This window comes from Aptenodytes patagonicus, chromosome 15, assembly GCF_965638725.1.
Source record: "Aptenodytes patagonicus chromosome 15, bAptPat1.pri.cur, whole genome shotgun sequence".
Classification (NCBI taxonomy): Eukaryota; Metazoa; Chordata; class Aves; order Sphenisciformes; family Spheniscidae; genus Aptenodytes; species Aptenodytes patagonicus.
In genome coordinates this window covers 17,235,088-17,375,099 of record NC_134963.1, presented here as the reverse complement: position 1 = coordinate 17,375,099, position 140,012 = coordinate 17,235,088, and the positions used below count along the sequence as shown (strand labels likewise).

General features: G+C 53.7%; 6 protein-coding genes across 10 annotated transcripts in view; 3 read left to right on the top strand and 3 right to left on the bottom strand.

The window, feature by feature from the left end:
- Positions 1-7,207, bottom strand: part of LOC143167446 (membrane-anchored junction protein-like) — an 18,290-nt gene extending 11,083 nt beyond the window's left edge. Inside the window, exons 1-3 of the mRNA XM_076352887.1 lie at positions 6,603-7,207; positions 2,517-2,562; positions 1,155-1,230 (exon numbers count right to left, since the gene is read on the bottom strand). Of these exons, the coding sequence (XP_076209002.1) occupies positions 1,155-1,230; positions 2,517-2,562; positions 6,603-6,703 (223 nt within the window). The 5' untranslated portion in view covers positions 6,704-7,207. The remainder of the gene's footprint in view (positions 1-1,154; positions 1,231-2,516; positions 2,563-6,602) is intronic.
- Positions 7,208-25,983: 18,776 nt separating this feature from the next.
- LOC143167439 (apelin receptor A-like) lies at positions 25,984-27,210 on the top strand. Its single transcript, XM_076352878.1, is given in 2 exon segments — positions 25,984-26,088; positions 26,090-27,210. Coding segments are annotated over 2 exon segments (1,185 nt in total). The 3' UTR covers positions 27,170-27,210.
- Positions 27,211-34,293: 7,083 nt separating this feature from the next.
- MORC2 (MORC family CW-type zinc finger 2) lies at positions 34,294-90,395 on the bottom strand. Of its 3 annotated transcripts, XM_076352558.1 has the most exons (26): positions 90,291-90,395; positions 84,337-84,390; positions 82,770-82,804; positions 81,682-81,750; positions 69,571-69,661; positions 67,876-67,984; positions 66,402-66,561; positions 66,209-66,320; positions 64,302-64,427; positions 58,846-58,925; positions 53,689-53,771; positions 52,686-52,771; positions 49,235-49,375; positions 48,547-48,701; positions 48,274-48,402; positions 46,817-46,922; positions 41,306-41,438; positions 40,880-40,954; positions 40,383-40,772; positions 39,837-39,980; positions 39,689-39,743; positions 38,818-38,959; positions 38,290-38,481; positions 38,101-38,194; positions 36,645-36,833; positions 34,294-35,701 (listed from the first exon to the last, which is right to left on the bottom strand). In XM_076352558.1, the coding sequence occupies exons 1-26, from the start codon at positions 90,356-90,358 to the stop codon at positions 35,633-35,635; spliced, it is 3,087 nt and encodes a 1,028-aa protein (XP_076208673.1). In that variant the 5' UTR covers positions 90,359-90,395; the 3' UTR covers positions 34,294-35,632. The 3 variants fall into 3 exon arrangements, with proteins under 3 accessions (XP_076208673.1, XP_076208675.1, XP_076208674.1); XM_076352560.1 differs by lacking the exons at positions 69,571-69,661; positions 82,770-82,804; positions 84,337-84,390; positions 90,291-90,395 and having other exon boundaries at positions 81,682-81,727; XM_076352559.1 differs by lacking the exons at positions 81,682-81,750; positions 82,770-82,804; positions 84,337-84,390; positions 90,291-90,395 and having other exon boundaries at positions 69,567-69,635.
- Positions 90,396-108,419: 18,024 nt separating this feature from the next.
- On the top strand, positions 108,420-132,209 carry SMTN (smoothelin). 2 transcript variants are annotated; one of them, XM_076353240.1, is made up of 21 exons: positions 108,420-108,551; positions 113,862-114,022; positions 114,270-114,363; positions 114,490-114,568; positions 114,664-115,001; positions 116,835-116,937; positions 117,142-117,404; positions 117,555-117,618; positions 118,954-119,052; positions 119,618-120,004; positions 121,220-121,314; positions 124,648-124,806; positions 124,900-124,975; positions 125,234-125,398; positions 126,002-126,064; positions 126,228-126,291; positions 126,626-126,796; positions 126,872-126,995; positions 127,068-127,219; positions 128,518-128,690; positions 131,260-131,332. In XM_076353240.1, exons 1-20 carry the CDS (start codon positions 108,501-108,503, stop codon positions 128,660-128,662), a joined length of 2,853 nt encoding a protein of 950 aa, XP_076209355.1. In that variant the 5' UTR covers positions 108,420-108,500; the 3' UTR covers positions 128,663-128,690; positions 131,260-131,332. The 2 variants fall into 2 exon arrangements, with proteins under 2 accessions (XP_076209355.1, XP_076209354.1); XM_076353239.1 differs by lacking the exon at positions 128,518-128,690 and having other exon boundaries at positions 131,260-132,209.
- Positions 132,210-132,900: 691 nt separating this feature from the next.
- Positions 132,901-134,824, bottom strand: SELENOM (selenoprotein M). The gene is made up of 5 exons (XM_076353244.1): positions 134,702-134,824; positions 134,591-134,626; positions 134,456-134,490; positions 133,705-133,783; positions 132,901-133,612 (listed from the first exon to the last, which is right to left on the bottom strand). Exons 1-5 carry the CDS (start codon positions 134,822-134,824, stop codon positions 133,400-133,402), a joined length of 486 nt encoding a protein of 161 aa, XP_076209359.1. The 3' UTR covers positions 132,901-133,399.
- Positions 134,825-138,747: 3,923 nt separating this feature from the next.
- Positions 138,748-140,012, top strand: part of INPP5J (inositol polyphosphate-5-phosphatase J) — an 8,671-nt gene continuing 7,406 nt past the window's right edge. Inside the window, exon 1 of one of the 2 annotated variants that reach the window (XM_076353241.1) lies at positions 138,748-139,547. In XM_076353241.1, the coding sequence (XP_076209356.1) occupies positions 138,748-139,547 (800 nt within the window). The remainder of the gene's footprint in view (positions 139,548-140,012) is intronic. The other variant, XM_076353242.1, reaches the window with a different exon arrangement.

The following is a 140,012-nucleotide window of genomic DNA, read 5'->3' as shown; positions in this document are numbered from 1 at the left end:
TGGTCCATTTGCTAGCAGAAACTAACATCCCGAGGACTGGAGATGGAGCCCAGGATTTGCCTAGATGAAACACTGACACAATCAGTTCCTTTCAGGGATGAAATTGCTCGTTTGAGTTTGGCTTCCAGGACTCCCACAGCTGGTGATTACCTAAGAGTTACGCTACAGCCCGACACACAGACTGCAGGACAACTCAGCACGCCAGGCCTCTGAGCCTGCAGTGCTCATCAGGGCCCAGCGCTGGCTGAGCAGGTGGGTGGACTTCCACGTTCTAGAAATGCAAGTTTGTGAATCAAACGCTCCTCAAGCACGCAGGCAAAACTGGCTGAGCTTTAGAGAAGCAATCCAACAAGGCGGCTTCCTTTGCTTGGGTGCTTCCCGTCTGACGATGCTCTTGGCACAGGACTAAGTTGCTATCATACTACCAGCTTCTGACAGAGAAAGAGGGTGACCTCGTTCTTGCCTGCCATTACAAGGTGTGGCAATAATGCAGTCTTCCCAGACTGGAAGGGAATGCCTTGGAGGCGGAAACACCTGGGTGTTCCTTACTCCTGGGCACCCAGAACCACAGGAGGTGGTGCCAGAGGGCCTGACCCGATTCACAGACTGACACACCTCAGACTGAAAAGGCTTCTCATTCAACTAACTTACTTTTCTCTTCAACAAGAGCCTCAGGAGCCTAACTTCTTCTTAACCCTTTACGCTACAGCAACTGCAATATTTAATCCTCACGTACCTTAGAAGAAAACTACTGCGGTCCTCTCTACAAGCGGGCCAACATTGCTGAGCCTGTAAGGAGCGTTTTACGCTTTATTAACCTTTTGAAACAATGCACTAGCTTTGCATGCAATCCCATTAGCTGGGCTTCCTGTGACTTTATATAGACACGTTCATTTTCTCTGGCTAAGTCTGATTTGGAACGCAGGGGTGTTCATCTGAAAACACTGCAAAACACACTTTTCACAGCAGTTCTCTGGTGAAGGCAACAACTGAGGAGGGTCTTCAGTTAACGTCAAACTGCAAAGCTCAAAGAAGTCACACTCCAGCTAAAGATCTGCTTTTAGACACTACTAGACGTGAATGTCAAATTAAGCAATGCCCAACAGGTACAAGTCATTGAATCTTTTCTTTTACGAGTAGGAAAGAAAGGATACACGGAAAGATAGTGAAGTGGTCTGTAGAAAAGGGATGTAAATCATCAAGATTTCCAAGGATTACTCGAATCGCTTCCTGGAGAGGCCAAAAAAAGAAAGGAAGGAAGAATATTAACAATATAGCCACAATTCCACTGACACTATTCCAAGTACAGTTTCAAGGCTTGGGAAAAAATTAAAATTCCTTTACAGTTTGCATGAATCATGGAAGAGCGGGTTCTAGATATTTTGCTTTTCCTCCTCCCCTTCTTCGCTCCGCTCCCTCCCATCACCTTAGAGTGCACCGCACTAACAGACTCATAGAAATTGAAGGGAACGAGTATCTTCATCTTGAATAAACACAGAAGCATTACTATGGAGACTAGAGGTGTGCTTTTAACTTTAAGAAGTTTTAAATGTAAGAAGTCTCCTTTTTTCCAGCAAAACACAGGTAGGATTGACCTGTTCCAAAAATAAACATCTTCCTCTTTTTCTGAATATCGGCCCAATTCAGGCACAAGGGAACTGTAATTCAGCCCCAACAAACTCCTGCCTTAGAAATGGGAAACTTTTTCTAGTAATACTTTTCAATATTTTCAAAAGTGAAAAAGAAAAAAAAAGTTAAACAATAATTTTCCATATCAATTAAAATCAGCACATTTTCTTCAACAATATGTATAATGCTATTGCTGTACTCTGAAGGGTTTTTTAGAATTAAGTAACAGGAGCATTTTTAAGCAGGCAAGGTATCTGTCTCATTTCCTGGGGAATGGAAGGGGCTTTCTTCTGTCTCAGGAAGAAGATGGCAACAACAGAACTCATCGGTTGTGACCAAGCAAGTAATGGCATCATTAAATGAACATCCACTGGTTCCACTAGCTCCACAGCTACGGGGAAAGCATGTGCGATTTAGCATTAGATTAGCCTCTGTCAAGCCAGCTCACCGGCACTGCCACAGCTCCTGAAACAAGAGGAGGCTTTGACAGCTACTCAAGCCTGAGAAGTTAAAAGCGGTCGTCAGGTCTGAGGCTGAGCGTGAAACCATGGCAGAGTGCTACTGCAGAATGAATCTGAACAGCAATCAGAAAGGAACGGGGGGCAACGAGCTCGACAAATAGGAGTTTTCATTTGTCCAGTTTTAACAGTCAGTACCTTCTCCAAAACATCTCAAATAACAGCATGACTCGTCTACGCTAATTCTTGCCTGTTGGTGACATTTTTCGTTTACGTCATTTTTTTCACCCTCGTACTCTCCAGGGAAGTTCCCCGTTACTCGCACTTGAAATGCTGCATGTGACAAAATGTCCTCAGTCCCATAACGAACAACAGATTTGCTCAGCCTAACATTCAGCTAAGGTCCCGTGGACCTGCTTCATCTCCTACCTCTAACTCCTTGACAGCACTTCCAGTGTTGTCGAGATCAGGAGCGCTGCGAAGCAAACAGAGAGAGTTAGTCCCACCCCAGCCAAAAAGCAACGGAGCTACATTCGTTTTGAGAGTTTCAACACCAATCAAACATCGTTCCCATTGCACAGAGAAAATGCTTAGCAGGCAGGTGAATTCCTAATTTATTGTTCTTAAAAAACATCCAGTATTCCACAAGGACTGTTTCTTGTGAACTTTCTGCCCATTTGGATTTTGTGTGTCTGAGGATACAATGGATGAGAGATCAGATCTTTCCAGTCGATCCTCAGTAACCTTTAGGACTGGTTTTTTGACAAGGTGCCCTCAAACCAGCACCTCCGTCTTCCAGCCTATCACCATGCCGTTCTACTCAAGGCACTAAAAGAAGGAACCTCGGGACGTGCCTCTTAATCCCCTCCACGGGGCAAACCTGCAGAGGAACGGGCCTTCACAGCATTGCAGCTAGGCCCTGTGATGCTGGGAGTTGTCTACTGCCTGCATCAAACCGCGCTCCCAAATATTAACTACATCTTTTGTAAGCCAGCTTCTCAGAAGTTGTTTGCTGCTAGGTATCGGCCAACAGTAAAACGCACAGGGAGAGGGAAGGTCTTAAAGAAAATCCAAACCCATTACAAAGTAAACAAATCACGCAAACGTCACTTGGAAGTAAGTAAATAAAGTGGAGTGTAAGGAATTATGGCGTGCAAGTGTTCTCTGGTACATGGTTTTCCCTGGGGATTCAGGAGACCTTCAGTGAAGATGACCTCGCTCTACCAAAAGCCTGCACGCCTGTGTGGCAGTCAGCTCTATCATCAGCTGGGATCAGCTCTTGCAACTCTTTCCACGTTCTTTTGGGAACCTGTCCCCAGATCGGTCACCATCTTCGTGTGGGCAAAAGGAGTTTCACCTCCCAAATCTGCAGGCTAACTGACAGCATTGCTTTGGGCATAAGGCTATGTAGGCACTTGGGACTTACTCCTTTACCCTCTCTTAGGAACCGGGAGTGAGTCCAGATGCTTTGAACAAGTACCCGCTATTCACCACAACCATGACACGATGGGGAAGACTTTCACGAGTTGCGCTCTCAAAGGAGTTGCTTTTGCTATGCGTGACCATGTTGATATGAAGACCGACTTGATGAGCTCACTACCAATTCCAGAAGTTATTCTGAAACACAAAAGGTGCTGCAGAAGTGTCGCGTCCTGTTCCCTCAAGTAGAACGATGAACTGCAAGAACTCGTGCTGCAATGCACACGAACCGAGAGACACGCAGGGGCAATGACAGGCTGCCAAACTCCAACAAACGTAGTGCTCTCTTTACCATCAGGAGACCACACGCCTGCAGGCTGTTCAGAAACGTACGCACACTACTGGCAGCGCCTTCCAAAGGGATTACGCTGAGGGAAAGAGCTTACTCACAGGCAAGAGCAACATTTCAAGGATCTTCTGAACACTACACGACACCACAAGACAGACAACACATCTTCCTCCCCAACATCAACACAGAGAACAAAACAAGGAGGAAGGTTAGTCCTCCTGGATCTGACACTATTCCAGCAAAATGCTAATAACCAAAGCTAAAGAAACAATTGCGTTTCAATTCATCCCAATATAAAGTCATGCAACGCAATTTCAAAGAGCCAGCCTGCTGCCACAAAGGAAAAAGGAGACCAGCGTTGCACGACGTTTAATGTAGCTTCAGGTCTGGAGACAGCCTAACTGGCATGACGTTCATAGCGCATTCTCTTCCGTTCTTCTGCAGCTAACAGCAGTCACTTCCAGAGTAAACCCAGGCTCTGGCAACGTCTGTGCACGTCTGACTGCAAAAGCACATCCACTCACGCTCATAAAACCACTCTACAGGCAGATGCTTGAGTCATTGCCTACGGCATTTTAGCCCTGCTGCAGCCTCACTGGCATGAAAACAGGGCTGTCGGGATGGCACAACGCTCTTCGGTTTCTCTCGTGCAGGGATACTTGCCGACTCAAAAGGATCTCAGTCCTCGTTTCTGCATGGTTGCCACCATCTGAAAAGAGATTTAACCTCAACAGTTTGTAAGACCTCCCAAAAGCCTGTGAGGGCATCAACCTTGAACTGCTGTCTGCTGATGATCACAGCCTTGAAGGATGTACACAGGGAGCCACGTTACGCTCAGCCACTGCTTTGGGGGTTTTTTATTAATATTTATGAATACTGTCATTATTAATTACTTACCAGAGGCTGACACAGCAACAAGTCATAAACTTTCAGACCAAGTCTGAGCTCTACAGAACAGACCTTCACAGGACACAACCTATAAGCACCTGCTTTGGGATACTACCCTTAAACCTCAGCAGCTCCGTCTCCTTTTGCCAGAGTAGCTCAAACTTCTGTGATTACCATAGCCCCCAGCCTCCAGGATTCTGAGTCCCCTCTCAAATTAAAAGCTCCAGAGCTCCTCAAGTGAGCTGGTCAAGGTTTTGCCCACTCGCAAAAGCACTTGCCCATCATCGCTGTGTGCCTGACCAGCAGACACAAGCAGATTTCCTCCAGGGCAATACCCTCAGGGAAAGTCTTTTCTTCACCTCTAAAAGATCATCCTCTCTTCTTGTTTGGCATCTCCCCCATCTGACCAGACTACTCAGCACCCTGTGCTTTCGTTACTTTGCTGGCTACTAACTAGAACTTCCTATTCGAGGCTTACCACACAACTGTTACCTCCCACAACCCTCCTATTCATTGTCCCCTGCACACCCAAAGGCTGTTTTCCTTTCTCTTCCTTGCACGCCTGTGGTACCACAGACTAAAATACTCTCCCTTCACTCTCATTTCTCAGCCTTGCCACTACAGTGCCTTCTAGAAAATGAGACGCAGTTACCCCAAAAGTCCTGCTCAGCCCCTCTGCCCGCAGGAGAGGCACGCTGCGCTTTCAAAACAACAGGACAGGTTTGTCACAAACACATCTGAAATAGGAGTGGCAGTGGAAAGGGAACCTTGAGAGAAAAAATACCGAGAGCACAACAAACATCTACTGCCAGCAGCCAGTGAGAGCTTCCAAAGACTCTTCCTACACCCACACTTGAGCGCCAGATTGCAAGGCCAGCGAACGGCACATTGCTAACAGCAGACAGCCCAAGAAACAAGTACATACGTTGAGTACAGAGCTCCAAGGCTCTACTGGTTTTGACTGGGATAGAGTCAATTTTCTCCACAGCAGCTAGTATGAGGCTATGATTTGGATTTGTGCTGAAAAGAATGTTGGTAACACAGGGATGTTTTCATTACTGCTGAGCAGTGCTGACACAGCGTCAAGGCCTTTTTTGCTTCCCACCCCACCCCACCAGCGAGCAGGCTGGGGGGGCACAAGAAGTTGGGAGGGGACACAGCCGGGACAGCTGACCCCAACTGACCCAAGGGATATTCCACACCACAGGACGTCATGCTCAGCAATAAAACTGGGGGAAGAAGGAGGAAGGGGGGGACGTTCAGAGTGATGGCGTTTGTCTTCCCAAGTCACCGTTACATGTGATGGAGCCCTGCTTTCCTGCAGATGGCTGAACACCTGCCTGCCCATGGGAAGTAGCGAATGAATTCCTTGTTCTGCTTTGCTTGTGCGCACGGCTTTTGCTTTACCTGTTAAACTCTCTTTATCTCAACCCACAAGTTTTCTCACTTTTACCCTTCCGATTCTCTCCCTCATCCCACTGCGGGGCAGTGAGCGAGCGGCCGCGTGGGGCTTAGTGGCCGGCTGGGGTTAAACCACTACAAAGGCTCTAGAGCATCTCAGGTAAACACTTACAAAATTTCAAAATGCTGTCAGTACAAACAGCCTCTTTTTCCACTGAAGCACAACATCCACACGTGGCAGTGTAATAGGAGCATGTTTTACAGCTCAAATTACTCTCTCGGGCCAATGCTCAGCCTGTGCAAGTGCAGTAGCACCTTTCACGTGACCCCTTTCCTGGCCAGTGAAAGAAGGCAGGAAACAAGGAGCCCCCAAGATCTGAATTTAGGGTCTCCTATTAACTCACTGCTACCTGCAGTCATCAAACCGCAGGTAGACTTCTCAGCTTTAACATGCTCACCTGCTGAAGTTGCCGTACCGGATTTTAAACTTGTACACAAGCCTGCCTGCATGGAGAAACCTTGTTTCAGGCAAGGGATAGGTGAACGGTTTCAATGACATCTTTCTTTCTCCCGGAATGCCAGCCTAGGGAAGCAGGAGAGTCAAAGGTAAATTACTAAAAACCCTTCACCACCTCTCATTCTGTCATACAAGAACAAAAGATTACACGCAGTTTTTCCCCTCGAGGACATTCGCAGAGAGAACCGGGGTTTCCTGCCAGGATCTCCTACAAGTCAGAAAACCCCCGATTCCGTGTCCGTTCCAATCAAGCAGGGTATTTTTGAGCAGGGTTAGAGGACAGACTTCGAGCTGACGGCTACCCGCCTTCAGCTGCACCGCTCCCGACACCTCACTGCCAACGTCCCTGAAGCTTTACAGGCCTCTTGCCCCGCCGGCTGGCAAGACAGCCCGGGCAGGCCTGTGTCGCAGCCCGTGACCGACACCAGGCTCTGAGGGACACCCCCGGCTGCTCTGGGTCCCTGCGGACCCTGCGGGTACAGCCAGGGGAAACGCGTTTCTCTCCGCACCCGCACGTCTCCCCGGTGCCCCCCGGCCTCCGCCGGACAGCCGCCGGCGGGAGGCAGTCCCCTGCTGCCCCCGCAGCCCCGGGGGCGGGAGGCAGGGAGGGGCCGGGGCTGGCCGGGCCTGCCGGGGGAAGGCCGGCCGGGACCCGCCGCGGACGCCGGCCCAGCGCCCCGGCCTGCCGAGAGGAGAGATGCCGCCGCCGCCTCCTCAGCCCCGCTGCCGGCCTGCGAGGCCCCCGGGCAGCCCCGGCGCTGCCGACCACCGGCAGCCCACCGCTCCACGGGAGGGGAGGAGCCCCCGCCACGGCCACCGGCCCTGCCGCGCCCGCCGCCCGCCCTTGCCTCAGGCGGGGCCGGGCCGGGGCTGGGGTCGGAGCCGAGCCGAGCCGAACAGAGCCGAGCCCAGCCGAACAGAGCCGAGCCGAACAGAGCCGAGCCGAGCCGAGCCCAGCCGAACAGAGCCGAGACCAGCCGAGCCCAGCCGAACAGAGCCGAGACCAGCCGAGCAGCACGAGCCGCGGCGGCAGAGGACCGCGCCCCCCAGCGGCGCGGAGGTCCGCGCCCCGCCCCGCCGCTGGGCGAGGCGCCGGTGCCCGCCTGGGGCGGGGGGTCCCGGCGGCGGTGCCAGGGCGGGGGGCGGCTGCAGGCGAGGCCGGGCTCTCCTCGGGGTGCTGGTGGTGGCGAGGGGCTGGCGGGCAGGACCGTGCTGCCCAGGGGTGCGTTGGCAGCCCTGCGTACCCGCGTCCTTCCAGCGGGCACAGCCCTGCCGCGGGTTTGGGGGAACCCCCCCCCCGACTGGCACGGTCGTGCCTTGAGCTGATCGGGTGGCTCCGAGCGCGACCGGCTCCTGCCTGTGTGCGCCGGGACGTGGCCAAACTCCGACCCCCGGGGACAGGGAATGGCCTCTGCGGTGTCTCTGGTGAAAGCTGCCCCGTGGGGGTGCCGGGGGGTCTCCTGGTGCCTCCGTGAGGACGCCTGTGGAGGGGACCCCCGCCAGCGCACCTCAGGCGGGGACGGGGCAGCTTGTTGGTGACCCTTCTGACAAGGGACCCCCTTTCAGAGGCCGCGGCGACGCTCGCTCAGCAGCACGTCGCTGCACCGTTCGCACGGCAGGACTCTGGGCCAGGCCCTGGGGACGCTGGGGACTGGCCCCAGCTGCAGGTGGGAAGGGGGGACGTGACGTGACGTGACGTGACGTGACGTGACGTGACGTGACGTGACGTGACGTGACGTGACGTGGCACAAAGTGCCCCGTGTGCCCCAGCTGGGCAACCCCTTTCCAGCCCTGGCGCAGGCGTGGGGGGGGGCAGAGGGGCAGGCCGTGCTGGTGGCGGGTGCTGGAGGTGGCCGGGGCTGTGCTGCAGAGGTGGCGTCGCAGCTGTGGGGGAGGCTCCAGGAGACGTCTGACCTGCCGCCAGGGAGGCTGGGGGTCGATCCCCGGCCGCTACAGCACCTCCTTTCCTTCCCTTTCTGCCCCACAGAGCTGCCTGCTGCACCTCTGCTCTGGGTCACCCGGGGCTGCCACCTCCCCCTGCTCCAGCTCCCCACGGCCGCGTGCTGCTCTGCACTGGCCGCTGCTGCTGCTGCTGCTGCTGCTGCACTTCAGAGGCAGCTGCATTTTGGGGCTTGGAGCGCTTTGGGTTCCAGTGTGAGCCCAAAGCATCGGAGGAGTTGGCCTTTACCGCGTGGCAGGTCTTGCAGCTGCTTTCAAAGTGGTCTGGGGCTCTGCCCAGGCCTCTCAAGTCAGCGTTAACTCTGGTGCCTAATGACAGTCCCTTGACAGTGGCCCTGGTAGCTCATCCCTCTCTCTCCCAAACTGCAATGATGTCAGGCTTGCCGATTCTTGTTTTAGGCACCTTTCATGCACAGATTCCCAGAGATTTTTTCACTCCTCCGCTACACACACCGAGTGTGATTCCTGGAGGGCCACAGAAGTGCAACAGCAGCGGCGTTAGTCTCGTCTGCAGTTTTTGAGAGGAAACTCCCTCTTAGATAGCTGTCCTGAGCCTTTCGGGCAGGCACGTTTTACTTCTAAAACAGACACAACTGAAAAGCTCTGACGATCAGCGACCTAGCTGAGCAATGATCAAAAAAAAGCCACTTTTTATCCCACGGAAGCCTAACAGTGACATTTGTAGGAAAAACAATGTCCCAATTAGTTCTCTTGCGCCAACCACAAAAACAGGTTTTGGTATAAAAGAAGAGGCTTCTAGTTGACTAAATGAAAACCTAAACAAACAACGAGAGCAGACACTGATCCGCCTCCTTGGGGCAGGACGGTCAGAATTTCCCTTTGCTCTGCAAAGGACATCCTTTCCATTAAAATGCAGAGCTCCTCCTTGATGAACCATGAGGCGGTCAGCGCTCACTGCCTTCGGACGGCAGCCCAGCCTGGGGAACCCGGCTCAGACAAGCGCTTGCACCACTTTGGTGCTTCTAGGGAGCATCTGGACTCCTCCTGCCTCTCAGGAAACATCTGTAGATCCCAAACAGCGTTCTTGGGGGGGAAAAAAAAAAAACAGATGGTGTTCATGTCAATCTACAGGGAACGAGAAGGTCTTAAGCTTCTGGAATAACAATTTGCATTTTATTATCCAAAAAACAGTAGAGTGTAGGCAGGGTTGGGAGACAAAGTTAACACGGAGCCTCAGAAAAACTGCTCCGCCCTTGTTGAACTTCATCTTAAGTTTTACTGAGTCTTTACGTTGTGAAATAATCAACTATAAGAACATTTTGATTCCTGTAAGTTAGCCCCTATGGTAGCGTTATGTATAGGTTGCTGTGTTACTTACTATTCGAGGCTGGGTTGCTTGAAGTCCCTATTCCCTGTTCCCTGGACTCTCTGGACCATAACCAGAGCCCCGAGGTTCTGTTGTATATGGGATGAGTTATTTGACAACCTGGCAAGGTAGGTATCTAGCTGGCCAACTTGGCAACAAAACCTACTTTTAAGGTGTCCTGAAGTGCACTGCCTTCATTGTAATACTAAAAAACACACCCACAGGTCAAGACGACCCTTGCCCAGGTGAAGACCCTTCCCCTGCGCAAGCGTAGTAACAGAAGAGAATGACACAGCAGATATTATAACTATATGCAAATCACTAACCAATCATTGTAACTGGGAGTGTACTACCGTGTAATTTCTGTGTATAAATGTCACGGTGAACTTGGCATAGGTGTGCTTGATTTGTGGAAGTTCCACCTAGCCCCCGGCGCCGCAATAAAGAATGCCTGCTTTCTAAAACTCCAAACTGAGTCTTAGGGAGTTCATCACCTGCCGACTTACGGTAGCACCCTGGTGAGACCCCATCTGCAGAACTGTGTCCAGTTTGGGGCTCCCAAATAAATAGATAAAAAAGGTCACTGACACACAGACGCAAATCAAGTGGAGGCCACCGAGATGGCCAGGGGCTGGGAGTACAGGATGCATGAGGAGAGGTGGGGGGAGCTGGGTTCACTCGGTCTGGAGCAGCAAAGGCTTGTGGGGATCCTAATTGCTGCCTTCAACTACCTAATAGGAGGGTGCAGAGAGGACACTCCCGGGTTCTTCTTAGAGGTGCACGGTGATAGGACAAGAGGCAACGGGCACACGTTAGAACATAGGAAACTCCAACTAGGTACATGAGGGAGAAAAACGACCATGAGATGGGTCACGTACTGGAACAGGGCCCAGAGAGGCTGTGGGATCTCCATCCCTGGAGGTACTGGAAGCTCAACTGGAGGAGGACCTGAGCAACCTCTCCTAAGCGAACCTGCTTGGAGCGGGAGGCTGCTCTAGAGACCTCCAAAGGTCCCTTCCCACCTACATCATTCTGTGATACACGTACCAGCAGTTAACAGAGTCCTCAAGAAAACTTCAGGTACATTTCAATGACACCAGGTGGGCGAACACACGCTACTGCACAATACCGTGTGTGCTGGTTTTGGCTGGGATAGAGTTAATTTCCTTCATAGCAGCTAGCATGGGGCTGTGTTTTGGATTTGTGCTGGAAACAGTGTTGATAACACAGGGATGTATTAGCTATTGCTGAGCAGTGCTGACACAGAGTCAAGGCCTTTTCTGCTTCCCACCCCACCCCACCAGCGAGCAGGCTGGGGGGGCACAAGAAGTTGGGAGGGGACACAGCTGGGACAGCTGACCCCAACTGACCCAAGGGATAGTCCACACCACAGGACGTCATGCTCAGCAATAAAACTGGGGGAAGAAGGAGGAAGGGGGGGACGTTCAGAGCGATGGTGTTTGTCTTCCCAAGTCACCGTTACGCGTGATGGAGCCCTGCTTTCCTGGAGATGGCTGAACACCTGCCTGCCCATGGGAAGGAGTGAATGAATTCCTTGTTCTGCTTTGCTTGTGCGCACGGCTTTTGCTTTACCTGTTAAACTCTCTTTATCTCAACCCATGAGTTTTCTCACTTTTACCCTTCCGATTCTCTCCCTCATCCCACCAAGGGGGAGTGAGCAAGGGGCCGTGTGGGGCTTAGCTGCTGGCTGGGGTTAAACCACGACACCGTGTGAAATGAAAAGCCCATTAGAAAAGGAGAAGACGACAGAGGGTCAGTATACTGGAAGGTAACCGATGATATACTCAGGCCCACAGCCCCAGGACATGCACCTTTTCTACCTCACCCTCCAGCTTTCTCATTGTACGCCACAACTCTCTGTGGGAGAAAAGAAGGCAGGACACGTCCCCAAAGGGACGAGTCTGTTTGGAGGATAACTTCTGAGGGTCTGCTCGATGCACAGAGCAGATGTCTGCTCGCCACCTCATCCTGAGCGGTTCTAGCAATGCACAGACGGGCTGCCAGCTCTCCCCAGGCTGCTGGTGATGACTGTGGACCAACCTCCCTCCCTCCCTCCCCCTGCAGTGTGTCCTGCGAGTGCCTTTCCGACTGCTGAGCTGGGGGAGCACACGCTGGGGGACAAGGCACCTGGGGAGGGTGGTGGAGGACAAAGGCCAAGTGGGAAGTGTACTGCTGGAGTGTTCAAAGCACTGGCAGCAGGTGACAAACCTCTGTGGAAAGGAACACAGAGGAAAGAAACGGGAAAGAAACACCTTGCAGAGATTTTGGCGCACGTAGGGACAGATTCCCAAGTCTCTCTGCAACTCTGACAATCCGCCAGGTAGGGTCAGTGTTTCCAAAGAGCTCATCTTCCCAAAAAAGAGCAGCAGGTTGGAAGGGACCTCTGGAGGTCGGCTGCTCCAACCCCCTTCTCTCAAAGCAGGGCCTCTCACCTTCGACATGAAACTGTGGGTGAATGTCGTTCCCTTACACACACAGAGGGCTGTTCATTACGATTACACCGGCTCTGGACTCCCACGCAGGGACTACACAAGTGCAAACCCAAAGGACAGTCCCTGTCACCAAGAGCTCACTCATCACGCAAGGACAGGTACCCAGCTCTCTCTCCAATTCCAGTGTCCCTGGACACATGGCTCCTCTCCTCGCTCAGTCCGGTGTACAGCACCAGGTGTAACAGCAGCATGGCCTGCCGAGGAGAACAACTGCAGATCAGGTGGGCATTATGCAAGAAAACCATGCCAACGTATTTGTCCAGAAACTGGAATGAATACTCTCCCCGAGAGTAATGTCCTGACGGTGCTCCACAAAATCCACAGTCCCCCTGGATGCTGGCGGGAGCAAGCCGGGAAAACCTGAATGCCAACACCCACGAGGTTTCTGCCTTCGGCTCTAGGAAAGACTCCTGTTCATCTGTTACAGGAAAGCCAGTGTTATCCTTGCAGGGCGGGAAACAAAGCTTATCCGATACACACTTAGGTGCGACATGAAGTCAGAGCACAAATCTTTACAAAAACGCGGGGGGGGGGGGGGGGGGGGGGGGAGGGAAGCCCGGCCCGGCCCCTTGGGAGCCCCGAGTGTCCCCAGGGAGCACAAAGCCTGGCAGCTGCCCTTCCTCACGCTCCCGTCCAGCTCCTTCTGCCAGCTCCTCCCTGGAAAAGCAGGCACCGGCATCCTCAGACACCCCGGGGGCCGGGCCGGGAAGACCCCCGCCAGGGACAGCCCCGGGCGGTGCTGCCCAGAGCCCCCCCAGCCCCGCTGTCCTCCCGCGGCACCCACCCGCACCCCAGCCCACCCCTTCTCCCCCGTGGGCTCGTCCCCGCGGCAGCTGCAGCGGCATCGCGCTGCTTTCCATCCCCAGCCTGCGGGGCAGGGCCGCACGACTGGAGCCCGAGGGGTCCCGTCCTGCGGGCAGAGACCAGCGGAGACCTGCGAGGGAAACCGCCGCGCACATCGCACGGACGGGAGCAGCAGCAGCAGGAAAACGCTCCGGAGCTGCTCCACTCTCAGGGCAACCCCAGGCAACGCTCCACGCGTGGGACGTGCCGTCCCGAGAGCGGGGCTAGCCCAGACGCGGCTGGCTGACGAGCCCGGCGGCAGGCACAGGCTGGGCAGCAGCGCTGAGCACAAGGCAAAGCCTGCCGTGGGTGCAGCCGAGGGCTGGCGCAGCCTCCGTCCCGGCTGGCACCGTCCGCCTCCGGAGAGCGCCGGAATCACGAGAACCGGCTCAGTCCCGTCGCGCCGGTGACCTCGTCACCGGGGCAGTCGCTGCCAGACACACAGGGACCCCCGGGCCGCCCCCCGGCCCCTGGCAGCGTCCCTCTCCATCTGCCCACCCACCCCTGCCGTGGGCAGGAGGAGTCCGAGCCCGCGCTCCCCCGCCGGAGCGGAGCAGGACGAGGAGCTGCAGCGCCCGGGGCGCGGTGCCGAGGGGCCGGGTCCTGCCCACCATCACCTGCGGCTGGAGGAGCCGCGCCGCGCCCGCAGGCAGCGCTGCCCGCCCTGCCCGCCCATGCCGCTGCGCCCCACGCGGCTCGGCTCGGCTGAGCTCGGCTCGGCTGGGCTGGGCTGGGCTGGGCTGGGCTCGGCTCGGCTCGGCTCGGCTCGGCTGGGCTCGGCTCGGCTCGGCTCGGCTGAGCTCTGCTCTGCTCCGATCCGCTCGGCTCGGCTCGGCTGGGCTCGGCTCGGCTCGGCCGGTCTCGAATCGGCTCGGCTATGCTCGGCTCGGCTCGGCTCGTTTCGGCTGGGCCCGAATCGGCTCGGCTCGGCTCGAATCGGCTGCGAGCCCTGCGGGCCCGGGCCAGGCTGTGCCGCGGGAGGCCCGGTGGAGCGAGGGGGCAGGTCTGGGCGCGGAGGGGGCCGGGGGACTCCCGGTGGCTGCGGGCAGGGGCCGGGGTGCGAGCAGGGGCTGCGGTCAGGGCCCAGGGGGCTGCGGGCAGGGGCTGGGGCTGCTTACAGTGAGCGTGTGGGACTCGCTGCGTGGGAGGCTGTGGAGGCAGCGGCAGGGCCCGAGAAGCTGGGAGGGGGCACAGCCAGGACAGCTGACCCCAACTGGCCAAAGGGATATTCCATACCATGGGACGTCATGCTCAGGGGGCAAGCTGACCTGGGGGGCTGCTGCTCGGGGAATGGCTGGGCATCTGTCAGTGGGTGGTGAGCAATTGCATCGTGCATCACTTGCTTTGTATAGTCTTTCATTATTATTGTTACTATTGTTACTATTATTACTATTTTATTTCAATTATTAAACTGTTCTTATCTCAACACACGAGTTTTCTCACTTTTACTCTTCCGATTCTCTCCCCCATCCCACTGAGGGGGAGGAGTGAGCAAGCGGCTGTGTGGGGCTTAGTTGCCGACTGAGGTTAAACCACGACAGTTCTTTTTAGCACCCAACGTGGGGCTCAAAGGGTTTGAGATAGTAACAGAGCGCATTAAGGAATTTATATATGTTAACAGTTGCGGGTCACAATATTGCTTCATCTGTTCTCGATATTAGTTTATCTGATCTGCATCATGCTCTTTATTTTTTTGCTGTACATGTTAAAGATTAGTGTTGGTTTTTGCAGTTTGCTGTGGTCTGCAGTGATTAGTGATGTTTTGCCCGGGAGCTTTTTTATTAAAACACTGGCCTTGAGCTTAATCTGGTATTTGAGCTTTGTACTGAAGCCATTACTGTACTTTGGGTACCACTTTGTGGAGACAATTAGCAATTATAATTCTTCCTCTGAGAGGTTTTTTTATGGAGGAAATACAGAATGGCAGCATCACTACCTTCTTCTATGATGTTTCCTCCTTCGTTACAGTAACTTTTCAGTATCTTGAACATCCTTGGGTAGTTAAGATACTTCTATTGGTGTTTCTTAGGAATATTGTTTCGGTTTTGTCTAAGGTTAATAAGCAATTTAAGAATATCATCCCGAGATCTGCCCCAAGGCTGGATAGTTATGAGTGGCAGGGTGTGTGGGATAGCATGGGCAAGTACCTAGGACAGTGGGCACCCCCAGTGTTTTGGAACTTCACCCCTGAACAAGTGCAGAATCCTGAAAAATTAGTAGAATATTTGGAAAAAGTATGCTGTCACCCTGGCAACTCCAGAGAGATGCAGATCATTGCAACGTGCTGGGGCCTGGCCCATGCCTACCGAGCCCTGTTCAACACCATTCAGTACCCTCAAGGGGAAGAGAAGGTCTTTGGATCTGATGACAAAACAACATGCACTGTGGCTATTCCGTCCCCAGTGACAGGCCCTGCGGCCACTCCAACCCTGGCAACAGGCACTGCAGCTAAACCAGAGAACCAGCCTGTGCCGGTATCAGTCGCCCCTATACACAAGAAAAAATCTTGGAAGCGGAAGTCGGCTCGTTTAGTAAGGGATGAAGAAACTTTTCTAAGAGGGAGCAGGAGGAAGAAGTGGACAATGCAGACTACCCTGGAGTAGGGCTATCATGAGAACTCCAGGAGGAGGAGAGCCAGCCGCTGCTCAGGGAGGAAGAAGAGGAAGAACTCATAAATGAGACAGTAACCACCCAATCCCTATCTCTGAGTAAGCTGCGAGATATACAAAAAGATTTCAGCCGTCGTCCAGGTGAGCATATTGTCACCTGGCTGCTCCGATGCTGGGATAATGGGGCCAGTAGCCTGCAATTAGAGGGTAGGGAAGCCAAGCAGCTGGGATCCCTTTCTAGGGAAGGGGGCATTGACAAAGCTATTGGAAAAGGGACACAAGTCCTCAGCCTTTGGAGGCGACTCTTGTCAAGCATGAAGGAAAGGTATCCCTTCAAGGAAGATGTCATATGTCACCCATCAAGTGGACCACCATGGAGAAGGGTATCCAGTACCTGAGGTAATTAGTCGTGCTGGAGGTGATTTATGGTGACCTGAACAATGGGCAGTTATCCAAAGAGCCAGATGAAGTCAAGTGCATGCAACCCATGTGGAGGAAGTTTGTACGGAGCGTACCATCGTCATATGCCAACTCATTGGCAGTAATGACCTGGAAAGACAGAGAGGGACAAATGGTGGATGAATTGGCTGGCCAACTCTGGCAATACGAAGAAAGTTTCTCTTCCTCCTTCATCTCAGCTGCGGAGAAACTGTCCCGGAAGGTCCAGCAACTTGAAGAGGATAGGTCCTACTCCCCACCTGTACAGACCAGTATCTCAGCTATTAGGAGTCAGTGTTCTTTTGCTCAAGGGAGAGGATATAAAGGGTACACACCATGGGACACCCTATGGTTTTACCTGCGTGACCGCAGAGAGGACATGAGGAAGTGGGATGGAAAATCTACCTCAGCCCTAGAGGCACGGGTATGTGAGTTGCAAGGAAAAACAACCACAAAAGGGGGTTCTTCCAGGAAAATTGCTGCTCCAGTTTCCAGTGGGCAGTTCCCCAGACAGAGTAGAAGGGCCGATCTTACTTCTGATCTTAATGAAGAGACTTCTGACTCGTACATACAAGAAGTGAGAAATGAGTACTGTGATGAGGATTAGAGGGGCCCTGCCTCCAGCCAGGGGGAGGAAAGGGACAACCGGGTTTACTGGACTGTGTAGATTCAGTGGCCTGGCACATCAGACCCACAGAAGTATAAGGCTCCAGTAGACACCGGTGCACAGTGTACCCTAATGCCATCAAGCTATAAAGGGGCAGAACCCATCTGTATTTCTGGGGTGACGGGGGGATCCCAACAGCTAACTGTGTTGGAGGCTGAAGTGAGCCTAACTGGGAATGGGTGGCAGAAGCACCCCATTGTGACTGGCCCAGATGCTCCGTGCATCCTTGGCATAGACTACCTCAGGAGAGGGTATTTCAAGGACTCAAAGGGGTACCGGTGGGCTTTTGGTATAGCTGCCTTGGAGACAGAGGAAATTAAACTGCTGTCCACCCTGCCCAGTCTCTCGGAGGACCCTTCTGTTGTGGGGTTGCTGAAGGTTGAAGAACAACAGGTGCCGATTGCCACCACAGCGGTGCACCCCCGACAATATCGCACTAACCGAGACTCCCTGATTCCCATCCACAAGCTGATTCGTCGACTGGAGAGCCAAGGAGTGATCAGCAAGATTCGCTCACCCTTTAACAGTCCCATATGGCCAGTGCAAAAGTCTAATGGAGAGTGGAGACTAACAGTAGACTATCATGGCCTGAACAAAGTTAGGCCACCACTCAGTGCTGCTGTGCTGGACATGCTAGAACTCCAATATGAACTGGAGTCAAAGGCAGCCAAGTGGTATGCCACAATTGATATCACTAATGTGTTTTTCTCAATCCCTTTGGCAGCAGAGTGCAGGCCACAGTTTGCTTTGACTTGGAGAGGCGTCCAGTACACCTGGAACCGACTGCCCCAGGGGTGGAAACACAGCCCCACCATTTGCCATGGACTGATCCAGACTGCACCGGAACAGGGTGAGGCTCCAGATCACCTGCAATACATTGATGACATCATTGTGTGGGGCAACACAGCAGAAGAAGTTTTTGAGAAAGGGAAGGAAATAGTCCAAATCCTGCTGAAGGCCGGTTTTGCCATAAAACAAAGTCAAGGGACCTGCACAGGAGATCCAGTTTTTAGGAATAAAATGGCGAGATGGACATCATCAAATCCCAATGGATGTGAGCAACAAAATAACAGCCATGTCTCCACCAACTAGTAAAAAGGAAACACAAGCTTTCTTAGGTGTTGTGAGTTTTTGGAGAATGCATATTCCAAATTACAGTCTGATCGTAAGCCCTCTGTATCGAGTGACCTGGAAGAAGAACGATTTCAAATGGGGCCCTGAGCAACGACAAGCTTTTGAACAAATTAAAGAGGAGATAGTTCATGCAGTAGCCCTGGGGGGCCAGTCTGGGCAGGACAAGATGTAAACAATGTGCTCTACGCCGCAGCTGGGGAGAATGGCCCTACCTGGAGCCTCTGGCAGAAAGCACCTGGGGAAACTCGAGGTCGACCCCTAGGGTTTTGGAGTCGGGGATACAGAGGATCCGAGGCCCGCTATACTCCAACTGAAAAAGAGATATTGGCAGCATATGAAGGGGTTCGAGCTGCTTCAGAAGTGATCGGCACTGAAGCACAGCTCCTCCTGGCACCCCGACTGCCGGTGCTGGGCTGGATGTTCAGAGGGAGGGTCCCCTGTACACATCATGCAACTGATGCTACGTGGAGTAAGTGGGTCGCACTAATCACACAACGGGCTCGAATAGGAAACCCCAGTCGCCCAGGAATCCTGGAAGTGATCATGGATTGGCCAGAGGGCAAAGATTTTGGAATATTGCCAGAGGAGGAGGTAACGCGTGCTAAGGAGGCCCCAATGTATAATGAACTACCAGAAAATGAGAAGCAATATGCCCTGTTCACTGATGGGTCCTGTTGTCTTGTGGGAAAGCATCAGAGGTGGAAAGCTGCTGTATGGAGTCCCATGTGACAAGTTGTAGAAACTGCTGAAGGAGAAGGTGAATCGAGCCAATTTGCAGAAGTAAAGGCCATCCAGCTGGCTTTAGACATTGCTGACCGAGAAAAGTGGTCAGTGCTCTATCTCTATACTGTCTCATGGATGGTGGCAAATGCCCTGTGGGGGTGGTTGCAGCAATGGAAGCAGAGCAACTGGCAGCGCAGAGGCAAACCCATCTGGGCTGCCGCATTGTGGCAAGATACTGCTGCCCGGGTAGAGAACCTGGTTGTAAAAGTCCATCACAGAGATGCTCACGTACCCAAGAGTCGGGCCACTGAAGAACATCAAAACAACCAGCAGGTGGGTCAGGCTGCTAAGATTGAGGTGGCTCAGGTGGATCTGGACTGGCAACATAAGGGTGAATTATTTATAGCTCGGTGGGCCCATGACACTTCAGGCCATCAAGGAAGGGATGTAACATAGAGATGGGCTTGTGATCGAGGGGTGGACTTGACCATGGACACTATTGCGCAAGTTATCCATGAATGCGAAACATGCGCTGCAATCAAGCAAGCCAAGCGGTTAAAGCCTCTCTGGTATGGAGGACGATGGTTGAAATATAAATATGGGGAGGCCTGGCAGATCAATTATGTCACACTCCCACAAACCCGCCAAGGCAAGCGCCACATGCTTACAATGGTGGAGGCAACCACCGGATGGCTGGAAACATATCCCGTGCCCCATGCCACTGCCCGGAACACTATCCTGGGCCTTGAAAAGCAAGTCCTATGGCGACATGGCACCCCAGAAAGAATTGAGTCAGACAATGGGACTCATTTCCGAAACAACCTTATAGACAGCTGGGCCAAAGAGCACGGCATGGAGTGGGTGTATCACATCCCCTATCATGCACCAGCCTCTGGGAAAATTGAACGATACAATGGACTGTTAAAGACTACACTGAGAGCAAGGGGTGGCGGGATGTTCAAACATTGGGACACACATTTAGCAAAGGCCACCTGGTCAGTCAACACAAGGGGATCTGCCAATCAAGCAGGCCCTGCCCAGTCAAAACTTTTACGTACTGTAGATGGGGATTAAGTCCCTGTAGCACACGTAAAAAATATGCTGGGGAAGACAGTCTGGGTTGTTCCTGCCTCAGGCAAAGGCAAACCCATCCATGGGATTGCTTTTGCTCAAGGACCTGGGTGCACTTGGTGGGTGATGCAGAAGGATGGGGAAGTCCGATGTGTATCTCAGGGGGACTTGATTTTGGGTGAGAATAGCCAATGATGTGAACTGTATGATGTTAATTGCTATGTAATATTATATGCCATATCAACGGTATCACAGTAAGAATCACATAGATTAATGAAGAAAGAACTTTGATGAAACCGAGCAAAGCACAGTGACGAGGGAACCAGAACTGACTTCAACACGAAACAATCCAACACTGCATACCATCTCCATCTTTCCGGCCCTGAAGGATTATTGTGACAGATGGAGCCCAAAGTCATGGACTAAATGAACTCAACGAACATTTTAGAGGGATGGCCCACAGACTAAGGGAATGATATCTGTGTGTATATATCAAAAGACGGGAAAAGGGGTGGTGATTAATGGGAATGATTTGGAAAGTGTGGGACCTGGGCATGACATAGATGGTATAGAATAAGGGGTGGATACTGTCCTGGTTTCAGCTGGGATACAGTTAATTTTCTTCCTAGTAGCTGGTACAGTGCTATGGTTTGGATTTAGGATGAGAATAATGTTGATAACACACCAATGTTTTAGTTGTTGCTGAGCAGTGCTTACACTAGTCAAGGACTTTTCAGCTTCCCATGCTCTACCGACTGAGAAGGCTGGAGGTGCACAAGAAGCTGGGAGGGGGCACAGCCAGGACAGCTGACCCAAACTGGCCAAAGGGACATTCCATACCATGGGACGTCATGCTCAGTATAGAAACTGGGGGGAGTTGGCCGGGGGGGCCGCTGCTCGGGGACTGGCTGGGCATCAGTCGGCGGGTGGTGAGCAATTGCATTGTGCTTCACTTGCTTTGTATATTCTTTCATTATTATTATTATTACTATTTTATTTTATTTCAATTATTAAACTATTCTTATCTCAACGCATGAGTTCTCTCACTTTTACTCTTCTGATTCTCTCCCCCCTCCCACCCAGGGGTGGGGAGAGTGACCAAGCAGCTGTGTGGTGCTCAGTTGCTGGCTGAGGTTAAACCACGACAGCTCTCCAAGGGGGAACATCCCACGGGCAGGAGGGTACAGGCAGCTCCTGGCAGCGCAGCTGCAGGACAAAGCTCTCGCGCTGTGACCAGGACAGACGAGACACAAACAGCAACTCTGGCAGAGGAGACCAACGCTCCGCTTTTATTGCATGCACGGCCGGGCGGCAAGTGGCAGCTCCTTCCTGATGGAGCAAAACACCTGCAGCCTTTCCAAGCAGGCCAGGTTTTGCAGAGAGCAGAAGACCCCCCAGGTGACCTAATGCGTGGAAGTCCTCGAGGTTCCCCTGCCAACCTGGCACAGGGTCAGAGAGGCGGCGGGATGGAGGGCACAGCTGGACTCCTGGTCCTGCAACAGCAGGGAATCCCTGGCCAGAAATGGCCCCGAGGAGCCCTGGCAAGGGGCCGTGCTCAATGCTGCACAGGAAGGCAAAAAAACCCCGGGGACCTGTGCCAATCTGCCCAGGGAAAAAAACTCCTTCCTGACCCCAGAACTGACGATCGGCTGTTCCCTGAGCACGTGAGCAAGGCCTGCCGCCCAGCCTCCCGGGGCTGCCATGGCTCCAGGGGACACCAGCACTGCCCAAGCCCTTCCCGCCCACCACTGAAGACACCTCAGGGGCTTCCCATGATGAGCCACCAAAGGCTCCTCCCAGGCAGCTACCTGAGCAGTTGAGCCTCTTTTAGAGGAAACTCACTCTTCCAGGACACACCAGAGACTCCTCCCAGGCATCTCCTGGAGTCTTTTGACCTCGGCTTTAGGGACCTGAGATCCCGAGTAGCAACCCCAGACTCCTCCAAGGAAGCTACCAGAGATGCTTTTTTCTCCTTTGGAGGAAGTTGCCACTGCATTTTCTCCACCTGACAGCGATTTTAAGACCTCCACTGTGCACTGGCACTTCCTTAACAATTTCTGTTGTAACCTGAAAAGAACCAAAGGTGAACCCATACCTACTGAATCACAGGATGGTTTGCATTAGAGAGGACCTCTGCAGATCACCTAGTCCCATCCCCCTGCTGTGGGCAGGGACACCTTTCACTAGATCAGGTTGCTCAAAGCCCCGTCCAACCTGACCTTGAACACTTCCAGGGATGGGGCATCCATAACATCTCTGTGCAATCTGTTCCAGTGCTTCACCACCTTCATTGTAAAACATTTCTTCCTTATGTCCAGTCTACATTTACTCTCTTTCAGTTTAAAGCCGCTGCCCCTTGTTCTGTCACTACAAACCATCATAAAAAGTCTCTCTGCATCTTTCTTATAAGCCCCCCTTAACTATTGCAAGGCCACAATAAGGTCTCCCCAAAGCCTTCTCTTCTCTAGACTGAACAACCCCAACTCTCTCAGCCTTTCTTCATAGCAGAGGTGTTCCAGCCCACAGATCATTTTCACGTCCCTCCTCTGGACCCGCTCCAACAGGTCCATGTCTTTTCTGTGCTGAGGACCCCAGAGCTGGACGCAGTGCTCCAGGTGGGGTCTCACCAGAGCGGAGTAGAATCCCCTCCCTCGACCTGCTGGCCGCGCTGCTTTTGATGCAGCCCGGGATACAATTGGCCTTCTGGGCTGCGAGTGCACATTGCCGGCTCATTTCCAATTTTTCACCGACCTGTATCCCCAAGTCCTTCTCGGCAGGGCTGCTCTCACTCCCTTCATTCCCCAGCCTGTAGTGATACTGGTGAGTGCCCCAACTCTTGGCCTTGTTGAACTTCATGAGGTTCACATGGGCCCACTTCTCCAGCCTGTCCAGGTCATAGTATTGCCCATAACTAGGAAAAGATTAGTAACAAGTAGCTGAGAAAGCATTAGCTACATACTCGTATTGAAATGCCACCAGTGCGCTGGGTGAACAGCCGCAAGACCGTAGCAGAGACTGCTAGCAGTATAAAATTTCCCTGCCTGGTCCTAGACCCCTCTGGAGAGGCTGTGCCCCGAGAAGGCACACGAGCAGGATGGCAAGAGGAATCTCCCACTCCTGCACAGCATAGGCACGGGGAGATTTGCTGCGATCCCCATTCACCTCATTATTCTGAGTCTGAAAGAGGAAATTGTTCTAGTTTCTTTTCTAGTAAAACCTGGCGCTAGACATACAAAGCTTCTTCAACCACCATCTGAACTAGCAAGACTAGACACCTCCTAAGTCCCCAGCCATTCTGGGGTGCCATCACAGAGGGGTGGTGTGGCATGAGGAAGGAGACCAGCCCATGGGACAGGTTTGGGGAGAAGCTGATTTTTTGTGTTAGATGAACTTGGAGTCTCTTCTCTCCAGCTTCGAGTTTGCACTGAAACCCGCTGAACTGCCACCTGTGCAGCAACCCTGCTGAGGAGGCACCAGCTGGATGCTCACCTAGGGGAAGGGTGCAAGGGTGCTCTGGCTGATGGAGCTCACTGGGCCAACAGCACAGCCTGAATCCTCCCCAGAAGCTTTGTAGCCTCTATCCTGCAGGGACTCACACAGCCACGGCGTCGGGCAGACCCATGGTATGGCTCTGGTTCCCCCAAGTGCAATCTCAGACCTCCCGAGAGGATGGCACATGGCCATGGGAGCAAGCAGGTGATGCCACCCACCCACTGCATGGGTCACCCCGATTCATCTCGGGAATTGCCCGTCATTCTTCGAGCAGGAAAAAGCCACCCCCCAGTCAAGGTGGCACTTTCAGTTCAGCCACAACCAGTGCAAGGGGACAGAGGACTCAGCCAAGAGCTCTGGCAGCTCATTAGGGCAGGGCACTTGCTTGCAACAGAGCTAATGGCAAAACAGCTCCCAGCTGCAGCGGGAGAGCTGGGCACCCCTGCCTCCAGGCGAGACAAGCCCCCCTGCCCAAGCCTGGCTCTATGGGGTGCTTCAAGCTCCATCTGGGGACCTCACCTGCACCCAGGCTGGGTCGGGGACAGTGGCTAGGGCCTGGAAACAACACAACTCTGCCTTGGGCAGTGGGGCTGGGGTGGTGCGAAACTCTTCACCTCCTCGAAGCACCACCTCCCCTGCACCCGTCACAGCTCCAGGTGGTGACCAGACATCTCCATCTTCTCCTAGGGTCCACCTCATCACCCCGGGGCCACGAGGGCTCAGGGAGCCCTCCTGCGTGCATGTGCAGCGCAGCCCCAGGATGTCCTCAGTGGCACTGACACGTCCTCACCGCCCGCGCAGCACCACAGCACAGACACCACTGCCCGCTCACAAGCTGCAGCAGGTGTGGGGCACCCTTCCTGCTCGCCTTGCAAACCCCTATGACCCCGAGCTTCACGCAGCGTGGCAGCTGAGGCTGAGGAAAGGCTCTGCAGTTTTGGGCACACAGTACAGAAGATAAGGAAGACCCAGAAATGTCTCTGCTGCCCAAGGATGTCCTCTTGCCTGGCTCCCAGGTACTTACTGACCATGGTCCAGGGTTCAGTTTGCCCACTTTCCACTGTGGGACAGGAACCGCTCCCCTCCCAGTGAGGGAAAAACCTCTGCTGGGAGCAAGCTGCCCACCACAGCCCAGCACTCCCTCCCTGCTCCTGGCAACGCTGCAGCTGGCCACCCGCCACCTTGGGACCAACACAGGGGAAGCGTCTTCTGCAAGGCTCTCCTCGAACAAGGATGTTTTTATGATGTGTCTGAGAGGAGGAAAAGAAAGAAAAGAAAATTTATCTGAAATACAGAGACCGTGGTCTGTAGGAAATCAGCCCAGTGGAGAGAGAAGTTGCTTCCAGAGACCTCGCAGATGCTGCTGGCTCCAGGGCTCCCGACAACCCTGCCTGTTCCCCACCCTCAGCGCGGCTGGGGAAGGGGAGAGTGAGGATGCTTAGTGGGTGCAGTGGGTGCAGTCTCACCGGGGAATGTGTAAACACTTGACAAGGGGCCCTGCTGCTGCTGAATGCTGCGAACCAGGGGGTGGCCCAGCACATCCAGCTAACCCAGCTGCGATTTCAAAAGGAAGTCCACACTCTCAGCTGCAGCGTCAGCCTCTCCTTCCCCCTTGCCTGAAACCATGCTAAGAGCTCCTTCCCCTGCTCCAGCACAGGCTCACCTCCTATGCTCGGCACATGGAGATTGCTTTGCAGGAGACGGCCACCTTCTCCTTATCACCAGCTCCAGTGGCAACAAGGACCTGATGGTTCTTACAAAACGCTGGCCAGGACAGAACAAACTCGCTTCTGCCTTTGAGAAAACACAGTAAACGTGCAGGTCTCTGCAGAAAGCAGTGGGAGGGACACCCTGCCACCTCTCCTCCATTCCTCTGCGCTTGAACAGGGAGGCAAGAGCAGGTTTGGTGCTGGAGGGAGCCGCTGGAGGCAGGCACGAGGTGCTGGTGGGGAGGTGGGGGATGGCGCTTCACGGGGCCAGGATGCTCTGGGGCTTGCTTCATCTCCTTCCACCAGACCTCCAAGTCCCACTCGGCCAAGGCTGTGCTCCAGCACGGCAACACCAAGGAGCGCCTGGTGCAAGGACAGAGTGCCGACATGCCCGGAGCAGGGACCCCACAGGCTCCCCATGCTGAGTGCTGCTCTGCTTCCCTGCCGTGCTCACCGGGAGGCTTTTGCACCCTTTGCTTTCTGCATCCTCGTCTGCTCATCCTGCATGATGCCTGGCACTCCACTCCAGTCTTCAGCTCCGGCACCGCGCCAGGCGTGCGCTCGCCTTTAAAGGCTGCGGGGATGTGGATTTGGGGTGCGTGGGCACCGCACCCCCTCGGGGGGCACTGCAGGAGGCACCGTGAATTTTTTACCAAAATCCCCCCGCGCCCGCCTGCCGTCGCTCCTCGCCCGTCGCCCTCGGTGCCCCGCGGGCAGCGAGCCGCTCCTGCCGCCGCTCCGCTCCCCGCGCATCCCGGCGCGGGACGCCGGCAGCCCGCCGAGCCGCCCGCGGGGGCGAGCGGGGCGGGGGGCTGCCGGGCAGCACCCGACGGGGGGATGTTGCGCCGGGGCGGAGCGACGGTCCCGGGGCCGCCCCGGGGCGGGGGCGGCGGCGGCGGGGTCGACGGCCCCCTTATAGCGGTGCGGCGGGGCGCGGTGGGCGGCGGTCGCGATGGAGTACGCGGAGGCGGAGGAGTACTACTACGGGGAGGAGACGGCGGGCAACGCCACGGGGGAGGCGTGCGAGTGGCAGGCGGACTGGGAGGCGTCCTTCTCGCTGCTGCCGCTGCTCTACCTGCTGGTCTTCGCCCTGGGGCTCTCGGGCAACGGGCTGGTGCTGCTGACGGTGTGGCGCGGCCCGCGGGCGCGGCGCCGCTCCGCCGACGCCTACATCGGCAACCTGGCGCTGGCCGACCTGGCCTTCGTAGCCACGCTGCCGCTCTGGGCCGCCTACACGGCGCTGCGCTTCCACTGGCCCTTCGGCGCGGCGCTCTGCAAGCTCAGCAGCTTCCTGGTGCTGCTCAGCATGTTCGCCTCCGCCTTCTGCCTGGGCGGCCTCAGCGCCGAGCGCTGCCGCGCCGCCGCCCGCGCCGCCCCGCCGCCCCGCGCCGCCCCCCGCCGCCGCCCCGCCGGGCTGGGCCCGCTGACCGCGCTCTGGGCGGCGGCGGCGGCGGCGGCGCTGCCGGCGCTGCTGCTGCGGGAGGCGCGGCGGGGGCCGCGCAACCGGACGCTGTGCGAGCTGGCGGCGGGGGGCGCGGGGCGGGCGGCGGCGCTCAGCCTGGGCGCCACGGCGCTGGGCTTCGCCGCCCCGCTGCTGCTGATGGCCGTCTGCTACTGCTGCGTGGGCGCCGCCGTCCGCCGCCACCTCCGCCCGCGGCGCGCCGAGGCGGCGGCGCGGCGGCGGCTGCTGCGGCTGATCGCGGCGCTGGTGGCCGTCTTCGCCGGCTGCTGGCTGCCCTTCCACCTGCTCAAGAGCCTCTTCGCGCTGGCGGCCGCCGGGCTGCTGGAGCTGCCCTGCGCGCTGCTGGGGCTCATCGCCCGCCTGCACCCCTACGCCACCTGCCTGGCCTACCTCAACAGCTGCCTCAACCCGCTGCTCTACGCCTTCCTCGACGGCCGCTTCCGCGCCCGCTGCCGCCTGCTGCTGGGGCCGCGCCGCCCGCCCGCCGCCGCCGCCGCCTCCTCCACGCTCAGCGGCCCCACGCAGCGCTCCGAGCTGCCCTCGGCCGGCACCAAGCTGTAGCGCCCGCGGCCCCGCCGCGCCCCAATAAACGCCCTTTCCGCCGCCGGAGCCCGCTGCCTTCTTCCTCCGGCTCCGCTCGGCGCGGCAGCCCCCCCCCCCCCCCCCGCTGGCAGGGAAGGGCACAGACCGGGGGGGTCGGAGCCCAGCACCCGCGGCCTCGGGTCACCTGGGGGCGCCGCCAGCCCCGCCCCGCCCCACCCGACCCCGTCCCGACCCCCAGCCAAAGCGCCGGGGCTGGCCCCGGGCCTCCCGTGCGGCGCCGGGACCGGGCGCTGCTCCCCGCGGGGCTCCGGCCGGGACCGCCGCTTTGCCAGCCCGGGGGCAGCCCCTGTGCCGCCCGCCCCAGGCCCGTCCCTCCCTCACCGCCGCCTGGGGACGTGCCTCCCCTCCACCGGCGGCTCCCTGCGGCGATGGGGCTCTGGCACGGCCCCTGTCACCTTTCTAAGCCACCGCTCTCGCGGTCGTCCAGGCAGCGTCCTCTCTGCCCTGCTTGCCTTCGGGGCCCATCCAACCTGCGTACAGCCGTGTCTGGAGGCTGCTCCGCTCCTCTCCTCACAGCCAGAAGCTCCTTGAGGGTTGTCCAAGACAGCTGGGTGAGGACACGGGCGTGCTGCCATCCTCTGGGCATGGTTGTCCCAGAGGGGCCCTGCAGTCCGCTGGACCCAGCGTGCCAGGAGCCGGGTGCATTTTCCCTGAGCTCAGGTGAGCCAGCCTTTCCCCAGGCACAATCTGGTGCTGGAGGTGTCCTCTAGGAAAACCCTTCCCATATCCGAGGGGTGACACCTGGGCTCCTGAGTGTCTGCCTGCTAAGCTGACACTGGGCAGGCGGCACAGGGTCTTTGGAACGTTGCATTGAGTAGAAGAGTTACCCATCCCACGCTGCTGTCAGCATGAGCCTGTCCTACTTTGGGGTATCTCATTTCTGGAATGCCACGGATGCATCACCCTTTTCCAGCTGGCAATGGGCAGCCCTTTCGTGGAGTCTAATGGCCATCTCCAAGAGCTGAGCTTCTCAGAGGGCACAGCTGCTGATGGTGCCACTGTAGGAGCTGGGACAGGGCCAGCCAAGCCTTGTGGTGGGGATGCTGCCCCACCAGAGTAGTTGCACTAGAGAAAGCCGAGTCTGAGCTGAGCGGACGCCCCACTTGGCAGTGCTGCATGTGCAGGTGGATGTGCTTTCCTCCTCCCCTGGCTCTGCAAATCCTGCTGGTTTTTGCTGTCTTGTCTTGGCACCCACACATACCTCTGAGGGTGCAGCCTGCCGAGCCCAGACTGAAGTGAGACCTGTGCAGTCACGTAGAGTGACAGGCTGTCCCCCTCGGAGCCATGTATGCAGGGGGACAGAGGAGCGTCAGGCAGCACAGACATAGGTAGGAGGTCCTCAGGCCCACTGGTCATGGGACATCTGAACAGGACACCAGGGCAGCATAACATGGGCTGTAAGCACTGTCTCCCCCCCAGGCACCTGGTGAAGAGTCCCTCCTTGTAGCAGTCCCTGCTGCTGCTCTCCCAGGGCACCCATGGGGAAAGCTGCTGTCTCTCCATGCCCGTGCCAGCTCAGGGCACCAGCACCAAACTGGGGCAGGCTCACGCTCCATAGCCTCCTGTTGCTCTGCCTTCCCCTTCAGCTCAGCTGGGCAGCTCTACCTAACCAATGCCATGTTAAAAAAACCCAAATCCTGCCCATCCCTCCTTCCGGGCAGTGCCTGTCCCTGCCCAAGCCTTGCTTCTTTAGGGCTGTGGACTTTTCTTTCCCTGTGAAATGTTTGAACCAGAACATTTGGGACATCTGCCAGGGCAGCTGCAGACATGGCTCCAGACCGTGTGAGGGGAACATGAATCCTGGTAAGGAGAGCCCTTGAGGAATGGCCGAGGGCGTGGGGACGCTTGCATCCATGCTGGTCACCCGCTCTGTCCCCAGACACTCCCTGGAAGCCCCACTGTCCATGTCCCACCCCAGCACAAGACATGCTCGCTGTCCTCCAGCCCTGGCCCCGAGGCAGCTGCCCCACACCAGCCCTGTGGGCTGCAGGGCCTCGTCCTGTGCTCCAGGGACAGAGCAGGCTCTGCCATCACCCTCACCACGCCCCAGGGCTCCCCCCGGGGAAAGGTCAGAGCAATGCTCAGGGCCAGAGCCTGTGCGGAGGCGACCAGGGCTGGCCCTGCTGTGCTCCCACAGCCATCACAGCTGCTGTCCTAGGTGAAGCCACATGAGACCCATCTGTTCTCCAGGCTGGTGGCCACACAGGCTCTGAGCATTGGTTGGTCATGCATGGGGTGAGCACGGGGACAGGCTGGGGCCATGTGAGGAGTAACCATGCCAGCCAGGGCATATGCTTTCCCTGCTCTGGGGTGCAAGCCCCTGTGCAGAGGAGGAGCAGACACAGCTCTGCATCCTTCCAGGGTTTCTGCTCCATGTGTATCCACTGCTTTGCACTTGGAAGATGTAGCCAGAATATCTGTGCTCCTGCTGCCCGTGGGTGCTGCATCCAGCTTCAAAACCAGTTCTCAAAGCTCAGGCTCTCTGGACAATGGCTAGTTTGGACCTACAGCACGCTGCAGGATGGGTTTGGGGGGAACTGAGGGGTAGGAGGCTCATCCTGCCCATGCCGTGAGGCAGAGCAGCTCTCCTCTCCAGCTACCACCATGCCTGAAGGCAAGTGAGCAGCTCCGAGGAGCGGAGGGCTGCCAGGAGCAGACAGTGCTGAGCCCATGGCCCCACCTAAGCCAAAAGCAGGATCTGGGAGGAGCAGTTGGGAGCTGAGCCCCAAGACACCCAGGGAGCCCCAGGGTGGCTGCATGAGTAGGAACAGGGCTCCCCCCCCAGCACCGCTCCATATGCTGAATGCTTAATCACATCCTCTCCAGCCCACTGCAGCTGCCTCCCCCAGCACCCCAGAGGGCCATGCCTGTGCCATGGCACTCAAGGAGGGAGCTGTGCTGATGGTGGGGGCAGGGGGTGTGTGAGAAACCTCCTGTGGTCACACTCAGGTGCTGCAGGGTGGAAGAGGATTTAAAAAAAACTAACCCAGCCCGCTCCAGCCATCCCCTGACTCGGTACATTGGGGCAGCGGCTTGTGCCAGGCAGGCAGAGCTGGGGGGGGGCTCAGGAGGGGCAGAGGGCAAGAGAGGGGAACCAAGGGCATGTGGAAGTCTCAGTGGCCCAGAGCCAGCACCTGCACCCCAGCACCCGTGGTGCTGCACCCTGGGCAAAGCAGCACTGCTGTGCCCCGGCGGCTCCTCCTTCCCAGGCTGGAGCAGCTGGGCTGGGCAGAGGATGCCCAGCTGCCTGCAGGGTCCAGGACAAGGAGGTGCCAGCGGCTCCCGGCATTCTGACAAGGGCCCCACTGTGTGCTCAGCCGTGGGCAGCCCCGGGCACTGCCGCACCTTGGCCCAGGGCTGGCTCCGGCGCTGAGTGCCTGCCTTCACTCCTCCGGGGAGACGCCAGCTGACCCTTTCAGGGCGAGGGGAGCCACTTCCAGGCAGCTGCAGCAGGAGCTGGCGTCTGGCAGGAAAAGGAAGACTTTATCCCCTTGTCTCGCAAAGAAAAGCATCGGAGCCAACAAAGGCAGGGTGGGGGTGCCCTGGCAGGGGCCGGGGATGCCTCTCCTGCCGGGGGATGTTTCCCTGGAGACAGGGCAACACCAGGGGCTGATGCCTCCACACGTGTCCTGTGTTCCCAGGCACTAGCGGCTCCTGCACAAAGAGGCACTTGATGAGCCAGTGGCAGTGCCCTCGCTCAGGGGGTCCCACCACGCAGCCCATGCCTGGCAGCTGAGCTGGCAGCTTCACCTCAGCCTGGCCGAGTGTAGCCCAGGGGAGGCAGAAGGGGAACAGCCCTGGTGCCAGTGCCATGCTGGGCGAGGAGGGCACGAGGCCACCAGACCTGCAGCACCACGGCTGCCCGTGCCTTCCTTGGCCAGCAAAACCAAAGCCACATACTCCGAGATCAGACAGGGATGCAGGCAGCAGGAGCCAGCGTGGTGGCACTGGCCCCAGCCTGGCTTCTCACTGCAGCTTCTCAGCAGCTGTTTGCAGAGCCCAGCCGGACCAGAGCCCACCCCATCACCTGCACACACAGCGCAGGCTCCTCTGGGCTGCCAGCCCCAGGCACGGCAGCCCTGCACACAGCAGCACAGCACTATCGCTGCTTGCTGCGGGCGGCCACAGCCTCTCAGAAAGAAGAGACAGGAAAAACAAGGGCTCTGGGCTCGGTGCACCATGAAAACACCCTGGATCGGTACCCGCCCTCCCTTCCAGGCTGAGCCAAGGCTTCTGGGTTTTTTTTTCTTCCAGTCCCAGCTGCCCATGACACTGGGACTCGGGCTCCTTCCCAATGAGAGCAATGGGCTCTGCAGCACAGTGCTCCTGCTGTACTTACACGACTCAACATGTCCCTCCCTGCTCAGATGCTTTGCTCAGTGTGTTCAGGTAACAACAGCAGCCTTAGAAGCGCCTTAATATCCCCAGCCCTGTCCCCTGCCCTCTTCTGGGGCAGCCAGAGTGGTGCCACCCCACAGCGGGGGGTTCCCAGCAGGATGAGGGGACGGTGAGTTTACGATTTGTTGTGCTCAATGGGCTGCAGCCCAGGGAGAAGAGGGAGCGTTTGAGGGCTGGAGTGGCCCAAAGCACCTTTTTTCTGCACACACTGAAACCACAGGGCAGGGTTCCCTGGACATGCAGCCTGGGCTCCCAGAGGTCCCCATGAACCTGGGGGGGGGTTCTCATTCCACTAATGTGGCAGGTGCCCAGAGTCCTCCAGGCCTCCCAAGGGGTGCTGAAGAGCTTTCTTGGAGTCTTCCCTCCAGTGCAGGCTGAGAGAAGGGTCTCCTCTGCTCCCGCTGTGCAGCTGCAGCTTTGCTGATGAGAACGGGTATAGCAAGATCATCCAAGAGTTGTCTGCCTGGTCTCATCCCACACAGCGGGCACTGGTCAAGTCAGGTCGCGTATGACCAGGACTGAGACCACAAACAAATTTAGATGCTGCTAAGAGGGATTTCAAAATAACTGGTACTCTCCTGAGTAGATCAAGATACCCGGGGGCCTGGAGACCAGAAACACTTTCTTGGCGGAGAAGTTTGCTGTGCCTTTCGGGTAAGGCAGTGGCAGAAGAGGAGACTGAGCGTGCCCCACTGCATGAGAAAGAATAGCCCTGTAAGGTAGCTGAAAGCAAGCGGCACCCCAAAGCCCAGCCGGTCCTCACTATAGGCTGCAGGAATGACTTGCAAAAAAAAAAAAAAAAAAAAAAAAAAGAAATGTTGATCCTGTTGCCATAAAAATCAAACCCTGGATCCGATGCTGGTGACGCGGAATTCCAAGCCTCCACTTAAGGAACAGCAGCAATACACGACCCTTCAAAGACATGCAGGCAGGACCGTGTCCCTCACACTGGGAGAGGGACCGATTGCCATGACCTCAGGTGTTCTTGTTCCACTCTGCAAGAGAAACTGGGCGAATCCGTACACGATGGAGGATCACCGACAGAGACCTCAGGTTCCAGGGTAAGGCTGGCACTTCAGCGAGGGAAGCAGCAAGGACAATCATGGTCCTGCTGACAGGAGCTCCCCAAGGCTGTGCGCTACAGCGGGCGAGAGGCTGAGGCAAAGTTGGCCTGGAACAATAATCATCATGAGACTCAAAAGTTCATGTTAAAAAAGTTATTCTCCTGCCTTATTATTAAATACATAAATTAGCAACCTTACCAGTAGAAATATGTATGCTATGAAGTATCTAGGTGACAGCTGTGGGAGGAATTTCCAAAATGAACAACTAATGATGGGCATAAAGGAGGCACTTAAGGTGGCCTTATAAAGAGAGGGGATGTTGTACAAAATGCAAGTCGTGTACTCCTTAGTATTTCTGCTGTAAGAAACAGCTGGAAGCGGAGAGGAAGACCGAGGGAACTGAGCACAGACATGGTATCACCAGGCTTAACTGCAGCATGAAGGTCTAACTGCCAAGGCTGCAGCAGGTGAGATATCTTCAACAGGTAGCTGTAACAGCCTCCAAAGCTGCAACAGGGACACCCTTGTTAGACGCAAGGGAAGAACACACTCACTGGAGAGGTGTGCGATGCAGAAAAGTGGTGCAGCCTCCACCCTTGAAGATTTTAAGAGCTCAACTGGAAAAGGCCCTGAACAGTGTGATACAGTTTTTGAGTACCCCTTGCTTGGAGCAGGTTATTTAGATGACCTCCAGAGGTCATTTTGTTCCTACGTTTTTTAAAGGCATTACTAAAACCTAACGTTACACATAGGTCTACTTAACAAGGTTACAAAAAAAAATTTTGAAGCAGCTGCAAAGAAGGACTACCAGGAAGGTTTTGAGAATAAAAAACTTGTTTTATTGGTGCTTAAAAGTTCTTGGCTTGCTTTTCCTAGCAAAATGGAAGTTTAGAGAGGACACATCAATTGTACTGATGAAAGTAACTCCAGGGAAGAAATGTAACTCAAACAAAAATACTTGGTACAAGATCAAAAAAATGAAATGCCATTAAAAAAAAAAGTTAAAACTGGAAATGAGAAGTTTCCAGACAACAGAGGGAAAAAATTAGTAACACCTTCCTAAGAGGAGAGCAGGAGTAGGGGATCAAACTGTGTCAGGAAGCTCAAGAAATGTGTAAGAGCTGTTTGTCCCACATTGGTATACTCTGGGTGTTATGAATTAAAGCTTGCAAGCAGCAGCACCTCTGAACTGTATTTTAATGAAATCTGGTTCTTTAGAATTTCTGCTGGCCACCTGGAAAGGACAAAGATTTCTTCTTTCACCTTAATATAAAACTCAGCTTCCACAGAAGGATCATTTTCATCTGAAGCACCAGTGTGCCATTACAATTAACAAAACCTCCAATATGTGTAAGGAAACTGAGAAGACTGGTAGAGCTTGCTCCTACATTTAAGGGACGCTGTCCCTCTGTCCAGGAAGGTGTACAGGGGTGGGGGGGATGCTCCTTACCTTCATTTATACTAGGATGTCCGGGCCCAGATCCTGAATGAAAGCAGTCAGTCTCACTGTGTGCTGTTACAAGGACCTGGAATTCAGGTAATAAGCGAAAGTCTTCCCTCTCTCCCGTGGTATGTACAACTTGGGAGTTCTCCAGGACTATAAACCATTAGTGCTTAAGATTTTCTGTGCAACAGATGTTTAATTTGGAAATTTTTTTGCAAAACATCTATTACACATTCAGCTGTCAAAAGAACCTCAATGGTCCATTTCATTTGATGTTCCTGAAGGTGAGCACCTCTTGGTCACGCTGTGTTTCTTCACACCGCCAGGCTGTAGGGGATTTCAGTTTTCTGAGCATCGAGTTCATGGACATCTTGTCCCAGCAGACCTGAGAAGCTGGCTAGCCAGCAAACTCAAACTGAGTCACCTTGGCCACAAGTGGTCTGCTAGGAGCTGTAGTGCAGCCTCCAGCTGGGAGGACGGGGGAGAGGCATTGTCCTTGCTGCTGACCCAGGGCCAGATGTGACTCAGCGATGCAGGGCTCCAAAGGCTCCAAATTCCAGCACTCTAATAAAATTACCTGGAAAAGCAAGTTGATCAGAGCAAGTTGATCAAAGCAACGCAAACCTGAGGGAGTGACAACAGAACAGAGGGTCACTATTTTCAGCTGGTCGAGGAGTTCTTCTGCCGTTGCAATGATGTCTCAAAGAAACAGCAGCAAAAGTGTGAAATAAGGTGACTGCTAGAAAAGAATCTGAGCTCCAGCTTTCTCCCTCTGATGATCACAACCCACTGCAAGCAGCCTAGGAGGCTGTCCTCTTCTAAAAGGATCCTCAGCCTCTGACTGTTAGCATGGTGACAACTCCACCTGCTTACAGAGACCTCATATTCGGGAACCTCACTGCACCAGCAAGTGCCAATTCCCTACCCCCAGCCCCCTCAGAACCACCATGATTTCATCCCCTCCACTCACGCTCACACAGGGACTGTGTTTTGATCTCCTCCATGTAGCTCAAATTCCTGACTTGGCTTTCTCTAGCCCAAGTTCAGTATCTTCGAAGTTTAAGTCCTGACCTCCTCTTCCATAACTCAAGGCTTATTTTTAAGTTGCTGCCAGGTTCTTACTTGAGACAACCTGCTAGGCAGGATGTTCTGGTGTTCCAGGTTTAGCATATGAATATACCCCAGATGCAAAAAGGGTACCCACACTTTTACCTCACTAAAAACACACAGCAACCCTCCCAGCATATCAGGCACAGTTCCTATTTCTTTTAAAAATAAATATTTATAAACAAAAGGAAGAGATTCAGAGAACTACAATGTTAAAAATTTTCCTGCCAACAGCACAAATGTCTTTTTCATGTAAAGTCACAAGAACAAGTTGTACACCAACACAACATAAGTACTGTCTAAAAACCCTCTCTCATCAGCTGCCATAGTCCTCCACTGCAGGAATCCACATCTCCCATCGCAGCAACCAGCTCCTCTGCACTTCTCTAGGACTTGTACCGGGGCTGCTCAATCTCCTTTCGTGATCAAGTCCTCGATATATGCATCCAGTTCATCATCTGTATTAATATCAATGTCCTGAAACCAAAGGCACAAGAAATACCAGTGAAAAGTGAATCTTGAAGAACAGTGCAAGAATGGACAAGACAGAGCAGCACAGCATCCTCTGCAACATCTGCCCTGGTCAGCCTTTACGCCCTGACTTCCAGCACTCTCCAGCTGTTGACATCTGCTGTGAAAGCACCACCAGCTTTCCTTGTCAGAGCCTGACAGACAACACCTGGAAACCAGTCAGCACTTGATGCTCAAACAATGCACTCAAGCAATAGATTTACTGTGCTGATCAGGGTCAAGATAGTATTTTTTTTTTTCAGCTTTAACACACATTTTCCTAATAGAGAGCAACTGCTTCCACCTGCTTTCAGTAGCTTTTCCATTGGGTGGTCTTAATTTTATTTAAAGTAGCTTTTTATTTAAAGTTTATTTATTTAAAGCTTTTATTTAAATATATATTTGCAATTTTAATTTAATATTTAGTAGTATAATTAATAAATAGATTCCAACATAAAAAAAATTTATATTGAGTGTTATTTGTTTAAAGGTTTGCATTTCTATACATGGGGTTCAGAATCTAGCACCACCTTTCTGGCCAAGAATGAGGCAGAAATTCCTTGCAGAACACTGCCTATGCCCAGGGAAATTCTCCTGCAGCCCCATGTTTCATAGCAGAAAGCAGAAAACAAATAGAAGCTGTGCACTATGTACATGCCATGAAAAATCCATCTGCAAAAATTAACACTCATCAGGACCCCCAAGGCCTGGATCCCAGAAGGTGGGCAGCGACAGCAGCTGCTCACTCAGCTGCTTCTGATGGTCTAAGCCCAAGTTGCACTCAATTGAGAAAGAGCTGAAGCCCAGTTAAATGCTGGACTAAAACATCTCAAGTGCCTGGAGCGGCCTGGGTCTGGAGAAGGTTGCTACTTGTGGGGCAGCTCTCGTTTCGCACCCCTTCCTCACCCACCTCCTGCACTTTCTGCAGAAGGGCCACGATGTTAGTCCTCAGCTTCTGCAGTTTCTCCTCCGTTTCCTTCAGCTTTCTCTCTGAGTTGCGGAGGTTTTCTTCACAGGCTTTGGCCCGGGCGTCGGCACGTGTCTGATATGAATTGCACAGGTTCTGCAGACCTACCTCATACTGTTTGAAATATTCTTTCTGTAGAAGACAAAACACAACAGATGACATGTTAAGAAGAAGCACCGAGTGTCAAGAAAACTCCAGCACTTGCAGCTTGTAGAAGAGTCCAAATACCGGCACCCCGTGATCGAACACCACCAGCCTAACACCCCTGCACGCCCTGCCCGCGGTCGTTACCATGCTCACATTTACATTTCCACAGGCAGCACAAAAATCACACAGGTTTTCACATTCCTCAAAGACCAGAACTGCAACAAAAGCTGCCCGAATTCAGATTAAGGATGCAGCATGTTTTAAAAAGCCTAAAACCACAGTTACGCTGTAGAAAGATCTGACAGCCTCTGTACACAGTGAGGTTTCCTTAGTATAGACCACACAGACAGCACAGCTTATTACTGCAAGGTAGGAACATCTACACTTGCAGAAAACTCCAGACAAGACCAATATGTCCTGTGGAAGCAGCAGGACCGGTAACTCAAGCAGACACCTGAATTAACAGAGAGAAAAGAGGAAGAGACGAGAGACTGCCAATATATACATTGTGAGTGAGGGAGTAGGACACTTCGAAGACTACCAAATAAGAAGTGGCTTTTGTCATTTGGTGATCTGTAGGTGGCTTTTGTCACCTACAGATGCCTCCTGAAAAGGCCTCCCTTTGCAGTATGTCAGAGAAGAGAGAAGTCAGAGAAGCCAGTACCATTTCTCCGCATTTCAGCCTGCATTGGACCTTCCAATACCAGCATGCAGATACTGGTGCAGCCTCAGCCCCATCTATTCCTTGCTCAAATAAACAGAGGCCACACCAAAAGCCTTAAGATGTACAGCTGACTCACAGGCGGTCAGCCTGCTCACCTGGAGAGGTGTGAGGGGGGTTGGCTTCTGTGTTCTCTCCCATTTTTAAGATTGCCTCTGCATAAGTTAGATTTATAAGGCCGGGGGCAAAACGAACAGGTATGCCTAGATCCTATTTCTACAAACCTCTAACCTGGCCTCTCTTTTTTAAAAGCTTAACAGCAATGGACAAGAAGTTAGGATAGTAGCAGCCAACAGCTTTCTCACACAGATGTATGGTAATTAAAAAAATCATCATACAACAACTGTCAAAAGACCTAAGACATATTTCAGAGGCTCTCATTCTTTTTCTCAGCTATGTTAGTCTGCTAAGGATCCAAATAACTTTTTGAAGAGTACGATATTGCATCAACAGGATGCACACTTGCCATAAGAATGGAATGTGTGTGTGGGAAAATCCCCAAACTTACTTTTCTAGAAATACTGAACTCACCAAGGGAAACGCCAACAACCCTTCCGAGCTCATGGAACTCAGCTCCTTCTTGGAGATAGGAAAATTCGGAGGCAAGAAGTACCGCAAACAATTTCTATGCAGGAAAGAAAAACACAAAGCCAGAACTGGGAGTTTAAAAGACTAAAGCAATCAGACTGCAGCAGCTCACAAGAACAGCAGTGAACCCACCGAAGGATCTGGACTAGTAAGTCTACTGTTTTTTGGCTGCTGCTGGGACCAGTGGTGTCTGGCTCAATTCTGACACAATCTGAGGTAGAAGGTTCAGCCACAACAACCTCCTCTTCCTGCTGCGTATCTGGAGCCTGGTACTCAGGAGAGGGAGGCTTCATCAACCTCACATCCTCACTCCCCTTCTCTACCCTGAAAAAAAAATATTAAGGGAAAGTCAGATATCTTTTTCTACATTGACCATACCTGAAACACTGTTAACAGAGAACCTGTACCCAGCTGTCACTCTGAGACCTCTAGATCACGCAACAGCTGCCTCCACAGGAACATCACATCAAAGCGATGGGCAGACTGTATGGAGTCTGTCACGCTTCATTCCTTATGAAGCAGCTGGACAGTCCTGAGCACACACACACACTTCCTGACATGACAGCAGCATATTTGTCTTCAGCATCAATGGAAGTAAAATGGGGTCTTCCTCCTAAAAGCAAAACAAGCCTCCAAAATCCAGTAGCTAGAGATAGTTACCAGCGATCCCTTGGTGTGGTGTCTGTAGGAACATAATCAAACTTCACCTTCCAGCGTACTGCATGCTTGCCCATTTCCACAGCTGTGACACGGCCTGTGAACCACTCCTTGTTCACACGCACTTCCACATGCAGCCCTTTATCTGCAAGGAGAACAACAGCAAAGATGTTTGCAAACATTCAGATGCTGGAGAGCACATTCTGCATAAGCTCTAGAGAAGACAGCCACCCTCAGCGGGGAGCAAACCTAAACCTGTGACAATTCCTTCAAATGGTACGTAAACCATAAAAACACTACCGTCACACAGTTCAACTCCTACATAGAAACATTAAGATGCAAGGAAATTATATGGCATTTTCAGACAGAAGGTTTCTCCTGTACTCTGGACTGTTTGACATGAGCTTTCCAGGCTCGTGTTGGCCACTAGGCTCTGGCAGTAAGTGCAATACCATCCTGGCTATCATCTTTCCTGGGGGTCTCTTGGCCCCCCTTCTCTCACAGCAGCGCAGCAGGCCTAGATACAGTCCTCAGCATTTCCCAGCTAACGTAGCTCCACGATCCATTCAGTTAGGAAGGGTGAGCATGACATCGGTCTACACCACGCAGACAAGCATCACACCCGTTAACGTGACGCAGCCCTCAGATTACAGATCTTCCCATGCCACAATTGCCTCTTGTCTAATCAAGGAGTTCCTGGCCAAAATGTTTCATGCGAGTTAGAGTCATCTCAGGGTTTGGGACCCATATTTACACTAATTCTTATTTTAAAAAGCTCATTAATGAAATCACGTTTAACCAGTGAGTCTAGTTCTGCAACAGTTCTTTTCCACTGTGTTAGATACCAGAGGCCGTTTAAGGGTTCATTTCTCACCTTTCTGAGCTTTCTTCAGTTCTGCCAGCTCTTCTTCCCCAGCACTGTCTGTGAGCTGTGAGCAGAGAGAGCTCAGATTAGCTGCCTCCCAACAAGATTATAAACACTTGGCAAACACCTTCTGCTGGGGAAACCAGTGCACTCTCACCTCTACCACCACCTCACTGGAATCCCTCTTCTCTTCTTTTACTGCCACAAATTTGCCCCGTTTTGTCTTCTCCTTCTTGTGCTCCCCCTCCTCCTCAGACCCATCCTCTGTGGTGTTCAAGGTCCTCTTCCGAGTGGTGGAGGCCTGTAGGAAGCAAACAAGCTCTAGCTACAATTCCAGCATGCTACCAACCAAAACCTTCTTTCAGCCAAGTTAAAAAAAAAAAAAAAAAGTGCTCAGCATCCAGTATTTAATTTGGTAGTTAATTAGCTTTTCCAGAAGGTTTTAGCAGGTGCTACGTGATCATGCGAACGCTCACCCCGCCACTCCACATTCTTTTTTTTCTGGGGAAACAGTCTGGTCTAACAGGAAAGAGATGAAACGAGTCTTCACAAGGGGTGTAGAATGGCACCCTAGCCCAAGAGTAAAGTAAAAGTTATCTTGCCCTGCGCAGGGACTACAGTGCAAATCCCACACGACAGAGCAAGACAGGCTATGCAGAATCATACGTAAGGAGCTGACAGTTTTCATCCCATCAAGTCTCACCTGTGGGCATTTGACAGTGGCAGATTTCTTTAGTGATGGCACCTTGGCAGCTTTTGGACTGGGTGTCTCACGTGAGCTTTTGGGGTTCTGCAGGACAGCAGAAGGTGGTTTCGTTGTTGTACCTGGTTTGGCAAGAGTTTTTAAAGCGCTGTTAGACTTTCCAGCTGTCACAGTGTGCTGGTGTGTCCTGGAAGTGCTGGCCTCCTCCTTGGAGAGCATGCTTGCCAGTTTGGGAGTGCTGATATTTGGCCAAGCTGAAGAGCTCTTTTTCAGCTGATTGATGGACTTGGGAAGAGGTGTAGGTGGTGGTGGTCTGCTGGGAGCGTTCTTGATTACATCAGGTAAAGGAGGAGATCGCGGGCGCTGAGGTCGGGTCTGTGACTGGGTGTTCTGAAACAAATGAGGGTACAGAAAGGACGGAGGAGTCGGGCACTGCTTTTCAGAGCAGCTAAGGATAGCACAGAAGAGTACAAAGCCTACAGTGGTATCCCATTTACCTCCCCTGCAGGCCGTGTGGTCACTTCGAGAGGCAGTTTCTTTAAGTCAGCTTGAGATCGAATTGGAGTGGTTTTCTATTAAAAAAAAATTTAAAAATCAGAAAGACCATCTTTAAAAGCTGTCAGGGCCTGCCTGAACCCAGCCCAGCAAACAGTTTTCCAGTTTAAAATCAACAATTATAAGAAGGTGTGTTCTGTGTCCTTCAAGAGACATCACTTTATCCGAACACCAGCAGCCACTCCCATTTTCCTAGCAGAAAATGAAATGCAAGCCAAGATGCTTGTTTTCTGTTATTAAAACAACTCCTACCCCATGAAGGAGCACAGCTGGCATTAGAGGCTGAGACAGACAGGACCCGGCATCAGCCATTTGCACTAGGAGGTCCCTCAAACCTGCTGTGCATAGCTGGAGACCTCCAGATTCACCTGCAGAGCTTCCAGCTTTTCCTGCTGCTGGCGGATTTTCTCTGTCAGTTGTTTCTGCTTTTCCTCCTGTGATTTCAAGTCTTTCTTCAGAGTTCCCAGTGGTACCTTCTGCTTCTGCTCTGCAGCCTCACATCTAACACAAAGGGAATGCAAGACAACCTCAGCAACAACAGCAGAACCTGCACTGTCTCACACACACAGCACCGTCCCCACATCCCATCCCAAATGCAGCAGTAAAACCGCTTTCCTTTCCACAGTAGCCACAATCTCAAAAACAGTGGTGGTCTTCCTGGGAAACAAATATACGATTTAAGGATCAAAAGCATAGTTGTTAAAAAACAAGCCATTTACACTGGGAATTACCAATTCAGAGCCCAGGAGCTAAACAAAGCTTAGGAACAGCTGTGACTGGTTTTCTATAATGTTTCTGTACTCTGGACTTTTACAGCAATTTTCCTTCCTATCAACTTATGTCTTCATATCAATTCCTCTTTTTACAGACTGCCTTTCCATTTAGAAAGTAAAGCTTATTACCAGCAACCCATGATTAAGACGTTGTTTACACGAGCCTTCCAACCGAAGATGCACTTCGCCTTGCCGCCCAAGACCACAAAGTTTTCCTTTGCAATATCACTTAACTATTTGCTTTTCCCCATCCTGTTCCGCTTATGGCCTACAAAAGAGTGGCGAGTATCCTCGCCACCTACTCCCTCAGGTCCTCTCAGATGCAGAATCCTGGAAGAGTCCTTAAGAGAGGAGGAAAACGCAGGTAGGAAATACATGAAAGCGGACTGGCATCACCTTCAAACTTCTGGCTGAGCAGCTGGCCATCAGGAGCATTGCCAGAGGAAGAAGAGGGGACTGAAGGGTTCCCAGGCTCGTCTCCTGTCACAGAGCTGAGTCATGGATGGACACACTAGGATCAACCCCTTCAGGGCAGTCATGCAGGCACGATGTGAGATAGGAAAGCAACAGTACCAAGACAACTCTTGCACAACGCAAGAGATCCAGCTGACTCCTACACTGCCTTGGAGCCAAGCCTTTAAAAAATTCCCGCAAGCATGAGTCCTAGAGATAAAGGGAGGACCCCGCTCTCGTTGTGGATCACACAGAGCTCCAAGAGGCTGATTAGAGATGATTTTATCAAGATCTCTGATCCTGAACCTGCCAACTGATGGGATCTCCTCTAGTCTGCGAGATACATACTGTGATCAGCTTTGTCAGTGGAAAGGAGCACAAGCAGCAGTTTCTCCACCAGCCTCTTCTCAGGTGAAGCACTGCAGAGGAGTTTTTCATAGAGCGATTACTTCCTTGGCTAAGAAAGTATCTGTCATCACTGCAAAATGACTGCCTGACACCAACGCTGCAATTCCCAAAGATAAAGCTGAACAAGTGGCACCATACACAAGTTTCCCAGCAGAGAAATGCCATCTCCTATGCCGTTGCATGAATTGAGGCTGAAAACATTGTTAAGCTGTATCTTACAGCACACGAAAGTATGAAAGTGCTCATTAGTTCTGCCGACAGGAAAAAATTAAGACTATTCATGACATTCAAAACCACAGATTGCATCACTAGAGGCAGCAAGTCAGAAAAAAGGAATTATCTTTGTAGTCAGAATAGTCTGCAACTCAGCACCAAGACTTTGGTGATGCTCAAGGAGCTTTGAGCCAGAGAGTCATCTCAGCTGATGTTTCAGCCACGAGTCCAAATGCCATTTAGGACCCAACTGGAATTTAGGTAGGAAAAGGGAGGAGAGCAAGCATGACATGGAAGTGTGACACAGACACGCTGCCTCCTCTGTGACAAAGTGAGCGATGGTGCCACTTAGGGCTGGTCCCAACATAGACCGTGGCATTGGAAGGTGTGACTGCTTTACATGACAGAGATGGAGAAGGGCATTCAGCTCCCATGATCTGGGACAACGTGCCACCAGCAGAAACTGAGGTGTAGGTGGACAAATCAGAAGGGTGGAGAACAGCTCAGTGCCAACAGCGGACACAATGCAGGCAGACAATCCCGAGGCAGCCAAAACCACCACGTGGTCTTCTGATGCCAGGAGAGCGTCCGAACCATCAGCTCTGACAGTGCTTCATCTTCAGCTTGGCTGGATGAGATTCTGCACAGACTCTCATGGCGCACAAGCTTGAGGCCTCCCACCCATGGTGGCAACAGCAATGCTTCCCAAATCCTCAGTCCTCCCTCAGACAGTACAAATACCTGGAACGGAACAGCTGGGGCACATGGTCAAGACACAGAGGTGAAGGTGTCCAAACCCATGGCACAAGGACACAGCAAGGAACATCAGGCAGTAGAGCACTTGGAAGGGAAGTTCAGAAGTGCAGTGACTGCAAGGAAGCCCTGCTTTCTACTGGCACCAACCAAGCCAGAGGAGTCTTAGTGCAACTTCTGTGGAAAACCTTCTGCCTCGTGTAAAAGGACACAACTGCACTCACTGTTGGAAAGTGCATGTGAGCGTACTCAATCCAAAAATATTCTATAGTTATTTATCCTCCCAAAGTAAGACTCCTGAGATCCCTTTTGAAGAAGATGAAATGACCAGAAGTTTGGATCACCTGTCCAAAGCACCTCACCTGCCCTTTCCCACTGCCCTGCAAGGGGGATGTAGGACAACACCGTGCATGCACACACCACGGAGGCCCTCTTAATTCACTCCAACCAACATTCCAATATGTTCTCACATGAAATGCAGCCAAACACCTCCAAATTTTCAAGGTATTGCAAATACAAATTTTAAATTCTTTCATTAGCAAATCAAGTTCTCGTTAGGTTACATGATAAAAAAAGCTCATCTGCACAGACACAAAAGAGCACAAAGTCAACAGCAGGTGGGGGAACCTGAGTAGCACCCTTCCCTGGATACTCCGAGGCCATCCCAGGAGCCACCAGCCCATCCAAGGCCCATATCCACAAGCCCAGAGGCCCAAAGGCAGCTCAGGGAATGCAAATTAGGTACTTAGAGGAACAGATACCCTGTTTGGGCTCCTGCCAGGGCTGTCCCAGGGCAGCCTCAGCCCCAGTGTCTAGTCAATGGGAGCGGCTCTCCGAAGCATCTTTTGGACCCACGGGAGGAACCGAAAGCCGGTAAAGGAAGGGATTGAGATGATTTGGGGAGGAACAAACATAGGAAAACAGAGAAATAAAAGGCTAAAAAGGGCCAGTTGTACATAAACAGTTGGCTGGTCAGTACACTTGTCTTTGTACTAAACTCCATTTCTACTACTTTCCTGGGCAAGGGGCTCTATTCTGCGTGTGCATGTGTGTATGGGGGTCTGAGTGCCAGCAGCTGGAGTGGGACCACCAGTCACAGGGGCCTGTGTGCCTGGGTGCCACCAGCTGCAGTGATTGCAGGCATGCACATGAACATGTGATTCACAGCAAACGTCGAGCCAGATGAGCCAGCGAGGAGATAGCCTGGGAGCAAGGGGAGGGGGTGTCTAAGGGCGAGCCCGCAGGAGCTGACTACTGGAGGGACCGGGGAGTCCTGCCTGACTGCTGGAGACGGGTATGGGGGTGTAGGCAGAGCTGTGGGTGCCTCTAGGCAGGAGGCACCTGGGAAGAGCAAGAATCCAGATCTGCTATGGGATGGAGAGCATGCCCAAGGTGAGACACCGGGAGATCTGTAGTATGTATGTGTTATCTGTGTCCACGTGAGGAGGTCTGTACCCCTCACCCCCTGGGGCTGCAGGCCTCGGGGCTCATCTATCCCAGTGCAAGTAACCAGAGGGACAGGATCCAGGGGCCAGATACGGGCATGAGTATTTCCACTAGTGGTCCTTCATCCTGATCAGCCGAGAGGGAAAAGGATGAGGCTGCTGGTGCGGTTTGCGTGAGTGCTGCACGTGTCCACCTGTGTTGATCTGCGTGGCCGGACATGCATACATGCATGGTCTATCTGTGTTTGTGTGTGTGTCTACCAGCAACACATTCCCAGCCTCGCTACTGCTTCCACTGGGGGGGCTGGAGGTGTAGCAGCCTCTTCTTGGGCTTGCAGATTCGGCCCTGCCCCAGCAGTTTAGTCGGAGGACATCCTCAGCACAACCACACTCTTCGTAGCTCTGCACCAGAGCACAAATACATGGAGCAACAGGGAAGTTAGCATCGGCATTCTTCCAATAACAGGTGCCAAAAGGAAGAATCCAGAAAATCAATACTTTCCAAATATCAACATCAACACTTCTTTGTAGCCTTTTGAGCCACAGATGTTAAGATTTTTATTCCAATTAAAAGTTACCACCTGGATTCATTCCCTTTGTCTTTAAGCACTGAGCCAAGGCAACTGAATTACAGCTGAGCAGCTTCCCTCGTTATACAACAAAGACAAGAATCAGCTTCTAGCAGTGTCTCTCTCCACAGAGAAGCAGCAGCCTAGAGCAATCATTTTCCTCATTCAAATAAATGTCTAGATTCTACCTAAATTTTGTAACTGTGAAACACACCACTGGTAAATGAATCGATGTGTTGTTCCCTCAAGTGTGCAAAATGTCATTCTTGGGGTCACTGCAACTCAGAGGTGTTACTGCAGTTTGCGTGTCTAATGGGTTGGAGTTATAGTAGCAATAAAGACAATTGCAAAGACCCCACTGTACTTATATCGCTCCCAGCCTGCACTTATGACTATTCTTCAGTTGCTCTCTATGCTACCTACATTAAAATTAGCATGCATAAACTAAGGCTACAATCATGTTTCCAGTGGCAGTGCAGAAAAACCATAAAGGAACTTAATTCCACCAAATCACTGGTTGAGGTTGGAGGGGCCTCTGGAGGTCATCTGGTCCAAACCCCCTGCCTCAGGCAGGGCCAGTCGGAACTGGTTGCCCAGGACCATGTCCTGGAATATCTCCAAGGATGGAGACTGCACAACCTCCCTGGGCAACCTGTGCCGGGGCTCAGTCACCCTCACAAGGGAAAAGTGTTTCCTGACGTGCAGAGAGAACCTCCTGTGTTGTGGTTTGTGCCCAGGGTCTCTGGTCCTGCCACGGGGCACCACTGGGAAGAGCCAGGCTCCATCCTCTTTGCAGCCTGCCTTCAGGTATTTATATACATTGATGAGACCCCCTTGAGCCTTCTCTGCTCCAGGCTGAACAGCATATACTGGTGCCTGGGGTTGTTTCTGCCCAGGGGAAGGACTCTGTGCTTCTCCTGGTTGAACCTCATGAGGTTCCTGTTGGCCCATTTCTCCAGCCTGTCCAGGTCCCTCTGGATGGATGCATGACCCTCTGGCGTATCAGCCACTCCTCCCAGTTTGGTATCATCTACAAACTTGCTGAGGGTGCACTCTGCAATGTGTATATTGCACAAATGCCCACCAACATCTCAGCTCCAAATACATACGTCATCACTACGTTTTCACAGACTGTGAGCACAGCTTAAAGGTATAGAATTACTGCCTACCCCTCCAATTGTTCTCGAAGAACAGTTGACCAGAAAAAAACCCACCTGTGCAGATAAGGCACGCTACAGAAAGTCTTTATGTTAACTGATTCTCACCTGTCTTGTTCAGGATCAGGGTTCATAGAGCATACCCAGCTATCAGGGTAATTCTTCTCCACTGAACTCAGCTGGAATGGGAGAGTCCGCCATTTCAGACATACATCTGTTAGACAAACACAGTGAGTCAGAAATATACGGCCTGAGCCACAAAATCTTTTTTTTCCATAGCACTTCTCAAGCCCATTTAACACCCAAGGACCACACCAATTTCCAAAGTATATCCAACGACAGTAAGACTAGTGGCCAAAAAAAAAAAAAAAGTGAGACAGCTACAGGATATACTGAGTCAGTTCTTGCTTCATGCTCACAAAATGCTTGGAGGAAGACCTCAAATCTTGTATAAGGCATCCACAACAAGAATCTGATGAAGCCTGCCATCAACCAATACTAGAGGACCTCATGCTCACTGCTGCAATGACAGCACGTACAAACCAAACTGAACAGCCAGTGTTGAAATCACTGCTCATTTCAGAAGTCAGGCTGTCTCTTACTGATATCAATACAAAACAAGTCAGAGATTTATCCACTAAAAAAAATAACTTATAATAATCGAATAAATTTTAGATGAACCAGGAAGACAGCGTTGGCTTCCAGAGCATTGCTGGCCTACCAGGAAATCAACAGCTTAAAAAAAAAAATCAAGTTTTGCCAAGAAAATGCAAATGTTCTTAAATCGGGCTCTGGAAGGATGTCAACAGCAGAGGACAAGAAGAATGACAGGAAAGCCCCTCCTCTTTGGGAAGAACTTGGAAAGGACTGAGAAAACCATCAAGGCAGGGGAGCCTAACAAAATAATTCCACAAGACTGGCCTCACATTCCTCACTACATCCTCATCCCCAAGTCCTGTGGGGAAAATGAGGTCGAGGGAGTTTGGTGTCCCTCTATTAAGAGACAAAGTGGTTGTGCTGAGATCTCCCTTACCCCAATAAGGGCTTAGCCAGAGCTGTTTAGAGGTGCACAGAAGAGAGCTTGCATTAAATTTGAAAGTTGACTTTAAATGGTTCCCCTTCTGTGCTCACACCTAGTACCGATTAGCAGGCCAGTGCATCAGAATACAAATTATTTGGCCACTTTCCATTGCCTACGGGGAAGTTTCAGATCTTATTCTAGTGTTGGGATGGGTGGCTTTGGCCAGCTCCAGTTCATATGACATTTCTAAGCCCATTCTCAACACTGCTACTGGTCACACCTGCCCCATTCTGTAAGGGCACCTGAAGAACATCATGGTTAGTAAACTGTGCAGGAAAGGAATCTTACGCCAAGATGTCTAAGAGTACCATCAAGTGCAGACAAAGGCAACTCACAGAAGGAGACAAGCCCTAGAACGGGATAATGATAGCAAAGCTCATTTCAAATCTCCTACCCATTTAGCTGCTCCCCAACTGCAGCCAGGAGTCCCTCCCCACTTCCCCAGGGAGGACCAGTCTCCTAATCGCAGCCTGGTCGGACATACCGCACTGAATCGTGGTAGGGATCTCCATGGCTCTCCGGCGTTTGTAGCGCAGTTCACCAGATGGAGGCTGGTTCCAGTTTGCTGACAAATAGCCAAATTCATCCCAGAACTTGATGATACCTCTCTGGGCTGGAAAACAAACAAGCCCCTGCTCAGTATGGAGCCATTACCACAAAAATCACCACCTGCACTCTTGGCTGCCCTCCCCCTTAGCTGCCTTCCAGCCACCAAAGTTTTGCCTTGCAGCCCCTGGTAATTGTGAAGCTTCATTACCTATAGCAACATCCTTCCAGTATTGAGCCAAATGCTCTCCCATGGCCTTCAGCAAGTGTCGATACTCTTTGGCATCAGCGAAGTCTTGTTTATTATGGGTTGGCTCCAGAACCAAATAGGGCACATCCACGACGCCTACCACTCCACCGCATGCCCTGGAAGAGGGACACACAGTCACAAACATCATTAAGCTACCAGGTCACTGTTCAGAGAAACAATATTGAAAATATCAGGTTATCACACTCACTCAACCACACATTCCTGCAGCAGTACTGGTTTTAATTTATCAGCTTTCTAAATCAGACTCAAGTCGGCATGCAAAAAATAAGGTGGGCTCAAATATTTGTATTTGCTTTCAAGACCTATTCTCCCTGTCCCTAGAATGAGGCAGTATTGCTACCTGTATTCATCAGCCTCAAATGCCAGCATTGAACACAAAAGCCTCATACTGCTGCAGGTATGACCAAAATCTGTGTAGAGAACTCTCTATCAAGAAACCAGGGAAATATCAGGCAATATTAAATATAATTTATTTGTCAGAATCCAAACTAAAGGCTGACAAAACGAGTAAGCCTCATGCTTGTGAAGAATGATTAATGCAGTACAAGGTTATTGCACAGCCTAAGTTATATGTAGGAACATGCCAGGCTTAAGCAAAAAGGTTGCTGAAAAATCTCCAGGAACTCACATGCCACCCTCCAGCTGCGGGCCCACCTTCTCATACATCTTTATCAGTCGACTGCAGTTATAAATGAACATGCCATCCAATTCGCGCTGCTCAATATTCACACCAAAGATAAAATTCAGTTCTTTGGGTTCCTTCAGCGCCCTGTAAGAGAATGAAACAGAGCCTCAGAGATGTTGAAAATAAAACTAATTATTTGCTGTCATTAGACAGAAGGTATGGAAATCCAGCACCTTTGAGCATTACGGGTTTACTAACACCTGTCATGTAGTCTGCTATTTCTAAAAAGCACAAAGCATTTGTTGAATGTGCATTACAACTAAACATGAACAAAATACAAAAACTTTGCAATACAGACACCAATTCAGGCTGCACAGTATCCGTTCAGATAATTTAATTATTCATTTGGATATGTTTTCTCCTTCAGGAATGGATTCTGGTTTTTATTTCAGATCTGCTTGTTCAAAAAAATTACAGTTAACGAGTTTTATGAAAGTACTGTTAGGTACAGACTGGTCCTCTCCAATGCTATTTTGGTTTGTATTTTCCAGATGTAGATCTCTATGCTAGATAAAGCATGGGAATTAAGATTTTGATACAGAACTACAGTCCTGATATTCAGATTCTGGGAAAGTTCTCGTAATTACAAGTTTTACAATGCTATTACTTTAAGTTTGAAAGCTGGAAGATACAACACATAGCCCAAGCAGAGCTTTTTTTTCTGGAAATGACAGGATAGCAATTTGCATGATTTCTACTTTATCTATGCAGCAGATGACTTCAACAAAAGTTGGCCTCAAGTATGTTTGTGAGCACATACGGATTTCTGAATCTGAATCTTTGATTAGCAGGAATTGTGTCTCCCGCGATGCAGAAAGCCTCAAAAAATTTAGATCTGTGTTATAAATCAAACAAAATCCCTGTGTCTCACAAACAGAACTATTGCTCTTTAACAGACTAAATTAAGTAGGTTCCACAGCTTCCATGAAATCCATGCTGAGGATTTTTCATAATGAGGATCCTCAGTTTCAGGCTGAAGGTATCATCAAACGTGAAGTCCAAACTTTTAACTATTGCAAGGCATAGTCTATACCACTGTCCTACCCACCCCTCTCATTTTTGATCTCCCTTATTTTTCCCCCCACATCAAATTCTTAGCACTTATGTGCCTTATCCCAATTAGGCATTTGACTTCTCCTTAAGTGATTAGTTGAAGATAGTGGAATTCTTTAAAATGATCTGTTGACTGTCTGCTAATATCAGATATTAAAAGAACCTGAGCTGTGCATGCATGAGCACTGCACAATAATAATCTGCAGATATGAGATGTAAGTCTGTCTTAACAGTCAATCATCTCAAAATAAATCCCTGAAATAGATTCATTTCATGTTCCTTTTCTGTTTAAAACCATCCTCTTCCCCACACAGAAGTATAGGTACCCTGTAACACACCTTCCTTTAAAACAGATGACTCTAAAATAAGTGACTAGGAAAACACCTGGAATAGCAGTTTTCAGTAATTTTAAACCTAAACCTTTGCCAAGAGGTGTTTTGAACACTGTCAGCATAGAAGCTGGGCTAGAACGTTACCCTTTTGGTCTCAGTTCATGCAGGTGGACAACTGTGATTTCAGAGCATGAGTACGCGTGGCAAAACACCCATCTCAGGGATTAATTTTCTTTTTCTAACTTCTGGAAAAGGATGTACAGCCTTACATTTCAAGTAACAACACGCACTCACCTACCAAATAGGAAGGGCATCTCCTCATTTTTATCAGAGAGGACCGGAAGTCAAAGTATCAGCCAAAGCATGGAAAATTAAGTGGTGGGCCAAAACCCCAGGATTTTATTACTAGGACTTTAATATCTGTCCTATCCGCTGGATTTATAACCTGACCTTACACAGGCTTTGGAAACCAGAAAGCATTTCTTTCATTGATGCACCCAGCACCAGAGACACAGCAGAAAACTGTCCTAGGACATTCTCTATAACTCAAGAGTTTTCTGAGAGGCTACAGAAATTGTTTTGTACAGAAGGTTTCCTATTATACGCGTTTTTCAGGGATTTCTTCTGTTTTATGGATAAAGTACAAGATTATGGAAAAGCCTGACCCTCTGAACTGTTTCTGATCACCGCTGACAAATGCAGGGACACAGGGAAAGTCATACGCCTGCCCAGAGCTGGCTGAGCCCCCAGCAGCTCTCACCCGGGAGCACACATGGCCGAGTCTGTACAGAAATCCGGGCAAAAGGCCTTTTCCTCTGCTGTTGGTTAGCTGTCACATACATCTATTTTCCTCATCATCACATATTTGAAACCTGACTAGAGATAACCTTTCGATGTATCTAAAATTGGGGTATTCTTCCAAACCAGCTGGTTTACATTTTGTAGCCTACAAACCCTCCTAGATTTAAACAGAAAGAACTGCTGAAGAAAACTTGGAATCTCTCATTTCCAACTAGTCAATAAAAGGCATAGAGAAGGTATTTTCAAACAAACCTGTATTGTCCAAGTTCTTTGTTTGTTGTTCAGCTTTTTAAAAGGAAAAAGTATTTTGCCCATTGGCAGGAAGGCCAGAGGACCATTCACAAAATTTTACTTTGTGCACTAATGTCATCAAACCCAAGAATTAAAAGACAAGCTGTACATGGAAAAGTACACAGAAGCTGAAGAAAACAGTTTCTCCCAAGAGTTTCTGCATTCTTCAGATCACAGCTCTAGCACTTTTAAATTAAAGCTGTAATTATTTATTTATTTTTAGCATCTTAAGATGCATTAGATCTATCTCTGGCAACAAGTCTGGGATAGTTCTGACCTAAGCAGCCATGTAAACTAGCATGCAAAACAACTAGGTGGGAACGGAGGCTTGGTATATACAAATCCCAAACTTGTTTTAAGAGCATTTGTTTCTGGTTACGACTTCATTTGTGAAATGCATATGACAAATTTGCAAAAAAACTGTATACAAAGAGTGAAATATTCCTGTGAGTACATCAGTAGCAAAGTTAATTGCAACCAGAGCTAAGTTAGAACAATGTTTTGGGATTTCACAGCACTGACTATAATAGAACTCAGCAAGTTTTTAGAAAACATCTCTACAACTCTATAAGTCATGTCACTGTAACTTGCCAACATTTGTTCGCCTCCATGAATCTTACCTGCAGATGAAAAAGCAAAAGAGTGAAAAAAGCTGACGTGAAAACCAGGTAAACATCTACAGAAAACAAGCCAAATCCAAAGATGCCTTTCAGCAAGTAAGAGGGGAATAGCAGAAGCAACCGGAACAGCAAACTTAGTCCCTTTGGTTTAACAGCAAGTGCATACAGGATGCCCACAGATATTTAAGCTTTGAGCTGAACTGCTCCCTCCACCACACAAGCAAAGCAGGAGAGACATCTGAGCACGTGGAGTGAACAGCCTGGGAAAATCAGAGCTTTTAACCACCTTGCACTCACCGCTGCTTTGCATCCTTGATCCTCTTCTTGACATCAGCCTCCCGGCGCATGGTTATTGCAGAGTTTTGGACTTGACGTAGCGTCACCTGCAAACAGGCATCACACAGTAAAACTGCTGCTGAGAAATTCATGAAATTAACTCACTTCTATGATTTTTTTTCCCCCTTCAGGAAGATCTCAGAAATGTTTTAAATGTAAAGAATTCACAAATGGTGGAGGGTGACAATCAGCACACCTTTACTTTATTTAAGGCAGCACTTGCTGCTGGGTTGTTTAAGCTTAAAGTTATACACAGTTGCTTAGAAGACAAGTCTAAACGTAACTAAACGTCTAAGGTAACTGAAACCAGAGGGTAATGGAGGCACAGGGAAACAGCCAGGGTACCTGGAATACTGTTGTTTCCATTAGAGGCCAATAGGAAGTACAGCGATTTTAAGCTGGTGTCACTTGCTGACCCACCTGGCGTCCCCGCAAGCCCTCCTCCCACCCAGCAGCAGGCTGGGTCTCAGCCTTGCCCCCGCCAAGAGCCTCCTCTGGGAGGAAGCAAACAGCTCCTCTCCAAAAGCCCCTGCCCAAATGCTTTGGAGCCAGCTGTGCAGGCAGGGAGGGGGAACAGCCGAAAAGCACCCAATTTTACTTCTGTTCAAATACCTCATGTTCCCCTGGCCTCTTCTGCAGAGGCTGACATCAAACAAAGCACCTGGGGGCTGGGGGTTGCCTTCCCACTCAGGATACATTGGAGGCTGTGGGCAGGGGAACGTCAGCAGGCTTTCCACTTGGGCTGGAAACACATGCAGATGTTGAAGCACATCCAGTGGTGATGAGACCACAGAGCTGCCTGAACGCTGCTGGCAACTCACCGCCGACTGAAGTTGCCACCTGCTTAACCTACACACCGGGTGCTACCACTGGGTGCTGACCAGCCAGCGCTGCTCCAAAGCCAGCGCTCTGAATCATCCCTCAGTGCCTAAAACGTGACGTGCTGCCAAAGCACAAGGCTCACCCTGGACTCCCGCGTGAGATCCCCTCCTAGGCGCAGCTCAAGGGCACGGGCTTTACTCTCCGCCTCACGAGCCTTCTCCTCCGCTGAAACACACAGGGAAAAGGATGATGTCAACCATTCAGTACAAACAGCATATCATAAGGCATTCACCCGAGGAGACCAATTTCCAGAGAGCCTTTGCTGGAGTGACATGTACGAGGGTACAAAGATAACACAAAAAGGTACAAAATAAAATCTGACATGTAAGGGGGCACCACCGATATGCCATGTTAAACTTGCTCAGAGGTCGCAGCCAACGCTGGCATAATAGCAGGGCTAAACTCTGCAAAAGCATGTTTAAAGGAAGGATCCATGAGGAAGTTAGCGAGGAACTGGAAAGAGTAAGTATGCAAGTGGCTCTGCCTGCTCTGCCTGGAAGCGTGAAGGCAGAGAAAGGCTCTCACAAAACAAAGACTGAGTTCAAGCTTGAAAAGGAGTTACAAAGAGGTAATTTTCTTGCAGAGATGAAGGGAAAGGACTACTCTTAGAAATACTTTTATCTTTGATAATTGCTAATTTTTGCCTGGAAAAAGACAAATCTGTGCTACACACAAAATAAGACACAGTGTTCAAAAAACCTACCACTACACCTGATCTTTGCACGCACAAAGTTTACCACTTAAAAGAAACTCCCCTTTTCGCTTCTCTCCCAGACTACCAAGACTGCCTTGCAATAGGTACACATCACCCTTGTATTGCTTAAGATTCATTCAATAAATTTCATTTTCAGCGAGGAGATCCCTTCCTAAAATTGATACACAAGGTGCTTTGGTAAATTAGCACCACGTACCTTGCATCTGCATGCTCTCCATCCAAAAGCACGTTGGCTACAACCCTCTCACATTCCCTTTCAGGTCAGAAGCCTGTTCTGCTCACAGCTGTAGAAGAACTAGTTGAGTGAGTAATCTTCCTCCGTCCCACAGGCTGAGGTCCACGGGGGTAAACATGGACTGGCAAGTAATGCCCTGCTTGGGCAGGGAACGTCGGAGCTGCAGCTGCCACCTGCAGGCACCCGACTTGGGCACATGTGCTGTGGATGCAGCACTGACCTTGCCACAATGCTCCCCGTGCTCGCTTCCGAGCACGGAAATTTCTGAAAGAGGATGCAGTGACACCTCAGCCTTCGTGAACTGTAGAGATTTCTAACAGAAATAGACTGGTATAAATAAAGTATGAATGGAAATGTTTACGTGCAAGATGACTAGAAGAAATGATAAAGCACGGGTTAAGAGAGTGGCATGTGCTGACAGGCACAGACACGATTTGGAAATACAACCAGTATGTGCTGAGGAATGCTGTGGCTTACATGAAGGTGAGCAGTAGGCCTGCACCCCCGTAGCAGGAGGGCAGCAGCGCAGCTGCAGCACGCCCTACGAGCCATCTCCCTCCCTGCGCTCCCAACAGGGAGACAAACTGCAGCTATGAGACACCCAAAACAAGGAAACACAACAGTGGAGGAGTGATCTTGCCTAAGATTTACGGAGGATGAGGTAAGCAAGAAGATGACAGGATAGCAATTGGGTCCTAGAGATTACCAAGCACCTCTCCAAAAAGCAGCACTCAGTTGTCAGCCAGAAGGAATCTAGATGCTGTAGCCAGTGTTTGATAACTGGTATCCACCGTCCTCCATGCCACGGTCAGCATTACTTGTGGAAATGCACTTTTTTGGTGTGTGCAAGTACAGGAATGCAAATGGGCACAGTCAACTTAGACCATTACAATAAAAATCACCTTTCCTTTCTACGCAGCGTTACATTTGAGTTTTGTTCCACTAATTCCCACAGAAGCACACTCTGAGGTTCACAGCAGCTTACCAAGCAAGTCACAGCAGAACTGCACTGTGCGACCGACTTCACCATCAAGGGACAGCTTGGCTAACCGTGAAAACACAGGAGTTTGGAGACTGGTTAAAACACTTGGTCCGTTTAAATCAAAGCTTGTACGGTAGAAGCTGGTGGGCTAAATGCAACTGTGTCTAGAGGGAAGAACACAGCAGTGACCTGGTTACGACTTCATTTGTGAATGAAGGTCAAACCTGCTCCACTAACGCAATGACAACTGAGAAGGCATGGCTGACAGGGAACGATTCAGTTACGAGTCTGAGGGTTGAGGCCCTAATGGGCAAAAATGCATGCCCTACGCGGGACGACGAGGATACAGCAGCTAGAATCCGCATTCACATCCTCCCAGGGGACAACAGGCACAGCATACCCATGGTACTGCCAAGCAAGAAACTGGACACACTGAAATACTCCAGACTGATATCCAGTGCAGAACATAGCTGTTAATGACTTTCAGTATTGGACACCCCGTAACTCCTCACCTTTTCTGTTCGTTTGCTTTTCCAACTTTTTAAGAGGATTTCTTGAAACTAGGCAATGGCAATACCGAAATGCCTTGGTGCGGTATTCAGTCTTGGTTCAGAAACACACAGAAAGCAGCTGACGGTCTTTCACAGCTACCTTGCCCAGGAATGGTACTTTTTTCCTGGGTCCATCCGCTCACTTAGGGATCTGGATGCTACAGCTTATCGCATGAGGCAGGAAATCAGTTCCCAGGGAATGAAGAGTGGCTTTTCCTCATCTTAAATATATGTATGTCTTCACTCCTGAGCCATGGCTCTTTTTGGATATACCAAAGCCATGTCACCAATAGTCACAGCTGCCCTTTTTTTTTTTTTTTTTTTTTTTTGACTTTCCCCCCCCTATAGCTATTTTTTGGTTATCATAAGTTTTGGTTCCACAAGGTCATAAGCTACTTCCAGAGACTCATCAATCCCTCAGTAGAATTCTACAGTATGATGGATTCCAACACATCCCTGGCAGGCAGCCACAGTATACTGGAACTGTGGTTAGCTCGGCTGAGACCCACCATTTCTCACAACGCGCCCCTAGTTTTGAAGGAGAAAACTGAAAATCATTCCCTGGTGAAGATCCCTCCTGAGCGGTGTGCATCCTCAAGAGAAAACATATGCTGGAGATGACAAGAAATTAACCTTTTCTATCAACAGCAGAACAAGAGAACTTGGTTGTTACAGATTAAATTAATTTTCCTAGAAGCAAAGAAATGAGACCTGTGCCATTGAAGTTGAGGTTAATGCTACAAGAATGTTTTAGTCCTGGAGGCTTCATGTGATCAAGTCTTGCAGAAAACAGTCTGAGGTCTGCCGTGAGTTTTCACCACTATGTTCAAAGCCCTCTGCTCAGCCCCCACTTCACCACCAGAGGCAGCAGGCTAGCTTTGGTGTTGAAAATGAGTTTACGTTTCCGTGCCAATGGTATCTGTTCTTAGCACTGGGACACTGAATGGCAGTATTCTTCAGTGTCAAGACACTAAAGCTCACCTTTTAAACATCATGAAGGCCTCATGGACTGCTGCAAGAAAGAAGCCTCTCTAACTCATGCTATTTGCACCTTCTTGAATGCAATGCAAGTGTGTGCTGAACACCTGCTTTGGCTATAAGATTGTGTTGGTTTTGGCTGGGACAGAGTTAATTTTCTTCATAGCAGCTAGTATGGGGCTATGTTTTGGATTTGTGCTGAAAAGAATGTTGGTAACACAGGGATGTATTAGCTATTGCTGAGCAGTGCTGACACAGAGTCAAGGCCTTTTCTGCTCCTCACCCCACCCCACCAGCGAGCAGGCTGGGGGTGCACAAGAAGTTGGGAGGGGACACAGCCGGGACAGCTGACCCCAACTGACCCAAGGGATAGTCCACACCACAGGACGTCATGCTCAGCAATAAAACTGGGGGAAGAAGGAGGAAGGCGGGGATTTTCAGAGTGATGGCGTTTGTCTTCCCAAGTCACTGTTACGCGTGATGGAGCCCTGCTTTCCTGGAGATGGCTGAACAAGCCACTGCTTCCCTGCCGATGGGAAGGAGTGAATGAATTCCTTGTTCTGCTTTGCTTGTGTGCACGGCTTTTGCTTTACCTGTTAAACTGTCTTTATCTCAGCCCACGAGTTTTCTCACTTTTACCCTTCCGATTCTCTTCCCCATCCCACCGAGGGGGAGTGAGCGAGTGGCCGTGTGGGGCTTAGTTGTCGGCTGGGGTTAAACCATGACAAGGACTCAACCAAAAAAATAAATTCATCTATGAGGATTCAGGCACAGGATAAAATCGGCTTAAACTTCATAATTTCAAGTCTATCTTGTTAGGTTGTACTTCATAAAAGAGGAATAGGGAACATAGCAATTTACACAATTTCATTTTGCTGCTTTGCTTTGGGCAGTGTCAAAATCACGCTGCCCTTAATGACTCTACACAGGCTGAACATGGCACTGTCACTTACATATCTGACCTGCACACACACGTGTTCCTAGAGCAGCTCTTACGCAGGGACAGAGGACACATGCCTCTGATTGATTTATGAAGTTGATTTATGAAACCTACCAGAAGATATAGGTCAACATGTCTTACAACTTCCAAGATTCCTCCTTCACTATGGCATTTCCCCATCAGGGATTAGGGAGACCGCTTTGTGTGTTAAATTTGTGCAAATTTAATGAAGTTATAGGCTATATTTATATGCTTATGTAATTTCTATATGCTGAATATCCAATAATGTCAAATTGGGTTTCTCCTGAGGACTACAGTACTTAATAGGAAGGGAAGATTAGATGGACAAAAGGTATGTCTTGAAGGGGGAAAAAAAACAAGAAACAAACCAGGACTCCCTTGTACACCCAGATCAATCACTTTACATCAAGTGATAGAATAAAAATACATTTTTTTTAACAACTGCCTCAACAGGGAAGGAGCAGAAGGAGAACAGAAAAAAAGCTAATGATATGCAAAAGGTGAGAGCAGAACTGCAGGGTAACAGGGCAGCAGCTTAGCCAGGCTTCAGATGGAGCAAGGGCAGAAAGCTGTGACTCCAAGGGTTATTCTGTACATGTATTCCCCAGAGGAAGTGGTCTTAGGGAACAATGTACGTTCCTTCCATTGCGTGGAAGTAACTCTGGGTCATCTGTAGTCGCTGTAATAACTAATCTCCTGAGCAACCATAATGATCACAGAAGCAAGCAATTTCAGGTCATATCCAGCAAGGCAGCCTCTTTCAGTCCTTTCCTTCGCTACAGCAAAATCAGGATGCATGCATACCCCGAAGACTCACCTATCCTTGCCATGTGCTCTGCTTTCTTCACCTCTTGCTCTGCACGGGTCTTGAAACGGTTTGAAGTATATTTGTACATCCTGTGATGATCAAAACTTATTAATCAGCAAACTCAGCAGTAAGGTCAAACCAAGATTTCATCACTGTATGAGAGAATAGGGTCTCCACATGCTACTCTACTCTTCTCAGTAGATTCAATAAATGGCGAAGGAGGTTTACGTATCAGGGACTAGGCATTTTTGGATACAGTTAGGTGAAACTTTTTAAGTCAGAGATGCTTTAATAGTAGCTGCAACCACAATACCCCCTTCTGCATTAGCCAGTGGGGGTGAAATATATCCATATTCTTGGAGGAAATCCCAAGGTTTAGAGGAATAACTTCTTCAGAAGCGGAAAAGAAGGAGTGAATATATATGGAAAGCTTCTCAAAAACCTCCCATTGCAGATAAATAGCCCTTCCTTCCTCCTACAAACAGCTGTCCACAGGTGCAGTCTGACAGTGCCCATCTCCACACAGAGCTAGCTCAAAGCCTCTAAGCAGCAGAGCAACTCTCTGAACGGAGCTTCAAGTTTCAGCTCTGAAGTTTCAGGACATTTCTGTATGCTACACATCTGACTCACAACCTTGTAACTTGTGCTTGAGTTGCAGTGGCTTGTTTCACCTTCCCTATATCATAACATGCCAAATACAGATCACAATCTGACTGAGTACTGCAGAGTGAAAGAGACAGGCGTGTATAAGAGGCAGAAGCTCATGAGTATGCGTCACTTCTGAACAGACGCATGCATTTGGGAAAGAGGAGATGACACCAAGAAGGATGATCAGAGCCTGCAGGAACTCAAACCGCCTTAAGACACAAGGTTTTGGATGTATCGAGAGGAAAATCCCATCCCAAATAACTTTTTATGAAAAAATAAATCTCTCCAGCATTTAGCCAAAGCAAAAGCCACCAGAAATGCTGTTTTTACAGAGAGAGGCAGAAACACATAAGGATGTAAGACTTGATTGACCAACTCATTAATGTAGGAGCAACCACATTTAGATCCCAGTGAGAGACAAGGTCCCCTCAAATCTATCAGGATCCATGAGAAATCACCTTGCACAGATGAAAAATTTCATTTAGGTATGTTTCTGTGGGCGAGCACACATGGATGCCGATACTGATGTCAGAAATAGTCTCACCAACAGAAATCTCTTGTTCCCAAATCCAGAAAATTCACACCACAAGCACAGTCCGCTTAAATACATTTCTGCATTTACTAAACTCATTTTCTGCTCTTCATAAGGATATTCTCACTGGGGAAAAAGCAGGCAGGTGCTAACTCTTCCAGAAATCACCCAATAACCATATTAGGAGATGCACAGTCAGGTTTTTGGTGGCACCATCTCCTCAAACCTACTTAAGGGCGATTAAAGCTACCTGGGGCCAAGAGAGAGAACACATACTGAAAACCAGACTGCTTTCAACATGTTGGCATAATTAATTTACCTCATCCACATCCCATCTGCCTTTCCTGAGGCAAAAAAAGAGAAGCAGGGTGAAGCTGAATTACCTCAACACGCCCAGCTCGTGAGGCAGGGCAGTACCTGAAGGGGACCTTACGGACAGCACCCCCTTTGCAACAGGGTGCAGTGCGAGCAAGGGCAGGGTGTCCCAGATAGGCACCGTAAGCCATCACCACGCCTGCCCTCCCGTTTCACTTTCTTTTCCAACACCAAATGACTTCAGTCACAGCCAGGAAAGCCCCTATACTCAAGTGCTCTGGAACAGCGTATCTAGCAAAGACGTACGGAAACAGGTCAGACAGACAAGAAGTCTGCAGGACACGACAGTAAAACACACCCTCCCAGCTTCAAGACGTTCATTACAACTGCCTTGGAGTGCCCCTGTGAAGGGACACCCTTGCACATGGCCTGGCTACTTTTATCTGCATGGCCCGCGCTGCTAAACAAGCTCAAACAGCTACTGTGGGAGGGAACCCTTCAGGGGACATAAACCATTTCCAGGGAGGCTGGTACTGTGGTATCACACCTGCAAACACTGGTGAAGGATCTGCACAAAACCAGCCTGCCCCTGCCACCGGGACGTTACAGGCTCCAGAAAGGTATGGAGAAGCCTCTACGCACAGAAACACGGGCTTCCAGAAAGGGCAGATGACAAAAGGAAAACAAGTGCCCTGCTCTGGAGACAAGCTGTTATTCCTGACGAAGAACAGCGCAATGGCTGCAAAACCTCAAATTTCAGTAAAGGCACTTAAATACCCTAAAGCCCACAATGGATTTTCATTCTTTGTTCTCTAACACCAACACATTCACCTGCAGACAAGCCACTGTACAAGCTTTTCCTTCAGAGATGAAGGCAATCTGACTTACAGCCCTACTGTAGAAGGGGAGCCACCACCTCCTGAAGGCAATCCTCCTGAGCAGATCTTGAAAGCAGATCAGAGGGCAGAGAGACAAGCTGATGGCTGTACCTACCAATGTCCAACGTAAGGCATGAAAGCATCACTTCAAACAGAAAGACACCTGGCCCAAAGTTCGTCAAGAAGTATGTAAAAAGACCGCAATCGGGAGTCATTTGTCAGCTCACCATCAGGTAATGACCTGCCCTTTGCGTGCCAGGCTGGTTTATAACAGACTTTCTTATAAAACCAACAGTATGGCTGGACAGAGGCGTCTCCATACCAACAGATGAACGGCATTCCCTTACAGTAGTTCACTGGCCTTTATCAGGAGGATATGAACAAAATGAACACCTGTTTAGGCTCAGGCATCATGACACTTCCCCAAAGACTAGCAAAGTGCCCTCAAGTACGTACCACACGCAGCACACCATCTACTTGTGCTGTAAGACAGGAGAACCTTCACTGCCTGTTAACCACTTTGCTGGACCAGGAAAGTTCAACAGTTACTTGGCCTAGGCTACTGAGGCTCTGCAAAAAACAGCTATGCTAAGAGCTGAGCATGGCTGCCGCATCAACTATCCTCTAAAGGAACACCTTAACGGTGGTACACTTCCCCCATGCACCCCCATACAAATCGGAGTCCCTGTACAAGTGCAGGGGAGTAATATTAACCTGCAGAGCACTCAAAGCCCAGTAGCTAAATGGCGATGCGTGAGCTCTGGCTCCAACTCTAAAGGGAAAATCCCTGGCATAAGCAACGCTTTTCAGCAGGTTCAGGGAGAAAAAAGAAAAAAAATCTCCTGTAGCTGTAAAAGCAGAGTAATTCCACTCTGAGAATGGACTGATTTACTGGTTTTCCCTCAGGAAAGAGCCACCCAGGGCAGACTAAGCTCTGCTCAGGTGTCTGAAGGTAAAAGATTGAGTTTCCACAACCTGTCCAGGGCACAGTGTGGGCACCTACCCCAAGGGCTGTGCTGGCTCTCAGAACCCACGGTGAAGATTTCAATGGCTCATCCCAATGGCCACGCAGCTTCTGGAGCCCAAACCTGGCATCAGGAGTCTGAGACCAAAAGGAAGCAGTCTGGACACTCTCCAGAAAGACCCAGTAAGGCTATATTTCCCCAAGTCCAAGAAGATCTACACTGTGCTCTACAGGAAGGCCTTCCTTGTTTGCACAGCCTTTGCTACTCTGCTGCAGGAGTGGGGATTTTAAATGTAAATGTCTTTACAGTCTCGGGGAATTTTTATTAGCCTACCACCATAAGCAGATCTACAAGGAGCCTGCAAAGATGCGGCACAAGCAGATATTATACACCTGCACCAGCACCGATCCCGTGAGCATCAGCATGGGGCACTTTAGCCCAGCGTTGGGTTCATCCCCCAGCACCAGCTCCGTTTACCACAATTGGCCCCTGAGCACTTGGCATTAGACAATTGTTACGAGACAATACCACAGCATTTCTTATCTCATCAGCCAGTGCAACCCATTCTGTGGTTGGGCCTTCTTGCCCTCCATGCCAGATCATTCCTTGGTCATTAATTACTATTGCTGAGCAGTTATAATCTGAATTTCCCCTTCTACAGCTGCAACTATTCCCCAAAAACAATGAAAAGCAGATACAGAATTGATGATAGGGACCCAGAAGAGCTGCTGTCCAAATTGTCTAAAAACACAGTCTCTTTTCAACAGAAAACAGTCCTATGGTATAGAATAAAATTCTCATATCCTTCCCCAGGCATCAACTACTGACCACTTGAAAAAGAAGATACTGAGGCAGATGAACATCTGGGGTGACCTGGTCCATGTTATATTATCATGACAATGCTAGCACCATCCCATAGCAATGGCATCCTGCCTTTGAGTCTCGCAAGAAGCTGGTCTCTGATGAGATAAAAACCTGTGCCCTCCTTCTCTGCTTTCTCTCCATAGTACTTTTGTTGGCCTGCGGCACAAGAGGAAGCAGCAGATGGCACTCACATGTAGGTAAAACACAGTCAGAAATTCAGAGACTCTCTACCCAGCAAGTCAGGATTTACACTGGCAAGTCAAGCTGCACCGACCGACTGCCTTCTACAGTGAAACAACTGGCTTGGTCAACAAGGGGAGAGCAGTGGATGTAATCTCCCTTGACTTCGGTCAAGTTTCTGATACCATTTCACACATTTTCATTTAAGAAGCTGAGGAAGTACGAGCTTGACAGACAGACCATGCTGTAAGCTGAAAACTGGCCAGGCTCTTAGGGCAGCAATCGATGGCGTGACGTCAGATTGCAGTTAGTAAAAGTACCCGATGGGTTGATAGTGGGCCCATACTATTGAAACACTACTGCAATGCGAAATGCTATATTAAAACAATCCACAAATACTCTATAAAATTACTACTATTTTATTAAGACAAATCACGTTAAGTTATCTAGAATGCAACCTGAGTGCTCCCAGGGACAGAACAACACTATTGCCTCAAGCAGACTTAAATACATGTTTTCCTTTCCCCTCCCATCCTTATAACCTCTTCCAGTCCCTGTTAAGCCAACTGGCAGCACACCTCAGCTCACTTCCAAATTTTTTGTTTAAGGGAATTTAAAAGAAAGATTGGGAAAGGTATTTCCCAATCTCTATTCAAGCCTAGATCAGCTACATATAAAAGTTAATTTTCAAAGCAACTGTTTCAAAGTGCTCAGTCTAGTTTCTTTTCAGTAATAATTCTAACACCCACCATATGTATTTCCTTGTTCTATTTAAAAAAACAGTTACCCAACAGTTCTGTATGGATACGGCATTTTGAACAACCAGTATCTTCACTTCTTTGTTTGCTCTGAAAGGGAGCCAAAGTACAGAAATTACTCATGCCATTTTCAAAGGCATCAGATTTTCCACTATCTGCCTCTCTTGCCATGATGTCAATACCACATCCCATTCTCTTACGATCTGTTTCTGTGGCTTTAACATGAGTTATGCAGGATACACCTGGAGAGCAAAGTGCTAAACCTTTTCTGTAAGGAAACTCCAAAAGGTCCCACATGTCTGCAGACTTTGGGTCCAACACTTACCTTGGCTTGTACAGGCAGCATGAAAGCCGTTTGGTTTGTACTTTGTGTCCATTTATGAAGATCCTCATTCTGGGATCAATATAAAGCACAGCAGCATAGGCACGGAAGGAGCGGCGCTCAGGCTTTCTGCAAGAGAGGGATGCTTACACAGACTGAGCAGTTTGTTCAGCATTTCCTTGTAGGACTACCAGCAGACATTCTCCCAGTCTGGTCTGTGTAGTCCAAAGATGACTCCACTGATCCATCCCCCGAGCACTCAGTGTCTCTTTAGTCAGAGTGCTCATCTTGGAGTCTCTTTTAGTCTGCGCTCTGCTTCCTCTCATCCTTCAGTTTTTTCCCCTTCATTCCCCTCCAAATAAGAAGAGCCATGACATACTACGGTCACAGAGCCTCCTCCTCTATCTAAACCAAATGAACAGGTTTCTCCATGGACAAAACTTGTAAGATTCTCATTTCCCAATAAACTGCTACCCAGGAGCCAAGTGACCAACAGAAGCACCTCCCACGCCGCTCTGCACTATCCCCGATGTATTTTAAGCACCTATGGCAGGATTCACACCTCATGCAACTGTAACTGTTACCATCTCAGCTCAAAGCCATCTGCTTCAAAACATGCCAGAGACAACCTTCAGCAAGAAAGCTAGGTAAAAGAAAAGGCCTTTCTGTTTTAATTACCATCCACCTATATTAAGTGAGGCTTTTCTTTTAATTTTTTTCTACCTATGTCTTCTACAGAGATTTTAAATTGAGCTGTGCATTTTAAATACTGTTACAAAACACTGATGCACATATTACTGTAGCTTGAAAAGGATGTTTTGAATACAGCTGGATAATAAAGGTCAAACCTATAAACCGGACCATTTAACACTAAGCGTGTGCCCCACTTGCTAGTGCGTTCTCTTACCCTTCGGTCAGTCAGAAGTATGCTCCAACAGAAACTGCACTGATCACACACAGAAATGGTATCACAAGGTCAGGAGGAAGAAGCTCCTTCCAGTGATCAGTGGTAATCATGAAAGCTCACCAGCAGGCATTAAAGAAACTGAGAAGCATATTAGATCCCTGGAGGTCCCCAAGGAGTTTGCTGCACCTGTGTACTCAATAACATCAAGCTAATACATACAGAAATAGCTAGCTTTATAGTGTTTGAAACTGTATTTCTATGGGAAATTCAAGCACTTCAGGGAAGAAGCGTGTAATCTCATAAAAAAGGTAAAGCTTGCTAGGTGTGTCCATGGAGCTCTGGGATTTAATCAAACATTTGGCTCAGTTCAGCTCAGTTTTTCCTTTCCAGGCTACAGGTGAACAACTCGGCAAACACTCAGCTCTCCCTGAAGAGGACCCTCTGCTCCTCGAGCTGCCTTCTGAGCACATCCTTCTTCCTCCTCTGCAGGGAAGCCCAGGAGCTGCCCCTGCTTCCAGAAAGACATGGTGATACACCCCACCTGCACCCACCCGTACCATTCCCTCGTGGAGGCTGACCCGCGCAGCACCTCACATTTTGCCAGGGTTCATTTAATCACAAAACTGAACGTCAGTTTAAGAGCAGCACAGACTCACGACCAGCTGTCATTCTGACGAAAACATCTTTGATGAGTGTAGAAAATTAAACCTATAGCTTAGGGCTCCTTTGTTTTAAGCTGCCTAAAGAAAGGCATTGAGTTTGCTGCTTTGACTAAGCTGAGACAAGCTAACGCAGGCATTCACACCAAACACACAACCATAACGCCTGCAGGCCATTTACATGCATGAACTCCAAACTGCTAAAGAACAAACTAACGATCTTCTAAATTCTCCAATTCACCATAGAAAGAGAGCTTTTAAAAAACACATGCATGCGGTATATAGCCAAACCCTACACATAATTTGATCAGAGCCCAAAGGCCTGTAACACCCATCACACTTACGTTCCCTCTGGAGGTGTTTCTGCCATCTGAATGTCTCGGGGGTCAGAAGCCACATCCAGCTCCGGCTCTCCATTATCCATCAGTTTGAGGTTAAAGATGATCACCAGGGTGCCTGAGCAAGTAACAAGTTGATCAGGTGAATCCCAGCCAAACCCCAAATACCTTGCCCGTGACCAGCACCGTCCATACACACCTTTCTCACCACGGATCTTATTAAACTGCTCCATCACTTCCTCTTCTGATTTGAAAGGGGAATACTTGTAAATTAGCTCCGTCTCAATAGCAAACTTCTCCATGTTGTCAGTCACAGGCTCCTGGCTTCGTGCGTTCCAGGTGGGCAGGGGAACGATGACCTGCAAATTGCATCGTACCAAGAGTGACTCAGGCTCACCCACTCCAGTCAGCCCCTTCTGTGGATCACAGCCAAGCAACTTACCCCTTCCGACAGCCCCCTAAGTCACTGCAAAAGTCCTTCCTAGCTTTTCAGTGGTTTGCACGTCTGTCAAATGCTCAAGGACCCCTCTTTGCCAACCTCTGAGTTGCCTTCCTACAACATCTAGTCTTAGACTGAAACATTCCCAAGTAACCTGTATGGTACTGGCTACTCACACACTTAACGTCTTTTTTCCCCTCCTCTTGTAACAACTTTCATAATACTAAAAAAACACCCAAACTTTGCTTCTTTAAAAAAGTCAACCTCTGTGCTTAACTTCCCTCTTGAACTCAAATATCCTTCACTCATATTTATCCTGATCTCACTCTTCATTATTTTTACAGGATTCTAGCAAGCTTATTGGTGTTTTCTGTCATTTAGAACAAAAACACAGATAGAATTATAGCCTGCAGCTGCCTATCAAGGACAGCGAATCCCGTCCTCATTTTAGAATTGAGGTCAAACCAAAATTTCTGCCTCCAGAGCCGCTGTGGGAACTACATCACTGTTCCCAACTTGCTTCAGCCATCAGTCGGCCACTAGCAAGCATTGCTCCCTCAACAGCTTCTTTTTAGAGGTCCCTCCACTATCACAATGGAAAATGCTTTCTTAAATACTATCCCAGTGCAAATTTAAAACTTTTCATTATCAGTCTTGCCTGGAAAATACTTGTGCTTGAGCACAATAATACCTCCATGTTAAGAGTCTGGATACAGAACAACAATGCCTGAATTATCTATTAAGATATACAAGTTTTCAATAGGTAGAACCACAGTGATTTTTTATTTAAAAAAAAAAGATCCAAAAGAAGATACATGTCTGGAGTTTATGACCTGCAGGTAGCAACTTCAAGCACACCTTTAATTCTCTACAGAAAATCAAATCGGAGCAATAAATTTAAATACATCTCAAACTCAAATTTTGTGGGAAAAGGAAAATGCAAGAAGTCTGGGCATGTCCTGAACTCAGCATGAGCAACTTTATGTGATTGAAAGCAGGCCTTCAAACTTGCTGTAGTTTAGAGAGACCTCTCAAACAGAATTAAAACCAAAAGGAAAAAATCTTTGATGACTTTGCAGAACCCCTACAAGTGTATCACCAAGAGAAAACCATACACTGATCCAACCAGAGTGGCAACCAACACTGACACAGACTCTTCTCCTGTGAGACCTGGTGAAGTTCAGTTGAGACAGCATTCACCATATTAGTTCATTACAACAAAGTACATGCAAACCTCATCGATGCCTTCTTCCTCATGGAACGTCCGTGACAAGAGGAGGCAAGTCATGGTGTTGTCTTTCTTCGTGAACAGGATAAAATCCTTCCCAATCCGCATGGAACCCCTGGAGACAGATGTCAGGCTGCATGTTACACCTGATGCACAACACTTTCTAGAAAGCAGACCACATTACTGAATTTTCTTCCTATTATATTCAATTATGAGATGCCAAAACCAGGTAAGGCAGAAGAAGGGCTTAAACAGCAACTACCATTTCTCTCTGAACATCTCATTCCTTTCAAAAGGCATCTCGATCTGGACATTTTCGCAACATTTCAAAACATTTAACACCAGTCACAATTAAAAGGTGCAGAAGTACAGCGCGGCTCTCCAGACTCATACTATGTAGAAAGTTTAAAAAAAAAAAAAAAAAAAAGAGTTGTGACAATAACCTTCAAATATATGAGCAGAAATGTGAGAAAGCAAATGCACACCTCATTTGGCCGTACACAGAATGAATAGCAGCAGACAAGTTTCTGAGAGAGAGACAATTTATTTCCTAATGTCTAACTTGAAAGACTCGCTGACACTTCAGCTAATGCAACTTAGCAGCTAGTTGTCACGAAAAGGGACAGTCCCATCTTCCTCCCCACTCTCCTATCCCCAATAGTGCCTTCCCCATCTTCTCTTTTACCCTGTTACCCAACTTGTCCAAAAAAACCTTAACAGAGAAAAATTAACATTGCATCAAAAGAAGAATTAGTGTTCTGTCAGTTCAGTTCTCTTTAAATTGGCTTAATGCAATACCAAAGCTCACCTTTCGCATGTTTAGGCTTCAGTCTGCATTTTTCAGCTGTAATATAGCATGCCTCTTGCTCAAGGTTAAGAACAGGACAGAGATCTGCTCTGAAAGTGCATAGGCAGGATCTGGGATCTGTCCTGCACTGCAGCTGGATCAATAGTATCTCAAGATCCCTTACATCCCCTTTTTTTCTTCCCCCCCCCCAGATTACAGAGTCCCACAGACTTCCCCAGTAGGATGCATATAAATAATCAAGCCACACGGAACAGCAAAAAGCAGAACAGCCGATCAGAGTAAGCCATACAAGCCCTCTAACTTTCCCAAAGACATCAGTTCACCAAAGCAAACACCTTTCTCTTTCCTAGCAAATCCCCTCCTTAAGTAAGTAACCTTACTGGTTGTAAGATTTCCTTCCCACTCTGTTCCGCTGCCACTTAATCCCACTCCTCCTCTCATTCCTTCCATCATTCCCCTTCTTCTCCATGCATTTGTTTGATTTAAGAAAAAAAGAAAAGGTTTACGTCCATCTGACTTGCACCAGACAACTTTCCTAGTGAGAGGCTGCAGCACTATTTTGCTCCAATTTTACTATGTCTGCCACAGGTATATTAAGGTTTTGTTTCCTGTGCTTTCATTTTTTTTCCCCAGCTCTGATCTGTATCCTCTGCATCATGCAAACATAATGGCAAAACACTATCATCAGCTTTGGACAGACTTCTCTGCCACTGAAGAACTAGAGCAGATGTTCATAGAGCTCCTGTCTACCAAACCATGGTATCTTCATTTAGATTTAATCTGCTTTTTTTTCCCTGGAAAAAAAAAAGATATACACCTCCAAACAAAAAATACATTTACTATCTCAACTCTAACCTCCATAATCTCAGGAGGCTGGCTTTTGTTATACCTACGATTTCAAGCCGTTCCCATACTGCCCAATTTGAGTTGACTCAGGTGATCGCTTGGCTGATTTACCAAATTGAATAACACTGGCAGCTTCATCTGGAACAAGAGACAGGGAACAAAAAAAGTTTATTTTAATATTGTGCTGGTTTTGGCTGGGATAGAGTTAATTTCCTTCATAGCAGCTAGCATGGGGCTGTGTTTTGGATTTGTGCTGGAAACAGTGTTGATAACACAGGGATGTATTAGCTATTGCTGAGCAGTGCTGACACAGAGTCAAGGCCTTTTCTGCTCCTCACCCCACCCCACCAGCGAGCAGGCTGGGGGTGCACAAGAAGTTGGGAGGGGACACAGCTGGGGCAGCTGACCCCAACTGACCCAAGGGATAGTCCACACCACAGGACGTCATGCTCAGCAATAAAACTGGGGGAAAAAGGAGGAAGGGGGGGACGTTCAGAGTGATGGCGTTTGTCTTCCCAAGTCACTGTTACGCGTGATGGAGCCCTGCTTTCCTGCAGATGGCTGAACAAGCCACTGCTTCCCTGCCGATGGGAAGGAGTGAATGAATTCCTTGTTCTGCTTTGCTTGTGCGCACGGCTTTTGCTTTACCTGTTAAACTGTCTTTATCTCAACCCACGAGTTTTCTCACTTTTACCCTTCCGATTCTCTCCCCCATCCCACCGAGGGGGAGTGAGCGAGCGGCCGCGTGGGGCTTAGTGGCCGGCTGGGGTTAAACCACAACAATCCTTTTTGGCACCCAACATGGGGCTCAAAGGGTTCGAGATAACGACAGGTTTGATTGGAATGTGCTAGATCAAACTTATAGCTGTTATTGCTGTTTAGCTATTAATTGGCAGGCGCCTGTGCTTGCCATGGGGCTCGCTTGCCTCACTGTATATTAGAGTCTAGTGCTCGTTGGTGGCTGCTTTTTGCTTTCGCTGCTTGCTGTAGTGCTGATCATCTTACTCTGCTGTGCCTGGGAACATTTTGATAACAGCAATGGCCATGCACCTGGGCTGGCAGATGGCCGGGGCATCGCTGCTGTTTCTGTGCTGCTGTACTGGACAGGCTGGAACTCCAGTGTGAACTCGAGTCGAAGGGACTGTGACCTGTGGATGAGTCCATGCAGGAGCGGGACACCCAGAAATGTCTGTGGCCGTCGATAAGCCAATGCCAGAGCAGGTACATCTCGAAGCGCCTGTGGCTGTGGTTATGTCTGTGCCGCAGCAGGTACACCTCTGAAGGGATTGTGGCCCAAGGATAAGTCCATGCTGGAGAAGGTGCACCTCAAAGCATCTGTGGCTAAGTCTATGCCGCAGCAGGTATACCCCTGGAGAGACTGTGGCTCATAGCTAAAGCTCCACTTGGAGCAGGTACACCCCTAAGGGACTGCAGTCTGTGGATAAGTCCAAGCTGGAGCAGGGGCAAGGGGAGGAGTTCATTGCGATGTTAAACCCGATGGTCTGGTCTGGAGGGACCAGGAGTGGAGATTGTAATGGAAATACCTTTAAATTGTTGTAACCTGGGATTTGAGTTGCATGTTATGGGAATTACTATAGCAGGAACCCCTTGCTGCTAGCCAGGCAAGGAGAAAGGGGAGGAGTTCATTGCAATGTTAAACCCTCTAACCTGGCCCAAAGGGACCGGGGGGGAGACTGTAATGGAAATACCTTTAAATTGTTGTAACCCATGATTTGAGTTGCGTGTTATAGGAACTACCAAAAGAAACCACCTGAAACAATGGAGGACAAGCCTTACAAGAAGCAGTGCAAATGCAGCAGTGACCCGAACTGAGCTGTCTTTGGTGCCCAATAATTCCACACAACACACGACCTCTCCCTGTCCTGAGTGACCATCATAACAGATGGAGCCCAAAGTCATGGACATTTTGTGGACATTTTAAGACATTTTATACAGGTGGTCCATAGACTAAGGGAATGGTATCTGTGAAGAATGGGAAGGGTGGTGGTGGTTAACGAGGATGTATTGGATAGTGTGAGATCTGAGCATGACATAAATGGTATGGAATAAGGGGTGGAGAATGTGCTGGTTTTGGCTGGGATAGAGTTAATTTCCTTCATAGCAGCTAGCATGGGGCTATGTTTTGGATTTGTGCTGGAAACAGTGTTGATAACACAGGGATGTTTTCGTTACTGCTGAACAGTGCTTACACAGTGTCAAGGCCTTCTCTGCCTCTCACCCCACCCCACCAGCAAGCAGGCTGGGGGTGCACAAGAAGTTGGGAGGGGACACAGCCAGGACAGCTGACCCCAACTGACCCAAGGGATATTCCACACCACAGGACGTCATGCTCAGCAATAAAACTGGGGGAAGAAGGAGGAAGGGGGGCACTTTCGGAGTGATGGCATTTGCCTTCCCAAGTCACTGTTAGGCATGATGGAGCCCTGCTTTCCTGGAGATGGCTGAACACCTGCCTGCCCATGGGAATCATAGAATCATTAAGGTTGGAAAAGACCTCTAAGATCATCGAGTCCAACCATCAACCCAACACCACCATGCCCACTAAACCATGTCCCTAAGCACCTCATCTACACGTCTTTTAAATACCTCCAGGGATGGTGACTCAACCACTTCCCTGGGCAGCCTGTTCCAATGTTTAACCACTCTTTCAGTGAAGAAATTTTTCCTCATGTCCAGTCTAAACCTTCCCGGCACAACTTGAGGCCGTTTCCTCTCGTCCTATCGCTTGTTACTTGGGAGAAGAGACCGACCCCCACCTCGCTACAACCTCCTTTCAGGGAGTTGTAGAGAGCGATGAGGTCTCCCCTCAGCCTCCTCTTCTCCAGACTAAACAACCCCAGTTCCCTCAGCCGCTCCTCATAAGACTTGTTCTCCAGACCCTTCACCAGCTTCGTTGTGAAGGTGAATGAATTCACTGTGAAGCAGTGAATGAATTCCTTGTTCTGCTTTGCTTGCATGCACAGCTTTTTCTTTACCTATTAAACTCTCTTTATCTCAACCCATGAGTTTTCTCACTTTTACTCTTCCGATTCTCTCCCCCATCCCACCGGGGGGTGAGTAAAGTGAGCGGCTGTGTAGGGCTTAGTTGTCAGCTGGAGTTAAACCATGACAAATATACAGACACACACACATATCTTTTAGATAAACTTATTCACCACTGTAAGTAGCACAGAAAGACTATAGCATGGAAAAAGCCAGAAGCCCAAGCCAAAGTCTCATCCTGAAGCTCTACCATACAGCCCTGTAAGATACACATTGCTCAATGGCATTTACATTATCAAAAGCTTTGTACAGATGCCATTATGCTGACAAAAAGAATTTTAAGTTTCCGACTAGCCCAATGCCCCGTCCAAACTGCATGAAGACGTTTCTTTTTACAAAAAAATGTCCACAAGATGATCTGTTCTGTCCACCACAATTATCAACATGCTCATAAACCAAAACATACCCCGGGACACTGCAGCTCTGCTGTACTGCTGACACCACAGCCTCAAAACCACTGGCACTAGAGCATAAGTCAGTACTATAAAAAAAGTCTTGAATTCAGGATAAACATTACTTTTTCCTCATGGCATTGAACTGAACGCTATGATTAATTAATGCACTAGTAAGACAAAAGCTAATTTTTGCAGCAGATTGCTGGACTACTGACAGCAGGACAGCTGTGGGTGAAAAGGCAGTACTAGCAAGTACCGCAGCAATTAACAGAGTATTTTATTAGCACAGGACAAAATGAAAGGACGTGATGGCTTTACAGCTGAGAGGGTCTGTCATTTTCAGTTCAAGCCTTTCTATTGTTCAAGGGATAAAGCCTTTTAACATCATCCATAGGACAGAACAATTCCTCTCCCTTCCCCCAAGAGATAGCAATCATTTCACCATTGAGTTTACCAGGAGAAATGAAATGCAATTCCAGAGACAAGGAACATGAAGTACCTTAACAGGAAGGCTAACAACAATTACAGCCCTCAAATGCATACACAAGCTGTGAGGGAACACGGGACATCGCTCACCCCACCAGCCAGCTACGTGGAAGCTGAGCCCATGGACAAGCTGGATTTAAACATACAGGAGACTTACCCAGGTCCACCAGTACTGACAGTGAGTTTTTACAGTAAGATGTTTAGTACCGACACTATTGGTCTAACACGAAATCACTGAGCTGGGTGTCAGAATGCCATATTCCATTGAAATGACATTCAGATTTAAAGCTACAAATGACAAGGCAAAAATACAGAACAACTGTGCAAGCACCTCACTGCCTCAATTCAGTATGTTCATAATGGAGGTCCACAACTATTTCAAAACCAACTTTTGACTGGATGAGAGTACCTCTTCCTTTCCTTCAGCCTACTACAGTATTTTCTAGCCAAACAAAGAAAATGTTAGATTTCGTATTTGAGATCTGGGTAAGGATATTGATGATGATATTATTATTATTATTATTACTATTACTGTGTTAGTTTTAAAGCCTGGTCAGACAAGAGGATAGGGGATATTCTAAGAAGAGAAGGCTACTGGAACCCTTTTGCTATACAAAAAGTTGCATCAACAACTATTTTAAGAAAACTTTGAGAAGCCTAAAAAGGGTAAAGAGTAATTGTCCAAAGCATTTCCTCTCTCAGAAAAGGTGACCATATGGTTTATCACTCAAGGCTGGATGTCTAAAACCACCCTATAAAGATTCTTCTTTCTGGGCAGAGGGACAAATATGATGCTGAGCAGAGGGGACTACTCAGGAGCAAGGGAGCATCTCTCTCTGCTTCAGGCTTGCTGCCTTTGGGAGAGATTTAATCTTTACCTCCTCCCAAGAATCAAGGTACAAATGATTTTTTTTCCAGCTTTTTTGAGTTAAGGCTCTGGAGGGAGTTTCACTTAAGGCTATTTTAGTCACACTGTTTTCATTTTGTCATGTCTCAGAGTTATTGGATTTAAAAAAAAAACAAACAAACTCCCTGGCAACAAAAAGGGGAGCAGTGTGATCTATGCCAAACAGACGAGAGAAAGAATGATCTGAAGGAATTCGCTCAGGATGGCACATTGATCTTCAGAGACCAAGAAAAGGAATCAAGGGCAGAGATAAAAAGTTTCCTAATAAGAAACATCAGATGTCTGGGATGAAGAACTGGGGGATGGAGCTGCTTAGTTCCTGACTGTTGGTCCTCCAGGACAACAACAGAGCATCCTCCTGAACAACAGACAGGCCGTTACAGCACATGCACTGGCTGACACACAACACACCACCGGCATCCCTGCAGGCAGCTGCCTGCTCCCCCGCTACGGGTCACAAGGCAGCCACTGAAGTCAGACCTGGCTTCACCCTTTGAGGAGAGTCCTCTCATATTTCCAAGTTCTCCAGTTGAGAACACACTAAAGCAGGTCCCGATCTGAGCACAGAAAATTATCCTTCCTGTCTTCTCCATAAATTCATCTGCTATATTCGTATTAGGTAGAGTACTTGCAGTGGACTCGACAGCATCCTCAGAAAATATCCCAGAGCCAAAGTATCTAATTTACTACCTGGGGGAAGTCAGCCTAAACCAAGGTTACTTCCCTGGGACAGGGGAACAGAGGAGAAACTCTGAGGTCTTTCATCACCGTGACAAACACAAGACACCCAGCCACCTGAAGGAAAGGGCTGAATACAGCTAGTGATTATCGAATCAGTTAATCGAAATGATTAACAAATCAGTTTGATATACATTCCTACGATTTATTTCAAAAATTTGTTAACTTGAGAGGAAACATCAATGTGCTACAAGGTTAAACAGACATTTTCCCCTGAGAAATATGTAGACTACTCCCCTGAGAGTGGTCCCCCGAGTGTCACTGCCTACACACAAAAGCATGTACACACACTTCAAAATAAGTGCTAGAATCCCAGTTACATTTAAACATCATTCCTCACCGTTGTGAGCCTTGGATAAACAGTGTTTTAAAAATACAAGATCTAATAAAGTAACCAAGACATTAGTACTTAATTAACTGCACCCAGTAAAACAAAAGCTCTTTTGAGCTTCCAAACTTCAAAAATACAGTTTAAAGGAGCAAGAACTGATATATTTACTTCAAACCCTGGGAAAGCAATGGAATGAGTCCTCTTAAAAAGTATTACAAGCCAAATAACGCAGGTGATTGGGATAAGCCAGCACAGATTTACCAAAGGCAAGTCACGCCTGACTGATCTGGTCACCTTCTACAACAAGGCAGCACTTGCACAGAATCATAGAATCACAGAATAGTTTGGGTTGGAAGGGACCTTTAAAGGTCATCTAGTCCAACCCCCCTGCCATGGGCAGGGACATCTTCAACTAGATCAGGTTGCTCAGAGCCCCGTCCAACCTGACCTGGAATGTTTCCAGGCATGGGGCATCCACCACCTCTCTGGGCAGCCTGGGCCAGTGTTTCACCACCCTCAGCGTAAAAAACATCTTCCTTAATACCTAGTCTATATCTACCCCCCTTTAGTTTAAAGCCATTCCCCCTTGTCCTGTCGCAACAGGCCCTGCTAAAAAGTCTGCCGCCGTCTTTCTTATAAGCCCCCTGTTAGGTACTGATAGGCCTCAAGAAGGTCTCCCCGGAGCCTTCTCTTCTCCAGGCTGAACAACCCCAACTCTCTCAGCCTTTCTTCATAGCAGAGGTGTTCCATCCCCCTGATCATTTTCATGGTCCTCTTCTGGACCCGCTCCAACAGGTCCGTGTCTTTCTTATGCTGAGGGCTCCAGAGCTGGACGCAGGGCTGCAGGTGGGGTCTCACCAGAGCAGAGTAGAGGGGCAGAATCCCCTCCCTCGACCTGCTGGCCACGCTGCTTTGGATGCAGCCCAGGATACGATTGGCCTTCTGGGCTGTGAGCGCACATTGCCGGCTCATGTCCAGCTTTTCATCCACCAGTACACCCAAGCCCTTCTCGGCAGGGCTGCTCTCAACCCCTTCATCCCCCAGCCTGTATTGATACCGGGGGTTGCCCCAACTCAGGTGCAGGACCTTGCACTTGGCCTTGTTGAACCTCATGAGGTTCACACGGGCCCACATCTTGAGCTTGTCCAGGTCCCTCTCAATGGCATCCCGTCCCTCTGGCATGTTGACCGCACCACTCAGCTTGGTGTCATCTGCAAACTTGCTGAAGGTGCACTCGATCCCACTGTCTATGTGGGATGTGTCTACATAGATGAAATTTCTGTCCACATGGGGAGAGCAGTGGATGTTGTTCAGCTGGGCTTCAACAAAGTGTTGGACACTGTTTCCCACAGCCTTCTCCTGGACAAATTGGCAAGACACAGACTGAATGCGTGGTATGCAAGATGGGTAGGGAACTGGCTTGCAGGTCACGCTCAGAGGGTGATCATAGAATCATAGAATAGTTTGGGTTGGAAGGGACCTCTAAAGGTCATCTAGTCCAACCCCCCCTGCCGTGGGCAGGGACATCTTCAACTAGATCAGGTTGCTCAGAGCCCCGTCCAACCTGACCTTGAATGTTTCCAGGGATGGGGCATCCACCACCACCTCACCAACCATCATCAATGGTTTTTACTCCGGCTGGCAGCCTGTCACAAGTGGGGTCCCCCAGGGATCGATGCTGTGCCCCACGCTGTTCAACATCTTCATAAGGGATCTGGATGATGGGATCGAAAGCACCCTCACCAGGTTTGCTGATGGTGGTGAGCTGGACACATCAGAAGGGACTGCCACCTTAGCGAGAGACCTGGAAAGGTTGGAAGAGTGGGCAAGCAAGAACTGTAAGAAGTTCAAGGGAAGGGCAAGGTCCTGCACCTGAGATGAAATAACCAAAGAGCCTAATACAGGCTGGGATCTTTGTGGCTGGGGAGCAGCCTTGCTGAAAGGGACCTGGGGGTCCTGGTGGACAACAAGCTGAACATGAGTCAGCAGTGCGCTGCTGCAGCAACGAAGGCAAATGGGATCCTGGCCTGCATCCACAGGGGTGTTACTACAGAGAGAGAGATGTGACCATCCCATTCTACTCAGTGCTTGTCAGGCCGCACCTGGAGTACTGTGTCCAGTTCTGGTCTCCTCAATTCAAGAAAGACGCAGACAGACCGGACAGCGTCCAAAGGAGAAGATGATCAAAGGGCTGGAGAACCTGCCCTGTGAGAAAAGACTGAAGGAGCTAGGTCTCTTCTTCCTGGAGAAAAGAGGGCTCAGGGAATCTCATCACAGTATTCCAGTACTTAAAGGGCAGCTACAAAGAAGATGAAGGCTCTCTTTTCACAAGAAGCCATGGAAAAGACAAGGGGCAAACGGGTACAAGTTGCACTGGGAGAGATTTCATCTCAATAAAAAAAAACATTTTTTAGAGTGAAAACAATCAATCACTGGAACAACCTCCCCAGGGATGTGGTGGAGTCCCCATCGCTGGAGGTTTTCAAGACACGACAAGACAGGGCGCTAAATCATCTCATCTAGGCTCCCTTTCCCACGAAAGGTTGGAACAGACGATCTTTGAGGTCCCTTCAAACCTGGACTGTTCTATGATTCTAAAATGCAAGTTAAAGACTTATTTCCTTCAATCCTTTAAGAATACAATTACAGATCACTTCCTAAATTAGTTGTCATACTTTTTCAACCCACAAGTTGATTCATTGAATCGTTCAACCTACATTTTGATTAATTAAATTCATGCAGCACCTTCAGAGCCCAAGCAGTAGGTAAAATTCTCAAGCCTAAGTATCCTCAGTAGTGATGCCACTGACAATATAGGAAATCTAAGATGTGCTGCGTGAGACCTGTTGTTTGGTTTTCTAACTGACTCCTATTTAGTTCCTTATGAAAAAGCCAAACTTTTGGACCGGTACTATTATCCTAATATCTCCCTGTGGGACACGATGCTTTTTTAGAAAATATCTGTACTGTGGCATCACTGAATCCTCAGATCTTTTGACAACTTAAGACTCTACAGCATAAGATGTTTGCAGCTTGAGTACAAATGTATTTTGATCTTCAGACCACACAATCCAGTATGATCATTAAGAGAGCCAATGCAGCAAGTTCTGAATGCAACTGTAGTAGGAGTCATTTGACAAACATACCTAGTTTTTTGAAATGCTAATCACTTATACCTTCCACTAGAGGAGCTGCTATTTGGCTTGACAATCAGGAGCTATCAGACAGAGCATTGAAATTTGGCCTACTGCCTCGCTATATCCTTCTCCGTTTTCACAGCTTGCCAGACAAATCTAGAACTGTCCAACAGAGAACAAGACCGATGAGACTGAACAGGAACAGGAGAGAGTAACACAGAGAACGTGTTAATGGAACGGTTCACTTGAGCCGTTCAGCTCTTCCCTCTGTGTGAAAGCGCCCAGAGATACCTGGGTTCATTTACTCATCCTCCCAGATGATGCCTCATCCAGCCTTCTAAGCTGTCCTTTCAGTGTACTCAGGAAGATCACATGCTAGCGTGGGCTCCAACAGCACTACGGCAAGTCATGTAGTTATTCTTTTTAACACGTCAGCTTTATGTACAATAAAAATAATCCTTAATTAAAATTATCATGCAGAAAAATAAAACACTCTCAAGCTCTATGATTTCTGTTGAAGGAAGGTCTGTATGGATGTTGATGTTATTTTCAAAATAAGAAGGGAGAAAAGTCCAATAAAGGGTTTTCTTCTGACATCTCCTAAAATCAGCTTTCAGATAAGAGGTCTTCAAGATGTCTTTAAAACTGGTAGATCCTGCATTATGAGAAATTAAAACTCAGACCCCTGTAGCCAGGGACAGAAACAGAGAGAGGCCCATGTAGGGAGTCAGAATAACAGACTCTCCCCAGCTACTTTTGTCCATGTTGACAGGCAAACAGTGCAGCAAATGGATTTTCTACCTGGCTGCCCTTGGTCAAGTGACTTTCAAATGCGTATCAAGCTTACTATGACCATCCAGCGCTGAAGCCATGAAGATGTGATTGCTAGAGCTAGACTCTGCATCAGAATAATGTCTTAGACTACTGAAAATTAAGAAGGGCTTTTTTGAAAGCGCTAAACAAAGTTGCTGTTGTGGTTTAACCCGGCAGGCAGCTAAACACCATGCAGCCGTTTGCTCACTCCAACCCCCAGTGGGATGGGGGAGAGAATCAGGAAAAAAGGAGTAAAATTTGTGGGTTGAGATAAAGACAGTTTAATAGGACAGAAAAGGAAGGGAAAATAATAATAATAATAATAATAATAATAATAATAATAATAATAATAATAATAATAATAATAATAATAATAAAAGAATATACAAAATAAGTGATGCACAATGCAACTGCTCATCACCCACTGACCGATGCCCAGCCAGTCCCCGAGCAGCGGTCACCCCCCCACCCCAGCCAACTCCCCCCAGTTTATATACTGGGCATGACGTCATATGGCATGAAATATTCCTTTGGCCAGTTTGGGTCAGCTGTCCTGGCTGTGCCCCCTCCCAGCTTCTCACTGGCAGGGCATGAGAAGCTGAAAAGTCCTTGACTAATGTAAGCACTGCTTCGCAACAGCTAAAACATCAGTGTGTTATCAACATTGTTCCTAAAACCAAAACACAGCACTGTACCAGCTACTAGGAAGAAAATTAACTCTATCCCAGCCAAAACCAGGACAGTTGCATACCAGTTTTACATTCTGAAAAGCAATGTCCTGGAAAAGGGCGAAGATAACCTCATAGCCTATTTAAAGTTAAAAAAAAAAAAAAAATTCATACACAGAATGAACCACACTTTGATGCAAGCATCAAGACAGTCAAAGGACATAAATTATATGGTATTTGCTGTATATGATGTATAGTGCTGTGAAACATCACTACAACCCACAGTATCTGCCAATCTCCTTTACAGAGTATCTCAGACTACCAAAGTCAGGATAAAATCCTTCAAGATTTAGCAGAAAGATCAGTCAAAGGAAGCAACTCAATACTTAGCCAATACTTAAATCCCACTTTGTCACAAAATCGGCAGTATGGGAGCAACAACAGTGTAAAAACTGCTACTAGACTCTGAGGCGCTAGAACAGACATTTGTCACCTTCTACTCTCAATCCAGAGACAAACATGTAGTTTTCAAGACATGCAGAAAAGGTTGTATTTCTTCTCCCTGATCCAAAGGCTTGTGAGAAGGCCACAGCTAAGTCTCTGAGCTTGTTTTATGGATGGGGCTTAATTGCTTCCTTCAATTCCATTGGTGACAGAAAAGTACTCTCAGAAGACCTGTTTAGCATCCTTAATTGTATTCCAGAGAATACACAGAAGGTATCTAGAGTTCAAACTGAACTCCTTCATGCAGGTCACAAATCTGCGTATCAAAGATGCTAATGTATTTTTATAAGCATTAATAAACAGAACTAAATGCTTCATATCACAAGAGGATCTTAAAATACCAAGGGATCAGAACAAAAATGTTAGTTAATGCTTATTTACCCATCTCCCCCGCCTTCTCCAAAACCTTCCAATTTAGCCCAGCTTTTCTGCCCAGTAGAGAGCTCCTCACAGGAGGATTTACTCGTCTTCAAGACACAAAGAAGGTGGTATGGGCTGACAGTGCTCTTCACTGATGCTGAAGCAAAGCAAGAAGGCTTTTCTGCTACTAGATACAACACGGATTTACATCAATTCTTACAACAAGGCAGAAGTACATTTGTTACATTCTTCTCATACTCCTAAGATTTTATATTGTCAAGTATTGATGCCAATCACAACGCCAATGATGAAACAATGGCAAAATGCTTTCTAAGCTAAGCTTTCAATTTCTGCCATGGCACACTTTCTTATTAGAGCTGAGATACACTAACCGCTTGGCAGCCTCTAATAGGGAAAAGGCTTATGCCCATCAAAGCTTGTGCTTGTTCCCTTTTCTGGCTACGCCATTCTCCCTCCAGCCCCAAGGCCAACTTTGGTGCGCTGGAAAACCACAGGCCAGGCTGACTCAATTCTATAATGCAGCAAAACAATTTTCTTTTGGCCAGATTAGTTTTCTGCAACTGAAGAGGTGAAGAGTTTGATATACGATACGGTGCAAAAGAGCCAGTGCAGAGGCAGGAACATGTATCCAGGCATGGAACATGCCCCTTTCAACAGAACCAAGCTGTTAATTCAGCTTAAGCCGTAACATGAAACCTCAGATTGAAAATGCAAGTGTAACTTCCTATCACTTACTTGAATCCATTCCTGTTCCATCATCCAAAAAACACAGCATGAATCCACCTCGTAGGTCTTCCCGTCGCTCTACAAGAGAAGACTTATTCACTACTCCCACAAGCAAAAGTTTAAAGTCCCACAAAACGGAATCAGTGTTCACAACCGAAGTAACACAACAAACAGGACTTTCACAACCCCAGTATGGCTAAGCTGTAAGAAAGAGCACCAGATTTTTGTTACAGAATGACTAAGAACTTCTCCTGCACTTTAAACTGTATGTAAATACAGAGTATAGAATATAGTAAATACAGAGTATAGCTACAAGAGTATATTGTAAAAGCAGGTTTCTTAAGCATCCAGTATAAACAGGTACTCACTTTTCCTGACCTCAGCTGAAGGCTGACCTAAGTGCTTGCCCGAGTTATTTGTAAAGGTACTACTTTTTGAAAGACAACAGGCACTGGGGCACAGGACAAACAGTAGAATCACAGAATTGTTTAGGTTGGAAAAGACCTTTAAGATCATCAAGTCCAACCGTGGACCCAGCACTAGCAAGTCCACCACTAAACCATGTCCCTAAGCGCCACATCTACAGGTCTTTTAAATACCCCCAAGGGATGGTGACTCAACCACTTCCCTGGGCAGTCTGTTCCAATGCTTGACAACCCTTTCAGTGAAGAAAGTTTTCCTCACGTCCAATCTAAACCTCCCCTGGCGTGACTTGAGGCCATTTCCTCTCGTCCTATCGCTTGTTCCTTGGGAGAAGAGACCGACCCCACCTCGCTACAACCTCCTTGCAGGTGGTTGTAGAGAGCGATGAGGTCTCCCCTCAGCCTCCTTTTCTCCAGGCTAAACAACCCCAGTTCCCTCAGCCGCTCCTCATCAGACTTGTTCTCCAGACCCCTCACCAGCTTCATTGCTCTTCTTTGGACACGCGCCAGCACCTCAATGTCTTTCCTGTAGTGAGGGGCCCAAAACTGAACACAGTATTGGGCACAAACACCCTCACCCTTATTCTACCAGGTACAACACACATTTGCAGCCTAAATCCAAGATAAGTACTGACTTAACTGCTGACATGCAAGGAAGCAGCAGGAGTGACTTACCAGTATAAATGTCTATTCTCGTGGCATCTGCATCTCTACAAAGCAATAAAAACACAATTAGTATTCAAATGGCAAATAGAAATGAAGCTAAAATCCAGGCACATGCAATAATTTCCAAAATGAACTGGCTGCAGAGATCAAAGTCCACAAAGGCCCCACCGTCAGCACTAACAGACCAATTAAAAGACACATTGTTCTACTTTTCGTCTACTTGAACCCAAACTCCAGCACAAGACATTGCTGCCACACAACTAAACCTAGTTACAGTGACTATCACTGGCTTTTTAACAAAAGTCATATCGGGGGTGGGGGCAATCAAATAAGCACACACTTCTGAGCTCCCTCCTGTATGAAACAAACAATACCTACATTTTTTCTGTCAAGCTGCCTATGAGAAGTTTAGTAACTCCACATAAAATTCCATCCAAATACATTCAAGGTTGTCATAAGAAACTGTCATTACAAGATCATTTAGGAAAAGCCCTTCATACACTGTGCACCCTCCTCTGTATTTGAAAAAGCAGCATATAAAGCACTACTGCCCTCTCCTCAAAACCAGTTTTTAATTTTTTTTCACGTAGACCATCACATACCCTTGGTTTGCTGATCAGAAGAGTGCAGTTGTTGTGCTGTAATAAAACCCCACTTCCCAAATGCCAAAGTCACTTTTTCTCATCTTTGTATCTCCAGCCAAGTACAGCTACCTCCTTCCCAGAAGGCCAACCTCTCTTTTGCCAGAGAAGGAACCAAGAGGTTGAAGAGAAAACCACCCATTAATCTCAAAGACACTACCTTTAACTAAGTTGTAGCAGAAGTGAAAACGGCAACAGTGCGCGCACACACACGGCTGATTCCCTACACAGAATTTTTCCTACACAGAAATCTTCCAGTTTCAGCTCCTTACATTACGAATTGCATAGTGTGACAATTCACGCTTGATAGAAAGCGACCTCAAAATATTTCCATAATGCCACATCAGAATATTTTGTGAAGCTCAAGAGATAAGTATTCAAGGCTTGGGACACAGCTATAGCCTGGATTCCTGAATGCAAACATGAGAAATGTGGCCTAAAACTTGCGATTTCCAAATACCAAGTCTCCTCTCAAGTGTCACAATTGCTCTAAGTGTTCTTGCTCTGTTTTTCAGCATCCCGCTTCTGATTTCATTTTCATCCTATCACCACGCTTGATACTAAGAGTCAAGGATTATCTAAGTATCTTAAGAGAGTCCCAGCTCCAGTAATTATTATTTTCTTTAAACAAAAAGGCAGACTTATTTTTTCCTTAAATCAATCTTGTGTCTTCTAACAATTTCTCTTCCAATCTGAGTTGTTCTACAATTCACTCAAACTTACCTTTTCAGGAATAACACTTTTTTTTTAGGGGGTAGATGTGGCGGTATAAGAGGACCAAGGGAAATTCTCATACTAAACTGCAGCAGTGTCTTCTATTTTGTATTTTTCATGAAGTCTACTAGAAGTGAAAATTGCTCAAGATCAACAAATAGACGGGCTAATTAAATCTTAACTGAATTTACCTTGGGAATTAGGCAGTCTCAGGCACATACCTGGCATTATCTACAAGTTCAGCAAGGGCACCGAACAAGAACTCATGGGTAGTTCTGCAACAAAACACAGAATCAGCAGGGTTACACTGACACTTAAAAAGAGAGACCTTTAAATAAACAAGAATCTCAACCACATTTTAAACAAATCCAATTGTATGTCTACACTACTAACATCTGCTGCCGACAGCAGACTAGAAATGAGCGTTTTGCTGTCTACCAGAGGCAGACACGCAGCAGACAGGCTGCCCCATGGAGAGTCTGATTCAACAAACTGCTGCTCACTATGGTCTAAAAAACATTGCATGGTAAACAGACACAACAGAGAAAATTATTGACCTAATGAACCAGCCTATAAACCAGTCAACAATTCATATAAATCCTTAATTATTCACCACATTGACAGGTCTCTTCAGGGCAACTAAACACAGCCTATATGTAAAACATGGATAGATGAGGATTATGCATAAGGTCCGTCTCCCCCATGCACATATTTACTTTGCAAAAGTTATTTCTGACAGGAAGAAGCTTCCAGATCCTGGGAGAGTTCCAGTATCTGCAACTGCTCCTAATCCAGAGAAAGACAGTCTTCTGCCACCATTGTACCACATCACTTTCCAAACTCAACGCTAAAATCATCTAGCCAGGTGCCACTTCAGCACAATCTCAAAAGCCATGTTTAGTTTCCAGCCTCTTAACTGCCACCTTTTATAAGCAGCACCCGTTTCAAAGCCATTAGTTACGCGCCTCAACCCTGAAAGAAGATACATGGTGAGAAAACCTTAAAGAGCTAATAAAATCATTACAATACGTTGTCTGCCAGCATTAATGTAATATCTCCACTGAACACCCAACTTGGTGACCTATCTTCAAAATCTAACAATTATTTCAAATGCCGATGAGCCACATCGACCCCAATATTAACAGCAGCTACAAGACCTGGAGAAACAGTTGCTGGAATTTGTTGCTCCTCTAGGATGCTCGATGAAGAGACTGAGTCCTCAGAAACTGTTTTTATCAACACATTTCAGTTTGCATGAAACCTCTTCACATACAACCTGCTTTCACTACTACACAAAAAGGCCAAGAGGTGACCAAACAGAAAGCGATACTTACTTGTATTTTCAACTTTTGAAGAAAGATACATAGGTACTTCCCACACATAAAATATATAGCTGTCTATAACGCTAATAATCACGAAACAAACTTTCATATCCATCTTCAATGTCATGACACCTAACCCATCAACGCAGCTCAGAGGTAAAACACGTCAGCTTTCAAAGTTATTACTAGAACCACAAGAATGGAGATTTCCATCTCTGCAAGCTCCCACTTGCCCACGCAGAGACAAGAGACAGAAGGGAACAGTGTTCTGAAGACTACCTTTGCAATCAGAAAGCTTCCACAGAAGCTCAAACCTGGTATTCTTTCCTTTGAGCGGGATTTCCTGTGCACAGATTTCAAGTGGTCCCTCAAGTTTACAAGCACCTATTCAGCTCCACAAATCAACATCCCAGAAGCTTATTTAGGAAGTAATCCATGTCAGGAAAAACCCATAAGCAAATGGATGCTTTAGCACTAGTAACTATGCTTCATTAGCAGCTTTCACTCTACAATTTAAAGAATACTTCAAACTAAGGAAAAGATGCAAATAAGATACAAATAGGGATTTCCAAAGAAAGATACTGGAACAAAACAGCTGAAAACATAGCTGTAGATGATAAGAAGAGAGGCAAGAGAAAACATGAGTTCCCACATAGCCTGACACCATACTGAACTTGAACATCTACCAAAACTGGAACCTCTTGTGCTGACACAGGCAAAGTGAAGCCTTGCTAGAAGCAAGTGAAATCCACTCCAGCTATTTATCACTAACAAAAATTTATATACACTATAAATATCTTCTATTCAGTATATTAATCTCAACACTTACACTTATCTTGTCAATATCTAATTAAAGTCACATGAACTGCTTTGGCCTGATTCAATCAACTCAGCTTTAACAAAAACCATGGTCTTGCCTTACGGTCAAAAGCGCCTGAAATACTTAACATCCACCATTACCAACTGGTGACAATTTTCCCCCATCTCCCAGAAAATGCTTGGCATTATTTTACTTGCAACGTAAGTTTAAAAAACATGAGGCAAGCTGTTGGCAATACGGAGTCTATCAGAGCTTGCACATAACCTGGAAACACTTAAGCGGGAGCTAGATGGGCATCGTCAGAGGCAATAGTAACCTCCATCAGTCAGAGCACTTGAAACACAACTATTACTGGTCATACAACTGATGAAATGACACATGGAAGGGGGGGAAGTGTTATCAAAATCTGTAGTCTTGACAACAACTCATCTTGGCAGAAGCAGACTGGCTTGGACCTTCCTACAACTTCCAACTTTCGTTCGAGACAGCTCCATGCAGGAGTGCAGGCTTGACAAGGAACAGAACAGGGAAGCTCAATGCTGCCAATTTATTGAAATTTGGGTTACAAAAGATCAAGTCAGACGACTCTGTAGAACATGACCGATTTCAAACACCTTTACAACCAAGCATTTGGAGTAATATCCCAAGGGAAGAAAAGCTTATTTTGTGAGCGGTTCTTAGAGGATCACCCCTGTTTGAACCCAGTTGGATTCCTGATCCTGCATAGTCAGACAAGTACCTAATCGCTGATGAAAGACAAAAGACTTCATTTTTGTTCTGCAGGAGGCCACATTTGGGAAAATGTTTAAGTTTGGCATCTGCTTCAGGAACAAGAGCTATCTTCTCAGTATTGCACTACGTTTCAGGCCATAACAGAAAACATGCACAAGAAGAAATAGGAGAGCTTGTAAGGTGGGGAGATGTTGCTGGTCTGTTATTACTAGCATTCAAGTCCACCATTCAGTTATTTTGAAGTCTTTCTATTTGAGTGACCTTCTTCTACTCCAGCTGTATTCAGCAGGACAATTCTAGTTACAGAAAAAAGCCTGAAGCTCAATCACAAGCTAAATCCTACCTACTGTTAGAAGACAATTTCAGCTGTTCAACTTTTAACAAGCTTCAATTTTGCATTACAAATATTCAAAATATGCAAAACCAAGCTGGTTGGGCTGTGTTTTTGTGATCATCTCAATGAATGGCTTTGGAAGTATCTTAAAGTAGCAGCATTTAATTCTTAAGGAAAACCAAAATGAAGGCAAGCAGGTGGCTCTGGGAAGTCATAAAAACAACGCACGGATAATTTTCATGTGCTTATGCACAGTGATTTTCATTCTAGGATCTAAAAGAACTTTCACAAAGAATCATAGAATAGTTTGGGTTAGAAGGGACCTCTAAAGGTCATCTAGGCCAATCTCTCTGCTGTGGGCAGGGACATCTTCAACTAGATCAGGTTGCTCAGAGCCCCGTCCAACCTGACCTGGAATGTTTCCAGGAATGGGGCATCCACCACCTCTCTGGGCAGCCTGGGCCAGTGTTTCACCACCCTCAGCATAAAAAACATCTTCCTTAATATCTAGTCTAAATCTACCCCTCTTTAGTTTAAAGCCATTCCCCCTTGTCCTGTCGCAACAGGCCCTGCTAAAAAGTCTGTCCCCACTCAACTATTCATCAAGAAAAGTATTTGGAAAGCTCGGAAAAGCACAGTGGTATTTTTATTAAATAAAATGGCCACTGAAGTGATTCAGGTACATGCTGTGAAATTTGCCATCAGACATGGAAGCATTAAGAAGCTATTGAAAAGATCTGCTGCAAGTCCTCAAGTTCAGGGACCAGATAAACTGGCTTCTGTAAAGCACTTCAGACTGAGTACTCTGTATTAGACATACTAAAACTTTTCCTAAAGAAAATCTTAAAAAAGGAGAAAAAAAAATAAGTCATGGTTTCCTTCTGCACCTCAACAGCTAGATAGCTCATTTTTTAACTGCACTCTAAAGAGCTTCTACCTCCATGACTGTAAGGAGATCTTTCGCATTGAAATGAAATTTGTCTGAGATGGTATGGTTTTCCTCAGCAAGAGAGAATAGTCCAAAAGACAAGAGTATCCATTATCAAAAGCCCTATGCTGTTCTTGGGTTGGTTTTGGGGTTGGTTTTTTTTTCCTCCTTTTTTTCTTGGGGGAGCAGAGGGGTTGTTTATTTGTCATGGGTTGGTTTGGGGTTTTTTTGCTTTTAAAGATGACTTCCATTGTTTCCATTCCCATTTTTAGGGAAGCATTTGGCTTATGCACTGATCCCCATAATCTCAAAAGGCTCTTCACTCATGATGGACGAAAAGCCCTGGCTTTGGCTTATTCATATGCATTAGCTTCCAGCTCCTCCTAACAATTTTGTGATGCAGTTATGCATTGCAGACATGTAGCACAGCAGCAGTAGACCAGCAGCATAAGCAGAACAGAAAGTATGGTGGGAACTTGAAGTAGCTTTAATATTTAATACTTCAGGGCAGCAACAGCACGTCAGCCTTTTCTGCAGCACTGACATTATCTTCTTATGTAGATGGCCAGAGTTCTGGTGTTCTGCAGTCAAACACAAGCTGCTGACAGAGCTCTGCCATACGGTCTTCCAATCCATAAAAATGTTTGTTTTCTGCAGCTGGACATGAGAACTTCACAAATCAGCAACAGCACCAGGAACGTGACTCAGTATCGTCCATCATCTTCAGGCACCAGACTGTTCAGTCCACATGCAACCACTACCAGCCAAGCCAGAGAGTGAAGCCACAGGACATGGACCCAAGGGTGACACCGGGCTGTTACTGGGTTTCTTCACCTGTGCAAAACCCATTACTTCCCTGATCCTGAAAAGAAATGGATCATAATGCTCTTGGCATATGTAAGTCAGATTCGTCTTAGTTGCTCTTGCAAACGTATCTTGTGTTACCAACAAAACCAGTCAGATCTACTCTGAAATCAAGTCGCCCATATTTCCGTGCATCAGAAGTCTTTAGACTGCTGCAGACCACTGCGGTCCTTCACCCTAAGCCTGCCTTCACAAACTGAAAAGGGAAAGTGAAAAGATAAAGCCTGCACTTTATTTCTTCTTCTATTGATGGTAACAGTAAGAGTCAACTCTTCCACAAAACATTAGAAGGCAATCTTACGCCGGTGACCAGCTGATCAGAATGAAGAAACACCGAGTGTGGTTCACATTGTTCTTCCAGGGCAGTTCGGCCAGAAGCAGCTCTTTCTTTAAACTCTTCGGCACATGGCACTACAAGGCTTACGTGCAATACGCAGGTCTCTGATGGGTGCTTAACCCTGCTAAGGACCGTTTCCTGGTGGCGCTTCCCATTTTCTAGACATGCGCTCAGATGTAACCCATTTTAAAGAACTCTGCCTCTTCTCAGGAGATTTTATTTTGGCGGACTCATTAGTGACATGCAAAAGCCACAGCTGCTTCAAAAAGCCGATCAGAAGAAGAATGTCATACTCCTGCTTGAAATATACCTGCACAAAATATTCGGGCACGAATGAAACGAGATGCCGTGGAGGGATGACAGCCGCTACGGCCAGCACATGTGCTTCTCCAGAGAGGTGCGGCCGCAAGGGTACGGCTGACCTAGAGGCTGCACCCGCCTCCTCCCGTGAGCCCCCCCCAGAGGCCTGTCCTCTCCACGCACCGTTATTCTCTACAAACCGCAGGCCCGCCCACAGTACGACGACAGCCCTGCCCGGGCACGTACGGCCGCCGGAGCCGGGAGCAGCTCACGAGGCGCCCAGGACGTGCGGGCCGGCGGCGCTGGGGCCGGCGGGGGACAGCTCTGCCCCGCCAGGCCGGCGCGGCCTCGGCCGGGCGCACCCATACTCACCTGCCGCCCCGGGCGCCGCAGCCCGGGGGGGGGGGGGGGGGGGGGCGGCTCGGCCGCTGCCGCGGGCGCACAGGGGGCCGCCCCGGGGGGCGCGCGGGCCGCGGCTCCGCCCCGCCGCAGCCCTGCCCGACGGCCGCGGCCCGTCGCGGCGCGGCCCGGTACTCACGAGTTCGTGTGCAGGTACTCGAAGGTGAGCTGGGCCCGGTTCAGGCTGCTGTAATTGGCCAAGGCCATGGCGGCGGCGGCGACCGGGCCCGGACCGCGCTCCGCGTGCGCCGGCGGCCCGGCGCGCCTCGAGGCCTCCCCGCCCGCCACCCCCCCCCCCCGCCGCCGGTCACCGCCCCCGCCGGGAGGCCAGCGCCGCGCGCGGGGCCCCCGCCGGGCCGCGGCCGCCGGCTGCTCCTGCCGGGCGCCCCGCCCGCCCACCGGCCCCGCTTTGTCTCCGCCGCGATCGCGATCGCGCCCCGCAGCCGCCCCCGCCCGGCGGGGCGGGGCCGAACCGCTCGCCGCCCATTGGGCGGGCCGTGGCACGTGATGGGAGAGCCATGGCGCGGGCCGCTGCGGCTTCTCTGCGGCCGCGTGACGGGCGCGCTCGGCCGGCGAGAGGCGGGTGGGAGCGGGTGAGTGCGGCGCGCGCAGGCACCACAGCAACCGCACCACAGCGCGCGGGGGCCCCGCGGCCGCCCACGAGACCCCCCCCAGGACCCTCCCCCCTTCCGCGGGCTTCCGCCCCGCCCCGTCGGGAGCCGAGCGCCTCAGCGCCGCGGGAGCAGCCGCCGCGGCCTCCCCAAGGGCGGGCGGGAGGGGAGGGCCGCGCCGCGCCGCGCCGGGGAGGCCGCGCGGTAGCGGGAGCAGCGTCCCTGCTCCAGCGGGGAGCAGCCCGCGCCTCCTGAGGAAAGCCCGCCGGGACGGTGGGGCTCGGCCGCCGCAGGGGCCGGCGGGGAGCGGGGGGTGCCGCCGCGGCCTGGCCCTGCGCCGCCCGGCCCGGCGCCTCTCGGACGGGGGAGGCGGCTGCGGCCAGCGGGGCTCGGCGGGTCCAGCTGACGGTAAATCTCGGGCGCCGGGGCGGAGCGGGAGACGCCTCCCCGTCCCCCGGAGTCGCGGGCGCGGCGCCGGCGGCTCTGGGCGCTGCGTGTGGGGGCCGCGGCTCCGACAGAGGGATGCAGCTGGATGGAGACCCCGCCGCTGAAATCCGTCCGGAGACTGTAGGCCTCTGGCCTGCGAGAGGGTGTGTGGACTTCAACGGCTGTCTGGTTCCTGCAGCTGGCAGCGCGTGCAGTTGGTGAAGGCTCTGGGAAGTCACTAAGGAGAAGCGGCTGAATGTGCCCGTACTTATTAAAATATATTAATAGAGAGGGTATATAAAATCGTAAATATTCTTGCTTCAATCCTGTGCCTTTGATTCATCTTGAAATCTGAAGGGATTGAGCAAAGTGGGGCTGTCCTTGTATGCTGCGCACACCTTGTCCCCCTGTAAACCACAGGCTGAACCCGGGAATCCTGAAGGCCAGAAATACTTTGCTGAACACTTGAGTTGCCCGGTGGAAAAACATATCAAATTGTCCTTCTGAAATGGACTTTAAAACAGGATGGCTGCATCTCCTGTGTCTCGGATAATAGGAATCTGAACTAAAGATCCAAAATCTGAAGGAATTCAGTCTGTGCAGAAACTGATGTGGTGTATCCGAGCTATGCGGTGAAAAGTTAAATTTAATGATCTATTAATCATGATTGGTGAATGGCTAAAATCTGAGCTTCGTATTTGAGTTGCTTGCCTGCCATTTTGTTTGCAATACCTTCTGGTCTATGTGTTTGTGTGAAATGGGTCCCCAGCGGTATGCAAGCCAGAGCTGACAAGTCTGCAGCTTTGACCTGAACTTCACTTCCCAGCACAGCATTTAGTTCTGTACATCCTCAGTTCAACCTGTTCAGGTCTAAAGATTCCTTCAAGCCAGCAAGTCGTGTCATTCCTGCTGACGGGGATTGCTCTGTGTGTACATGTGTAGTCATCAAAAAGTCACTGCATACGTGCGTGCAGTGACTCTGTTAGGCCTTATCTCTGAAAAGCTACGCACAGCAGAACATCAAAGCTGCATGAAAGAATTAGGAAAATTACTGGCAACAACTGTGTTTAAGTGTCACTAAGTTTATGATGATATAACATATCTACTTGACTCTTCTAAAGATTGTAGCATCATCTATTGTGCTCAGCTTTTATTTCATCATATTGCAGTCAATATTAGAAGCAGATGTTCAAAAGCAATGGATATAAATCCCATCAGTGTAAGGGCAAAGTAACTACCCAGATACATGTTCCTAAGGAACATGAATCTGAACTTGCGCATCTCGTCAGCCTTGCCCTCTTTGGTACTCTGGGTATCTCCTCTTTTCCTAACAGGAACTTAGTCTCATCATCTTACCTTTGGGGAGGAACTGCTGTTCCTTTCCTGACGTTGGAGAGGTTGACAACATCAACAGAGTACTGCAGCGCTCTGGAACAGAGCAATTGGACACCTTCCTGCTGCTCCTGTGGGATCTGACCTGCTCCTAGGACTGGCTGGCTGGATGCCAGTCCTTTCCATCTGGCCCTTGCGAGAAGACCAGTACATTGCAGTTCCATTTGGCCAGTCTCAGGCAGGAAATTACTCTTTTCCATCCCACCATTTGGTGGTGTTGAATTCTACATCTTTTTCATTTTCTTTGACAAAAGTGAAATGAAAATTTAATTCTTACACTTTACGTAGCCATTCTGAAGTATGTTTCAGACATGTTTCTGACTTCTGCTCTTTGGTCTCTCTTGCCCAAGTCTTGAAAGGATTATATCATTGTTCACTGGCACTCTGAACTGCCAGACATTATCCCAAGGAGTAATGAAATGAATTTACCTTTTGCAAAACAGCATTTGGATCACACCACAGCTCTACCTTGGCCACAGCAGAGCTATTCTTTGATGGGAACCTGTCTGTCAGTGGATGGAGAGATGATACGGTCTTTTTGCCTGTGTGCTGCTGCTGCAAACTGCTGAGTCCCTCAGTGCTTTTGAGATGGAAGTCCTCCTGCTGCAAATTCACATTTATCCTCTTCTGGGGCAGCTGTTTTATCTTGGAAACTCTCTCTCCAAACTTTGTTTAAATAGTTCTAAATCTTTCTGTTATACTGATTATGACAGGCAACTTCCCTTTTTTTTCGATCTGCTACCAGCACCATTTCCCTGAGTTCCTGTTCAGCACCAGGGTCTCTGCAGCCATCTTACGTGAACAGGCAGAACAAGTCTGGTTTCTTAAGTGTCACAGGCAATACCCTCCCACCTTTGAGGGGCTCTTGTTGCAGTAGAAAGCAGCAGTTTGCTCTGGTACACATAACTTTCCTGATAAGTGACCTGTGGATTGGTGGTTTGTCCAGCCTGTACACGTGGAGCTTGAGGCAAACTGTACTGCTCTTCTTTAACCCATGGCTGAGTTTCTTACTCTGAAATAATTCCCAAATCCCCTTGTAAAACTAGTCTTTTGGTTCCACGCTGGTCAAATTTTGTGTTTCTAGGTTGGGGAGTGAGAGTTCCCAAGCAGTCTTGAAGAGTGTTTGCTGGGTCCTTAGTCTGGCATAGTATTTTGCTAAGCCTCTTTCCACTGGAGTCTGGGCCATAGCCTGAGGTCGTTGAATAGTTTATTTATGTGGCCCTTGTTCTGAAAATTGGAGATAACTGCTTCTAACACCTGTGTGGGCCTTGAATCAACAGTTATTCTTTTTCTCCCCTAATTTTTAAGAAACTAGACTTCCAAGCCAGTACTTAATGGGTGAGTCGCCATAGTGGTTAAGTACTATATTCTGCACCAGACAAGTGCCATGAGTATAGCAAAGTGTCTTTTCCACGCTCCTATGAGGTTTCCCGAATTAACTGTTAGTGGCTTTATTCCGTGTTTATGCACACAAAGAAACGTAAACCTTTGCATTGTATAAATGAGGTTTTCACTGTCAGAGTGAAATAATCACTGCAGGCAGTGAAAAATAAATCACCAGTAATCCTCAGGGACTTACTGGTCCTTCCTTTATCCTTCCTTTTTCTGGAAGGAATAAATAGCATCCAACACTGTCTCTGGGTACAACGTCCTCTGTATACGTTGTGACAGAAGTTGCTGAAGTCCTAGGTCTGTGCTGTTTTTCTACTGAGCGCTCACTTTTGAGATACTTCTCTGAAGAAGTTTGGGTGCAGTTACAGGCCCCAGTAACGTCAGTGGCATGGATCTCTTTTCCATTGCCCTGAATTTATAGAAGGAATTTCAAAGTACCTTCCCTTAATGGGCTATGAAATCATCATGTTGGCCCACAGCTTTTTGGTTCATTCCTTCGTGTTGTGCCACACACTGGCTCTGCTGCGTGATTCACTCTGATTATCTCCCTGGACAGAACGGAAACTTCCTGCCATGAAATACACTACTCCCTCAAAACAGCATAAAGTATTCTTTAAATGGAGCGTGCCTGTTTTCACTCACAGAGAAGAGCTGCATTATTCATCAAAACATTCTGCCTTTTCTTAGGCATGAGTTGGATCTCAGGATCGACTCAGTACAATACAAGAATACAAGCCATGAAGTCAAGAATTTAGTAAAAGGAAGTGTTTTCCCCCTGGCTTTTCCTAGTAAGGAGTTCTGCCTTATGTGACCTGGGGTAGACCTGTTTCTTGTGTTCATAGTCACGTCTGTCCAGCCTGTTCATCATTCATGTCAAGTAGCAGAGCAATTTGCTGACTAAATGCAAAGGAGTCATGAAGCGAGACCTCTCTTCATGGAAGTATCTTTTTCTCCTACGTTGGGAGACCTAAATCCTGCCTTTCTTCTCTCTGGAACAGTCATTTAATGAGCAGTCAGTGAGTCAATCCTTACAAGACATGCAGACCACGATGTTCAAATGCAAGTACCTAAACGTGTATGGGAGGCACTGGCATAAAAGTTCAGAGACCTTTTCCGTAGTGCCAAGTTTCAGCCTTTTGCTTCTTTGTCTCCAGGGAAAGTCACACCATGGATTTAAATTCATTCTTTCGGTCTAGGTACCATTCTCAGTGAGACACTGGCTGTCAGAAGTGACTTTGTAAATGAATTTGCAGGAGACTGGAAAGGGTAAGAATGGATGAGAGCAGGGAGACATCTTGAAGTGAGAACCAGGAAGTTGTCAGCGGAATGGTGGATGGTGAGGATCCTCTGCTACCAGTCAGGCTCCCCCTGTCCTGAGTCCAGCTTTGATTAATGAACTGAGAAAAGAATGGAATTAACAGACATGAAAAAAATGTAAAATGTCAGTATAGCATTACTTTACCACCTTGGGCCTAAGACAAGAAAATACTCTGTGTCTTTGTGGGAATGACGTGCAGAAGAGCCCACAAGAAGCTAGTAGAAGAGGAGCGATGGTGGCATCTTAAAAGAATTTAGCTGACAAACTTGGAAGAGTTACGAATGGCATGAACTGATCATTTGTCAGAGATTTACAGTTTGGCCTAGGTTGGATGGTTTTCCACAGGGATGCTGGAAAGGACCCAAGCCTGGAGGCTTCCTTCTTTCTAAGCTGTGATTGCATGACATTTTTAGTGGCCTCTACCAACATGAGAAGGTGTGCAGGCTTCTTAACAAGGTGACTAACTAGCAGAGTTAATTTTTTTCATGAGTAAATAGTTTTCCCTGTCTCATTATTTGAAATGTGGTGGACTATGTTACCTGTGGGGTTTTGTTCAGTTCAGAGTGTCTTTTTAAACCAGCCTGATGGATGTGCCTAACATGGGCAGCTCAAGTAATTTCAGTTTGGCAAACTTGCAAGCAACCAAAAACACGATCTTGTAGTGCAGAGCTTATAGAAATCTCATGTGTGAGTGCCTCTTAGAAGTAGCATCCGAGTAGGTTGAGCTGTGATATGAATGAAGAGATGAACAGCCATATGACCACATCTGGTGCAGAACACGCTTGGGGAGTGCTAGACTCTACAGGTTCTTCCCATTAAAACATCTCTCAGTGATGACTGACAATAGATAACTGCTCTTCTAGTGTGTGCTGTGAATGCTACCATGTGTTAAACATCTTTTGTCATCTCCGAAGGCGTTCACCTCCCCTAACTTTAGCTGTAGACAGGTACAAGATCTGTACCAGAACCCCAGAACCCCAGACTGCCCTTCTGCGTTATGTGAAGTTGACATCAAAGAAGACAGGCTTGGCTGCCTTGGTTGGAGAGAATGAGGGGAACTTCACAGATGCATAGCATCTTCTCTGGCATGTGATGGCTTGCAGAAAGCTGGTCAGTCTGACATTTGCAAACATGAAGGCAAGAGGTGCTGTGAGGAACAAAAGTACTGTAGCAGCAGATTGTAGCGAAAAGCTGTCAGTCAGCACTGTGTCAGTATACAGCTCCAGAGACTGTACCTAGCCTGAGCCGGGACTGTCAGGAAGCCTGGAGGTTCTCGGGAGGCAAAAAAAAAATGAAGCTGTGGGGCAATGGCATTTTTTTCAGCAACTTCGCCCTGAAGTTATTTGTTCTTGTCGCTCAGATCTTTCATCCAGACATGGTTATTTTTGTTAAGAGAAAGCAACTCAGGAAAGGTTTTGTCAGCACAGCTGGATCATCTCGTGATGGTGTCACCAGTCCTCAGCAATCCTGTAATCCCATCAGTGTCCAATTTGGAGGATGTGTGGAGATGTCACCATGCTTGTTTAATACATCCTGAGCTCCCCTTCTTCATGGGGTCTGGCTTTGTTCTATGCTAATGATCTGAATAGTACATGTTCTTTTCTCACATGAGCCTAAGTATTTTAAAAAGACAAAGACCTTTGCTCAGTAAAGGTGGCTTTGCCTGTGTGCCTCTCCCAAACTATTTTTCTCCCCCCTCCCCACCTAACCTGACCTGACAAGGAAGAGCAAAGTATCCACAGGCTCACAAGGAGTGTGGTAGTGGCACGTTTCCTACAGGCATGTGGGATAGTGGGTATGTGAAAGCCAGTGAAAAGAGACTGTCTCCAACTTGCGCTTAAAGTCAGCTTAGATGCTGCAGCAACCGTGGCGGCAGTTGAAACACAGGAAAATACCAGCATTAATGGTATTAGTGCAAAATTGCAGGCAGATGTCTGGCCCCGGCCTGAGGTTAAATGGAGGGGTGACTGCCAGGCGCTGCAGAGAGTGGAGAGGCTAAAGGGGGGTAGTCCTCACCGGGAGCTAAGCAAACAGAGCAAGAAACAACCAGGCAAAGGGGTGAGAGGTAGTGTCAGACCTGCCCTGGATGGAGAGTGCCTAAGGGCAGTGCTGCCTGACTGGGATCACTCACCAAGGCTGTAATTACTGAACAAGGGTGCAAAATCAGCAAAACTTGAGCCTGTGGGGGATCAGATGGGAGGGGGAAAGAACTGGGGTGGGTTGTTCATATGGCAGAGGGAAATGGGAGCAAAATACAGGGCAAAGCAAAGCATGTGGTTGGGGCTGTTCAGGGCTGGGGTGGGCATCAGATCAGATGCAGTCAGGAGCAGGGCAGTAAATCTGCTGTGGCCATATGGGTGGATTTGCCTTGCTTCTGCAGCCAGGGGAATGGAATGCGGCCCCCAGCGCCACTGAACAAGTTCCCTGACGATGCCTGCAGTAAGTGTGGCTCAAGTTAGCATCTCAGTTCTTCGGAATCTCAGAAAAGACCTTCTAAGGAATCTCATGTGTCCACACCCATCTGCAGAGTCCTCCATACAAAAGGACTAGAGGAGGGAGGAATGTCACGAAGTGCCTTCTCCTCCCACCTCCCAGGGAGAGCTGCCCACAGGCCCTTCCCCAAGCTGCTGCTGGCAGTGTCTTTTTTAATTCAAAGCAGTAAATCTCACAGACCTCACCATAGACATTTGGTACACCCAGGCATTTGGCTCAAACTGGGAGGTGACCCTTGCCCGATGGAGCTCCACCATTTCCAGACAGCAGGAATGCGTGCCACCGGACCTGTCAGTATACCTCAGTGCCACCAGAAGCCATCCTGACTCCAAACCCTACATGGGGAAGCTGCCTGAAAAATGAGGGACAACTTTTGCATCAGGAATGACTCAGGGCTTTGGTATATTGCGTTCTCAAATATTTATTTCAGTGTTCTTATAAATGTTTTATTTGAAGAAAAATATTGTAATTGGCCAATATTGCACAGAATCTAAATATTTTGCTCTAAGACAGTACTTCCCCCGCTCACAGAGATTTGATTCTTTGCTGATTACGTGGTTCAAGCTCGGCATGACGAGGGCTTCCCCCCACTCTGCCGTCTGTTTACATGTGACTAAGGCCTTAATCCAACCGCTGTCATAGCAAGGGGGAGAAAAGTCAATTTATCCTTGGTTAATCCTGAAAAACAGCTTTTCATCTGACAGACTTTTCCACTGAGAAAAAGGAAGATAGGAAGAGTGCATATGGGAGGAGGATGGGACAACTGGGGGGCAAAAGCCGAGCCTCCCTGTCCCACCTGTGCTGGCTGTGCGGGGAAGGGGCACTTGCCAGTAATGAGGTGCCCTTGCAAGAGAAGCCACGTGATCTCGGAGCTCATGAACATGAGGAGCCCACGGAGTGGTGGGGAGCGGGCAGTGTGGACTGTGAGAAGAGAAAGAAGCTTGTAACAATAACCTGCTGATTTACAGGATGGCAAAGGCATGTACGTGTGTAAGAATGAAAGGTAAACGCTGCGAGTGGATCAGGAGAAGCTTCACTTTGTGACAGCTGGTTTTTGTGTCCTGCATCACAGCTGCTGGAGTGGGGACAGGAATGGGGCACATTTTGGGTTGCTGGCAGAGCAGCTTCCCCGAGGGACCAGACAGAGCACGAGGGGCCTCCAAATGTGGGCACAACTTGTGAGAAATGTCAGAGTTTTCGTGAAAGGTTATTGTAAGATTTCTGCATGTGCCATCGTACCAATGAGCAGAGAGAAGAAATTGTGTAGTGGCAGGCGATAGCTGTCGGTCACGTATTTCTAGCTGGGTTATACAGTGTGTTTTGCTGTGAAACATGGCTGGTGTTCAAGAGGTGTCTGTGGGGATGTCAAGATAGCAAAACTGCTGAAGAGAGAGCAAACTGCAGCATTTAAAACTATGAACGTAAAACCCCCAGTGGCTTTTACGAGTAGAACTGGAAATACGCCTAGGAAAAGTTCATTGGCCTTGGAGGGTGCTGTGAGGCATCTGTTGCTTGGGAAGGCTGGCGTTCCTGCAGTGAGGTTCATCGCTCCTCTGCCCAGTGCCAGAGAAACCCTTCTTGCTCCTTTGCTTTGGATGGAAGATAAATTTAAAAATTACTTCAAAGTCACCTCCAGTAACTTCTTTAAAGGAGGTCTATTGTAGTCTTTGTTGCAGGTAACTGTCTCCCCTAACTAAGGCTCTCAGTACTGGATTTTTGGAAGGTGATGGTGGCAGAGGCGGGAAGCCAGAGAGGCCGCAGAGCACCACAAACAGGAGGCAGCTGCTCTTCTGTCCCCATGGTATGGTGAAAAAGGACAGAGAAACAATACCATTCTGGGCAGAGCCTTTATTCTGAAAGAGAGCGAAGAGCCCCCAAGACACAGAAAATATTAGCTCAAGAGCAGGAAGGCCAGGGGTTCTGGCCAGGATGGGATCCAAGCCCCCGCAGCACATCCAGGCTCAGGACACTCTGCAACCAATGTCCATGTCACTGGCTCAGCCGGAGTGCACGCAGCTGGCTGTGGTGCTGTGAGGGCACTGGCATCTGGATGCAGCCACACTCGCTGTAGTGGTAGTGAAGAACTCAAGTCCTCGTCTGCATCCGAGTTGTTTGCAGCCTGGGTAACTGGAGCAGGAGCTCGGCAATCACTGAAGCGCGGGATCTCCTGTTGGATTGGGGTGCAACAGTCAGCTGTAACTGAGTCACAAGGAGTACAGCACTGGTTTGTGACCTCCACACACGCTGGAGCTGCAGATGACCCCAATTTAGTGATTGAAGTTGGGACTTACAAGAATGACCTCCAGAAAAGGAAAGGGTAGGAAAGCACATCACAGGGAGCCAGGGAGCCAGCAGAGCAACATGGGGTGCTGGTGGGAGCATTTGCTGTGGGATAAGGACCTGTTTGTAGCAGCTTTGCAGTGGATAAATTAATCTTCCATCTCCAAAGTGAATTTGAGACCACATATGAAATGCCAAATGGTGTGCTAGCAATCTTTGTGTGTGGACAGGGCATTTTAATGCAACAGAGCTCAGCCTGCCTGCAGCAGACTAGACATACCGACGAGGATTAAGAGTCCGGTGCAGGACTTGGCAGAGCCACAGCTGGGCAGGGAAGACTCCTGACCAGGCGGCTGTTTGGTTCTTTCTTACGTAAAACGTCTAGACCAGACAAGAAGAAACGAAGCCAACCCTGGCATAAGACTATCGCTCCCTGCACAGATGGTCTCCAACCTACAGCTTTCATATTTGAGCTTGTGCAAAGCAAGGGGGGGGAACAGAAGGAGGATGTTAGTGCTCAAGCCTGCTATGCATCAGAGAAAAGTCTATGAACAACTATAAAAATAATGGAAAAGAACAGTAACTAGTGAGATTTATTCCAACTAGGAAAACATTTGATGTTTTGCACACAGAAGGTACAGCGTTGCCAAGAAATGTCTCCTCACAGTGAGCCCGTGGGACTCAGGTAATGCAAGAGGACACAGCACCGAGCTGCGGGAGAGGGGAAGGATGATCCTGGGGAGGAGCGGCCCCGAAGAGCATGCACACACTCAGAAATATTTCGCCAAGTTTTCTTAATTCCTTGCGACTGTCCCAGTGGAGAATCAAGTGAATATAAGGAGAAAATACGATCAGAAAAGAGCCTGGTCTTGAAACAGTTCACATGGCAAATGAAGACAGAAGGGCCTGTGGCTGGGACAGGTGCTGAAGCAACCACAGCTGTCACCAGAGAGCAGCAGAGCAAGGCTCATCCTCTTGGTCCATAAGGACATGATAGTCCTGGAGCATGGGTCAGCCATCACCGACCGGCAGGCTGAGGGAAGCCCAAAGATGTGACACACAGCCAAGCCTTGCACCAAGTGGCAGGATGTGACCCACTGGGTGCAGCACACCCAACAGCCCTTTGTCAGCACATGATTTGGCTCATTAGCAAATACCAGGACTGGTCTCTTACAGGTTTTCCATAATGTTACAGCTTCCAGATTTCTTGGAGCAATGTGGCACTGGTGCCTGTGATGCTGTTTCCACGCTGCCAGGGGCCCACGAGAGAGCAGCCACAGAGCGACGAGGCACAAGGGGCCCTGCCTAGGCTTCGCATCTGCCCGCAGCCCCTCTGGGGCTGTTTGCAGGAGCATGTTTGTCCCCAACTCCCCAGTCCTGGAGGAGAAGCTGTGCCCCTCGTTGGGGCTGCCTGCAACCTGCCTGCGAGAGTGGGTTGTGCAGGACCCCCGGGGTAGCCCTGGGCTTGGTGCTGCGTCTTCCATTGCACAGGCAGTTTTGCTGCTCTGGGACAAGCGGTCTCTTTGCCTTGTGCAGCGGTTTAACCTCAGTCGGCAACTGAGTACCACACAGCCACTCGCTCACTCCTCCCCTCCCCGCCCCCCGGTGGGATGGGGGAGAGAATTGGAAGAGTAGAAGTGAGAAAAACCCGTGGGTTGAGATAAAAACAGTTTAATAATTGAAATAAAATAATAGTAACAATAATAATAATGTAATAATAATAATACTACTACACAAAGCAAGTGATGCACAGTGCAACTGCTCACTACTCGCCGACTGATGCCCAGCCAGTCCCCGAGCAGCGGCCCCCCCGGCCAGCTTTCCCCGGTTTATGTACTGAGCATGACGTCACATGGTATGGAATGTCTCTCTGGCCAGTTTGGCTGTGCCCCCTCCCAGCTTCTTGTGCACCTGCAGCCTTCTCAGTCAGAGCATGGGAAGCTGAAAAGCCCTTGACTAGTGTAAGCATTACCTAGCAACAACTAAAACATCGGTGCGTTATCAACATTGTTCCTAAATCCAAAACACAGCACTGTACCAGCTACGAAGAAGGAAATTAACTCTATCCCTGCCGAAACCAGGACTTTGGGAGTCCAGGGAGTTTGGCCACCTCTGCCCAGGACTGTTTGGCCTTGCTTGTGGCACAGCGGTGCCACTTTTGTACAAGTCTCTCCTCTAATCTCAGTGACCCTGAGGACCTTCCCCGAATCCATCCCTGCAAGGAGTTGTCCTGTTCTTGACACACAGCTTGTGAATGAAGCCAGTTTTTAGGGCAGTCTGAAAAACTGATTCCTTGGCTCCCCCTCAACGTCCTGATAGCCAAAAACCCTAACTGACAGGCAAGGTCCTCGGAGATGCAGGTGGCTGCTGTGAGGTCTTCTGGGAAGCCCCTGGAAGGGCTGGCATGTTTGGGGGTGTCTGGAGCCTGGGTTTTAGGGGTAAGTTAGCAGAAGTGGCATCTTTCCTGAACCCCCATCCTTTTTCCAAACCCTTCCTTTCTTGGCCACAGCAGATCTCAGCATTGTGATTTATGGGCTCTAGAGGTGTCCCAAAAAGGGAAAAAATAGCTGTGTTCACTCAGTGTGACAAAGAAATTGGAAAGGCGGCAGGGGGGGTGGGTGCTGGGGAGGTACGGGTCACATCTTAGGAATGTCCTGCCTGTGGAAATACTGAAGCAGCCTCCCTCCCCGTCACACACAGCCAGTGCCTCGTGCAAGCTCCCAGAGCTGAGGCCGAGCTGGAGCCTCCCTCTGGTCTGAAAGCACCGAGGTCTTTCTCTCCAGCTCCAAGTGGGGCTTTTGAGATGGCCAGGAGCTATGGTCTCCCTGGGCCCTGGTTCCCACAGCCGCTCTAGGTGCAAAGCACAGCAGGGTGAGACGCTGTGGGTAAGTGCCCCCACACTTTGGGAGGGTTACAACCCTACAGAGGAAAGGCAGACAAGTGACATTTGGGGGTCTGGGCAGGCTGGAAGGGGAAGCTCTGCAGCCCGGCACCACTGGCTGTGCAGGGTTGGAGCTCCACAGCAAGCTCAGATGCCAGCACTGCAGGGAGTGAGGCCACAAGAGTGCCTCTGTGGGCACCCAGCAGCGGCAGCTGTGCAGCCAGGTGCTCAGCCTGGGCACACATGTTGTCATGGGCAGATCCATCTGGAAATGCCGACGTACAGCAGGGAAAGGACGTGCCCGCTCTTCCTCACAGGCTGGCAGCCCTGTTGGCGGTGGAGATGCTGACACCAAAGCCCTGACCATTCTCAAGCACTCCAGTCCCCCGGGCCCACTGCCAGGGAGTAGGCTGCAACCTCAGAGGCTGTGTCCTGAGCAGATGCCAGCTCCGCTCCAGCCTCTGCCTCCAAGCTCCCTCTGCTCCCAGCAGACACAGCGTCGTGCCTGCAGCCATGTCGTACACTGCGAGGTGTTGTGCAGCGCAATGGTCCATCCCTGGGCGGCGGGGCTCCTGCAGCGCTGGGGACTGACGGTGCTTCCCTCTCCTCTCCTTCCTGCGGGCATAGGCAAGGTGGATTCATGGCCAAGAGGTCCCCAGGGAGGAGCAGGCAGTGTCAGAGGCACTGCAGCAGGAGCAGATCCAGGCTCCCATGGTGGATGTGGTGCCGCAGGACAGACCCTGGCAGAGGGGTCTGCATGGTCCTGCTGGGCCCTTTGCTGACTCCTTTGGCAGGGCAGGGACCAGGATGGGCTGTGCGTGCTTCGCAGGATCTGCAGGGGACTCCGCACAGGACAAGGGCCAAAGGTGAGCAGAGGGAAAGATCCAGCCAATGGATTCACTCATCTGGGGTTTAACTCCTGCTAGCCAAGGCGGTGGCAGGGCAGGAGCTCAGTGCCCCAGCGCTGCAGCCCCCGCAGCAGGATGAGGGTTGGACCAGGGTGGGCATGGTGCAGGCAGAGAGGGAGCGCTGGCTGACCCAGCGCGTGCATGTGCCGGGCGGGATCCTCCCTCTGCAGGAGGCTCCCGCCCCGGCCACTCACCAGCAATTGCTCCTGTTTGCAGCGTGGCACCAGTGCAGAGTCAGGCCCCTGGCACAGCAAGATGAGCGACATGCACCGATGCTCAGCATGCCCTCACTCTGCAGCACGCCGGAGCCGCCTGCCATGCACACCTGGCCTTAGGCCAGCGCGCCCGCACCTCTGTGGGCAGCATGAGCAGACAGACCAGAGCCTGGAGACAGATGGACAAACCTGCCCATTCTCTTCCGTGTGTGCAGGTAGAGAGACACAACAGAGATCCAGCCCTGGAGATCCACACTTGGGGCAAATTGCTTTCTAGCTCATAGAGAAGCAGTGCGTGATTTCTGCGTGCTGGCTCCCTTATATGCCAGCCAGGCATAACAACTGGAGTCCTCAGTGCCCGCAACAGCATTGCTCCTCCTCGGGCAGTGTGGTGCCCCAGAAGTGGGACCTTCCTTGTCACATGGCTCCTTCCCATCCCGGGTGATGCAGCAACCCCAGGGCAGGCAGGAGGCTACCTGGTGCCTGTGCCAGCAGCAGGATGTGAGGAATCCATCACACCTGATCCTGCCCTGGATCCCAGCAGGACGTGAGTCACGCCTGAGAAATGGGGACATGTGCTTCGGCACGAGTGCCCTGTCCTAAGCAAATGGCACCAGTTCACCAGTTTTGTGCAGGCGGATGGTCCCTATGGCTGGTCTGGCCACAGCAGAGCTGCTGTGCTGCTGCCCTCTCCCACCTCCGGCTACACTGCTTGTCCCACCGCTTCATAGACACCTTTCCATGTGTCCCCCCCCGGCCATGCACCCTGCCCTGCCCAGCTTCCATCCACACCCCAGGTGGAGAGCTGGGGAACAGCCCTTCACCCATCCTTTGTCCTGCCACGTCTCTGGGGGGTGCACCCACTCCCAGGTCCGGCCACCTCTCTGGGCAGGGACAGCCCTACATCCACCCCCAGGTCCTGCTGCTCTTGCCTGTCTTCATGCCAGTCTTGGCACTAACCCAGCTACGTGGTGCCCAGGGACCTGCTGTCTGGGAAGATCTTGGCACATCCTCACACCCAAGGGTGCAATCCCCAGGAAGGAGAGGAGGAGGAGGAGGAGGCACAGAGAGCCCTGCTGCTCCCACAGCCCCAGGGAGTCAGAGGAGTTTCTCCCCTGCCTGGGAGCTGGGCACCGCCAGGGCCCTCTGCTGTGGGGTGCTCTGGGAAGTGGGTCTAAGAGCCCCAAAACTCGGCCAGCATGATGTCACTGTTTATAATAACACGGTGCTTCACGGGAGCTGCCCTGGTTTCGGCACACAGAGGAGTGGCAGCGTCAGGCTACACATGTGCTTGCCATAGGCAAACAGTGTGGTGCAGTGAAGCCAAGAGCTAACCTCCTCCTCCCCCTCCTCCCTGAGCACATCCAGCTGCTTTTGTCAGCCAGGGGTGGGTGCCTGGCCCAAGCATCCCCCTGGGGTGGCAGGTCCCCCCTCCCTGGCTTCCTCTGGGAGATGGGGCCAGCCAGGTCCAGACAATTTGTGACCTTGGGAGTGGTCACAAAGTGTTGGGTATGGGGGGAGCGGGAGCAACGCAGGTCCGTGGGTGTCAGGTGTTCCTGGGGAGGAGGGACAAGGCCGGGAAAGCTCCCACATGCTGCTGAAGCAGGTGGAAGGAGGGAGGAGAGAGGGGTCCCGGGACCCTCCTCTCCCTGCTGCCAGGGCTCCGGCAGCCTGTGCAGCCCTGCGCTGCCTGCAGGTCTGTGCTGCCAGAGCGTCACTGGCAGGACAGCAGGGTAATGCCTGCCCCTGTACTTGTCTCTGCTGCCATGCCCAGGGGAAAGGCCAGGGGATCGAAAGAGACTGAATTCTCCTTGCCTGGCACTGCAGCTGGGTCCCTACCGCTGGCCCTTTTCAGTGGGTCTGTGAGGATGTGGCTGGGTCATTACCTGGGGTGAATGAAACCAGGAGAGGTGCAGACCTGCGGGACCAGAGGCGGGATAAATACCGCTGCACATGCTGAGAACTGTGCATCCAAGGCTGCTTTATCAGCATAGCTCAGCATGCTTCTGCAGCTGGGTGCTCTGTGCAGGAAGCCCAGCATTAACGCTGCCAGCCGTGCACCAGTACTCAGTGCCGCTGCCCCAGTGCTGCTGCTGGCAGAGGGGCTGGGGAACAAACCAATTTTGCCCCCACCAGCTCAGGGTTGCCAGTGGGGTCCCCCACACACCTCGAAGGCAGGAGAGCTGCTGCCAGCTCTGCTGCCCGATATCTCAGAGCTGGGTGTGCGCCCAGTGCCTGCTCCCCAGGCACAACTTCAGCCAAGGGGCTGTGTCATTACAGAGCTGCAGGTAGTGGAGACCCCTGTGCGGCACGTGTGGCAGACCAACAGCACAGGGCTCATCCAGCAAGTGAAGATCATGTTGCTTCTGAGGCTGGCAAAGGAATAGGAAGGACCTGTTGGGCGGCACAGTGCTTAGAGGGGTTAGCTTTAGCACAGTTGCTTTGGAAGGGACCATCATGCTCTAGCGGAGCCCGATGCTGCTCAGGGCTGGAGAGCGGAGAGCTGCCAGGGAGCCAAGGGGAGCAGGGAGCAGAGGGGTCTGGGATGCCAGCCCAGCTGGAGACCCAAACTGTCAAACAGGCCTGGAGTGGGATGTCTGAAACAACGACACCCCCAGCATGGAAACTGCTGGACCCTCTAGGCACCTCCACCACACCCATTTTTCTGGCCTGCAGTGGTGGGTCTTCCCCTGTGGCAGAGGAGGCTGCGGTCCTGCTCCATCCCATGCACCTCCCCAGAGAGCTGGAAACTCCCAGAGCAGCAGTGAACTGGATCTCAGTGACATGCTTTGGGGGAGCCCTTTGGTCTCTGGGCTGCCAGACAGGGCAAGGGGGCAGCACCTCTCCCCCTCTCCCAAGAGCTGGAAGCAGGTGGTAGCTGCCTGCTCTGCAGAGCCCACAGCACCTCAGGGCGATCGCAGGAGCAGGCCAGGCTTGGGTCTCTCCAGGGAGTACTTCTGGCCTTTGCCCAGAAACAAGATTGAGCCCCACCAAGTCTGTCTTCTGCTGAGCAGGGCTGCAGCCTCGCAGGTGGGGAGCTCGGGGTTTCCCTGGGATCATCCCTCCATGCTGACACCTGGGCTTGGCTGTCCTGGCACCATCATTTGGGATGGGATGGGAGCCAGGAGGAATATATACCTCCCTAAACCCCTGTATCCCCCGTTGCTCCCACCCTTGGCTGGGAGAGAGGGCCCGCTGTGAATGGCACAGGAATATTTATACCCTGTCCTGGGGCAGCAGAAGTCAGATCGAGAGAGGTACGGGCCAAACCAGAGTCCTGCGGGATGGTGTAGGGCCAGGAAGGGCTGAGGACACCACAAGCAGCTCCTGAGTGTGAGCGAGTGCTGGGACCATGTGGGGCAACACACCCATGTCCCCAGGAAGCCCTTGCGGGATGGGGTCTCTAGTGGTGCCCTGGGAATTAATCTTGCAGAGGTGTCAGGAAGAGGCTAAAATGAGCCCCACAGAGCGTGCAGGGGTGCTCCCCATGGTGTGATCTCCCCCCAAGTGCGGAGGGGAGAGGGCCCCGTGCGGGAGGTGCTGGGCAACTTCTCCACCCCGCACCCTGCAAGCTGGCGGTGCAGCAGCTTCTCCTGCGAGCAAGAGCAGCTCCCGCCCCGGGCAGGGACAGGCTGGGGGGTCCCTGGATGGTGCCGGCCTGGGCTGCAGGCTCCGCTGGGCTGACCGAGGGAGGGGTCGCCCCCTCCCACCCCTACCCCTCTGCGCCAGCGGGAAGGGCTGGGGGCGCAGGGCCGCTCTGCAGGCAGCGCTACACCCACATTTGGGGGTTTGCTAAAAGCTGTCGCGAACGGCTGCGCCGGGACGCCTCCTCGGGGAAGCGGCCGGGTGCACCGTGGCCGCTCGGGGGGTCCCACCGCCCGCCGGGCCACGCCCGAGCTCCGCGGCGCGGCACCGGCGCGGGCGGGCGGGACACCCGCGGCAGCGCCCCGAGGCTCCGTGTGGGGCGGGAGAGAGCCCGGACCCCCGGGGCAGAACACGGCGCGGCGCGGTGCAGCGCGGCGGCTCAGCTCGGCTCCACGGGGCCGGGGCCGGGGCCGGGGCCGGGGCCGGGGCCGGCACCGGGACCCCCCGCCCTCCGCCGGCGGCGGCGGCAGCGGCGGCCACGGGGACGGTGCCGCCCCCGCGCCGGGGTGGGCAGGGCCGGGCCGGGCGGAGCCAGGCGGGGCGGGGCCGGACCGTCCCGCCCGGCGCGAAGAGCCAATGGCGGCGGCGGGCGCGTGGGTGGGCGGGGCCGGCGGGGCGGCGGGGGGCGGCGGGAATCAGCGGGCGGCCGCGGCGGTGCTGGGAGCGCGGGCGGGACGGGCCGGAGCAGGAGCGGAGCGGAGCGGAGCGGGGCCGAGCCGAGCGCGGGGCCGCGCCGCCCCGGCTGCCCTTTGTTGTCTCGGCCGCCGCCGAGCCGACGGGCGGGCAGGATGTCCCAGGAGAACCTCCTCGGCATGGACGAGGGAGCGCTGCGGAAGCTGGTGAGTCCCCGCGGCGGGCAGGGCCGGGGCACGGCGCGCGCTGCCCGCGCTGCCCGCAGCCTTCGCTCGCTTGTGGCGGCTCCCGGGCGGACGGGTCGGTGTGTGCCCGGCGGTGCCCCGGCTCCCTGTGCCCCGCCGAGGGAGGGGAGGTGGTGGCTGTCCGAGGCGCGGGCAGAGCGGGCAGCCGGGCTGGCTCCGGGGGCCGAGCGGTAGCGTGGGCCTGTCTGCGCCTCCGCAGGTGGTGGAGCTGCCGCTGCCCCCCAGCCTGGGGGACGAGCGGGGCCGCTGGCAAGGAGCTGCTGCAAGTGCTTGGGGTGTCCCGGGCAGCAGCACCTGGAGGGGCCCGAGCTGGCCTGGCTCGGAGCTCTGGGCACGGGTGAACTCTAGCACAAGCCCCCATCCTGCCCCAGTGACTCCAGAGACTCCGGCCCTGCTGCTTTGGCCACACTTGGCCCTTTGCTTGCACCCGCACTCAGGCTGTAACGTCTGTCCGTTGGCTCCATCTCCTTGGCCAGCGGCTCCCGCCTGAGACGTTTCCTGCTGCCTGCTCAGTTACCTGCTCACCGCTTTCCCGGTGCCGGCTGCCATCTGGCCCGGGTCTCTGCTCCTGCGCTGCCCGGGTCTGTCTTGGTGCCAGGGGCTGCTCCCCAGGCTCCATGCCCGCATGGCTGGGCATCCCCTCCTGCACGGCAGCTGCTGGAGCAACGTCCGAGTCGCTTCCCTGCTCCATTTGTTCCCTCGGGAGAAAGAGCTGGAGCCGAGCCCTGGCCTTGCGGCTGCCGGGGCCAGGTGGGCTTGTGGGGGATGAGCGCCTGTGTGTCCCAAAGGTGACTCTGGGTGCTGGGCTCTGACCTGTTCAGCCAGGGCTGTTGTGCCATGAAGCCCTACAAACTGTTGCCCGGCTTCGGGCAGCCCTGCCACCTTCCCTCCAGCCCTGGGGTACCACAGGCTCAGGGCTGGGGGTTTGCTGGGTGCCCCGGGGGCTGAGCGCGGGGTGGCCCCGGCCGGCGCTTGGGAATGGTTACAGCAGGAAGCTGAGTCAGTCGGGAAGGCACGTCTGCGGGAACAGGAAAGAGTCAGGGTGCCGTGGCACAGGCGGGAAGTGGGAGCTGCGCCGTGCCATGGGCAGAGGGTTGGCCTGGCGGCTGTGCTGCCCTGCCAGAGCCTCCTGGCATGCCATCCTCAGCCTGCTCTGGGTGACAGTGCGCATTGTTTGTGGGCTGAGGAGCCCACCGCTCTCCATGGGTGACATCGGGGCCAACGGGGGGGTCTGGAGGTGTGGGGATGGGTGGTCTGGGATTCTCCCTGTCCTGCCAGTGCTCTGGCTCTGCCATGTCCCGTCTGAGGTCTCTGGGCTGAGATGGAGCCGCAGGAGCAGTGATGGGGTGGGTGTTGGGTCTGTGGTGTGGCTGGGTCTCCAGCCAGCCTGAGGAGGTGGATCTTACCCACACAGCAAGTGCCGCTTCTCCCCGGGGCTTGGACTTCGACCCGCTGGGGCTTTGCATCCCCAGAGCACCCTGCTTGCGGCTCGGGTCTCCCTGTGCGGCGTGGGCTGGGGAAAGCCTGCTCCGAGCTGACGTGAGACAGGGAAGGAATTATTTTTCTTTCTGGTTAGGTTTTGGCTCTGCTCAGCTGGAAGAGGATTAGCCCATATAAGGGAAAACTGCCTCTCCCACTGCTTCCTCCCTGCTCCTCTGCTCTCCCTAGCCTTAGGCTCTGGGCTGCTTCTCCTCCTCCTTTCTCCCAGCAAGTGAGACCTCGGCAGCAGCGTGTGATGTCCCTGGGGGTCCTGGAAGAAGGAGGCTGGGGGACGTGAGCAGGTCCCTGCAGCCCTCTCATCAGGACCGTTGCTGTGCTGGCTGTGCTGGGGGCTGCCAGGGAGCATCTGCCCCCCATCTCCCTCCCGTAGGCATCACTGCGGTTCACTCCCCAGCTGCCTGCTGGTATCCCAGTCCCAGAGAGGCCAGTTGGGATGAGCCTGTGGTGCAGCATGAAGGTGACCAAGGGCTTGGAGGAGCCCGGGGAGGGAGCTGCGGGGAATGGTGTGGGTGCTGCTGCAGGGTGGCCCTTAGCTGGGTGTCTGGAAGCAGGGGGTTATTTGAGCGCTCGGGGCTGTGCTGAGCTCCAGGCTGTGGTCTGCTGGCCCCGGGCTGGGGAATGCTCCCCTCTCCTGGCCCCTCCAGATTTCAGCCTGATTAATTAGACAGGCAGAATGCAAATCCCCTTGCAGGCAGAGGCAGGGCAGGCTTGAGCTAGGAAAGTCACAGCCATGAGGTCCCCTTCTTCTTACACCCAGTGGCCTTTGGAAAGGGCTTCAATGGCCCCAAGGAGCGTTGCATCCCTGCCATGTTCCCATCACCCAGCTGTCCTTCCTGCTTTCCTCTGGGAGGCAGCCACACTCTCTGTGGCTCCTTCCAAAGGTGACAGTGAAGCTTGGGGCTGCAGGAGGTGCTTGGTGTGCCTGGCTCCTGTCCCCAGAGCAGTTTCCCTGTGGCCGGGCTCCAGCCTCCCAAGTGCTCTGTGCTCAGCTGCTCTGGGGAGCCGGATGGATGCAGGGCTAATTACGGCCCTCCCGGAGGAGCTGCCAGCCATGCTGGGGCTCTGAACACCACAGTACTCAGGCATCATCAGGAAAGTAGCCCACGGGTGCCTTGCCAGCACCCTTTTCACAAAGCCACTTTGTGTGTGTGCCGAGGCGGGCGTTTGCTCATAACCATTAATTTGCTGCTGGCTGGGCAGGGCCGGTGGGGCCCTGGCATGTGCTGATCCCTGGGCCTGCCCGTGCAGGCAGGGTTGGGCCCCTCGGCCCCTTCCCACCCCCTGGCTCCAGCTGTGGTTTCCGGCATGCTCCCCCTCGCCGCTGGCCACGGAGCCTCCAAAGCCACTCATTTGCCTCATCCCGGCTCCCTGCTGACGTGGGCTTGGGACGAGGCTCTTTCTGCTGCCCTGCTGCCATTTCTCCTACAGGGAGAAGCCTTCCAGGGCCCGGGTGCAGGTCAGGTCCCAGATGGAGCCTCCCGGGCAGGGCAGACCCTGGAGCTGGCGGGCGGGTGTCCCCTGCTCCAGTGCGCGTGGGGCTGTCATGTCCCCCCCCCTTCCAGCACTCCCCGCTCCTGCAGCTGCTGCCCCCCCCATCGCCCTGACCTGGCTGCCGGGGCCAAGCAACGCACCACCAGCAGCTTACTTAGGGAAGAGCTGGAGCCTCAGCCTCCCAGCGTGTGGCAGAAGAGTGTTTTTCTGTCCTCAAGGCCTTTGCATAGCTGTGGGGAGAGCCGTGCTTGCAACGGGGCCTCCGCCTCCAGCCCCTTGTTTTGGGCTGGACCAGGCTCCATCGCTCCCCCAGCCCCTTGCTGCCACCCCACGCGCAGCAGAGCTGGGCTTCCTGGCCGGCCAGGGTGGCTGCTGGCTCTGCTGGAGCGGCAGAGGGAAAGTCCCTGTCCCGGTGCCTTTGTCCTGGCAGTCAGCGTCCCCAGGGTGCAGGCAGCCGCCCGGGGCAGGCAGGCCTAGCGCAGACGGGAAATGGGAGGCCCCTGTGGACGGAGGGGCTGGTTTCCTCCCCAACATCCCCCTGCCCTGGCAGCGCAGCAGTTCCTGCTCTTCCCAGCTGCTTCCCTGCCCTTGCGCCAGCGGAGGTGCCAGCTCTGGATAAGAGCCCAGAGGGGCTGCAGGCCCCAGCTCCGACCAGGAGGCAGATGTTCACGCTGCTGTGGGGTGCAATAAGCAGCTGCAGCGTGCTGGGAGGGATGACACTGCCAGCCAGTGTGGTGGGGGCTGCCAGGGTGGGAGGGAGCACCCTGGCTTCGAGTGGCTGCCCCCGAGGTTGCATGCATTTTCAGCGCCGGGCTGGCCAGGGTGAGCTGCCCTGGGGGTCGGCAGTCCTGGCTGCCGAGCATCCTGCCAGGGTCTTCCCAGCTGGGGAAGGATGCTGCTCCCAGCTGGGCCTTGAGGCTGGCAGGGGCTGGGGGACCACAATTATGGCTGCCACTGGGGCAGCACGTGGCAGCTCTGTGCCTGCTGGCTTCACTGGGATGGAAATATTCCCCCCTGGTCCCCAAACCCCGAGCAGGGAGGGCGATGGCTTTGCTGGTGGGTCTGTGCAGACGTTTCTGTGTGTGGGCGATGGTTTGGGGCCCTCGGCACTGCTCAGTCTGGATCCAGCTGAGGGACCAGCCCTGCATTCCCACTGCATCAGAACCTGAAGAGCCCCGATACGTGGCCTGGCAGTGGCCCATGGGACTGGAAGGGAGGGGACTGATGCTCTTGTCCCGTGGCACAGCCATGGCTGCTCCCAGCATGCCGGGGCTTGATGCTGACAGCAGCTGCTGTGGGTCACGGGGTTTATTTTTAACAAGTTCCATGGGAAATTGCCTCCTGGGTTCCCAGCGCCGGGTCGATCCCGATGTCCCACAGCAGGACAGTGGGGCTGTGCCTGCCCTGGCTGGCCTTTCCCCACGGATCCGGCTGCCTTCTGGCCCCCTTCAGCATGGGGGGGGCCTGTGCATGGCCCCCTCGAAGCACTTGGGCCAGTGCCAGGGATGGGGCTGTGGACCTGATCTGGAAGAGGGGAAGCAGCTCTGGGTGCCCATGCCAGGTCCTGGTGGGTGGCCTTGGGTGGGCTGAGGAGCACCCATGAGATGTTCATGGGGGGTTGTGCGGGAGGGTCGTGGCCGTGCTGCCCACATACAGAGGGTTGGACTTTGATTTAGGACAGATCCTGCTCATGGATTTGGCTCCGAGAGCCGCCCACCATCCCCTAGTGCTGGGTAAGGGTGGGGAGGGCTGCAGGGGGGTCAGGGGGGGATCCTTCCTCAGTGGGGTGCTGGGACCTTCCCAATTAACACCTCCTGGGGGCCATGGGGGTGAGAGGGGAACCAGATCCTCTGCTGTCGTGTTGTGTCCCCTCCCCCACTGCTGGAGGGGCTGGCGTGGGCAGGAGGGCTTGTCCCTGTGCTGGTGGCATGTGGGGGCAGGGCTGCAGGGAACCGAGCCTTGGTGGCTGCACAGACCACCGATGGGCATTTGTGCCACATGCCCCTGTCTCCTTGCCCCTCACATGCCTGGAGGTCTCGGTGCCACCATGGCAGCCCCTCCTCGCCGTGGCTGGTCCCAGCATCCTGCCCCCGGGGGGGCTGTGCTCACTCCCCGCGGGGCCAGGCAGTGCCAGGCAGTGTGCGCCATGCGCGTGGGCCCCACCAGACAGACAGCCCCATTGTATGGCATGTGGGCAGCCCGGCGGAGGGCAGCACTGGCCCCAAGCCAGGGGGCCGCAGCGGTTGGAGCTGGTGCTGAGCCCTGCCCTGTCACACCCAGCTGGAGGCAACGCTGGACCTGGCGGAGCGGCGCCGCATCCGCTCGGCCATCAGGGAGCTGCAGCGGCAGGAGCTGGAGCGGGACGAGGAGGCGCTGGCATCCAAGCGCTTCCGCCCGGAGCGCGGCAGCCACCGGCAGGACGACAAGGAGAACTGGCCGCGGTGAGTCTGGCGTGGGGCCGGAGTCCCACTCACCCCCTGCCTCTGCCCCAGGGGACGGTGGCTTCGATGTCTGGCCCCACTGTGGCTTGGACAGATTTGGGTGGGCGCAAGGGTGGGAGCAGCCTGGTGCTGAGCGGCTTGGCACATGGCGGGGGCCCATTGCCTGAATTTGCTGGCTGCCCACGAGGGGACTTTGCTCCCGAGCACCCACGGCAGCTCCTGGCCAGCCGCTCTCGCCCCTGTGCAGGTCCCGGTGCCTGGAGGAGGAGCAGCAGATGGCTCTGGCCGCCTTGTCCCGGCAGCTTGAAACCATCACCGACGTAGAGGAGCTGACAAAACTGGTGAGCAACCGTGTGCCAGGGCTGACAGTGTGCCAGGGCTGACAGTGTGCCAGGGCTGACCGTGTGCCAGGGCTGACCGTGTGCCGAGGTGACCCTCCCTCTCTCCCGGGTCTTTCCCTCTTGCAGCTGCGGGCGGCGGGTGAGTATGAGGAGCGCAAGCTGATCCGAGCTGCCATCCGCAAGCTGCGGGCTGAGGAGATAGAAGGTGAGGCACTGTCCCCGTGTCTCTGGGGGGGGCTAACCCAGAGAGCCCGGGACGTGGGCAGCTCCTTCCTAAACACCACCTTTGCTCCCATCCAGCCGCAACCCTGGCTGGGAACGCACAGAGCAGCTGGAGGGACAGCAGCAAGCCCCCCGCTGTGCCTGGGGATGCGAAAAGCAGCCGGCGGGATGATGCTGAAACGCCAGCCCTGGCTAGGAGCGGGAAGAGCAGCCAGAGGGGTGATACTGAGCTGTCAGCCCTGGCTGGGAGTGGGGAGAGCTGTGGTGAGGACAGCGCCGAGCCCCTGGCCGCTGCCAGGAGTGGGGAGAGCAGCCAGCAGGATGATGCAGAGCAGCCGGCACTGGCTGGGCGGGAGGAGAGCGGCTGCGGGGGGGCTGCAGAGCGGCCCCCTACCCAGGAGCCCGAAGGCTCAGCGGTGAGTGCGCAGGGCGCTGCTGGGGAGACAGGAGCACCGAAGACCTCCTCACTCTTCCCTTGGGCTCCTGTGCCAGCCTGCCTGGGGCACAAACCCCTGGGCACACCGGGCTCGCCCACCCAAGGGGACCAGGGCAGGTGGAGCTGGGGTCTCTGGAGACATGGGGGATGCGGCTGGGCTGTGCCAGTGTGGTCCCAGCAGTGGTGAGCTGGGGCTGGAGACTCAGGCCGGGGTGCCCCATGGCTTCTCTCTGAGGATGCAGCCTAGGTGTGAGTGCTGCGGGCGAGGGGTCTGTGGGGCCCCTCAGTGCGCTTGGTGCACCCCTCCCTGCTGCAGCTCTGCAGGGAGGGTGCCCTTTGGAGGCGATGGCCGCTCATCCTGCCTGCGGCAGCTGCCTGCATCAGTCTCCTTGCACAGGCAGAAACCTTGATCCCCTCGTCCCCCTCCCCATGCTGCTCATTCCTGCTGGCCCTCGAGGGGCCGGGGCTCACTCTGGAGCGGGGCTGGTGCCCACTAGCCATGGTGGGGACTGTCTGGCTGGGGGAAAGATGAGCTGGTGGGCAGGGCTGGAAGGAACAGGCGCAAGCCTGGGTTTCCTGCCCGGCGGCGGTGACCCCACAGGGGACTATGGCTCTCGTGGCGGTAGGAGGTCCCTGCAGAGACACCATGTGGAGATGCCCTTTGCCAGAGAGGGTGGGGAAGGGACAAGGGGTGGTTATAACCACAGCTGAGCGGGAAGGCTTGGATCACCGTATCTGCCTCTGTTCAGCCCAGCCCAGCTTCCCCCTCTGCTTGCCCCGGGGCTGTGGCAAGAGGCTGGGGGGGGGACACACATGGCCCTGTGCCACCTTTCAGCATGTCTGCCTTCCCCATCCAGATGTGCTGGCATGCTGCCCCCGGTCCTGGCCACGCTGGGACATCTCCCAAGCAGCCAGCAGGGCTGCCCCACTCTGTCTGGCTGATTACTCCAAACCTCAGGCCATTTCCCTCAAACGGCAGCTGCAGCAGCGCCTGGGTTTGGGTCCTGGTTCCCCTGTGCCCCCTCGGGGTATGGGCCCCTCTCCACCTCCCCCTGCCTTTGAGTCATGTCAGCACCAGCCCGCGGTGCTCCTAGAGGCGTTGGCACAGCCAGGACTGGCACCCTGTGCCCTGGCTGGTGACACCAGGACACCCTGACCCTGCTCAAGCGTGTGTCAGGGACACACCTGTCACCTGCGTGTCCTTGCCACTTCCATGTGAGCGTGTGGTCCTGCGCCCAGAGCATCCCATTGTTTGCCAAGCAGAGCTGCCGGTGCCGTGGGCAGGGACAGGGTGATGCAAAACTGAGTGCTCCCTGCCTCACGGAGCCCTGAGGTGCCTGGGCTGAGGGGCAAGAGGGGACAGGGGCACTGAGCAGGGTCTGTCCTCTCCTCCCACCTCCTGGCATCCATGTTGGACAAGGCTGGTGTACTCGTGGCAGAGGCCACAGGGGGACCCAAGAGCCAGGTCACTGCTCTGTGCCCTGGTGCTTATCAGCACCATACAGAGGAGTGCCAGGAGCCCCAGGAGTACACAGGGTTTGGGCCCCCCCTTCAGTAGACACGGTGTCCCCCTCCCTGCCTGGTGGAGGCAGTGAGGTGTGGGAACACTTGTCCCCCTGCCAGCCTCCTGCAGTGACCCCTGTGCAGGGGGTGGCTTGTCCATCCCCAGCAGCGTGTAGGCAGGGGCCTGGGTGGCATGGGAAGAGGCCACAGCCTGCAGCATGTCCCTGGCCGAGTGGCAGGGATGGGACAGGGTGACCCAGTCAGAGACCGGAGCGGGGATGGCCCCGCTCTCACCCCCTGCTCTCCCCAGGCCCACGAGCAAGATGACGCAGTGGAGCAGGAGCACGTCCCAGCTGGGATGCAGGAGCTATGCAGCCAGCAGACAGGAGAACGCCAGAAACCCAGCACCCAGGGTGAGTCCCCACGAATGGTGGTGGCAAAGCCCTGCCTGGGTGCGTGCCCGGGGCCGGAGCAGCACCAGGGCCAGCTGCAGGCAGGGGCGGGAGGATGGAGAGGGCAGCACGGCATCTCCCAAAGGTGTGGACAGGGGAGCCGGGCACCTGGTGGGGCCGCGGGAGCAGGCTTCCCCCATGCGGAGCCTCTTCTCTCTCCTGCAGCCGTGGTCTCGGGGACCCTCGTGCTCCTGGAGTTGCAGCCAGCCCCGGAGCCCAGTCCGGAGCCCAAAGATGGTGGCGAGGAGCCGGAGCGGGACCAGCCGTGTTCCCTGGGCACTGCCCAGCCCAAGGGGCAGCACGAGGCAGCCTGGAAGGAAGGGAGCCCGGGCAGCCCTGCCACCGCCCAGGAGCCCGGTGAGGGGCAAAGCCAACGGGTGGAGCAGCCTCCCCTGGGCCAGCCCAGTGCTGGCAGCCGGGGCAGCCAGGTACAGAACTGGCGGCATGGGCTGGGGCTGCCACTGCTCTCTTCGCCAGTGGCTGGTGGTCCTGTGGATGAAAGCAGCTTGATGGCTTGGGGGGGTGGTGGTGCGTGTGGCCCCCCCAGCTGACTGCTTTGCCCCTTTCCCTCCCTGCAGCTTGGTGTCGGGGTGCGTGGCAAGGTGCCAGGGCCGGCTGGGAGGCGCAGGGAGCCACCAGCGGGTAAGTGCAGTCCCATGGGGAGGGAGCGCTGGGGCCGTTGCTCCCCCCCCCGCAGCTGGGCATTGCTGCCCCAGGGGGCCCTCACTGCCCCCCTGCCCTGCGGCACACGCATCCCGGCAGCATAGGGAAGAGCATCAGCCCTGGGGATGTGACTTAAGCCCGCGTGGGCTGGGGCAGGAATGTGAGGGCAGGACATGGCCAGGCCAAGGGCCATCCCCAGCCGGTGGCCATTTGCCGCCCGGCTGTGCGGTGGCGGTGCCTGCTCCAGCTGGGTGCTGGGAGAGCAGGGTGCCAGGCAGGCTGTTTACCAGTCCCCCAGCTCCAGGCCAGGCGGCAGCAGGGCCATGAAAGGGAATCGGTGCCGGCAGCAAACCCCGGCCTTTTGCATTCTTTGTCCCAATAAGGCCGGGAGCCATGTGCTGGCTGGCCCCGACCCCCCCTCCGGGGCCATGCTCGCTGGCCCGGCCAGGGCCCAGCACCCTCCAGGTCCTCCCCGCAGCCTTGAGGGATCACAGTGGCCAGCAGCTGTTGTCTTCCTACTGCTGGGAAAACTGTCCCTGTGGCTGTGCCAGGAGGAAACAGAGGCGGGAGGGAACAGAAAGCAGCGCTCTGCCCCCAGGGTCAGGGTTCCCACTCGGAGCCGCCCTTGCAGGAGGAGGTCCCCTCCCTCCAAGAAGCCCCAGGGGGCTGCTGGCTCCTGGTAAGGCAGAAACCCTGAGGAGATGCTGGGGGGTGGTAGGCTGCAGTGTGGCACAGCCCTGGGGCAGAGGGAAGCGTGCAGGACCCAACCCCCCTCGCCTCACCTGGGGGCTCAAACCTGGGTGCTGGGGAAAGGCTGAGCCCCCACGCTAGGGCATCAGTGACTCCGGCCCCAGGCCAGAGCACTGCCTGTTCTGTGCCTGCCTGCACCCTGGGTGCTCCCTGGTGCGGGGGCTGAGCCACTGAGCTCCCTCGCCCTCCTCTCCAGAGGCGATGCTGGGCTGGCCCTGCTATGCCTGCGCCTGGCGGGTGTAGGGGTGATCCCAATCTCTTGGCAAAGACCCCAGGTACCACTCACTGCCCTGCCAGGGTGTGGGTACCTCAATCTCTGCCTTGCCCTCCTCTGCAGCGTGATTTGGCACTGCAGGGCAGAGCCAGCTGCCCGGGGTGCCTGGCAGCCTGCGAGTGCTGCCCGATTTTGACACTACGCTCAGGGGAGTGTGGGGTGACAGGGAGGGGAACCCCAGGGTGCTGTGCTTGGAGAGGGGGGCAGGGATGGCAACAGCACCCTGTGACACACTCACTCTCTGCTCCCCTTGTCCTGTTCCTTGCATATCTGGCCTGTCCCTTCCCAAGTGGCAGTGCCCACCCAGGACGTAGCGGGGACCCCGGCTCGCCTGAACACTCACCGGTGGGAGCAAGCGTCCTCCTCCCCGCGCCCGGCTGGCCGCACGGGTAAGGTCCCAGCGGCGGCTGCCTCCGCACTCTGCTTCCCAGTGGCAGGAGGTCCCCGGTGGAGCCTGGGCAGGCGCAGAGCTCTGCAGTGGCAGGATGCTGCAGGATGCTGCTGGCTGAGGGGGGCTGGCTGCTGGCTGCCCACCTGCTTTCTTGCCCCCTGCCCAGCATCCGTCCCTCCCCACCCATGTGCACGGCCAGCCAGGTCCCCGCAGAAGCTTTGAAGGGCTGCAGGCACCCCGGGGGGGCAGCATGCGTGGCAGGGCAGCCAGAGGGGTTGCATGTGTGGTGGGGTCTCTGGGGGCAGCATGCATCGTGTGGGCACCGTGGGCTGCTGCGTGCATGGCAGGACACCGGGGGGGGGGCATCATGCATTGTGTGGGCGGCCTGGGGGGCAGCATGCATGGTGGGGCACCCCGGGGCAGGGGGGCAGCATGTATTGTAGAGGGCACCCCGGGGGGCCGCATGCATCGTGTGGGGCCAGGGAGTGGGGTGCAGCATGCGTGGTGGGGACACCCGTGGGTCGCTGCAGCGCCAGTGACCCCATCGCGCCTGTCCCCCGCAGAGCCGAGCCCCGCCGGGCCGCCGCGGGCCGCCTCTGTGCGGGAGCGCGCCCAGCGCTTCACCCCGGCGGGCCCGGGACCGGGCCCCAGCGCGGCGGCGGCGGGCGGCCCGGCGGGGGCGGGCGGCGCGGGGGGGCGGGCCGGGCCCGGCCAATGGCAGCGGGGGCCCCGCACGGCCCCGCCGGGGCCCGCTCAAAACGCGCGGGGCGGCGGCGGCGGAGGTGCAGAGCAGCGCCCGGCCCCGGTCCCCGCCGGCCCCCGCCCCGCTGGCCCCGGCCCCGGCCCCAGCCTCGACGGCATGAAGACCTACGTCACCATCGAGATCAAGGATGGGCGCGTGCGGCCTCTCACACCCCGTGTCGTGGCCGCCCCCGGCAGCCAGCGGGCAGGTGGGCACCGGGCAGGGAAGACGGGCAGCGCGGGCAGGGGCACCCATCGGGGGGATGGGGTGAGGAAGATGGGTAGCGCAGGCAGGTGGCATCTGTCGGGAGGCTGGGTGGGGAAGGTGGGCAGCGTGGGCAGAGGGCACCTATTGTGAAGACGGGATGGGGAAGATGGGCAGCGCGGCAGCTGGGCACCGTAGGGATGATGAGCACAAGTGGGCATCATTCAGGGAGGTGGGCTGGTGGGCACCCATCGGGGAGGTGGGCACTGTGGGGGCAATGGGTGCCAGCAGACAGGTAGGTGCCGGCAGGGCCGTAAGCGCCGAGGGACAGTGCTCCCGGCAGTATGATGCGCGCAGTCAGGCAGTGGAGCAAATGGGTGCCAGTGGGCAGCTGGGCACTGACAGGGTGGTGGGCACCAGTGAGCAGGTGGAAACTAGCAGGCAGGTGGGTAGCAGTGGGCAAGTGGGTAGTGATAAGCCAGGCAGGCACTGATGGGACACGTCAGCAGCAGCAGTGGCATTTGGGTGCTGGCAGCCCAGAGGCTGAGCGTGGGCACTGCCAGAAGAGCAGAGGCTGTGGGCAAGAGTGTGCCTGGCAGCCCTCACCCTTTGGCAGGGACGCTCAGCCTGCTCGAGGCATCTCAGTACTGAGAGGCCGTCTGGCCCTGCAGCCTGTCCCCGTCCCCACTGTCCTGCCACATTCGTGCCCAGGGTCCTTCCCCAACCCCCTGCCCCATCCCCGCGGCCCTGCCCCATCCTTTGCCCCATGTTCATGCTCTGACCCCACTGACCTGCTGGTCTCTGGGAGTCCACGCTGTCCTGCTCCGTTCCATGCCCGCTGCTGCGTGGTGTCTGATCGAGCCCTGCCCCTGATCAAGCCCTGCCCCTGATCCAGCCCTGCCTGCCTGCAGACGTGGCTGGTTTGGGATGCTCCTGGGGCCGTCCCTCGCACCAGGGGGTCTTGGCTCCAGCTGGAGCACTGCGGAAAGTGTCCTTCCTTGGGGAAGAGGGCGAACCAGGGTGGTGAGGGGGGGGCTGGCTTCCCTGTCCCTTGGCTGTCCCCAGAGCCCTTCCCCTGTGCCAGAGCTCAGTGCCCACCGCTGAGGCAGGATGCATGCGGCAGCCAGGCAGCCCGGCCGGAGTCGCTCCCCAGGCACAGGGCTGAGCCTGCCGGGCTGGGGCTGGGGCAAACCCCGCATGCCTCTCACTCCCCTTGCAGAGGTGACCCTCGGGCTGCGGAGCACCCCTGTCCGCATCACCACTGTCCCCAGCAGCAGCAGCAGCGTCTGCAGTGGCAGCAGCAATGTCATCAAGGTGAGTGCCTAGAGGGGCTGGGTGCCATGGGGCTGTGCCCCACTTGGGCATGGCCTGGGGTGTCCTGGGCTTGGGGTGGGGAGCAGTGACCAGGGCGGGTGGATTGGTGCTGGCAGCACGGTCCAGAAGCTCTGGCTGGTTTTTTTTTTTTGGTTGTTTTTGTTTTTTAACAAAAAGACCCTGGGGTCTGCGTGTGGACCCACAGCCCCAGTCACGTGAGCCCCCTGCACCCTGGACTGTGCCACCGTGTATGCAGACAGTTGGGGGGTGGGGGGGAGGTGGGCTGGGAGCCTTTTGTGGGTCTCCCTCTGTTTTAAACACCTTTTAGGGTGGCAGCAGCTCAGCAAAAAACCCGTCGCTACCCACCCCAGTTTTCCCTCCTGGGAACGGACCTTGGCTGTGGCGCTGGGCAGCCTGCCTGGGGGGGGCTCCCTCAGGGTCTCTGGAGGGAGAGCTGGAGAGCTACCCTGGAGCCGCGGGCTGGGGTCCTACCTCCTCCTGCTTTGCAATCCTGAGCCAACAGCAGAGCGGCAGCCCCAACCCGCCTGGCCCAAGAGGGATTCTTGGGTGCAACTGAAAAAAAAAAAAAAAAAATCCCTCTGCTCTGTTTTGGGGCGTGAGCAGGATGCAGTCCCCCCGCGTGCTGGGGGCAGCGGGGCTGGGTGTGCACAGGAGGCAGCCCCGTGCGTGCAGCCCTTCGAGTGCTTTTATCTGCTCCTGGCCATCTAGGGTAATGCGAGGCGCTCGTGCACGCGGCCTTGGCAGGAACCAGGATGTCAAGTGCGGCACTGCCTCACTCATGGCCCTGCGCGTGCCTGGCTCGCCCGGCTGCCTCTGTGGGCATGGCACCACCGGTGGCCATGGCACCACTGGTGGCTGTGGCACCGCTAGCTCACTCTGTCCTCCGCTCAGCCCTTGCCAGTATGAAGCAGGCAGTGTCCACAGCCTGGCAGGGCTGCCCTCAAGTGCTGCCTGCGCTAGCTGGCAGGTCCCGCTGCCCATGGGCAGCTCGCTGCCTGCAGAGGGGTGCCTTCCCTGCGCTAATGCGCTTGGGCAGGCTTGGCCCGAGCAGCCCGTCAGCTCTCATTAAGGTATTAGTGACGCTGCCCGGCAGGGTGGGGGGCTCGGGACCCATTGGCTGCCTGGTGGGAGATGCAGCCTCCAGGTGTGCTCCTAGCTGGCAGGGAGGAGGAGGAGGCGGCAGCGGTGCTGGCAGCCCTGCCAGGTAGGGCTCAGTCGGAGGGACTGGCAGGGTGTGGGGATCTGGGGACAGTGGCCGCTGCAGCATGTCCTCTTGCTGGTGGGGTGCTGCCTGTACCCATTGTGCAGGGACCTGCTCCCCCTGGGGCATTTGTCAGGCAGCATGGGGGGATGGGGGCCCCCAAAAATCATGGCTGGTGGCTGAGGCCCTCACACTGGTGCCAGCCTGGGGCTGGAGATGTCGGTGTGTTGTGGGTGACATCAGCCAGGAGCAGGAGGACATTCGGGTGAAAGGGCGTGTGGGTGGTCCCTGGCCCTGGAGCGCACCCAGCACGGCGCTGGTCTGGGACTGATCCCTCATGGGGGCTCTACCCCACCCACTGTGCCCCACAGCCCCCCCAGGCTGGCACTGAGGGTGCTGACAGCTGTCCGGGGCTGGGGGGGGGGGGGGCCCACTCAGCAGGGCTCCCCCTCGCCGAGCCACCTGGTCCTGGGGCTGGAAGTGCTGCCAAGTGTTGGCGCCTGCCTCGGCACCCTGTGCGGGACCCCCGGCCGCCGCGACAAGAATAGCCCAGCAGGCGCAGAGCTGTGCCGGGCCGGCCTCCAGCCGGGGGTGGTGTCCCCGGCGCCCCTATAAAGGGCAGAGGACAGCTGAGTGGGGCTCGCCGTAGCGCCTGCCGGCACCGGCACTGCCGCCATGCCGGGGGTCAGCCTGGAGGGGCTGGCGCAGGCCGGGGCAGCCGAGCTGGCGGAGCTGCGGCGGGAGCTGGGGGCTTTCCGGGAGACAATGGAGGGGCAGCTGGAGCAGGCACTGCAGGGGGTGCAGCCCCTGGCGCGGGCGCTGCGGGCGCTGGAGGAGGAGCACCTGGAGCTGCGGGCAGAGCTGGCACGCCTGGGCCGCCGTCTCGACTTGCTGGCGCTGCAGCTGGGGACGCAGGAGCCCCCCGGGGAGGACATCAGCACCCTCTTTCTGGAAGCACAGGACCCTTGTGCCCACTTTGAGGGCACTGAGGAGCCTGGTGGCCCCGTGGCCCATCCACCTGCTTTCTCCAGTACGCGCCAGCAATCGGCCCTGCACCTCTCCCGGAGCAACAGCGGCGTGAGTGCAGGCAGCCCTGCCCCACGGCAGTGCCTGGCAGGGGGGGGCGGGAGGGTGGTACCGGCTCACAGGGCTCCTGGCGGCCCCGGGGGGTGTCTGGAGCGAAGGCGAAGCCCCTGGCACAAGGTGGGACTGTGGCTGCGGTGCACAGGCGACGCAGCGTCACTGGGATCTGCCACCATTTTGGCTCACTGCTGCGGGGGGCAAACGGCACCTGCCTGCTCTGAATTGCTGGCGTGCCGGCCAGGCGGGCAGGCTGCAGGCAGCTGTCCTGCCCCGGCCCACACACAGCAGTGGCGAGGTGCAGGTGGTGGCACGGGCGCACGTAGCCAGTGTCACCTCCCGCTGGCAGCTTTGCCATGGGCCAGGTGTGCGGCAGGGCTGCTCCGGCCCCATGCCGGCACCTCCTCTCTGCTGCCTCCCTGCCCTATTCCGGGCCTGGCCCGCTGCCTGCTGCGCATTGCTGGGGGGTCGTGCTGAAAGGGACTTGGCGTCCTGGCTTTGCTCCGGCGGGGGCCGAGCTGGCCTAGATCCTGAGAAGGGAGGCGGGGGAGGCTCTTGATCTCCTGCACAAGCTATTCTCTCCACTAAGTCCCTTAATTCCCTGGAAATCCCTTGTGCTGCTAATGGCGCACGCTGGCCTTGCCAGCACCTTGCCCGCTGCTGGGCACCAGGCACTGCCCAGCCTGGAGCAGCCGGGCAGCCCCTGCCTGCTGGAGGGCCCTGGCAGCCTGCAGTGATGGGGGGTGGGGAATATTTGGGGACATTTTGGCAGCCAGACTGGGAGCAGGTCAGAGACTGCCAGGCCCTCCCAGGGCAGGGGGTGCCACAGGGGGGGATGTCGCGCTCCCCTGCCTGCCTTGGTTGCTGTGGATGCCCGTGGCATCCCACCAGCTGTGAGCTCTTACGCCGCATGTGGCACATCTTCTCCAGGGTCCCTACTGCCCATGGCACTGGGCAAGTGTCAGGGCGATGGGGGGGTTGGACCCTGAGCAGCATGGCGGGGGCTCAGTCTCACGGTGCTGTCCTTGTAGATGGAGCCAGAGGTGGTGGAGCAGCCCCAGGCACCGAGGCTGGAGCCGGAGTTGCCCAATGGCATGGAGAAGGTCCAAGTGAGGGAGCTGGAGAGAAGGAGCAAGCTGAACGTCGAGGAGCTGAACAGGATCGAGGATGAGGAAGTTCTGGATAAGATGGTAAGCTTCTCTGCTGCCAGGCTTCTGGGGGAAGGCGAGAGGACCCCAAGCTGGTGGCAGAGGGGTGATGCTGACCTCCACCTCCTCCTGCAGCTGGATCGGACGATGGACTTTGAGGAGCGGCGACTGATCCGAAACGCCATGCGGGAGCTGCGCCAGCGCAAGCGAGGTACTTGAGGACGGTGACCCCTGCAGGGGTTGGGGCTCTGGTGGTGGCATTGCAGGCGGAGCCAGCAGGGTGCTGGAGCGGGGCTGTCCAGCTGTGGTGAAGCAGGAGGGTGCGTTGGGTCTTCTATTGCACCCCTGGCTGTGCCAGGCTGAGGACATCGTCCTTCCCACAAGCCAGTTCTGGACCGGCAGCAGCAAGCAGGACCCCCTGCCGCTCCTGCCTCTCGCTGCTGATGCTGTCTCCCACTCATGTTTGCAGACCAGCGGGAGAAGGAGCGGGACCAGCGGCTGCAGGAGACGAGGAGCCAGGCTACGGCAGGGAGGGCTGGCCACACCACAGAGACCACCACCACGCAGAGCACCCAGTCAGCTGACGGCTCGGCACGCAGCACCGTCACCAAGACCGAGCGTCTCGTCCAGTCTAGTACGGGTGGGGGTGGGGGGGCACAGGGCTCGCTTGCCCAGCACGACCAGTGTGCCGGCCCTTTGGGAGGCCGTGCAGAGTCTTTCCCGGAGCTCTGCCACCACAGCTTCTCTCTGCCACTCTCGCCACTTGTCCTGGGTCTGGCTTGACCACACTGGGAGCAGAACCGTGGTTCAGGGCTGTTTTGCTACATCTCCTCTGGCTTGCCCAGAGCCTGCCTGGGGATCTTTAAGGGATCTGCTCTGGCGACTTCCCACCTGATCCTCTGCCCTGTCAGGGTGGCAGGGGCCTTGTCTGCACCTTGGGCCTGTCTCCTGTCCCCTACACCTCTGCTCTCCCAGTCCCTGGGTAGCTCAAGCTGAGAGTCGCTGCAGGGGTCTGAGAGATGCTCCAGCTCCCCACTCCTTCGCACTGGCCCCTTTGCTCTGCCTGGGGGGCACATGCCATCTGTCCCCCCTCTGCCTGCCCTGGCCATGGCTCTGCCACCTGGGACTTCTCCCTGTTGCGCTACGTGGATGCGAGGGTGCTTGGCAGCAGTGGGTGTCTGTGGGTGCCGCTGCCCCTGGCCCCAGCTGATCTTACCCATTGCCTTGCCCCCTCCAGGCGATGGCAGCAAGACCTCCCGTACTACAACCATGGAGTCAAGTTACGTGAAGAGATCTGACAGTAAGAGCTTTTGCTGCCCTTTCCCTACGGCATCCTCTGGGTGTAATGCCAGGGGCATTGCAGCTGCCGAGCCATCCCTGCCTGTGGTGTGGGCAGAGCCCCCAACCTGCCTGGTGCCACTTCCCTCAGCTCCTGCCCAAGGCCTGTTTCTCTCTCTCTGCAGATGGCAACAGCACATTTGTTCAAACCAAATCATCCTACAGCTCCTCTTCCAAGAAGACGGGCAGGTGAGTGGCGGTGCCTCCCCAGGGCCAGCCCCAAGCAGTCCGTGTCAGCCACGTGCTTGCACAAACCCTCTCTGCCCAGCTTGCAGTATCCTCATGCAGGGATGTCTCCAAAGCCTCCTGGTCCTTGGGGCATGCTCGCTGTCTCCAGCAGTCCTCATGGGTCCCTCCATGGGCATGGAGATGTGTATGCCAGCCGGAGACCTTAAGCCACCCCTATTCTGTCCCAGGGACATGGAGGTCTCCAAAGCTCCAGGGCTGGCAATGGGCTGAGGCCACCACGTGCCCTTCCATGGGCTGCCTGCAGCCCCCTTAGCTTCATCTGTCTCTCTCCCAGCATCTTCGACCGTGAAGACGAGAGTGCCTCCAGGCAGAGCAGCCTGGCCGCGCTGGAGCGGCGCCAGGCTGAGAAGAAGAAGGAGTTGATGAAAGCTCAGAGCCTGCCCAAGACATCGGCCTCGCAGGCTCGTAAGGCCATGATGGAGAAGCTGCAGAAGGAGGCCGTGAGGTGAGGCTGGGCCAGGGGCAGGCTGGCTGGGGTGGCAAGCGCTGTGTGGATAACACCCCGCGTCTTCTGCTGCAGCTCGCCAAACCCCGCAGTGGCACACACTGCCGTGCAGCGCTCCTCCAGCTTTGGCGTGCCCAATGCCAACAGCATCAAGCAGATGTTGCTAGACTGGTGCAGAGCCAAGACCCGGGGCTATGAGGTGAGTGTCATCTCCTCTCCCCGTCCCCAGGGCTGGTCATTCTGCCCCTTGGTAACTCTCCTGCCCTCACAGCACGTGGACATCCAGAACTTCTCATCCAGCTGGAGTGATGGCATGGCCTTCTGTGCCTTGGTCCACAACTTCTTCCCTGAGGCATTTGACTACAGCCAGCTGACGCCCCAGAACCGCCGCCACAACTTTGAGGTGGCCTTCTCCTCCGCAGAGTATGTAGCTCTCGTGCCATCACGTGGGCTCGGGGTGGCTCTCCCGGTCACTGCCCGGGGTGAGGGGGGACGTGGACAGGGGCGATGGCGCTGGAGGTGGGCACCTGTCAGCATCGCTCCCCCCCCTGTGTCGTGCAACAAGGTTTGGACACCGGGGGTGAAAGCAGTGGCTGCGTGGACAGAGCCACGAGTCTGGCGTGGCGAGGGCGGGCGTGGGGGTCTGGGCTTCCTAGGTGTGGGGCAAAGCACCCAAAGGCAGGGCAGCAGCCCCCCAAGCCTGCCCGGCTGCAGGCAGTACATCCCATCCCAGGGTGCTGGGTGCGGGACCGCAGCCCCTGGGGAGTGGGGTTTGGCTGTGCCAGGTGCCTCCTTTCATGGTCGTAGGGGCTCAAACACCGTCGCAGCTTCTCCAGTCTCTTCCCTTCCCTTTTTGCTTCTGGTTTTCCTGGGTGCTGAGAGATGGGAGCGCGTCCAGCTGGAGGGCTGGCAGCCAGCCCCTCTCTCCTTCCTTCTGTCTCTCTCCCACCCACTCCTCCTCCCCTCCAGCACCCTGCCCAGGGGCAGGGCCACGTGGGTGGGGGTCCCATCCTGGCCAGTGCCTGGGGCGGTGGTGTGAGCTGGGAGCTCCCATGAGCTCCCTGGGTGCCACGGTGCTGTTCAGTGGAGCGAGAAGGGGGGCCGTGTGCCTGGCTCTTGGCGCTCCTGGTAATGGACTTTTTGCCTTAATTGGGGAACCAGTGCGTGGACTTGAGAGCGCCATCGATCTCTCCAGCCTGGAAGCCAGGTGGCCTCTCGTCCTTCCTCCTCCTCCAGCTCTTGCGAGCGTCTTCTCCCGAGCTTCCTGCACCAGGGCTGTGCCGGTGGTTCCAAGCGGAGCCGGGCAGGAGGGCTGGGCTCGCCCCCGCCATCCTCCCGGCGGGTCTATATAGGGTCTATATAGAGCGCCGCTCCGCTCTGGAACCCGCTCCCCGAGCACCTGGCGTGCCAGAACACCTCACTCCTCCTCCTCTGCCTCCGTCTGTCCTTCCCTCTGGACCTCACGCCTCTCCACGCTGCTCACCTGCCCTCCCCCTCCCTTGCTTGTGCCCCCCCAAATCTCACTGAATGGCCTTGGCGCGGCGGTGTCCGGAGCCCTCCTGCCCCTGCATCGTGCACCGCCAGAGCATGCGAGAGCAGAGCAGCATCTGCCCGGGGCGGGGGGACGGGAACTGCATTGATCCGTGTCTCTTGTTTTCTCTTCCTCCCCTCCCCGACTGGGCTGCGGTCACTGGCTTGCCCCTCTCTCTCCCTGCCCCCAGGAAGCACGCGGACTGTCCGCAGTTGCTGGACGTGGAGGACATGGTCCGGATGCGCGAGCCGGATTGGAAGTGTGTGTACACATACATTCAGGAATTCTATCGCTGCCTGGTCCAGAAGGGGCTGGTAAAAACCAAAAAGTCGTAGCCCATTTTCACCCCCCCCGGGAGCGATGGTGAGAACCTTCCCCTCCAAATACCTGCCCGTGCCTCACCGCTGCCGCTTGGCCGAGGGCCAGGGAGTGGCCGCCGTGGCTGGGGAAGAGGCTGGGGGATGCTGGTGGGCGAGGGGCGAGTCCTGGTGGTGTCAGCTGGCAGGGTCAAGCTGTGGCCAGGAGAGGGGTGGAGGTGGCCAGCTGGCCTCTGGCCTTCCAGAATAGCATCCATGGGGATCTGGGGAGGGGGGACTGTGTCACCCTGGGGGGCTGGTGGCTTTCCAGCCACAGGGATTGCGCTAGCGGGAACAGAGCTGCCACAGCTCTCCCCTTCCCTGCTGGCTGAGCCCAACCCAGGGGATTAGCTGCTGGGGACGCCGCTCTGGGTGCTCTGCAGCAGCACGAGCCCGAGCGGTGCTGCCTGGGTGTGGGTGAGCCCCCTCCCGGGATGCCCCAGCATTACTGCTTGCACTTGCTGCCTCCTTCCCCCCATCCTGGGGTGTGTGTGGGCTGCTGGCCCCAGCCCCGGGGGGAGCTGCAGCCGCTGCTGCGGGACCAGGCATGGGTGATGGTGCCCTGCCTGTGAGGTGCTGCCTGCTCATATATGGGCAAGAGTGGGGAGCCTGGAAAGTGTGAGTCAAGGCTTAGGTCCTGCCTCGTCTTGCAGTGTTTGTGCCTGTCTTCAGGGCATCCCAGCTGGCGCTGAAGCTGCTGCTCCCCTGGGCTCTGTGCAGCACCAGCACACCAGGGCCCAAACAATGGCTTTATAAGGGCAGAGCCGCTCTCCCTGCGCTGCCATTACTTTGCCATCACCCCCTGAGCCAGGGCTGGCAGTGGCAGGGGGCCTCTGGAGCTCAGGCGGGGGCTTTCCCAAGGTCCTCAGCACGGCCCCCACCCCCCCTCCCCAGGGCGGCCGAATCACGAGGTGGGCTGGTGCTGGCCAGGCCATGGGCTCAGAGCCCATCGCCTCCACAGCTGCATCGACTCCACTGCAGCAGAGGCCCTGTGGGAGAGCTGTGGCGGCGGGGTGGAGGAGCAGGGTACCGGGCAGGGCCCAGACCATGTGGCTCTCCTTGGCCCTGCTGCTCCCCAGGGGGCTGGCACCAGCTGGGGGTCTCTCCTTGGCTGTGCCGGTGCCAGCCCAGGGGGCTGGGGTGGGCTGTGCTGGAGGGCTGAGGTGTGCAGGGGGGTTACTGCATCCTGGGGAGATGGGGGAGAGGGCTTGGGGGGGAGTGTTATGATGGTGCAGCTTGGTGTTTAAACCCTCCTTGTGCTCAGAGCTGCCCAGTGCACCCTGTCATTGGCGCAGAGCCCCTGCCAGAGGGTGGCCCTGGGGCCAGAGCTGCCAGGCCAGCCATGGCATCAGCGGGGGCTGCCAGTTTGCACCAAGCAGCCCCCAGGTGCCGGCGCAGCCCCTGCCCCAGGCACTAATGGCTACATCGGCCATTATCGGCAGCAGCAGCCTGGGGTGCTCCGGCACTGTCTGTCCCCTGGTGGGTGCTGGCACTTGCTGCATTGCCTGGTAGGTATGCATGGACCCGGGCAGGGCCGGGGGGTGGCAACAGTGGCAGGGTTGCTTCTGCACCACCACCCCCCCCCCCCCCCAGCCCCCAGCAGAAAGGCAAGAGGACAGAGGTGGCCAGTTCCCCTCCATGCCCTGCCTGGCTGTCACAATGACTGCTCCAACAGTACTGGCAGCCCCCTCAAGCTGGACCCTCCCCAGCTGCCCAGGGAGCCCCAGCCTGGGGAGAGAGATGGCACCTGCAGCCCAGGGAGCTGGGTGGGTGGTGCGGGCAGAGTGAGGGCAGGGCTGCCACTCCACTAAAGGGGCAGTGGCAGAGCCCAGAGGCTGTGGGGACAGCCATGGCTGCTGTGCCAGGGCCCCCCAAGGTTGGCAGCTGCTGGAGCAGGGCCCTGCAGAGACCCCAGCACAGCCCCAGGGGCCCAGGCTGGGACGGGGTAGGCACAGGCCGGGAGGTGGCAGGCACAGGCCAACGCTGAGCTGGTTGAAGCTGGGCTGTGCTCACCCCACCAGTGGTGCACTGCTGTGCCTGGGGCAGGCAGCCCTCCGGGCTCCAGTCCAGCATGAGGGTAGGAACTGGGCTGGCAGAGCTGATGGGAGGCAGGAGAGCACCACAAGCTTGTGCCAGGAGCAATGGGCAGCATGTGACCAGGACCCCTCCCACCTTTCCCTGGACCAGCCCGTGGCATTTGGGGCAGGGGCACAGCACAGACACATGTGGGCAGGCAGGCAGGTCTCTCCCTACAATGCACCAGCATCAGCTGAAGGAGGAGGAGGAGGGTGGGCACAGCCTGGGCAGGGGGTAACTTAGCACCAAGAGCTGGGGCAGAGAGCGCCAGGGTGGCAAAGGCTGCAGGCAGCCAGGCAGCCCCCCATTGCAGGCAGCACACACTCTTCCCAGTGCCAGGAGCAGCAGGAATGTGGGTACCGAGGGGCAGGCAGGAGCTGAGCGGGGCTGAGGGCAGCAGTGCCCAGCGCCAGCAGGCCCTGGGTGTCGTGGGTCACCCGTCCCAGCCCCTGCGGTGGGGCAGCCCGCCTGGGGCTGTGCTGAGGGCTGCATCTCTGCAGGACGCTGGTGGACTGCGTGCCCCTGGTGGAGGTGGAAGACATGATGATCATGGGGAAGAAGCCGGACTCCAAGTGCGTCTTCACCTACGTGCAGTCCCTCTACAACCACCTGCGTCGCCACGAGTTGCGCATGCGGCAGAAAGAGTGCTAGAGCCTGCCCTGCCTGCCACCCCCCTGCCCTCAGGGCTGCCGGTGGGCAGGGGAGCTGCCTGTCCCAGGAGGGTCCAGGGAGGCCACGGGACCGGCGCTGGGGACGGGGGGCTCTGCCACCAGGGCAACCCCACGCCTCTGCCTCGCTGGAGCTCCCTCTGCCCCGGCTGGCTGCGGGCTGACCCTGTGGGCAGGGCCAGGCAGGCACTGCCAGGGATGTTCCCCAGCTTGGCTCACCTCCCGTGCTCCAGCATGTTAAGTTATTTGTTCTCCAGGAGTTGTTTGTCCCGTGGGCAGCACCCCTGCATCCCTGGGGAGGTCCGGGCATGGCTGCGCCCTCGGGCCCGGGGCTGGCATGGGTTGGCAGCAGAGCAGGGTTGTGCAGCCCAGCCCAGGTCGCGGTGCATTCCACAGGCAGCACGCCCACAAGCGGTCCTCCTTGGCCCCCTGCAAGGAAGTCCCTCTGCCCACCGCAGGCCCTGCTTGGTGCCACCTCCCTAGGGATGGCTCCACGGCCCCGTGCTGACACCCTGCTTCCCACTGCACACATGCACTCTGGGGCGCTTCCACACCGGGGGGTTGCAGCACCCGTGTGCTGGGGAGTGGGTGGGGAGGCAAGGGGTCCTGGGGGAGCGAGGGGCCCAAGGAGTGAGCTGGGACAGCAGCCCCCGCTCTCCTCCCCAGCCCAGCTCAGGGCACCACGTGCTCAGCGCCGCTCACCCCTCCATCACCGTCTCTACACCCGCGTTGACACGTGTACCAACACCAGCCAGACAATAAAGGTTTATTCTATAGGGTGACGCCTCTGCCTTGGGTCCATCTCCTCGGCCGCACCGCTGCTTTGTGTCACCAGTGCAGTGCCCGCTGCAGTGCCTGGGGCGAGTGCTGGCAGCCCTGCCTGCTCCTGGAGCCCCCTGCCTGCAGGCCCACTGCTCACCCAGCTGGGGGGGAGATGTGGGGCACATGCTGCTCTGATGCCCGAAGCCCAGGGGCACCATCGGCGTCCCACTCCGACCAAAGGCTGTTGGTTCACCGCCCCCTGCCGCCCCCAAGCTTGGTACGTGGAGAAGACCCCACGCTGCCACCGAGGCTGCACAGAGCCAGGTCTGCAGATGGCACAGTTGTGCCCTGTTCCATTCCCCAGCCAAGGACCAGATGTCCCTGCTGAGCCAGCGCAGCCATTGGGCTTCAGCTCAGCACTGCAGGACCCACTCGTGGGCTCGTACCCATCCCCCTGCGCCTTGTGAGAGCAGCTCATCCCAAGCCGTGGTGCCCCATCCATCCATCGCACCAGGGAGGGGGTGGCACAGGAACACCATGGTTGGTCCGTGGGATGGTTTGTCAGCTTGCCAGCAGCGGCTATGACCCTGCCATCCCTTCCTGCCTCTGCGAGCAGCTCTGGGGCACCCAGCTCCTCCCAGCACCCAGTACAGAGCAGTGTGGGATGCACCGAGCCCAGCCCTCCCTGGAAAGACGACACAGTGCAGCCAATTGTATGCAAGGGCTTTACTGGGGGCTCGATACGAGGCAACCCTGCTGGGGTGTAAAGCCATACCCTCCCGGGGACAGCTCTCCCACCTCTGGGACTCAGCACATCTACCCTCAGCACCTGGGGCTTTCTGCTGAGGGTTTCATCCTGTCCCACGCAGGTAGGATACCACTGCCCAGCACGGGGAGTCAGCTAAATCTCAGGGCACGGTGAGGGAGCACAAAGAATGCCGCTCCTCCCAACTGTCCAGGGATACCGGGCTGCAGGGGAGGGAGGGCAACAACAGGCACACGGGACCCCCGGGATGTCCGCAATGCCCAGGAAGCCCCTGCTCAAGGCTGGAGCTGCTCAGGGCATCCTCGGGGCAGAGGCTACACAGCACCAAACAACAGCAGGGGCACCTTTGGCACCCCGCGGCACTGTTCCCACCTGCTGTAACACCCTTGTCCCCAGGCGCTGGGGACTGGCTGCCGGACCCTCTCCTGAGCGCGGCACCCCTCGCTAGAGGTCTGGGTGTTCTCCCTCATCACGTTCAGGTGGGGTCTTGCCATCAGCAGCGGGAGCTTGATGGGGCAGCAAGGTGGGCAGAGGCCTGGCAGGGGCAAACTGGAACTCTTCAGGCACGGGGGCATCAGGTGTCTCCTTGCGGTAGAAGCCCAGCTCCTGCACCAGCTGGTTGATCTCCTCCCGGGTCATGTCGCTCAGGGGGATTCTCTGCACACAGAGAGGGATTGCAGCCTGGCGCCTGTGGGGCACCGACCACCCCAGACCCTGCTGCAGTGGTGGGTGCCGTGCTGCCCGCTCACCTCCAGCTCCTCGTATCGGTGGCTGAGGAGCACAAGCTCGGGGTCAGCACCGGGCAGGTGCTTCATCTCCAGGTTATGGCTGGGCGGTGTGTTAAGGAGCGGACAGTACTGGGTGGGCCCATGCAGCCCCCCATCCTATCCCATCCTCCGTCACATCCCATTCCCTCCCATCCCATCCCATCCTCCATCCCACCCCATCCCATCTTCTATTGCATCCCATCTTATCCTCCATCTCATCCTCCATCGCATCCCATCCTGCCCTGTCCCATCCCGTCCCCCAACCATCCCATCCTCCACACCTCATCCAATCCCATCCTCCATCTCATCCCATCCCTCAGCCCATCCCACCCCCCATCCTGTACCATCCTCCCTCCCATCCCTCAGCCCATCCCACCCCCCATCCCGTACCATCCTCCCTCCCATCCCTCAGCCCATCCCGTCCTCCATCTCACCCCATCCTCCATCCTGTCTTGTCCTCTGTCCCATCCCCTCCCATCCCCCATTCTCTCCCATCCCTCATCCTGTCCCACCCTCCATCCCATCCCGCCCAGTCTTGCCCTGTCCCATCCCATCCCATCCCCTATCCCTGTCCCATCCCGTCCCGCCCCCATCCCGCCCCCATTCCGTCCCGTCCCGTCCCCCGCCATATCCCGTCCCCCGCCGCCCCATCCCGGCAGGGGCCTGCGCCCGGGGCGCGGCCGCACCGAGCACTGCCCGCCGAGCGGGGCTGCCGCGGCCGGCCGGCGGGTACTAGAGGGGGATGTCCTGGGTGACGAAGGCCTTCACCTGCGGGCAGAGCGGGCGGCCCGGCCCGGCCCGGCTCAGCGGCGGGGCGGCCCCGGCCCCCGCCCCCCGCCGGCCCCGGCCCCCGCCCGGCGGCACCTACCTCCCTCAGGCGGTTCAGCCGTCACCCGCCGCAGGTCTGCGGGAGGAGACGCCCCGTCACCCCCGGCGGCGCCCCCGGCGTCCCCGCACCCCCCGCCCGCCCCGCGCTCACCTCCACCTTGCCCCGGGCCAGGTCCCGCAGCTCGGCCCCGCGGAGCCGGGGCGGTCCCGGGCCGCCCCCCGCCACCAGCGCCGCCACCAGCAGCGACAGCGACAGCCGCAGCGCCCGCAGCATCCCGCCGCCGCCGCCACGTCACGGCCCGCGCGCGCGGGCTGCCCCGCCCCGGCGGGCACGGGCACGCGCACGCACGCGGCGGGCAGCCACAGCACGAGCACGAACACGCCGTGCACACACGGAGCGAGCGCGCACCCGCCAACAGGCACACAGCGTGCCCTCACACAGGGGCACACGCTGCGCTCGCGCTGCACTCACTCACTCACTCTCACACACACACTCACACACTGCACTCACACACACACACACACTGCTCACACACACACTGCGCTCACACACACTCACACACTGCGCTCACACACTGCACACACACACACACTCACACACTGTGCTCACACACACTGCACTCACACACACACTGCACTCACACACACACACTGCGCTCACTGTGCTCACACACTGCACACACACTGCGCTCACGCACTGCACACACACACACACTCACACACTGTGCTCACACACGCTGTGCTCACGCTGCACTCACACACACACAGTGCTCACACACTGCACTCACACTGCACTCACACTGCGCTCACACACACTGCACTCACGCACACACAGTGCTCACACACTGCACTCACACACTGCGCTCATATGCACACTGCGCTCACACACCACAAGCACACGTCCTCAGCACACACCCATCGTAAACACACCATGAACACATTGCTCCATGCACACCCCCCCACACACACATCCTTCACACCCACACTGTGCACACACACACACCTCCTGCACATACACGCACCCCCCCCACACACACCATGAATACCCACACTGCAAACGCACCCACACCACGAACGTGCATATGCACACTGCAGACGCGCCCTCCTATGCACACGTGCACACCACACACTGCAAACACACGCCCATCTCAAACTGTGAATGCACACACAGACTGCAACCCCCCCACATACTGCAAATGCACCACCCCTCCACACACACACATTGCAAACACGAACACACACGCACAGACGGTGACACGCAGGACAGGGTGTGTGCGTGCACAGCTGTCTTGTTGTGCATGCACACAATGGCACACAGTTGCACGTGCACACAGCCGTGCACGCTCACGCACCATCCGGCACATACAGCTGCACGCACACATACACAGCTGCATGCCCAGAGCTCTACATGCACACAGCTATATGCAGTCCACACACCAGTGCACAGGTGCAACTGCACACACACACACAGCCGCAAACAGGCAGGCAGAGCTGTGCACAGCTACCCCCCCCCAACGGCTCACAGCGTGCCTACGCCCAGACACATCAGCACACACAGCAGTGCACAGAAACACACATACACCGGCGCATGCAGTCACGCATGCAACAGTGTGTGCATGCACACAAAGCTCTACGCATACACCCAGCTGCATGCACAGGCATATACTGCACACCCTGACTGCACACACACGCAACTGAATGCACACACGGCTATGCATGCACAAAACAGCGTGCACCCCTGCATGCACACACACAAACCACACACACCGCTGCACACAAACACCTGCACACGTGCACATCCCCCTGGTCATGGAATCGCAGGATCTCGGACTGGTTGAGGTTGGAGGCAGCTCTGGGGTCCATCAGGTCCAACCCCCTGCTCAAGCCGCGCCACCTGCAGCCAGCTGCCCAGGACCACGTCCAGACGGCGTTTGAGTATCTCCAAGGTGGGAGACTCCACCACCTGCCTGGGCAACCTGTGCCGGGGCTCGGTCACCCTCACAGGGAAAAAGTGTTTCCTGACGTGCAGAGAGAACCTCCTGTGTTCCAGTTTGAACCCACAGCCTCTGGTCCTGCCACTGGGCACCAGTGAAATGAGCCAGGCTCCGTCCTCTCTGCACTCTCCCTCCAGGTGTTTATGCAGATTGATGAGATCCCCCTGAGCTTCCTCTGCTCCCGGCTGGACAGTCCCAGCTCTCGCAGCCTCTCCTCATGTGAAAGATGCTCCAGTCCACCATCTTTGTGGCCCTTCGTTGGACTCCCTCCAGTATGTCCATGTCTATTGGACTCGCTCTTGGGAGCCCTGCACTGGGCACAGCACTCCAGGGGTGGCCTCACCAGTGCCTCCTCGACATCCCTTGACCTGCTGACGACACTCCTGATGCAGCCCAGGACACCATTCATCTTCTTTGCCCCAAGGACACGCTGAACTCATGGTCAACGTGGTGTCCACCAGCACCCCCAGGGCCTTTTCTGCAGAGCTGCTTTCCAGCCAGGTGGCCCCCAGCATGTCCTGGTGCCTGGGGTTGTTCCTCCCCAGGGGCAGGACTTTGCACTTCCCCTGGTTGAACTTCGTAAGGTTCCTGCCAGCCCATTTCTCCAGCCTGTCGGGGTCCCTCTGGATGGATGCACGACCTCCTGGTTTATCAGCCACTCCTCCCAGTTTGGTGTCATCTGCAAACTTGCTGAGGGTGCACTCTGTCCCATCATCCAGGTCAGTAATGAAGATGTTAAACAGGACTGGACCCAGCGTTGACCCCTGGGGCACACCGCTAGTTACTGGCCTCCAACTAGACCTTGTGCCACTGACCACCACGCTCTGGATCCAGCCATTCAGCCAGTTTTCAATCCACCTCAACATCTGCTCATCCAGCCCGTACATCGACAGCGTCTCTAGGAGGATCTGATGGGAGACGGTGTCAAAGGCCTTCCTGAACTCTAGGTAGACAACGTCCACTGCTCTCCCCTCATCTGCCAGGCCAGTCACTTCAGCACAGCAGGTGGTCAGGTTGGCCAAGCAGAACTTCCCCCGGTGAAGCTGTGCTGGCTCCTCTCAATGACTTTCTTGTTGTTCATGTGCTTGGCAATGGTTCCAGGACCGATGGTTCCAGCACCAGCTGCTCCACCACCTTCCCAGGGATGGAGATGAGGCCGACTGGCCTCTAGTTCCCTGGGTCCTCTTTCGTGTCCTTCCTGAAGACAGGAGTGACATTTGCTCTCCTCCAATCCTCTCCCAGTTGCCATGATCGATCACAGATTATTGAGAGTGGCCTCGTGATGACAGGAGCCGGCTCCCTCAGCACTCGCAGGTCCATCCCATCAGGGCCCAGGGGCCTGGTCCCCTTCCACCAAGATCCTCTTCCACGTTGTGCTCCAGCGCTCCCCGGGCTCTGGGTCTCCTGAAGGCCGGTCTTGCTGGTACAGGCTGAGGTGTAGGAGGTGCCCGGGACCTCTGCCCTCTCCGTGCCCTGCGTCACCGGGTCCCCCGTCTCCTTCAGCCACACACAAGTGCGGATGCACCCGAAGCGCAACCCCGCGCGCTTTCACACCTGCCTGTACAAGCAGCTGCGCACGAGCGCGCCCGCACCGCCGCACAGGGGCGCGGCACTACGTGCAGGTAGGGGCGCGGCACTACGCGCAGGTAGACGCGCAGCCCCACCACCAGCTGCACACACGGCACCTCACGCAGCTGCCCCGAGCGCGCGTGTGCGCCGGCAGCCGCAAACACCCCCGCAGCAGCGCGCGGTGACACAACAGCCACGCCGGCGCGCACGCAGCCGCACGCACAAACACGCTCACACGCCCGCACGCGCAAGGGCGGCCGTGCACGCGCAGGGGCGGCCCCGCTCGCCCCTCCGGGGCTGCCCCCTCCCGCTGCCCGTGGCGGACGCGCGCTCCGCTCCTCGCGCCGGTGGGGAGGGGGGGGGTACAGAGGAGGGGGCGGGGCACAGGCCGTCACGGGGGCGGGGCGGCGGCAGGTGCGCGCGGGGCGGGGCGGGGCGGCGGCGGCGGCGGCGGCGGCGGCGGCGCTCCTGCCGCTCCTGCGCCTTTAGGGCGCCGCGCAGGTGGCGGGGGGCGCTGACATCACGGGGCGCGCGGGGCCGCCGGGCGGGGCCGCAAGGTGAGCGCGGGCCGGGCCGTGAGGGGAGCGGCGGGGCCGGGCCCGGGGCCGGGCGCGCTCGCTCGGGTCTCCCGCCGATGGAGCCGGCCGGGCGCGGCAGCGCGGACCAGGGCTTGGCCGCCGCCCCGGGCCCCCGGCCCGGCCCCCCGCGGGGCCCCGCGCCCGCCGCCTCCCCCGCGCGGCCGGTGCCCTTCGGCCCCGGGGGCTCGGCCCGGCCCCAGCCCGACGGCGGGGCCCCGACAGCGCCTTTCCTCGGGGGCGGCGGCGTCCCGGGCGCCCGCAGGAGCTCCCGGCCGGACGTCGCCTGCGACCCCTTCTCCTACGGCTGCCCGCGGCCCGGGGGGGCGCAGCGCGGCGGGTCTGAGGAGCGCGCCCCGGGCCGGGCTGCCCAGCCCCTGCCGCTGGAGGTCGGCCGGGCCCAGCCCGAGGGGGCCGGCGGGCCCCATGCCTTCCCGCTGCCGGCCCTGTTGCCCCCCAGCCCGGGCGCCCCCCCGACCCGCCCCGCCGTGCCGTCCCCGGCGGCACCCGGCCCGGCGCCGGGCCGGCCCGCCTTCCCCGAGCTCGGTCCCCTGGAGCACGCCGTCCCCGGGAAGCCGCTGCCCGCCGAGCGGAGGGAGATGCTCCCCAAGGCGGAGTCCAGCGACCACATCTCGGCCTGGGCGGGCTCCTCGCCCAGGGCCGCCGGCCTGCCCAAAGCCGTCTCCAGCGAGTTCATTGCCGGCGGGCCGGTGGGCCTGTCCAAGCCTGCGGCCCTCTCCAAACCGGAGCCGGAGGAGCTCTCCCTCTTCGGGAGGTCCATCGGCCTGCCAAGCTCCAGTGACTCCTGTGACGCGCTCCTCGGCTGCTCGGGAAGGGTCCCGGAGGACGCCTCGTTCCGGTGAGCATGTGTTGCTGCTGGGGGAGAGCGGGGGGGAGCAATGCCGGGCCGAAGCTGCCCTTGCTGTGAAGCAGCGAGCGAAGCCTCTTGTGGGCTGGAGTTGCCCCTTTCTTCCTGTTATGGATGGTTCAGCTCGAGGAGATTCAGGGTGAGGGGCTGTGGACAAGCAGGGTTCACGGGACGGGGGGGAAGGATGCCCAGTGCCCGCTGTCTGCGCAGGCAGCATTCAGGGGAGTGGGTGCTGCGTGGGGTGGCCTGTCAGAGGCACAGGCTGTGGAGCGGGTGCCATCTGCCCCCGCTGTCCCTGAGCTCTGGAAATGATGTGGCACTACCCTCCCTCGCTGTTGAAACGTGCCCCCTGTGACTGAGGCTCATCCTAGTGCTGCCGAAAGAGCCCGCGGGCTGCTGGTGCATGCTGCGTAATGGCATTAATGTGTTGTGACTGATGGTGGCTTTGCACTGGTG

Bases quoted from the DNA above. Each gene is read 5' to 3' on its own strand.
- SMTN (XM_076353239.1), top strand. From the start codon at position 108,501: ATGTCCCAGGAGAACCTCCTCGGCATGGACGAGGGAGCGCTGCGGAAG. The intron at 114,023-114,269 runs GTGAGTCTGGCG...GCCCCTGTGCAG, and splicing joins GACAAGGAGAACTGGCCGCG to GTCCCGGTGCCTGGAGGAGG. The intron at 117,405-117,554 runs GTACAGAACTGG...CCCTCCCTGCAG, and splicing joins CTGGCAGCCGGGGCAGCCAG to CTTGGTGTCGGGGTGCGTGG.
- MORC2 (XM_076352558.1), bottom strand. From the start codon at position 90,358: ATGGCCTTGGCCAATTACAGCAGCCTGAACCGGGCCCAGCTCACCTTC. The intron at 64,428-66,208 runs GTAAGTGTGATG...CCTCTCTTGCAG, and splicing joins GAAACACCTCCAGAGGGAAC to AAAGCCTGAGCGCCGCTCCT. The intron at 35,702-36,644 runs GTGGGTGAGGAA...CTTTGGTTTCAG, and splicing joins TTCTGCAGAAAGTGCAGGAG to GACATTGATATTAATACAGA.